Genomic DNA, 144,179 nt, shown 5'->3' with positions numbered 1-144,179 from the left:
AACACCATGGAAATTAATTTTCGATAGGTCGAGAACAAACGATGCATCTGGGGTTGGCGTAATCTTGATTGCCCCTAATAGAGATCACAGGAATTCACGTTCCAATTAGAGTTTAGTTGTACTAATAACCAGGTCGAGTACGAGGCCATGATAAGAATCATTGTTAGAGTTGGGGGCAAAGACCGTGACCATTGTAGGAAATTCATAATTGGTAATAAATCAAATGGCAAGGTTGTTTAAATGCACTAGTATGAATTTATTGCCATACTATGCCTTAGCAACCTAAATGCTCGACTTGTTTGAAGAAGTCGAGTTAATGCATGTCACCAAAGAACCCAATGCGTATGCTAATGAAATGGCACGGCTTGCTGCAGGGCTCGACGCCTTAAGAGGCTCGGCCGAGCGGAGGATCATTATCCAAAGAAGATCCTTACCCTCTATCTTTCAGAGAGGGAATGTAATGGAGGTGTACCAGATAGAAATAGAGGAAGAAGATTGAAGTGCTCCTCTCATGGGTTATTTACAGAGTCCCTAGGCTATTCCAAATCATCATCTAGGGTTTTGAAAGGGAGAGAAGGCCTAGGTGGAGTGCTGACAATGTTCTTCTACTTCGATTTCTTCATGGGTTCTAGTATATATTTTAATTTTTTTTAGTTAGCTATGATTAGTTAATCTCTTAACTAAGGCTTAGGGGTGAAGCTTGTAGTTATTCTTGATATTTAGTTTATTTTGATTCAAGTTATTTGATTTTAATGTTGAACAATTCATTGATACTTTCTTTTGATAAAGATTTATTTCTAGTTTATTTTGATCTATTGTCGACTATAGGCACATTAGATGCATGGGAAAACTAAAAATAGCTTATCTATTTTGCAAGGGATTGATCTGTAAAATCTATTGACCTATCATAGACTCTGAGCACGATAACTGTTTTGAATTCCCTGTGATCAATACTTTGGTACATGATGTGGTTCGATTGAAGTTCAAATCTATTTTGATACTTGAATGATGGTTTAACATAATTATCTACTAATTTGATAGAATAGGACTTTAATTCTAATTAAGTTATCCATTAAATCAGTAAATTGGATATTGTTATTGCTATGAGTGGATTCCTGGATCCTTAATCTTTTATTTATTTGTTTTAAAACTCTTTCCTAAATTATTGGATTAAAAATTCAAGCAACCATTACACTTAGATTAGTTCTAGACTATGTTCCCCATTCCCTGTAGATTCAACCTCAGTCTCACCGAGTTATTACTACTTCGCAACCCTACACTTGGCGTTCATGAACACATGTCAAATGGAATTTGGCGTGGCCATGGGCCTTCCACCGCTGTGACGGGTAGTGAGGTCTTTGCCCTCTTATTATCTCGGAGTACGAGCCTTGATTGTGTACCAGACCCCAGTGATTTTAGATGAGAACCATACTGAAATGTAGATTAGACATCAGGATTCGCAAGTTTATATCGCATATCTACATATGACATTCGGTTCAGTTGGCATTTGCATAACATATGTGCATAGCTTAGGCATGACTGGTTGCATGCATGGACACTAGCATGATTGGCCTCTTTTTATCACTTACTTTGATATTGATATGGATATTATTGTGATATTTCTGTCATATGCATTGACATTGCGCATGCACACATGCGTTCTATTGGGCTTCGTAGGAAGCTCATGCACAGTTATTAATGTTTTAGGTTATGATAGAGTGTAGCAGTTGATGATGCTGGAGCATACTCATATGTTTTTTTCTTTGGTATCATATATATATATATTCCTTTTAGCAATATTGTATCTAACGGTTTTTTAGTGGAGATGTGATGTTTCTTATGGAGTTCTTATTACTATACTTAATTACAAAAGAAAAAAGTTTCTCCTAAGATCCTCCTTGTGAAATGCCACCTTCGAGAATTGGTGTATAAGCGTTGAGTGCTAGAATTGGGGTTCTATGGAGGTTGTTGGTACCGGATTTGGGATGTGGCGTATGAGTGCCAAGAACCTGATTTGGGGCGTGCCACCCTAAGTGTATTTGAGTGCATTCGGAATCCAAAAGCTATTTGGCAACGTGGATTTGAAAGTATTTAGAATCGGAGGTATTTGAAATACACAGTTCTGTTGTGTTTTGAAATCTTTTTCTTCTGTGATTTAGAATCATAAGACTTTTTTGGCTTCTTTGTAAAGTGACACGATTCACATGTGTAACAAGAGAATCACTAGGCAAGTAATTCATTATACACATGCCATATTAATGATACCAAAAAGTAATTAAATTATCAGCCACATCACTAAAATTAGCCAAGTAAATTAATGGTTAAAAAACGTTGGCAAGTCACTTGTTTGTGATCCTTTGTGTGTGGCCCACCCAAAACTTATAATTTTGTCATTTTCTACTTAAGCATATATTTCAATGGGTTTATTACAATCATTTTATCAAATATCACACATATACAATAATAAGAAATATTGAAGGTGATTCGATAATTAAATTTAAATTCCTATAAATATATTACAAAATTTCAATACATGGTTTTTTTTACCTATACATTTCAATTACAAGTTATCAAACATAATTGAAAATCCTAATTACCATGATTTGTGATTTGAAATCTAATACGTTTCGAAAGCTTCTAAAAGGACAATTGATACACAGCCTCATCTTGGTTGTTGTAATAGATGTCTTAAATCGAGTCTTTTGCAGGGCATGTCGATGCAATCGACAAACTGTTTGATGTCATTGTCGTGGCATCGAACAGTGCTCGATCCCATCGAGATTTTTCAAATTTCTCCAATTGGTTGCTGGACTAACTAGGCATCTTTTCGATGCCATCGATAGTTGTTCGATGCCATCGAAGATTTGTTCAATGCCATCAAACATGGCTCGATGCAATCGGAGAAAATTAGAATTTCATGTTATTTACACAGAATTGCGTATTTGCGGGATTTGGTTTCCTATTTCGATTGTGCTTCCTCCAAAGGTTATATATTGGAGTGCAATCAGAATTGGGAGTTCAATGCAAGTATTCTGAGGGTTTCTAAATCGTCCTAGGGTTTTAAAGGGTATAGCAAGGGTGAGATTCGAGGTTGTTTAAATTGGGTAATCTCTTTCTCTTTGTAATTTCTTCTTTCATAATGATATTTGTCGCTTTATGCCGTGGTTTTTTCTCGAAAGGGTTTTTCCACGTTAAATTGTTATGTTCTCTTTGTGTTTTCTTGGTGTTATTGTATTGCTATCCTAGAATCATCTATGTATGGTTCCGCAGTCCCCCAACAAGTGGTATCAGATCTAATGTTGGGCCCCATGCTTGAATCTGAAGGATTAGTATCAATGGGAAACACTAAGTATGATATTGAGAAGTACTCAGGAAAAAATAATTTTGAGTTATGGAAAGTTAAGGATATTAGCCTATTAACTAAGCAAGGTGAAGATGGGGCTCTTAAGGAGCGTCGACGGTCTATGAGTGACGAAGACTGGAATACTCTTGATAAGAAGGCCTTATCCTCTATCTGATTGTGTCTCACGAATGAGGTTCTCTACAATGTTTTGAGGGAGAAAACCACAGCAAGTCTATGGGCAAAGTTAGAGGATGTTTATGCGAAAAAGTACCTTGAGAATCGCCTAGACTTAAAGCTGCAATTGTTCAACTTCAGGATGGCAGAGAGTGGAGATGTGGAAGCCCGCATCAGTAGTTTTAATAAGTTGATTTGCAAATTGTTAGACATGGATAAAGTGGTTAAAGATGAAGATCAGGCATGTATTTTGTTGAATCCTCTTCCAACGTCGTATGAGTCATTCAAAGATTCATTGTGCACTGGTAAATCGTCCCTGAGTGTGGACACCGTTATCTCATCCCTTCAGAGGAAGGATATGAGAAAGATAAACGATGGTGTAGGGACCTCTTCTGATACACTGCTTACAAGAGGCAGGAATACTGAGCGAGATACATGATTTTCAATGTATAAATCCAAATCCAATGGCAAGGGCAAGGGCAAGTTAAAGTGCTAGACTTGTGGGATGACTGGACACATGGTGAAGGATTGTACAAATCCTAAGTCAAAGAAAGAAAACTTAGATGCTTCTTCTAATGAGGTGAATATTGTCATATCTGATGAAGAGACAAGCACATGTGATGTTTGTCTGTGTTTATGATCGGACACTTGTACGATGATCATAAAGACGAGTGGATCCTTGACACAGGAGCTTAATATCATATGACTCCTCATCGGAGTTGGTTCGCTAGTTATAAAGAGTGTAATGGTGGACAGGTCTTTATGGGCAATGACAATGCCTGTAATGTTATGGTTGTTGGTACGGTGCGCATCAAAATGTTTGATAGGATGGAGCGTACCTTGACTGATATCAGTCACGTTCCTAATATAAAGAATAGTTTGATTACTCTCGGTGCACTCGAGGTAATAGGGTGCAAATTCATTGGTCTTAATGATGTCCTTAAAGTTTCAAAAGGGGCACTCGTGGTTATAAGAGCGCAGATGCATGGAAACCTTTACAAGTTGATCGGGAGCACTTTAGTAGGTGGAGTGATAGCGAATGTTACAGATTCCACGTCTACACATGTGACATGCTTGTTTGGGCCACATGAGTGAGCGGGGCATGAAGGTACTTTCTGATCGTTGTTTAATTTCAAGTTTTAGGAATTTTGATTTAGATATACACGAGCATTGTATATATGGTAAAAATTTAGATTATCTTTTAAATATGGAAAACATGTATGTAAGGGAGTGCTTGATTACGTGCACTCTAACGTATGGGGGCTATCATTAGAGATTTTCATTAGAGGGTCGTTATAGTTTGTCTCATTCATTAATGACTACTCCTGGAAAGTTTGGATTTACTTCATGAAATGTAAGTCTGAAATTTTCATCATATTCAGACAATGGAAGGCAATAGGGGAAAAATAGGCAGGACAAAAAATAAAGGTTTTAAGGATGGACAATGGCGGAGAATTTACTTCCACTGAGTTTAATGAATATTGCAAAGATGAAGGGATCATTAGGCACAATACAGTGCGTTACACGCCTGAACAAAACGTTATGGCTAAATAGATGAATTGGACTCTCTTGGAGAGGGCCCGATGCATGTTAAGTAATACTATGTTGGGCAAGGACTTATGGACTGAGGCCGTTAACACGACTTGCTATTTGGTGAACCGGTCCCCTTCTATGACAATTGATTGTAAGATCCCAGAGGAAGTATGGAGTGGTCATAAGATGGACTACTAATATTTGTGCATATTTGGTTGTAAGGCTTACTCTCATGTACCGTCAGTTGAAAGAGATAAACTAGACCATGGAGCAAAAAAGGATATCTTTGTTGGTTATGGTGTTGGTGTGAAAGGTTGTAAGTTATATGACAAGGTCACATGCAAAGTCATCACTAACCATGCTGTCAGATCTGATAAAAGCTTCATATTCCACTAGAATAATCAAGAGGAGCAAGATGAACCAGAAAGGTTGATCATATACGTCCAAATTGAAATAGATGATACTCAGGTAGAGACAGATGCACAAACAGAGGTACAAGAGCAGGTGGAGCAGTCACCTGTGAGATGAAACCCACTATGAGATCGCAAGTTACCGGCAAGATACAAGGATAACTCTAATATCATATATGCCCTCATTACAGATGAGGGGGACCCGTCTACTATTTAGGAGGCTCTTGATGAGTCTGATGTAGAAAACTAGAAGGTGGCTATGGACGATGAGATAGACTCTTTGTATAAAAATTACACATGGGAGTTAGTGGAGCTTCCAGTGGGCCAAAAAGTGATCAAATACAAGTAGTTATTCAAAAGGAAATAGAATAAATACAAAGCAAGATTGGTAGTAAAGGGTTTTGCTCAGAGAGAATGAATCGGCTTCACAGAGATATTCGCGCATGTGATTAAGTAGGTGTCCATCATATTCATGTTGGCATTGGTTGCTCAATACGATCTTGAGCCGAAACAAATGGATGTCAATACTGTATTCCTGCATAAGGAGTTGGAAGAGCATATCTATTGAAGCATCCAAAGGTCTACGAAGTTAAAAGGATAGAGAACAAAGTTTGCAGGTTAATGAGGTCATTGTACAGCCTGAAATAGTCGCCTAGGCAGTGATATAAAAAATTTAATTCTTTCATGTTGAATCAAAAATTTACCAGGAGTGAATATGATCATTGTGTCTATTATAAGATACTAAGTAATGAAAAATTCATCATCCTAGTATTGTATGTTGATAATATGTTGATTACCAGTCATGACATATCTGAAATCAATGTACTGAAGACTTAATTATCAGGGACATTCGAAATGAAAGATCTGGGGGCTGCAAAAAATATTTTCGGCATTGATATACATAGAGACTGGAAGAGGAGCAAGCTTTGGTTATCACAGGCAGAATATCTTGAAAATGTGTTGATCAAGTATGGGATGGACTAGGCAAAGCCAGTGAGCATTCCCCACGCAGTTCACTTCAAGCTTTCCTCAGAACAATGTCCTAAAACAGATGAGGAAAAGCAGGATGTGTTTCATGTGCCTTATTCGAATGCCGTTGACAGTTTAATGTATTTCATGGTCTGTATGAGACCAGATATTTCACAAGTAGTTGGTGTTGTGAGCAGATATATGTCAAACCCCGGCAAGCAACATTGGAAAGCTGTGAATTAGCTACTTCGATACATTCGAGGTAGCAAAGACTACATCTTAACTTTCGAGAAAATAGGAGCAAAGTTAGTTGGGTATGTAGATTCAGACTACATAGGTAGTGTGGATTCCAGAAAGTCGACTTCATGTTACTCGTTCGTACTAGCGGGTGAAGCAATCAGTTGGATTTCGAAGCTTCAGTCTGTGGTGGATCTTTCCACAATAGAAGCTGAGTATATGGCTGTGATGAAAGCATTTAAAGAAAGTGTTTGGTTAAGGGCATGATGAATCAGTTGAGGCTTCAGCAGGAGGTCGTGCCAGTTAATTATGACAGTGAAAGCACTATCAATTTGGCTAAAAAAATATATCTATTACTCTCATACTAAACACATTGATGTTCGTTACCACTTTATCTGATAGGTGCTTGAAAGAGGCATGACTCTGGAGAAGATTCACACAAGCGTAAATTCGGCGGACATGCTCACCAAGGTGGTTCCTGCAAAGAAGTTTATGTTCCGTGCAACTTCTCTAGGCTTGTCAATAGCATAAAAGGAAGTTGGTCGATGTGTGCATGAGAAGCATTGATGGATTTATGATGCAAAATAGAGATAAGAGAAGAGGACAAGAAGCTACACGTTTAAAGATTGAACACATAGTAGAGATTGTTGTAATAAATGTTTTAAATCGAGTCTTTTGTAGGACATGTCGATGCAATCATCAGACTGTTCGATGTCATCGTCGATGGCATCAAACAGTGCTCAATCCCATCGAGATTTTTCAAATTTCTCCAGTTGGTCGCTGGACTAACTAGGCATCTTTCTGATGCCATCGATACTTGTTCGATGCCATTGAACATGGCTCGATACAATCGGAGAAATTTGAAATTTCATGTTATGTTGCTGGACAATGTAGGTGTTGGTTCAATGCCATCGAATTGTTCTGCGCAGATTTACACAGAATTGCCTATTTGTGGGATTTTGTTTCCTATTTCAATTGTGTTTCTTCCAAAGGCTATATATTGGAGTGCAATCGGAATTGGGAGTGCAATGCAAGTATTCCAAGGGTTTCTAAATTGTCCTGAGGTTTCAAAGGGTGTAGCGAGGGTGACATTCGAGATTGTTCAAATCAGGTAATCTCTCTCTTTTTAATTTCTACTTTCATAGTGATATTTGTCGCTTTGTGCCATGGTTTTTTCTCAAAAGGGTTTTTCTACTTTAAATCATTGTGTTCTCTTTGTGTTTGCTTGGTGCTATTGGATTGTTATCCTAGATTCATCTCTATGTGCTTCCACGATCCCCCAACATTAGCCATTTGGGAACAGTTTATAGGTAGTTCATCGTGAAGAAAAAAAAAAGCACTTTTGATCCGATGGTATTGAACCGTGGGACGTTGACTCTGGCCAAAAGTTACGTTGCTTTTCAACCTCCCATGGCAAGTTCTCATTGGACATTGAAACATTGTTCAATAACAAAAACAAAAGGAAAAGAATAATAATAAATAATTTTAAAAAAAAATTGATTCATTGTCTGTCCGGAAGCATATTGGGTACTGAGTAACTCAGTACGGGGTAAATCATGTGGGGCCAATTTGACTTGTGTATTTTATCCATTCCCTCCATTTTATTAGATAATTGGGATATTGACTATACTGACCTCGAAGTTTGGGCAAATTACCTAGAAAGCTACGACGTTCTATATTTCCCAAGAGTGGCCTTCTGGCAAGCTTTCAAAAATTACTTGGACCAAAATGCCCTTGTCCTTGTTTCAGTAGTTGTACGGTTTTCTAAGGAATAAGAAGTTACGTCGTATTTAATGCCAATAAAGTGATATGTATGGAACCTTTATTTTGTGCATGGGCAAGGACCAAACTCGTGGGGCCCACATTGATGTACGTGTGTAATCCATGTCGCCCATCCTTTTTGTCGTGTCATATTAGGGCTAGGGCCCAAATATCAGCCTGATCCAGAACTCGTGTGGGTCACGTAATAGAAAATAATGGTGACAATGGAACCCACTGTTAAAACCTTCCAGGCTCACTGTGATGTTTGTTAGAAGTGGGCATTGCCCAAGTCAAGACTTTTTGGGCCCATGCCAAGCTGGCCGACAAGGTGGATGAAACGGATCTCCCCATTGTTGGCCTTAGGCTTTTTTACTAATGGATATCCTTTCATTTGGTAGTAAAGGAAGTGAACATGTAACAATCGCAACCCATATCACATGAGAACCATGACCCATATGGGCCCACATTGAAGTATGTGTATAATCCATGCCGCCCATCCTTTGGCCGTGTCATTTTAGGGCTACGACCCATATTACATGACAACCATGACCCATTTCACATGCTAACCACGACCCATGATAATAACTACGATCCATGACAGCCATGACCCATTGAACATGACAACCACGACCCATTTAACATGACAACCATGACCCATTGTTCATCATATCCATGACCATTCCCTTCGGATTTAGCACGACCCTTCAGAATTAGCGCTACATGTACGATTCATGAACCACGACCCATTTAGCATGACAACCACGATCCATATAACATAAAAACCACGACCCATGAAAACTACGACCCATATAACATAACAACCACGACTCTATTGGAAACCACGATCCAAATGTAGTAACAACCACGACCCATATAACATGAGAACCACGACCATAATTACAATACAATATGAATAGCGGTTCTCTTCAATAGGCACCCAGTGAGCTGAAAACTTCATTGAGAATGTCTTGTTTTAACCTGATCAAAAACTTTGTTGAGAAGGTTAGGCTTAAATAAGACATTCTCAATAGAGTTTTTCAGCTTGCTGGGTGCCCGTTGAAGAGAACTGTTATTCATATTGTACTGTAATTATAGTCGTGGTTCTCATGTTATATGGGTCGTGGTTGTTGCTGCATATGGGTCATGGTTTCCCATGGAGTCGTGGTTGTTATGTTATATAGGTCGTAGTTTTCATGGGTCATGGTTTTCATGTTATATGGATCGTGGTTGTCATGTTAAAATGGTCGTAGTTCATGGATCGTACATGTAGCGTTAATTCCGAAGGATCGCACTGAATTTGAAGGGAAGGGTCGTATATATGACGAACAATGGGTCATGGTTGTCATGTTCAATGGGTCGTGGTTGTCATGTTATTGTGATAGTACTGAAAAACCATCAAAATCTCCCATAAATCAGTCTTGTGCAGCTCTAAGCTTCTCTTCTGGCAGTGACTCCATGGAAATTATCAATAGAGTTTTTCAGCTCGCTGGATGCCCGTTGAAATTGTCAATTTACCGGAGTTCAGAAATTCTCAACAAAGTTTTCAGGAAGATCATCAACGTCCCTGAGGAAAGGGAAAGGATCACCCATAAAGGAAGAACGCGAGAAGGACTCGATGGCTTCTTCGAATATCTGCTCCATTATTTTGATTGAAAGAGCAAAGAAATTTATGAATACTTAAGGTGTTGCAATAAGGATTCTGGTTCGAATTGGCTTGTGAAAGTAATTTGAAACCCAAATACCACTTCTATAGGCTGGTCAACCAATAGTTAAGGTACTGATTCTGAAGGGTCGCACTGATTTCGAAGGGATTACGAAGAAGTAGCAAATTCAATTTCCTGAAAAAGAATGTGGCACTGATTATGAAGACTCGCGCTGATTCCAAAGAGAAGGGTCGTGGATATGACGAATAATGGTGTAAGACCCGTATCCTAGTCCGTACCATTCCATAAACTTCCGCAATCCTTCCCGTCGAATTCTGACAATTCGCGACCGATAATCGACATTTGCGCATGACCCTAAGTCATACCCAGTAGATTTGAATCGGCTCGACCCGAGACTTGTACCATTGCGACCGCACCGTCGTCGCGGTTCCAACTCCGCGTATTACACACCAAGGCAATACCCTGGCCAGGAGATGTGGACCCGCGTTCAGTTCGAGAAAAATACCGCGTATTTGCAATCCCAAGAGAATCTCTACAACATGTCTCATCAATCACATCAATCAATCAAGTACCATATCACATCATGTCAAGTACAACACCATCCCCAAAGTCAACTCTCTCTCTCTTACAACCCATCCCTTACATGTCAAGTACACATCACCCATCACTCACCATCCCTCTCTCTCCCATCACTTCTCTTACATCACACTCTCTCTCATCTCTCTTATCTCTCTCATCTCTCCCATTCTCCCCAAGCAACTCCAACGTCCAACATTTCCATGAGGGAGAGGAGAGCTAGTGTGGCCCACCTTCCTACCTCCCATCTCCACCATCCAAGCTTCATCTCGGCCGTTGAAATGCATTCCATGGAGCTCTAAGACACATCGGTGGGAGAAAAAGTTCAAGAAGATCGAACGGTGGGTGCTTCTTTCTCTCTCTCTCCCTCTCTCTTTCATCTTTTTTTGTGTGTGTGATGATGTGCCGTGTGGCCCACCCGGATGGACCCCACCATGAAGCATGTATTTTTCCCAAGCCATCTAGTAGGTGGGGCCCACCTTAAATGTGTGTTGTATGTAAACTGTCTGGGACGCTGGACGTGGCCATGCCGTGAAGTGTGGACTGGCAGTGTGGTGTACTGACCTGCAAACCACAAAAATATTAGCTTGGTTCAAAGCTTTGGGGTGGATTGCTCATGTAGGCCCCACCTTAATGCATGAATCTAATCCACACTGTCCATTCCATTTGCAACTCATTTTACGCATTGAGCCGAAATATGGAGCTAATCCGATTTTCTGGTGGGCTACAGCTTAGAAAATTGTGGTTTTACCATTAAAATCCACTCTGATGTTTCCACACACCAAAACATGTTGCATATTGGGCTCATTTGGACAGTCTTGAGCCGTAGAATTCAATGGGTGGAGTGGATCCACCTAATGCGGGCCCCACATATGAAAAATTGTGAGAAAATCAAAAACAAAAATATATATATAACATATATGTAGCAGGACGCTACTGCTACCTAAGGACGCGCAGGCAGCGTCCTGTGCTGCTGCGAACGGACAGGCAGGGCCGTGGGCCCCACTGCAGGCCCCACCATGATGTATGTTGAACATCCACGCCGTGTATTAGGTGAGTCCCCTTTGGGAAGTAGGATCCTCCAAAAATCAACTGATCACGGAACTTAGGTGGTCCACACCAAAAGGAGCAGGAGGTTGAATGTCTACCATTAAAATCTTTTGGGTCACGAAAGTTTTGGATCTATATGAAAATTGTTTTTTCCCTTAATTCAGATATTTGTGACCTTATGATCGGATTGGATGGAGAATAAACATCATGGTGGGCCCCACATGGGTCTCACTTCTATGAAGTGGATTGGCTGGAGTACCGTGTACAGCAGCTTTATAGCTGTTGTATTAACGCCAACAAATTCAGTGGGTCTGAACATGAGGCATGTGTTATATCCATTCTGTCCAGCCATGGACCCCAATTGCCGCTATGTGAAATCTAACCGTCCATCAGCAGCTGTAGCTACTGTAAGACGGCAGCTCTGTGGGCCCTAATCATAAGGTATATATTATACTCCACCGCCCATTCATTCCCGGTGGGTCCCACACGTGTGGACCCACTTGGCATATATATATATATATATTTCATCCAGATCGTCTGTTAAATGACATCCAAGGCTGGACGTTTGCATGAATGGTAATATAATATTAAATATATATAGATAAATAAATAAAATAATGTAATATATATGTGTATATATATACTATATATAAATATTATATCTGGTGGGCCACACCACGTGGCCCCACCTAATGTATATATATAATATATATAAATATTATATCTGGTGGGCCACACCACGTGGCCCCACCTAATGTATATGTTTCACCAATCCCATCCACCGTCTAGACCCCTGGACGGTGGGATTCCGTGATGTATGTGTTGTACATACATGTTGTCCAGCATGTGGAGCTCACATGTGATGTATCTGTTTTATCCTAGCTGACCATCATTTAGTTGATGGGACACCACCGTGAGGTATCTATTAAATCCATACTGTCCAGAATATTTGGACGGTGCTAGACCATGTTTGGGCAGTGCTATGGACCACACCATGTTGTATGTATTTCACCTATGTCGTCCACCTATTTAGACGATGTTGTGCTGCCACACCGGGATGTGTTTGTTTCACCCACACCATCCAAATAGTGATGGATGGTGCTGGACAATGTTTGGATGGTGCTAACCTACCTGGACATTGTTTGAACAGTGCTGATCATCATTAGTGGGCCATGTGCCCCATAGAATGATGTGTACAGTGATACACATGATGCACCTGCAACTATTGAGATAATTTTAAATGTAATCCAAGCTCTCACTTGTTGTATATGAGGCCCATTAGTGTGGCCCATTGATGTGGCCCACTCGTTGTATATAAGGCCCATGGTGATGTATATGAGGCCCATATGCACGGCCCAATGTGGTGTATATATGGCCCATGTTTGAGGCCCAATATGATGTATACCCGGCCCAAGTGTTAGGGCCCATTAGGATGTATCTGAGGCCCATCTATTGCGACCCATATGATGAATGTGAGGCCCATGGGTTGCGGCCCATTACGATGTATATTAGGCCCATGGTTATGGCCGTTATGATATGTTTGAGGCCCATGGTTGTGGCCCGTTATGATATGTTGGAGGCCCATGGTTGTGGCCCATTATGATGTGTTTGTGGCCCATTTGGTAAGGCCCACTGAGATGTATTTTCAGCCCATGGGTCGAGGCTCATTGTGACGTATTTTCGACCCGTATGTCGTGGCCCATTGTAATATGTTTCCGGCCCATTTATTGAGGCCCGTTGTGATATGTATTAGGCCCATGATGCATGGCCCATTTGATGTATTCGAGACCCCTGTGCAGGGCCCACATGTCATGTATTTGAGGCCCATGAGAAGGGCCCACCTGTTGTGCATATGTGGCCCTTGAGTAAGGTCCATTATATTGTATATAAGGCTCATGTGAGGAGGTCCACCTTGATGTGTACAAGGCCCATTGTTAAGGCCACCTTGATATAGATGAGGCCCATGTGATATGGCTTACTTGATATGTATGGGGCACATATGATGCGGCCCACTCGTTATATATGAGGCCCAAAGTCGAGGCCCATGGGCAAGGCCCATTGTGATGTATTCAAGGCCTATAGGCAAGACTCATTGTGATGTATTCAAGGCCTATGGGCAAGGCCCATTATGATGTATTCAAGGCCCGTGGACAAGGCCCATTGTGATGTATTTAAGGCCTATAGGCAAGGCCCATTTTGATGTATTCAAGGCCTATGGGCAAGGTCCATTGTGATGTATTCAAGGCCTGTGGACAAGGCTCATTAATGCAGCCCACTTGATGTATTTGAGGCCCACATGATGCAACCCATTATAATGTATTTGAGGCCTATTGCGATGCGTTTCCAACCCATAAGATGCGGCCCATTGTGATGTATATAGGCTTAGGTATGTGGCCCATTGTAATGTATTTGTGACCCATTTGGCGAGACCCGATGTGGTGTATATGTGGCCTTTAAGTGAGGCCCATTGCGATGTATATTAGGTCTTTGTATGAGGCCGTGGGCCGCTATATGTTTAGCTCCATATATGTCACTCCTTAGGAGCAATGTTGGTTGAATGTCCACATTGATGGGTGGTGATGGTTAAATGTCCACATTATGACCTTCCCTTAGTCTTGGATAGGCCCATTCTCATCGTTCTCTAGTGGGTTAACCCAAACACTTGGGCCCCATCAATATTGTTTGATCCATCATCGGTCATCCATCTATGGACCCCGCCTTGCGACGAGGTCGATTACCGATTCTGATTGTCGAGGCCGATTCCGATTGTCAATTCCGATCGTCGATTCCAATCATTGATTCTGATTGTTGATGCCGATTCTGATTATCAAGGCCAATTGTTGAGGCCCATGTGATACGGCCCACTTGATGTATATGAGGCATATGTGACGAGGCCCATTGTGGTACATTTAAGGGTCAGGCAATGGAGCCCATAGTATTATATATTAGGCCCATGTAAGAGACCCATCATGATGTGTATTAAGCTCTTAAGTAAGGCCCATGATGTTGTATATTAAGCCCTCGTACGAGGCCATGGGCCCACTATATGTTAAGCTCTATGTGGGCCATTCCTTGGAGGCAATGTTGATTAAATGTCTACATCATTGAAGCCGATTGTTGATTTCGATTATTGATACTGATTATGAGTATGTGACAGTATAGCATCATGATACATACACATCATCTGCATGTTTGTTATGAGATGTGGTTGGCCATTGCATATGTCATTAGGCAGGCTCTTATGAGACTTCCTGATAGGTGGAGGTTATCTCACATAAGCGCACGGTATGCGCAGGATTGATGCATGACTAGATTGTATGACTCATGCATCTTATATTATGTGTTGTGATTACTTTACGCCCTAGCGACATCAGAGTCGTAGCCTCCACAGGTATATCGTGGATGGCCAGATGGGACACTGAAAATATTTGGATCGAGCATTTGCCTGCCATAGATGGCCCTGGGTAAAAATCTCTAAACCCTCTTGGTACCAGAGGACGTCTCAACGTCGATACCGAGTGGATATATATGAGCGCATGAGGGTCAAATACCAGTAGGCCGCGTCTCTCACTGTGTCGTGATCGGTTGGGAGGGGTGTGACCTTACCCGCCTAAGTGAGGGGGCATTATCTAGATTGAGTTTGACCAGCTTGAGGAATGTGTCCGCTATCGATGAGTCGGACCCGATATTTGCAGGTAGATAGTGAGGTCTCTTCCACTTACCCAGTTATGCGCTCGGATAAGAGCGGCAAGCTAGCGTAGAGTGTAATAGACCCCGGTGATGATCCCAAAGATGAACTATACTAATATGTGGACTTATTGAGTAGGAGTTGCATACTTATTCATTCACTATCCACTCGGGTTGGTGGTGCGCAACTATTTGTTACGTGTACCTTCGCAATGGTCAGGATTTCGGTTGGAGCATGCGACTAACCTGAGATCAGGAGTTTACCATATTGAGTCTGACTATCCAAATTTAGGTATGGGACTGGTTTGGATAGAAGTCCCTTGTGATGGACCCCATAGCCTACGATACTAAGTACTATCATCCCGACTTCACACTTCAGCATGGTCATTCCATTCGCACCGCATATTATATTACATCTGCGGCATATAACATTTTGGGTTACTGTGTTTCTGTATTTATATGGTCTAGATACGGCTGACGGTATTCATGAACTCATCAGGAATTGTATATTGTCTTGCATCCTCGGCATCTGATATTTAGCTCTTTATGACTCCTCATTTGCATAGCTGATCTGTAATGTGTACTCTGATATTGTTTTACTCATGGACTTGTCAGTATTTCTGCTTTACTTTGATATCATATGATTCATGATCTTACCAGTATTTCCTATATTGTATGATTATGGCATTGTGTTGAATACTTGGCACTTACCTTGTGCACACGGTTTCACTACCCACTAAGCTTTCTATAAGCTTACGCACAATAAATGCGTACAGGTGGCGTTAGGTTGCAGCAGCATTGAGCATGGAGCGTGCAGCGGTCTTCTGGAGCTTTGATTTTCGACATATATATTTCCCTTTCAGCATTGTATTCAAATGTTTATATTAGTGGATATGTGATGATGATGTTGCCTTTGTACTTTGGGTATACTTGTAGTTATGCTTATTATGAGTTAAATGTACATTGAAAAATCCTCCTTATAGGATCCCAGGATCGGAATCTATCATATGGACGCTAGGAGCCGAGAATGGGGTACTATGGAGGTTGTCGGCACCGGATTCGGTGATCGGGATTCCTGAGAATCCGATTTCTAGATTTAGAGCGTGACAAATGGGTCGTGGTTGTCATCCACAATGGATCGTGGTTGGGAACCACGACCTAGTGTGTATGACAACCACAACCCTGTCGTGTGATCATGGTTCACATGCACATTGGATCGTGGTTTTTATCCATGTTGGATCGTGGTTGTCATCTAACGTTGGATCGTGATTGTCATCCAACATTGGATTATGGATCGAAGGAAAACAGATTGGCAACCACGACCCGTATCACACGAAAACCATAGCTCATTTAACATGAGAACCACGACCCATGTTACATGAGAACCATGACCCATATCACACAAAAACCACGACCCATAAAACATGACAACCACGACTCATGTTATATGGACCTTCTCAACAAAGTTTTTCAGCTCGCTGGGTACCCGTTGAAGAGAAATGTTCTTCATATTATATGGCTTAGATCTTATTCACATGAATCCATACTATACAAATCAGCAAAAGTAACGTGCTCACCCATACGACAGTAATGTAGAAAATTTTGGTATATCACACTACTCTTGATTCATGGCATAAACAGCAAATGCAGGCTTTTCAGGGGAGGGGTTACAACTAAAAGAAAACACTCTTCAAAGTAATAACCAGCGATGATGAGAGTGAGGAGGATGATAATATCCTTGCAAACTTAAGTGGAAGAAACTTGCAACGTTGTGTAATAGTACTGAAAAATCATCAAAATCTCCCATGAATCAGTCTTGTGCAACTCTAAGCTTCTCTTCTGGCGGTGACTGTGTTATATGAGTCGTGGTTGTCATGTTATATGGATTATAGTTATCATGAATCGTGATTGTCATGTTATAAGGGTCGTGTTTTTCATATTCTATGGGTCGTGGTTTGCATAGGTCGCAGGTGCCATGTTGCATGGGTCGTGGTTGTCATGTTAGATGGGTCGTGGTTGTCATGTTATATGGGTTGTAGTTGTCATGGATTGTAGTTATCATGTTATATGGGTCGTGGTTGTCATGTTATATGGGTTGTAATTGTCATAAATTGTAGTTATCATGTTATATGGGTCGTGGTTGTCATGTTATATGGGTCGTGGTTGTTGCATGTTCACCACGACCCATAAAACATAATAACTATGACCCATGACAACTACGACTCATATAGCATGATAACCATGATTCATACCTCATGACAACCACGACCCTTACCGCATTATCACCACCTGATGTGACCTATGCTACTATACAGATATCGTTTGCATGACTATGGCATGACTTGCACCTACTTGGTGAGTACATGGGATAAACGATATCTATGTATGTCATGTACTAACTTTGGTAAGGATCCTGCAACCACGACCCTTACCACATTACAACCATGACCCTCGTGGTTGTCATGTTATATGGGTCGTGGTTCTCATTTTCTGCTCCCAGATTGCATGACAACCACGACCCATACATGCACATAAGATCTTTATCGTCCATCAAAGTTAGAAAAGTAATGTGCCCATCCGTACCAAAGCTAGTCTGACATTTTTCGAATATGATATGACTATTGATAGACTGCAGGAGCAGAAAATGCAGGCTACATGGGTCGTGGTTGTCATGAGGTAAGGGCCGTGGTTGTTAAGTTATATGGGTCGTGGTTGTCATGTTATATGGGTCGTGGTTGTCATGTTATATGTGTCGTACTTGCCATATGGGTCGTGGTTTGCATGAGTCGTAGTTGCCATGTTATATGGGTTGTGGTTGTTATGTTTCCTGAATCGTGGTTGTGATTTTTAACGTGTTCACTTCCTTTTCTACCAAACCATTGGTACCATAACTTAAGGCCCATAATGGGGTGATTCGATCCATCCACCCTGTCGGCTAGCTCGTTGTGGGGCTAAAAAGTCCTGACTTGGACAGTATCTACTTCTATCTACCTTGTCAGCTAGATTATGGATGGTGTGGATGCCTTACTCCTAAAATGACACGGCATGGATGCCTTACCCCTAAAATGACAGGGCAAAAAGGATGGGTGACATGGATGAAACACATAAGCACTGAGCACTAGCCTTTGCCTGGTAGCGAGGGGAGTAGTCAATCCGTCACTTTCTCGGGAGAGTGGCTACTCCATCTATCCAGGATCGTACAACTTTCGAACCAAGGACAGGGGCATTTTTGTTCGAAACAATATTCTAAGCTTGTCAGAAGGCCACTTTTGGGATATATGGAATGTCGTAACTTTTTAGGTAATTTTTCCAAAGTTCGAGGTCAATAGGATCAAAATCCCTAGATAATTTTAAGGCGTGACCTCAAAAAATAAATAAAGTATACTCAAAGCTTAAGTGGACCACACTACATGAAACAGTGTAAATCGAATGTCTAGTGTTGAAAATTTCTTATGGGCCACTGAAATTTTGAATTAAGCTGACATTTGTGTTTTCCCTTCATCCATGTTTGTGTGATCTTATGACAGGTTGGATAACAAATAAACATCACTGTGGGCGCTAGGAAGGTTTCAACAGTGGAAATCATTATTCCCGTTGTTTCCTGTTGTGTGATCCACCTTGGATTTATATATGCTTTAATTTTGGGCTCAACTGCTGAAATGAGATGGAAAGACGGATGGAGGGCTTGGATAAACCACGTGCATTCACGGTGGGCCAAACAGAGTTTACTCAGGGTAGATCACCAGGCTAGAGGTCCAGATCAATCAAGGTGGGGTGGGACCCATTTGGATGTCCGTCTTAGACGGCCTCTTAAATGGGCCACCTAAGTTGTTGGAGTGCCGAAACTCTAGAAAGGCAATGAATTCCATGTCCTTCGGTGGTTGACTTTCATCCAATTAAAATAGAACTGTTCACATGCAGTGTTCTTTGATTGCTTTTACATACTTTTTTGTTTTTCTTTTTTTTTTCCAAATTTCTGCCAATCTTTTTCTTCGATAGAACATCCAATCCGTTAAAATGGTGGATCAGGCTATTAAGATCAGCTGGGCGAAAATTTAAAGCAATCTACTTGTTAGGTGAGTCGTACGTGTATATTGAGTCTGACCCTCAGCTGTTTTTTTATTTCTATGGTTTAGCTTGAATGGACCATCTTGATTTTCTCCCATCCGTTACGGATATCCAGGCCGTGGATCATGCGATTAACCATTGTATTGTGACCTGGCTCAAAAATAAACCATTCAACTCATTAGCTGACCACACAGCTTATGAAAACAATGAACGGTTTGAAAGAATTTCCTGCCGTCCACAGTTAGCGTACCAATTTGACCTGGTGGAGTAGTGGACGGCACTGATTTTCGGAACAAATCCTTGACGGCCCACCTGATGCATGGCTTGGATGTACTCCAGGGAAGCGGATTGCGTCCTGCCCGGATGGATGGAATCGGTGCAGGCAGGGATCTTTGGGACCCACCGTGTTGTGTGGGTTTTATCCATGCCGTTCATCCATTTTTTTTCATATCATTCCAGGGCATAGAGCCAAAACATATGACAGATGCAAGGCTTATCTATACAATGGGGATTGAATGCCCGCCATTAAAAACTTTTTGGGGTCACGAAAGTTTTGGATCAAGCTGGTATTTATGCTTTCCCTTCATCTAGGTTTTTGTGACCTTATGAACGGGTAGAAAATAAACATCATGATGGCCCTGGGAAGGTTTCAACAGTGAGCGTCTTCATCACCACTGCATCCTGTGGTGTGGTTCACTTGAACCTTCGATCTGCGTTTTTTTTTTTGATTGTATCATACAATAAAATGATATGAAAAATTGGATGAACGGCATGGATAAATCCCATATATAACGGTGGGTCCCACAAAGCCCCCTGGACCGGGCAGGACGCAATCAGCTTCCGTCCTGCAAATGGCTGCTGCAGGGGAGAGCGGATTAAGTGAGACCGCGGACTCACCGAAGACGGTACCGCACTTACCGGGGCCTACCTTGATGTATGCATTTTGCATCTATACTGTCCATCCCTTTTTCTAAGATCATTTTGGATCATGCTGATATTTATTTTTCCCTTCATTTAGGCTTATTGGATGGAAAATAAACACTACGGAAATATTAAGGTACGTCTTAAGAAGTTTTTAATGGTAGGGGTTCAATCACCACTGTTTGCTATGGTATGGTATGGTCTAACTGATAATTGGATATGCTTAATTTTTGGAATAATGCATGAAATAATCTGGAAAAACGGATGGACGGAACGGATAGAGAATACATACATCAAGGTGGGCCCCACCGTTTTGGGTGAGTCCGGTGTCTTACTGCTCCCGCTGCGGGGTGGGTTATCAAGACTAATACGTAATGCATAAGAATACGCACGCCGTTTGACTGAATAGTTGCCAATCAAAATGCGTGTCTCTTCATTCACACGTGCTTGTACAGGTTCAACGAAAATGGCAAAGATTCCGTGAGAAGATATTCAAAGGGAAGTTAGTTATTTGATACTCTGTCGATGCACGACACTTAATACGCAGGCATTTTAAAATGGTACATTAAACAGGCCAAACTGTCAATTACCATCTAAAATTTAGATGAGTTGAACAGTCTTAATCTCTGAATCACACTTGTTTGTTGAAATAAAGCCATTGGATATTTTCATGATGTCCATGAGTTTAACGGTACAAATATAGAGCCATGTATCCCCATTCATTTCAGTCTATCACCAGTGACAAGTTTCCGATTGAGACACAACCAATCAAATGACGTCAATCCTTGGCCCACATTGGATATTCCAGATGCGATTCCATCGCAATTGTGGATTTGTAGGAGTAGGAATAATACTATGAAGATATAGCATGTGACGATCCGGTGTAGTATAGACCATCAGGGACCTCTTATGTATGCAATCTGATCTCGACTTGGAAAAGTACGTAAGCTTTATAGTTTCAATCTGTCATCTACAATAGTTCATAAATGCCTACGCCATGATATACTTACTCTGCACATAACCAAACCACAAGGTGGTGAGAAAGCGCAGAGAGAGGCCAAGAACTCAGTCTTAACCTCTGAATCACACTTGTTTTCTAAAATAAAGCCATTGGATATTTTCATGATGTCCATGAGTTTAACCGTACAAATATCTATATTTAATAATTATAGTTATCCACTGACTAATCATTTAATTACACTTATATTCTAATAAATTTATAAAACTTTCTTTTATACACATAATCAAAAGAATTAATAAAAAAATCATTGAGACCTAATTACAATTATTCACCGACTAATCATTTGGACCACCAAACTGCTTTTATAAAACCTAATTATAATTATCCACCTACTAATCAATTAAAAACACTTACATACTAATAAATTTATAATACTTTCTTTTATACATATGATTAAAAGAACTCATGTAGACTACCCAAGCTACCGATTTTATAAAACCTAGCCCCTATGTTTTCTTCTCTAGACTTTTTTGACTTCTTTTTTTTTTTTTTAATTTCCTTCCTCTGTTGGTTTTATTTCTCTTTTATTGCATGTTGGGGGATTTTATTGCATGATATTGTAATTGTCAATCTACACATAGACCTATGGTTGACGTTTCATGGCCATTGTTCCCTAATGATGTAGACACGTAGATCTATGGTTGACGTTTCATGCCATTGTTTTTCTAGATAATATGAGGACCTGTAGGGAATTGCTTGTGCATCCATCACTTGGAAAATTTTATAGATGGAAGCTATGTGGGGCTGTTGAGATTCTCATGAGAAATCTACTCCGTCCATAGATATGAGTTTCAGGTGGACCATGACACACGAAAATTGAATGCCTACCAGTTGATCTCAATGGTAATAACCTTATGAATGGGTCTGATGTCATATAAACATCAATGGCAAGCCCTGGGAAGGTTTTGATGTGGGCATTTCCATTCTCGTTGTTTCTTGTCATGTGGCCACCTAGGTTTCTTATATGCCTCGAGTTTGGACTCTTATCCAGTCGTGAGCTTGCAAATCTAATGAATAGGGTGGATTTCTCACTGACATTTCGGTAGATCCCACATAGCTTTCACCCACAGGAACTTACTATTCATGGGCACAGGCAATTCCCATCCAGTGTTGTAGGTGCTGCTTAAAATTATTTCTGTCGAAGGGAGTGTAATCTAACAAAGAAAGGATTGCATTGGGTGCATTGTATCATTATAGGATTGCATTGGGTGCATTGTATCATTATGATGTGTGTTTTCACTTCGAAATGCATATTACATTATGATCTCAACCGTTCATATTCTAGACTCTAAGCTACATGGCCATCCTTACAAACATTTCTTTAATCGATGATTACGTATGAAGATAAATCAGGAACATTAAAAAATGAAGCTTTAGTGACTTATGTTAAAGTTGAAGAAGGGTTGGAATCATCCATGAAGCATGATTATAAGGACAAATTTTACAAAGAGTAGTGACAAGAACACAAAGGACTCATATCATCATCTAGGAAGCCATCCAAGTTGAAAACCCATCCCCATGCTACATTGTGGCAAGGGGTAACTTATCTTATCAATTGAAATTATCTAAGGTGTTAAGTATATGGAAACATTCCCATCCACGCGGTTTCATTTTTACATGCTTGCCTCCACATCTATATATATATATATATATATATATATATATATAGAGTCATGCTCCCTTGCGCACCTACGCACGTGCGCACCTTTGCACACGTGCCACGGGTGTCTAATCTGAACGGTCCATGTGATGCGGAATCCCATAAAACCTCATAGGATAAATTTTCACCCCAATTTAATATTCTGGTGGGCCATAGCAAAGAGAAATGCAAATCAAGGGAGGAAACTGTTTTCATCTTTCATGGCCCATTAAAGTTTTGGATCAAAGTAAAACTTGGGCCCTGGGGGTTTCAGGAGGTGCTGCTTCACATGAACAGTTCAGATTTCGGATCCACTTCACGTATGATGGGTTCTCAAAAAAGTTCGTACGTAGTACGTACGAACTGGTTCGCAGGTGAGCGTTTCCCTATATATATATATATATATATATATATATGAAGAATTCTATAAGATGGGCCTAATTGATCAATGGTCTGAATCTACCTAAGGGTTAGATATCTTGATCGGGCATACCGGTAGACCCCGCTAAAGTTGTGATTAGTTTAAATTCGTGTAGGAGTGGTGTGATGTAACTGTGTTACACTCACAGTGTAGTTCAACTGAGAATGCTAAAATTCATGCGAAACCTAAGGGAGATGACTTTCGATGGGTTTGAAACTCCTCACCCTCATTAACTATTTAAATAAGGCTGGGTCACCAAGCCTACACACATCTGAAGCTAATTTATCCCATCTTAGTGCTTCTCTAAAGGTGTAATGTATAGAAGACTATGACAATTGATTTACAGCGATGGCATCTCAACTACGAAGTGATTTCAATTTAGATTTTTTATCCCATCTCTGATGCACTGTTCGATCCTTTCAATTCCGCAAACTATAGTTTTACAGTTGGTATCAAAGCCGACAGTGCATTAGCTATGGTGGACTGATTTAGTTTTGAATTTATTCTAGAACCCTAAGGGCTAGATCTAAGTGATCTGTTTATAGATTATCGGACTCCGATCTGGGCCATGGGGCATGATTTCAAAATCGTTTCCAGCATCCAGTAGTGACAGTGGCATAGACCACCATTATTGTCAAACCTATGTTTCTAGCATTAAGGTATTACCGGAATCCAGCATATTGAACCATGGGAATCCATTATAAAGGTTTTCTTATATCTGGCAGTGCCAATATTTGATAGAGACAACATAAAGAACAATAAAAAATAAAAGGAGGGAGGAGGGGGGTGAGCAGGGATTGGATCTACATCTTACTAGCCAATTTCCGGCATATATCAAAACCTTTTAAAAACCCCCTTGCATGTCATGTGTCGCATGCCAAAAACCCTAAGAATCAGATGCTTGACCTCATCCTTGCCTTGATCGTCAAGCATAAGTTGATGTGAACTGCGATCTCATAGCCAGGTGTTAGAAGTCACCCTTAAATAAGATGAGCTTTTGGTCATATCCCAGATGCAAAAGCCCAAAAGTCTAACACGTTATTCACGTGATCTCCTTACTATATATATATTACTATATATATATATATATATATATATATATATATATATATATATATATATATATATATATATATAAGTTTAGGCCAAAGCCAACATGAAAGAGGGAATGGATTCTCACATACATCTCCCTCTTTCTCTCATCCTTATGAAGATGGTATCAAAGTGTAACACCCTGAAAATCGGGGGTCGAGCAAGAGCCCAACTCCTGAGTTCCAACACATCACTTATGCAACATAGATAATGATGATTAAATGTTGTCCGTAGTAGTGCATTAAACATGAGTGAGATTATACCAAAACAACATATCATACTCTAGAGACAGTTAGATTACGCAAGCGGAAGACTGTGATAAGTATATAGAACATATAAGTGATTGTAAGTCTTTTGAGTATGATCATGTTACCAGGTCAATTAATTACATGTAAAATTTCAAAATATACAAAATGTGTAATGTCATCTAGTCAGCATCCCAGTAATCCCTGACGATCAGAACATGGCCTACATAGACCCGCTTGATAACTGCATATAGGAGAACTCGTCATCATAAAAATCAGGCTCCGCCTCGTAAGCATCGTCATCATCTACAACTAAATTAGACTCTGGTTGGTGTTTTAAAATACCGTCCCAGAGTGGGAGTGAGTGATCAACTCAGTGGAGCTATAAGGCAAAGGTTAACATGTTATCAATTCAGTCAAGCAGTAATGATAAAGCAGTACGACAATCATGTCCTAAGTACTCTTGTTAATACAAGAATGGTATGCGAAAATGATGTATGCCCTCGCCTGCACTCCCTCAGCGACATCATCTCACGATCGCGCATGCTACACTCCCGGTAAACGTGAGCTTCCTCGCCAAAGTACCGTGCAATGCTAATGCATGATCGTGTTAACCAAGTTCTTATTTAGGCCCTTTCATACAGCAAGATTGGGAAGCTAAGGTACCTCCCTTATATCATTTTCCAAACAATGATCTATTTATGGTCGTCAATCCTAATTAGTCTCATACGATAGGCAATTCTAGGTCACTACAGAGAGGCTCGTCACCTTAGTGCAGGCCTGGTTTATACACAAGGTCACTACGGAAAGGCTCGTCACCTTAGTGCAGGCCTGGTTTATACTCGAGCTCATTACGGAAAGGCTCGTCACCTTAACGTAGTCCTAGTGTATACTCGAGGTCACTACGGGAAAGGCTCGTCACCTTAGCGTATGTCGATAGTTCGAATACAGTGTCCCATATTACCGTATTCAGCTCACGAGTTTAGGTTGCTCACTGGTCACTACGGGGAGGCTCGTCGCCCTAGCTAGGCCGACAGCTCGACCACGGTATCCCATACCACCATGTCCGGCTTATGAGTCTTAGCGGATCGAGGTACTAAGGTTAAACGGGCTTTTCACTAGTGAGTTTGGTACTATAGATTCAAGCAATAGAGTTCATACATGGTAAACATACATTGGACCAATTGGGTTACTTGACAAGCTCGACTGGTACGAGCGCACGTTGAATTGATCGACATGGAGTGCGTAAGCATTCCGCGTGGCGTAACCACTGTCGACAATCGGCGTACGACTCGGATTCATCGAACGTGTCTTATGTGGCGTAATGACCTTGGCTACTAATTCAGAAATTCATTACCGATTGCATGGACTACACCGTAGCCCCAATCACACTCCAAACAATAACATTCACATGTGATAATCCAAGACAGCATGTGACAACCAAATCTAAACATAAATCTCATTTGAGCATTTCAACAAACATATACTACACATGTCATCATACATAGGCATTTCATTTGTAAATCACATAGTAGTAAGATAGGTTACATAAAGGAAACTGTAACTATGTATAAGGGGATTGAGAATCCTATCTCAATACCCTCATTAAGTACATTACATCAAGCATTTTCTCATTTAGGCATTTTATCAAACACTTAAGCTACACATATTAACATACACGTAATATAGTAGTTATAACAGACATTATAACAAATCCTTTCACAAAGAAGTTGCCACACGTACAACAATCATGTGTTCCCAAACATCCATCATAACAAGCACAAATCATAATTCCATATTCATTTGGACATTTCAACAATCACATAGAATGCATTTAAAATCAACATAGTTTACATATATGTGAAATATACGGGAAACATCGAATCTAAGCATATGTGATAGCAATCAAGCCAGTCATAAATCAGTACTGACATTGAAAGTCTTGAAAACCATAACCTAAACGTTTATAGTCCGCACCTTTCATTGGTAGACTTGTAACGAACTCAGTTCGAACACTAACTCTTCGTATACGGCACAACGACAACCTATAGTATGAAATAGGTTAGCTATTTCATCATCAGCTCTATTTGAATCCCTAAAATAGGTTAGGTTTAGGATTTTTTACCCAAGAACAAAATCAGAATCGCCGGAATAGCGATACGGGAAGGATTATTCGGCACGTAGAGCGGTAGGTTCGAATCCCAGCAACTATCTCCCAATTTCTCTCTCACTTTCTCTCTCTTTCCTTCTCTCTTTTCCTCTCTTCTCTCTCCTAGGGTCTGAAATTCGTATGGAATGAGAGAGGGGTGGGTTTAGGTCCTTATATAGGCCCAAAACTGATGAAAATGGCCTTAGGGCCATGGTATACTTAGGTTATAGCCAAAAGGTGGTTGTTTCTGTCCAATGAAGCACATTTGGAGGCCCCTTTTTTTCCATACGATTTGGGGAAAGTTCCCTGACGATGGATCTACGCCAGGTTAAGTTTTCGATCCGATCGGATTTATAGATCGACCGCGGAGGATCAGTTTCAGTTCAACGGTCACCGTTACTCGATCAGGGCCACAAATATACTGACCCGTGTTGAAAATTTTCTCTGATCCAAGGGTGTAGTTAGGTCAGAATCTGATGGTTTGAAACCTTAGATTTGACCTGCAAGTGAACGACTCAACTCACTTAAGTTTCAGTTCATTTTTTAAAGGTATTCGCGTTTCTCACACACTTCGCTCTAGGCTCAAGTTGTGCATTCGGGATACTATCTAGACTTGATTTCCGAGGTGGTAGTCAAGCCCATTAAGGCGGTCATAACTGTATGATTTCACAGTAATCGGACTTTCGACGCGCGGTCCAGGTCCGATACGAAGTTTCACGATGCTCCCGAGAGTAACAGGGTTTAGAGATTGATCCTAGGTTTTTAGGTAATGAAGCGTTAATGGTTCTGCTAGTTTCGGGTCTTGCAGTTCGTATTTAAAGTGGTTAGAGCTAATTTCACAAATAATCTAGTTTAACACTTAGTTAATTCTCGTCTAATTTCTAAAGGATTTGGTCCTTAGTGATCTCCGCCTGAGGTGGTCCTCGGGTCTTTATACGGATTTTTCTGATACGTTACACAAAGCTACATTGATTCTAATCACCACTACATGTGTATTCTTGTTCTTCCATTTCTCTCTTCTTCCAATCCCTATTGCATCTAAAATAAACGTTTTGCACATGTAAAGCCCCTACCATTTTTTTCTTTTATTTATAGAACCAGTTGGATTCTACTCCTCGATCTTTATTAATTCTTAAAGATGGGCTACGTTTTCTTCTTATTCATGGGATTGATCGGATCTATCATTACTGAAAAATATGTGTACAAGACCAGTTGGATTTGTTGCTAGTGTATGCGATCATGATTGTCACGATGATTGGAATGTTATCTTGGTGTTAGGTACAAAGGCTTTTTCAATGATCAGTTGCTAAATTGATAAAAGGGCCCTCAAATATTCAACTATCATCCAGGATCTTTGTCACGCCCTGAACTCGGAAACCGGGTTCACAAAATTTTCGATCACCAAACCCAGCGCCGACAGCCTCTATATATCTCATTCTCGGCTCCCAGTGCCCATGCACCAAATTTCGATCCTGGGATCCTACAATGAGGATTTTTAGCATGAATTTGTCCATAAAAGCATAACCATAAGCATAACCCACCAACAATAACCACAACATCACCACATATCCACTATAACAAAAAAAAACTTTGAGTACAATGCATAAAGGAAATACAATATAGATAACAAATCTCCAGATATCGCCACAAGCTCAACCACACGCTACTACCTCTGCTCGGTCGCATCCTATCAACACCTGCACTCATTTATCGTGCATAAGCTTATAGAAAGCTTAGAGGGTGATATAAGTATGTGCGCAATATAAGCGTACTTAGGGTACAATATCAAAGTAATATAGAAGCATACTGGTAAGTTCATGAATACCATTTAATGTAGAATCGTAACAACCCAAATGTCATATACCGAGGGTGTAATGCAATATGCAATGCAAAGGAATAACGATGTTAGAGTGTGTAGCCGGGATGATAGTACGTGGTATCGCAAGTTGTGAGGTTCATCACAAGGGACTTCTATCCAAACCAGTTTCATACCTAAATTTGGATAGCTAGACTCAATGTAGTAAACTCCTGATCTTAGGTTGGTCGCATGCCCCAATTGAAATTCCGACCATTGCGAAGGTACGCATAATGATTTAGTTGCGCACCACCAGCCCGAGTGGATAGTGGATGAATGAATGAATGAGTCAAATGTTGAGTATGCAAACCCTTGCATAGTAGCATGCCAACACAGTAGCCCGCCAAGCCCTTAGGCCCTCCCACATCAGCGTCCGCCCACATGTGCCTGCCCACGTGTGCAACAATGACGGGGTGTCATAAAACCAATACCGAACATCTCTGGGATCATCACCGGGGTCAAATACACTCCACACAGACTGTCACTCTCTTAGCCGCACAGCCCAGCGAGCGGAAGAGACCTCACTACCCGCCTGTGGTCAGCCAACACCTACAAGGCTCATCGGTAGTGCACCCATTTCACGAGCTGGTCAAACTCAGCCTAGCTTATAGCCCTCTCACTCAGGTGGGTAAGGCCACACCCCCTTCCAACCGACCAAGACACAGTGGGAGACACAACCTCATGGTATAGGCACCAACACTCATATTTTCACTCGGTTTAAACGTTGAGCATCTCCTGGTACCAAGGAGGTTATGGGACTTTCATCCAAGGACATCCTACATGCCCACAATGCTAGAACTAAGCATTTTCAGTGTCCCGATCTAGCCATCCACGATGTGCTTATGGAGGCTACGACCCTAATGATGCCAAGGCAAATAATAACCGTGCCATGCAAATATGAGATGCATGAATCATACCAATCAACCATGCATTACTCCTGCGCATACAGTGCACTCATGTGGGACAACTTCGTCTCTCAGGGAGTCCCAAAGACAATCAGCCCAATGGCACATGCTATGCTTAATCACTCCTCATAACAAGCATGCGGTGATGCGTATGAGCATGTGTTATGAAGTATACTAAGCATGATTATAATCACATACGTCATAGTGGGCCTGTATAAGGCAGCCCATGGCCTGTAATAATGAATAGGTGGTGTGCATATAATCACACACATATGGTGGACCTCACATATCACAACTGGGCCTCACCCATATAATGGGTCTCACACAAGGGCCTCATACATCTCAAGGGACCTCACATAGTCACAATGGGCCTCATATATTCGCAATGGGTCTTATACAATCACAACGGGCCTCATATAACTACAACGGGCCTTGTACCATCACAATGGATCTCATGCAATCATAATGGGTCTCATACAATCTCCCAGTGGGCCTCATACATCTCAATGGGCATCATACAATCACAATGGGCCTCATACAATCACAATGGGCCTCACATGGTCACAATGAGCCTCATACAATCACGATGGGCCTCATACCATCACAATGAGCCTCATATAATCACAATGGACCTCATATAATCGAATGTGCCTCATATAATCACAATGGGCCTTAAACAATCATAATGGGCCTCATATGAGGGCCGCATATAATCATAACGCTACGCTAACTCATACACAGTATGTATACTAACTTAGTCGTAGTCAATAATCGGCCTATATACGGCAAGGTCCATAGAAGGACAATAGACCTAATTCGTAACATGAGGATCGGTCCTCAACAGTAGATATACCAAATCTGATATCACAGATCCTTGCATCTACAGCAAGCAGTGATGTTGTACTCTCCTCATAACCAGGATGGGTCTATATGGCCTAATCATATCAAGAATGGGCCTAGGTGGCCTACTCATATCAAGAATGGGTCTAAGGAGAAGGGGTGGGCTTCCTCGCCTGCTCCATCACATAGTAAACCGAGCTTCCTAAGGGCCCAATAAGCGCAAGGTGGGTTCTACAAGGCATGGTGGAAGCACAACCCATAATGGGGGCCCAATAGTTTGGGTTAACCCACTAAGAGGAGATGAGGATGGGCCTAATTAAAAGACCCTAGGGAGGATTACGATGTAGACATTTAACCACCATTGCTCTTACAATGGATTTAACCATCATTGCTCCCAAGGCATAGCCCATTTAGAGCCAAACATATAGTGGGCCCATGGCCTCATACAAGGGCCTATACATAACATAATGGGCCTCGCACAAGGGCCTAATGAAACAGCCCATAGCCCTCAAATGGTTGGAAAGAATATAGACTTCTCTCATGTTATCTCATACATCATTATGGCCTCACCACATGGGCCTCTCATATATCACAATGGGCCTCATCATATGGGCCTCTCAAACATTACAATGGGCCGCACATATGGGCCACACAAACTTCATATTGGACCGCATCCCATGGTCCTCACATACATCTCATTGGGTCACATCCCATGGGCTTCACATATATCACATTGGGCTCATCACATAGGCCTAATGGGTCAGCCCATGGCCCAAAAAAATAGATGGGTAGCATTTGCTTAATCACATACATCATGGTGATGGCCATGTGGTGGGCCATACAGCCTACATCAAGTTGATATTTGTGTTTTTCCATAGCCAGGCTGGCCCAAAAATCAGGCAGTGTGGCTGCTGGATGGTGGGCAGTAAGGTGGGCCCATCCCACTGGATGGACGGTCTGGATATTACATGCATCATCAGGTGGGCCACTCATGATAAAAGAGAGGAAAAGAGAGAGAGAGAGAGAGAGAGAGAGAAGCACCCACCTCTAGATCTTGAACTCTTCCTTCCTCCAATAAGTCTTAGAGCCCCAAGGAGGTTGATTTAACGGTCGAGATAGGTTCAGTGGGCTAGATTAGTAGGGAGAATGGGTGGGAGATGGCTGGATTTGGGTTGCTTGGACGTCCCAAGCTTGCAACAATGGAGTAAAAATGAAGAAGAAAGAGGGAGGGAGAGAGAGAGAGAGGTGATGGTTTCTAGGCAAATCATGAGTTTGACTCATGGAGAAGAGAGAAGGGGTGATTGCTTGTAAGGAATTATGGCTAGGGGTAGGGTAGGGTGATGTCACCCCTAGGGTGATATCATCGTAATTATAGTTTTCTAGGGAAATACAACAACAGGGATAGGTGGGTCCCGCGATCAAGCGATCAACGGCCGGGATAATGCGCGGGCCGGATCTCATAATCTGAGTGTCGCATTGACGCAAGAGACATGGCGTCAGAACTACGGCGACAGCGCGGTCGCAATGACATAGGTCCCGGGTTGAGTTGGCTCGAGTTTACGGGATGTGACTCAAGAGCGCGTGCAAATACTATCTAGGAGTCGCGGGTCGCCGGAATTCGACCAGGAGGACCGCGGGATCCTACGGACTGGAATGGTCACTAGGACACAGGCCTGACAATCTTCCTCCTTTTGTTGGGGTCTCATGTCAAATATACTCACTGGACATTCTATTTTTCTGGTGCTTATCAAAGTCTTGTATATTGTGAGTCACTGATCATTGTAAAATATTGGGAATATTTTTCCGCATCACCATTTTTTGTGGATGTAGATCATTGGTCATCATGTATCTATTATCTTTTCTTTATGGTGATCTCCCAAAAGTGTACCTTGCAATAGTATTTCCAGACAAGTTACTTAATGTTGTTCCTTGCATGCCGTCTAAGCCCCACAAATTGACATTGATCCAACTATTTATTATAACTCACTAATCTTATAAGGCCAATAATTTAACATTATATTTTTTTACATGCTACAGTCTGCGCATTTATTTTCTTGTTGATTATTCATTTCGAAAGACGAGTTATCTACATCATTACTTTGAGAACGCTATTTGTTGCGGTACATCTATTGAAGCCCATTTCCTTGAGGTTGTTATAAGCTACGATTGATTTCAAATCTCTTTTTCATTCTTGCTCCTAGTGTGTTTATGATGGAGACCCGTATAAACAATAACTCTGAAAATTTATAAATAGAGTCGATTAAGTAGCGAAGATTTGAGAATTACTTGCTTTGGGCTTGTTCTATCATGGTCTTTCTACAATCAAAATGGAAATATGACCATCTCTCAGGGTTTGGTCCAAATGAGAAATCCAATGCATACTCCCGGTGGAAAGAAGACGATTATCAAGTGAAGAGTTGACTCTTCAATTCCATACAAGTGAATGTGATGTATAAGGAAAGTGTCGAAGAAATATGGGATAACTTACAACTACTCTACTCCACGAAAAATAATATTCAACATCTCTAAGATATTTTTCATAAATTTCAAGCATTCAAACCAGGAGACAATTTACACAATTATTACGCACAATTTCGTGGCTTAGCTAATGAATGGTCTCTTCACTTCCAATTCACCCAAGATTTGTCTCAACAACAACGTCAAGGAGAAGAGATCTTGGTAACTCTGTTTCTTGGTAGTTGACACCTCTTCCTCCAGGCAAGTTGCTCGTTGGATGTAGGTGAGTCTACACCATCAAACATAGACAACTTAATTGAGCGCCTCAAAGTGCGCCTTGTTGTGAAATGGTATACCCAAACTACTGATATAGATTATGGTGAGACTTTCTCACCCGTTGCTAAACTTAATTCGATTCATGTTTTGATATCCATTGCAATGAACGGGTCATGGCCTTTACATCAACTTGATGTAAAGAATGCTTTCCTCATTGGTGAGATTTTTGAGGAAGTGTATATGGAGCAACCTTCAGGCTTCGTTGCTCAGGGAAAGACTAAGAAGGTCTGTAAGGTAAGAAAAGCTATTTATGGTCTAAAGCGATCACCTCGTATGTGGTTTGAAAAGTTTATCAGGTCTCTATTGGACTTTGGATTTTGTCGATGCCAAGTTGATCACTTAGTGTTTATTAAGCATGGTTCTAAGGGAGTGGTGATCTTAATCATTTATGTCAACAATATTGTTATCTCTGGTAATGACAATAGTGGAATTGTGAAAGTCAAGAGGTACATTCAGAAGTAATTCTAAACAAAAAACCTTGGGCCTCTTAAGTACTTCTTTTGAATTGAAGTAGCATGATCATCATCCAACATCACATTATCTCAATGGAAATATAATCTCGATTTGCTAAATGAGATTGGTCTGTTAGGATGTAGACCTTGTAATACTCTTATAGATCTAAACTTGATACTCATATATTCTTATAGATCCAACGCTGATATGAAAGCTTATATACCTTACGGTCAATCTCTTCCAGACGTCTCTTTTGCAGTTGTAATAGTTAGCCAATTTATGCACTAACCTCATACAACTCACTGAAATGTCGTATTAAGAGTATTACACTACTTAAAGGGTGCTCCTAGGCAAGGCCTCATTTATAAATATAATGGACATCATGCCGATGCAAATTAGGTTGGATCCATAACAACAGAAGATCTACCTCAGGGTATTGTATATTCATTGGAGGAAATCTCTTAACATGGAAAAGTAAAAAAGTAAAGTGTTGTTGCAAGGTCTAGTGTTGAACTTGAATACCGCGCTATGGGTCATGCAATATGTGAACTACTATAGATTAAATCACTCCTTTAAGAAATTTGATTGTTTGATAGGTTATTGATGATATTGTATTGTGATAACCAAGCCGCAACCCACATTGTTAATAATCCAATTTTTCATGAACAAATGAAGCACATTGAAATAGAATGCCACTTCATTTATGAGAAAGTAGCCTCTAAATAAATTGTAATAGAGCATGTGTCATCCAAGAACCAGTTGGTCGATATCTTCACCAACGGTCTTCCACATACATAGAATACGGGAATATGTAACAAGCTGGGCATGATTAATGCATATGCACCAGTGATGACTACTAAATATTTCATAATTATCCTCAATTTCACATCATTTTCCCTTACATATGAATGGTAAATTGGCCTTATTAGAAGATTTTCCAACGAGCAAAAGAATGATAAAAGTCCAAGAGAATCTGAGTCATTTGTAAAGTCCAAAGCCCAGAAAAGATATAAAGATCAAGAAATTGAAGTGCTGAAGAAGTGGAGCTTTAAAGACAAAAAAGAACAAGTATTTTAGATGGAAGAAATCAATAATCAAGTTCCTTGTAGTAAAGTGAAGAAATCAGAGATTTTCAATCAAACAATAGGATGTTCAATAGATCGATTGACCATTGATTGGTGTCGATTGGAGGTCGATCGATTAGAGAAAGTCTCAGATAATTGGACTAACTTTCTGGACAATTTTAACATTTTCGATCAATCGAAAACAAGGTTTGATTTATCAATAAAATATCTAATTTTTTTAATTAAGTTTTCAGATAGTTTTGAGCATGTTCGATTCGATCGATAAGAGTCTTCGATTGATCGATGAGACTTTGATTGGTTTAGATTGATCAAAGGTATCGATCGATGATGTGCGCGAAAGTGCGTACGTGCGTAATTTTTCAAAGTCAGTGAAATTTTATCCATTTAAAGAGACTCCTAAGTGTGATTACGACACAAAGCAAGGACGTGGAGAGAGAAAGAGAGAACAAATAGAGCTTTTTCTCCTAATTTTCTTATTCCCTTTCTAGTTTTAGTTTAGTTTTTCACGTTTTTCTTCTTTCTATTAACTATGGTTGTCTAATCTATTAGCTAAGGCTAAGGGGTGAAGATTTTAATGAATTCTTATTGTTAATTCATTTTTAATTCAATATTTATGGTTTGATTGATGAGTTGTGATTGTTTTGATAGAATTCTTAGTATTGGTGCATTATCTTGCCATATATGTTACAACAGTAGAGCAAAGGGTATGTATATATAGCTATGCATATGCAACTCTATATACAAGGTTAGGTGTTGGGTATCACAGCACATCTGTTTCGGGTACAAAGGCGACGAGAGGTGCTAACCTGGTTACCCAACCCAGTAGGGCAGGGGTGGGCCGGCTAAAGGGTTAGGCAAATATTATGGGCCCTGTGACTTCCAGTTATGTGTTGTTCAGCTCCCGCGAAGATAAAGGGAAGCTCGAAGCTTTCCAAACCCCATGACAACTTAATTATCTTATGGCTAAATGGTTTTTCATTTGTCAGGGAACTCCTACTATTTCCCTTCCCCATTCTCTACTCGGATGCTTGTCACTTGTGTGAATTATATTATTGTGGGTCCCGTGTGTGCTTGAATATAATCATTTAAGGATTTTGTTCCTTTTAGTTTCACTTATTGAGGTTCAGGATAGATAGACTGCCTCGAGAATAGACTAATTAAAGTGACAATTCGTTAGTATCGGGATTGACAAGCTTGCTTGATATTCAATTATTTAATCTAGCCTTGCGTTTTAGCATTGACTCTTGCAAGGAACAACATGCGAGGCTTCATTCTATTATAACCTTAGGAGTCATACCTACATCAACCACAACCTCTTCAGTCATTACTATTCCACCTAACCACTAGTGAGATTTTAACCACGGGTGATTATAGTAAGCATAGGGTGGATTTTTGTGTATATGTTAAATCTCTACAAATCTCTCACTTCTTTTATATATTTTTGTCATTCTCATCAATGTAATATGCATAACATTTTCACCATGTAGCCCCTACAATAACATGGTATCAAAGCATTGATCTAGGGCCTTTAAAAAAAAAAAAAAAACCTCACCAGTCATCCTTTATGTTTCCAATTTAAACCAACTCTCTCCCTGGAAAAATCAGCTTCAACCAAAGCCCTCTTCATCTCAAACATGCTATAACTCTATTTTCTCACATTGCTGGGCCTGATCTACACCAGAATTCGCCTAACCAACCCATGACCCCAATCCACAAGCTCTAGTATGTCAATGTTCTTACAAATAGTTGACTTTAATCTACCTTTGTTCCGATCTAATGTTCATTTCGACTCTGGCCTTCGTCTCTAAATACGGTGAACCCAGCCTAGATCTGATGCCAAATTCATCCCTTGCTTGAGTTTGTGGCTCAAACTCATCCTCATTTTGCATCGCCTCTAAGATAACATAGAGATATGGCTCCAATGCATCCTGATTCTTCCTACTCTATTGTATCGTTAACTTGCATTTATATATTTGCTTTGCTTAAGTATCGTTGAAACTTCACTATCTAAATGTGCGGTCTATTATCTGGTAATCTCTCTTCTAGGAGAATATATTAATTGAGGCATCCCAGGATTCGAACACTTGACTTTTCTTTCTAATACAATGTCAAACAACTAGTTCCTCTAAAAGCTCGAGCCATTAAATGATGGCGTATCAATATTGTATATTAAGGGACTTTAACAAATTAGTTAGGTGGAACTCTCGGCTATACTTGAAAAAAACTCATGATCTAAGCAATATTACAATAAAATGAATGATTGAGATGAAAAGGAGCAATAATATGCTAATAAAAAAATGGTTAACCAAGGAAGCAACTAGGAGGTTGTTGGGGCACGCACAGAAGCAACCCTGAGTTAGAATCAAACAATAAGAGATCAAACAAACCACGCACACAGAGAACACATAATTTTACATGGAAGAACACTCATAGAAAAAATCACAGAACAAGCGACAACGAATGCACTATGATAATCAATGTTACAAGAGATAGAAGAACTTACCGATCCGAGAATACACCCCAAAAACCACAAAAAATAAATAAATCTAGTTTTGAACTCTCTTTGCTTACTAAAGCCCTAAGCATGTTTCTAATATCGTAATTTCCAATTATAAACCCTTAAAATGGATTAAAAATGAATTAGGAAACAAAACCTGTAATTTCACAAAACTACACAAGTTAATTGATGAGAGCTTCTATCATATCGAGTGTCATCGACGACCCATCAATGAGATCGAAGCCACCTTTGACCAGATCGATTTGGACCCAAAAATTGTCCAACGAGCAAAGGCCAAAAAATGAAAATTTCTCGATAGGATCGACAACTGATCTATGAGATATAATGGCCTATTGATGCAATCGACAGACCCAGTTACAGACAAATTTAAGACATCTGATAATAATCTCCAACATGTCTTCAATTATCACAAACCATAGCTCTGAGCTCCATCTCTAATTGCTTCTATCATACCTCATCCATAGTCGTCGCTTCTCCTGCTCACTCTGTCTTCGTCAAGACATCGTCAAACCTAGATAAATCATACGAAATTTGAACTTCTCTATAGGAACCACTTTTGTAAGCATGTCTGTTGGATTCATACTTGTGTGGATTTTCTCAAGAGTCACTCCGCCTTCCTCAAGCACTTTTCGGATAAAAATGATGACGAACATCAATATATTTAGTATGAGATTGATACACCGAGTTCTTCACCAAATTGATTGTGCTTTCACCGTCATAAATTACTAGTATGACTTCCTACTAAAGCCCAAGTTGATTTATCATCTCTCTCAACCAAACACATTCTTTTAAATGCTTCTGTCACCGCCATATACTCTGCTTTGGTTGTGGAAAGAGCCACCACAAACTGAACCTTTAAAATAAAATTGATTGCTCTGCTCGCTAGTACAAACGAGTAGTCAGAGTTCATCTCTTGCTATCTATATTATCTGTGTAATCGACATCCACATAACCGACCAACTTGTCCTCAAACTTTTTAAATGTCAAAACGTAGTCTATTGTACCTCAAATACATTGAAGTAACCATTTCATTACCTCTTAGTATTGCTTACTAGGGTTAGTCATATATCTGCTTACAACACCTACTACATATGAAATATCAGGTCTTGTGGAGACCATGACATACATCAAACTATCAACAGTGTTTGAATAGGGCACAAGAGATATCACTTGATTTTCTTCATCTGTAGTGAGACATTGTTTAGAAGGAAGCCTAAAGTGAGTAGAATGGAGCATGCTAATCGGTTTCGCCTTATCCATACTGATCTTAACTAATAACTTCTTAAGGTATTCTTTCCGTGATAATCCTATCCCGCTCTTTTGTATGTCTCTGTAAATATTTATGCCGAGAATCTTTTTTGCAGTCCCCAAATCTTTCATTTTAAATGTCCCTAATAATCGAGTCTTCAACGTATCGATCTCAAACACGTTACGACTGAAAATAAGTTTGTTATCTACGTGTAATACCATTACGATGAACTTTCCATCATTTTGTGTCTTATAATAGACATAGTGATCAAATTCACTTATGGTAAATCACTGACTTATTATGAAAGTATTAAACCTTTTGTAACACTGCCTAGATGAGTATTTTGGGTCATACAACAACCTCATTAACCTACAAACTTTATTCTCTACCATTTTCACTTCGAACCCTTCTGGTTGCTTCATGTAAATCTGCTCTTCTAGCTCCTCATGAAGGAAAGTAGTATTCACATCCATATGTTCCAATTTCAGGTTGTATCAGGCAACCAACGGCAATACAAATCTGATAAACACTTGATTAACTGCAGGCATAAAAATCTCATTGAAGTCGACACCCTCTTTTTGTGTATACCCTTTCGCGACCAAAATTTTCCTATATCTATCATATTTCTTCCTGTAAATCCACTTATAGTTGATCACTTTATACCCCACTGGAAGCTCCACCAGCTCCCATGTCTCATTCTTATGCAGGGAATCCATCTCGTCATGCATAATCGTTATCCACTTCTTAGTATTAGAACCATTTAATGCTTCTTGGAAGGTATACGGATCCCCCTCATTTGTAATGAGGGTGAATGCAACTTTCAAATCATCCTTATATCTGACTAGTAATCTGCGATCTCTTGGCGAATTTCTCTTGAGAGGTTGTTGCTCAACCTGCTCTTATACCTCTGCCTGCAGCTCAGGCTCTGCCTATGTATCCTCTTTTTAAATGTTGACATCAATGACCACTGATTTCTCTGGTTTCTTGCGTTCGTCCTTACGAAATAAGGAATCTTCATCAAACCTGACATATTGATTAATTATAATATTTCATGTGACTCAATTGTATAGTCTATACCCTTTTACACCATCACCATAATAACAAAAAAAAAAAAAAACACTTCTAAGCCCTTTGGTCTATTTTATCTATTTCAACTGACAATACATGAGAGTAAGCATTACAACCAAATACGCGCAACTATTAATAGTCTACTTCATCACTTCCCACACTTCTTCAAAAATCTTGCAGTCTATCGGCGTAGACAGGGACCAATTCATTAGATAACAAGTCATGATAATGACTTTCATTCATAACTCATTGCCTAATCCAATATTACTCAATGTGCTTTGTGCTTTCTCTAAGAGAGCCCAATTCATTCGTTTGTCACTCCATTCTGCTCAGGAGTGTGCCTTATTGTATTGTGCTTCGCAATCCCCTCACTTTGCAAAACTAGTTGATTTTCTTTAAAATGGATTCACATCCATTACTAGTCCTTAATACATTTAGTTTCTATCCTATCTACCTTTTAACCATTGCCTTCCACACTTTAAATGTGGCGAAAACATCAAATTTATTTTTAAGAAAATAAAACCACTTTCTTAATGTGACCTAGGCGTGCATGCTACAATCATGTCGCCCAAAAAAAAAAAAAAAAAAAACAAAACAACAGGTGACGGTCCCCATACATCTAAATACACATATACAAGCACAACTTTACAAACATGCTTTTCAATTTTTAAAGTTAGTGTTGACTATATACCATATACACAATGCTCACATATACTAATTTCAATACTTTTAAAAACAAGAATCAAGCAACGTTCATAAAGTACTTTGATGTCATTGTCGCTTATGTGGCTTAGGCGTGCATGCTACAATCATATCGATGTGGATTCCACTACAAATGCACAACTCCATCCATTTTAGTGTTTTTGATCATCTTGTATAGATTACTGCTGCACTGCCCTTTCATCGTAATAAGTGCCCATTTCGAAACCTTAAGGATCCTTTCATAACCAGTGAACTTACAACCAAGTGCCTCAAGAGTTTTAGAGATATCAAATTCTTCTTAAGGTCCATAACATACCAAACATCTATCAGAATACGCTTAATCCTATCAAACATTCTAATACACACTAAACTGATTCTAACAACTTTACAGGCAATGTCATTGCCCATAAAAACATGTCCACCGTTATACTCGCTGTATGTGGTGAACCAATCCTTATGAGAAGTCATGTGGTATGAGGTCTCCGAATTCAAAATCTAGTCGTTATTAAAGTAACCCGATTTAGATGCGATCAAGACATCATCATCATTCACCTCCTTGCATGATTGTGTTGCATTGGCTTCTTTTGGCGCATTATCATATTTTCTCCCTTTTGAGCCATAAGGTTCCTGCAGTCCTTCTTCATTTGCCATATTATCCCACAATTCTAGCACTTCATCTCGTCCTTTTCCTTTCGATTTGTTTTGTGATCGAGAATTGCTTTATACCTTTTAGTATTCCTTCTCCTAGCAACCAATGTATCTGTAGAAGTACCTTTGTTACTGTCTTTCTTTTTCAACTGCTTCTCATGAAAGACTAAGACGTCAGTCTCCATATCGATGGTACCCTTACCATGGATCAACATGTCTATCAAATTCACAGAAGATGGTAGAAACGAATTCAAGAGAATTAAGGCTTGATCTTTCTCTTCTATCTTAATCTTTACATTCGTCAGTTTATATAACAATTCGTTGAAAGTGCTCATGTATTCATTAATGTCAGACCCTTCTGCCATCTTAAGATTATAGAATGCATTTTAAGATACAAACGACTACCTAGGAATTTCTTCATGTACAAATCATTTAGTTTCGTGATACCCCCTTGGCGGTCTTTTAATCCAGGATATTATATAGAACATTTTCTATAAGACACAATTGTATCAATATTGTAGCCTTCTCGTATAGTTCATCCCACTCTTCATCAGTCATAGATGCAGAAAGCTTTACCTTGCCAAGGAAAGAGTATTGCAATCCTTGCTGAATTAGGAGACCCCTTATATTAACATTTCATAGTTCAAAGTTATTTCTCCTAGTAAACTTCTCTATTTCATACTTAATATTAGATCTCTTATAAGACACGTTTTTAGATTTTAAAAAACTCAAAATCTCAATGTTATCTTTGATATCACTTGTTGGGGAATACGTGAAAACAACCCCGAGTTAGAATCAAACAATAAGAGATCAAATAAACCAAGTAGGTAGAGAGTACAGAGCTTTATGTGGAAAAACCCTTATAGAAAAAAACTATGACACAAAGCGACAATGGATCTACTATGATAATCAATGTTACAAGAGATAGAAGGGCTCATCGATTCGATAATACACCCAAAAAAATACACAAAAAAACCCTACCTTTGAACTCCCTTACTCACCAAAAGCACTAAGCACGTTTCCAATACTCTAACCTCCTATTACAAACCTTTAAAAAGGATTAAAAATAAATAAGAAAACAAAACCCACAATTCTATGTAAGTCAGTCGATGGGAGTGTCGATCATATCAAGTGTCATTGACGGCCCATCGATGGAATTGAAGCGACCTTCGATCAAATCGATTTGAACTAAAAAACTGTATATGAAGCAAATGCCAAAAAATAAAATTTTCTCTATGGGATTGAGTTGGCCGTTAATAGGATTGACAGCTACTCGAAAGGATTGAGTGGTTTGTCAATGCTATTGACAAACCCAATTATGCATAAATTTAAAACATTTGATAACTACTAATAAAGATTCAATTGAATGATTGAGCTATTGGATTCAGGAATTTGTTAATACAAACCTGCATCCAACCCAATTAAAAATGAGAAAGCCTGGCTAATGGCAAGCCTCTTAGCTGGGATCCTCTACACCAACGGTTTGAAAGTAGAACTTGCATGACCAACATGGTCCACATGGACCATCTGCAGCTATAACTTCCATATCAACAGCTTGGATGGCCAGAAAGGAGCTTGAAGGTAGATCAAGGCCAAAGGGGCGCATGGTCAGGCCTTATTTGCAAACATCCCAACTTAAACGGTGCGGATTCAGTCATGCTCGGATAACACCAAGTCCTTTTCTATTTTTGGGTTAGATTGTTAGTACACACGCATGTCAGTGCACACACTCCATGTCCTATTAAGCCATGATGTCGCGTTATTCCACTGGCATATTTATGTTTGTTAGATATGGGCCCACTAACATTCAAAACATTATTGGGTCGAGTATGTATTTGGCAGTGTTTGGCGGGCCATCACATCACCGTCCAATGGAGCGTAGTGTTAGCCTGACCGAATCCGCTACCAACTCAAAACGACATAAGTCAAAAACCAACAAGCCATTTTCTCAATAGGGATCATGCCATATGTAGCCGACATCTTTGACACGGTACCGTTGTTTCAAATTTTGGTAAGTGGGACCCATGAATCGATAATCCGGACCATTGGTATCTTGATTTCCACCATGGGTGGGGCATTTCCGGAACAGATCTCCATATGGAGCCATTTCTGGGATCCTCTTCGGTGGAACGTGGAGCTTTGTTACAATTCTCTTCTCAACCGTTTATTGGTGGGCCATAAATAGAAACTTTCAGACCATTATATAAATGAAATTTTTAATAATTTGTATATCGATAGTTAGAAACAACATATCAATGGTCTGGATTACTTGCTTGTTATATATAAATGTGATATAAAAGACTAGCCTATAAAGTTAGAATATACAGGACACTTATAAAATTTTATCTAATGAAAAGGATTGTCTTATGATACTCAGGCAACGTACGACGGTTGATACGCAGGAGCTTATAAATTGTACACCTGACATACATAAGCTCAGAATTAATTGGAATAAAGTTTGTAACTAAAGAGTCCCTAAATCACAATCTCAAAAACTGATTAGTAGAAAATCCTGACCACTGATTCATGGACACTCCTTTGTTGGAGAACTTTCATTTTGAATCGTTCAATAAATGCCCACCAATCCTATCATTGAATTATTAAAAATCTTAACTTTAAGTTCATGAGAAATCTAAACTGCAAACCAAATTAATCAACTTACCGAAATGCCACGTATGTAATTTTTAAGTTCCTGCGTATCATCCATGACACACTGCCGGAGTATCAAAGTTTTTTCAATAAAGAAAAGCCAAAAGCTAGTGTCATTTTGGAAATATTTCAAAGGAATCAAGGATGGGATAATTCCTCGTAAAATTGCAAAATGAAATGCCGTTTTCGCAATATTTCTGGAGAATCCAGGGCATTTCTCGAGGCTGTTTGTGTCCTGGCCCCGCATGTACAAAATCAGTCCAGGCAGGAACTCTGTAGGAGCCACCGTAATGTATGGATTTTATCCACACCGTTAATCCATTTTTATAGATAATTTTAAGGTATGAGCCGAAAAAGGAAACAGATCAAAGACTCAAGAGGACCACGTGGTGAGGATTGATATCACACCATTAAAAAAATTCTCAAATCACAGAAGTTTTGGATCAAACTGAAAATTATTTTTTCCCTTCATCCAGATTCATGTGACCTTGTGGATAGGTTGGATGGTAAATAAACATCACGGTAGGCCCTATGAAGTTTTCAATGGTGGCCGTCATTATCACCGCTTCTTCCTTTGATATGGTCCACTTGAGCCTTGTATTTGAATTATTTTTGATTTCATATCATAAAATGATAGATAAAAATGGATGAACGGTGTGGATAAAAACCATACATGACTGTGGGCCCCAAAGATCCCCTACTTGGACAGACTTCCGTCCATCAGGGGTAGGACGCAATTCACTTCCGGCATTTCCATCCAAACGTCTTGTCTGTCTATAAATACCTGCCACCTCTGCCCGTCTCCTCCAGTCACCTGAATGAAACTCATTTCTCTGGAACTCTCCTCTCGTCTGCCTGCAAATACCAAACGAAAATCCCAACACCATAGAAAACCCTAACAAAACCCTAGAGTTTCCCTCTCGCTGATGCAGAGACCATGGGGAATCTCCTCTCTTCCTGCTTCCCTCCGAAGGCTGATAAGAAGAAGAACAGGCCTTCCCTCTCCAAGCGCTTCTCAAACGCTCCTCCTCTCGGCACCAGCGGCATAGGCTCCAGCAATCGCTGGAGCAAGATCCGATCCTCCAGGAAAGACAAGCAAGAGGAAGCCCTGATCCAAGAGCAAGCACTCGCCGCTGCTGCTTACATCCTGCAGCATCAGCAGCAGAACGGCGGCAGTGGAGGAAATCTGCCGTTTGATAGGTCGGCATCACTACGGTATCCAGCTCCCGGTCCGAAGAAGCAGTCACTGCCAAGGAGTTCGAGTTCCAGGGCGAGGTCCCTTACGGATCCGCTGCTGCAGCCTCAGCAGCTCGTTCACCAGGTATAGAGCTGATTTGATGTGATGAAATTCGATGTTTGGTCGATCTTAACTTAAATCCTTTGGAGGCATGCTTGTTTCTTGTATTAGCAGGATTTTTCTTTTAAATGTTGTTTCAAGTGATGAAATTCATTAATTTCTTGACATTTTGGTGTATCTTCTGTAGAATTCTCTAACTACTTGAAAAGACTGAAAATTTTCAGAAAAGAAAGTTTGCTGACTAATTCATGAATTATGGAATACGTCATGATTTCCAACTAACGACTTGTTTGTGAATAATATGTAATTATTCATGAATTATCAAATAATTTTAATGAAAATCTGAAGAAACACGGGAGCATATTTAATTTCAATTTTCTTAGAGAAGCATTGGCCATTAACACAATTCTTCTTGCCCAAACCACGGTTAATTGCCTTGCTGGAACATTTGTTGGAGTACTTGTCTTTTCTTTTTATCCTTTCTCAGTAGAGATGAGTGAATTTCATGATTTTAATGTTCTGTATTCATTGGATCAATCAGTGGTTGATAAATTTTCTCGACATATTGTGCATGGCTCATAGTTTCTTAACTATCAATCGGGAGTTGTAAATTTTCAAACAGATTAAACATATTTTCTTATCAATGAATAAAGCTCTCATAGATTTTTAAGCAGTTTTATGTTGAAGGTCTTATTTAACTGGTCAACAGCTTGTAAATTTCTAAACAGATTATTGTAATTCCCGGAGTTATTTTTTCAAAGCTTGTAAATTCTGGAAAGTAGGGGGACTTTTCATAGTTTGTTTATGGGTTTTTAAAAATCTTGTGAAATTTCTGGATAGATTTTATGGTATCTTTTTTTACATTCCAAATCAATCAACTTCTTTCAAACTGATTGAAATCTCATGTTCATGGACAGATCTGGAATTGGTCAAAAGATCGTAGATTTCTTTATATGCTGTAAATCACTCAGGTGGAAATCTCATGTTTATGGATAGATCTAGAATTGGTCAAAAGATAATAGATTTCTTCATGTCCTTAAACCACTCGGTTTCTTCTGACTCATTGAAATCTCAGTATCTTTTCAACAGATTAGTGGTTATGTTTTGTAGTTAAAAAATAAATAAATAAATCTAGACCTTGTAAAATTTCGAATTGATCAATTAAAATATCGAGCTTCTGCAAACTCAATCGAAAGAACGTAAATTCCTTGATTGAGAAGGTCAGTAGTTTCTTATGAGTTGATCAAAATCTTAATCCATACTAGGTTATTGAAGAAAGAAAACTCATTGCAAGAGAGGAGATCAACCAACCAGATTGCTGCAAAAAACTTACCATATGAACCAGTGGCATTGACATGCAAGAATACAAAAGAACACATGCACAAAATTAAGGGCCTGTTTGGTGGTTGCTTTTAGCAACTGCAGAATTGATTATCAAGAAACAAGTTGCTGACGTGAAAAAGTGCATGTTTTGGTAAAAATGCATGAGAAAAACAATTTCCCCACGAAGGTTTCAATGGTGAGCATTGAATCCCCATTGTTTCTTGTGGCGTGGCCCACATAAGTCTTGGATTTACCTAATTTTTGGAGTCATACCCTAACATGATATGGCAAAACGGATAGACAAAGTGGATGTTGCACAGTCATCGTGGTGGGCCCCACAGCCTCCGGGCTGGCTTTTCCAGAGATGAGATTTGCAGCTCACGCATGAGTGCAATACAACTCATGTACATGCCACGCATTTTCCATCATGGCACATAGGTCTAAGATCTAATCCATCGATTAGGAAAGCACCATCATATTGATGCCCTATAATGCAGGGGCATTTTCACACCGGGCTTGAGCGGGGTGGCCTGTGGGATGTGGGGACACACTTGGGGTGGGTGGCCTGTGTGAGGCGGGTGGCTCGTGAGAGGCGGGCCCCACCCGTGTGATTCGGGTTGTTCGTGTGAGGTGCTACCCATGTGATTTGGGGTCCACGAGGGGGGGTTTGGCGGAGGTCCTAACCCATGAGATGTGCGGCCTGGGCTATGAGATAAAGGGATTGATTCGCCATGCTCTAACAGTTCGAGCTTTTAGAGCAAGTGGTTAATTGTCCTGCGTCAAATTGGTATCAGAGCGGGATGTCTTGGGTTCGAGACTCCTTACCGGGGATGATTAATGCAAATACATTTTCACACCGGGCTCGAGTGGGGTAGCCCGTGGGATGCGGGGACACACTTGGGTTGGTGCTCTAACAGTTCGAGCTTTTAGAGCAAGTGGTTAATTGTCCTGCATCACCCTAGCCTAGGAATTAGGTTGATCCACTGGTCAGGTGAGCCACGGTTTGTAAAAGAAATGTATGGTTCTATGACACTTGGCTGAAGTTTTCTTACCCATCCACCTATTTGCAATGTTGGAACCCACCTTTTGAGTGAAGATATTTAATTTTAGGAAAACATGGTCGGACCAACCGGTTTATGGATTTGATCTTGGACCTACATGCCATGATGGCACATGTGTGGAGGTGTACGGCTCTACATTCATGTGCAATTAACAAACCTTCCAACAAGAGAGAGATCCCTTCAATTTTAGGGAAAACATAGTCGGATCAACCGGTGGATGGATTTGATCTCAGACCTACGTGCCACGATGGCACATGTGTGGAGGTGTACGGCTCTGCACTCACGTGCAGTGCAACTATGCAATTAACAAAACTTCCAACAAGAGAGATATTACTTTGGGCCTTTGAGTTTGTTAGGGAATTCATTTCCTGGTTTTTATGTTTCCTAAGTAATGTTAGAGTTGGCCTAGTATTTATTGGGGAATGACTAAATTTTATCTATTTGATATGTTAAATTTTCTAGGGATATGTGGGAAAAGTCTAAAGTTTTGTTTTTGTTTCCTTGGCAATGTTTTAGATAGTGAATAGCGTGTAGTTTAGTGTTCACCCCTTTGAAGCTTGAGGCATAAGCTACATAGCATGTAGCATAAGCTATAGGCTACTTCTAGATTTTTAATCATGCTTGCGCTTGGTTGCATCAATTTCATGATATTTTGCACCAAATTAGATTGATTAATAATGAAATTTAACAAGATTTCATGATATTTGGTGCAACCAAACTCAACCTAAAGTAATAGGAAAGGGCAAATTTATTTTAAAGGGTAATAGGAAAACTCAATGATTAAGTATAAAGGTAAAGAAAGAACAACGAAACTTATTACTTTTACTTTTAGCAAAATATTCTTTCCTTTTTAATGAGAATGCCACAAGGTATAATTTGTGGAAGATGGTATATAGCCATGATAAAGGAGGATTGATGTAGAATTGATGTCAGGTGGGCAGCTGATTGTCTAACTGTTGCCTAGATATGATGAGGATTATTATTTTGAATTCTGGCAAAATATGATTTGTAAAGCCGATCCCAAATATAGCCTGGACAAGGTATGAATATGATGATGATGATCATTTCTATTAAATTTGTATGCCCTGTAGCTTTCTGCGAGGTATTTAGAACTTTGCGCATGCTAAGTTCAAGGTTTAAACTATAGAAAAAGGCCTTAAAATTCATAAGTTAAAAAGGGAAACCTGTTCAATGACTCTATATTTATGTTCATTTTCGTTGGATGACTTTCTATATGGGATAATAGGTCATTATTGATGTAGGACTAATGGATGAACCAAATAACATGTGGGATCAAGTAGCAGAATTAAGACAATTAACAAAAAAACACATTGCTATAATCATCACGAATACCATGAAAACCAAAAGAACATCATGCATAATCTTACCCTTAGTTACCAACATCGTCACACAAAATCATTAAATAAAAGGAAACTAGGATAGGGTAATGTGTTTTTTGGTTAATTGTCTTAATTCTGCTAGGGTAAAATTAGGGTTTTAGGAATTGGGAAAATTGAAAAATCTAGGAAAGTTAGGGATTTCTAGATTTAGGGTTACGGTTTTGGTAGAGAGAAAAGAGGATTTTGATTTAAGGGTGAAAGGAAGTCAAAAAGGACAAGGTGTGGCCGTACTGCCAACCCGGAAGGTTCACACGTGTGGTCGTACGGTTACACATGTGGCGTGGGATGGATGGGTTAGGTCTCTTAGGATTTGGGATTGTAGATATGATGCAGGGACATGTGATGACCTAATCCTAAATGCATGTATAATCAGGTTAAAGAATGTTCAAATAAATGCACCAATTAACTAACCGTTTTCAGTCAAAGGGATTAAGCAAATTTCAAAACAAAGATGAGGTCATTTCGTCAGGATCATGCCCCTTAGCATAAAATTGTGTAAACAGTAAAAAGGGATGACATGGGGATATGAGGATATCCCAGATCTAGCATTAGTCCACAATCAAGTTTGGATCTAATTCTACTGACTAACCATCCCTCTTTTCCGTTCAAACTAAAAAGAGGATATCTAGAGAGGAACGAAGGGGGTGAAGAATAAAGGGTTCTAGATGAAGAAAGTACAAGTCATTTTCTCGTCAAAGAAAAGGAGGATGATTCTTACTTTTTCCTACACCTTGAAGATTTAAAAAGAATGAAACCTGAAATCGAGGTGAAATCCTTAACACCCAAGGGCCAGTCCTGACACCCTAACATCTTGAATAAAGAGGAAGAAAAGAGACGAATTTCTATTCATTCAATAATAATCAAAATAGGGTTTTTCACAATGCATATATAAGTAATGGAAAAAGTAAAAGTGCATTAAAGCCCCTGAAAACAAGAAAAATAACAAAAAAAGATGAAAAATAAAGAAAGTGCAATAAAGCCCCTGAAATAAGAAAAAAGAACAAAAATGTGTAAAACTAAAACACTCGTGTGGTAGGGTGTGAAATCCGACCCATGGATCTATGGTCAGGGTGTGGTCATGCCGCTCCTGCACTCGTAGTGTGTCAGAAAATGGGTCCTATGGACCCAACGTCCGTCCACATCAACTCATTCGCTCTAGTACTCTATCGGCGACGCCTTCTCTGGTACACTCTAAAAGGTGCACCACTAATGTCCGCATCAATTCTCTCTAGGTAGGAAGAATTCGCCACTGGTGAAAGTAAACTTTTGTATCTCTTGAGCAAATCGTGGTCGATACACTGCAGCTTTGCCTCTGGGATCCAAGAGTTATCTGTAATGGGCCTGTTCCTCCATTTGCCTAGGAATTTTTGGAAACCCCCAGAGCAAGGTGTTCCATAACGGTAACGGTGGCCGTAACAGCCACCGCTGTTACAGTTATGATACGGGCCGTAACGGCCGTTACAGCCCCCGTATTGGCCGTTACGGCCATTTTTTTTTTGAAAAATGTTCTTCTTGGGCCGTTATGGCCGTTTCGACCTTGTAACGCATAAAGGTTATGACCGTTACCGTTACGTAATGGTCGTTACGACCGTTACGTAACCGATTTGGAATACCATGCGCCCATAGCGAGTGGAAACCGCCTCGGAGTCCAAAATTCCTCTATCTCGTCTTTTCTCGGTGCAGGTGGAAGAGAAGGTAAGATGGGTACAGGAAGATCAGGCTATGACCAAGGTCCATATGTAGGGGTGTCTGGGAAGAAATAGGGGAACCAGTGGATAGAGGTAATGGCTCGTGAAAGGGAACTAGATCTTCCACATTAAATGTGGAACTGATGCTCACGGTAGCAGGTATATCAACAACATAAGCATTAGACCCCAACCTTTTCATAATTTTATGTGGGCTTATGCTACGGGCATAGAGCTTTTTCACGGATCCAGTTGGAAACTGATCAGACCTAATACGAATCATGACGTCATCTCCAGGTTGAAATTCCCTAAATATCTTGTGAGTGTCAGCAAAAAGTTTATAATGTTCAATACTTGAATTAATATTCCTCCTGATCTCACTATGCAATGCATGTATGTGTTGGGCGAAGGACTCTCTCAACTCTAAAGGACGTTGTGGGGTAGCCATGAGGATCAAATCTATGTGGGCTTGGGGTCTAAGACATGAAATAATTTCAAATAGGCTCATTCCTGCGGACTTGTTCATTGAAGAATTATATGCGAACTCTGCTGTGGGAAGAACAGCGTCCCAGGTCCTGTGATGGTCTCCAACCAGATATTTTAACAAATTCCCTAGGCTACGGTTTATTACCTCTGTTTGACCATCTGACTGGGGATGATATGCTGAAGAAAACTGGAGCATCGTACCCAAAAGGTGCCGGAGAGTCTTCCAAAAATAACTAATGAACCAAGTATCTCTGTTAGACACGATGGATCTAGGTACTCCATGGAGTCGCACAACCTCTTGAATGAATAACTTAGCAATGTGGGAGGCATCTGAGGTTTTATAACAGGGTAGGAAATGGGTCATCGTAGAAAATCAATCAACAACCACGAGTATGGAGTCATGCTTACGAATATTCTTGGGAAGCCCAACCACGAAGTCCATACTGACATCTTGCCACGAGGCATGTGGAACTGGCAAAGGAGTATATAAACCTGTATTTTGCTTCCTCTGCTTTGCGAGTTGACATGCCCGACACTGCCTTACAATCTTAGCCACATCTCATTGGAGATTAGGCCAATAGAAACGATTGTTGTCAGAACAATGTCTTCAATCTGACATTGTTTTTTGGGGCTCTCGACCGGTCGAGGGAGCTGCTCGACTAGTCGAGGCACGCTCGACTCAAAGTCCAGCGAGCACATGTTTTGGGTGTCCGTGATGCTCGACCAGTTGAGGGTCAGGCTCGACCAGTCGAGGCTCTCATTCGGCTAGTCGAGGTTACGCAGATCCTGCGCGGACTGTGTAAATTTGAGGCGGTTTGCGGACTTTTCTGGACTAGGTGCGTAATTAGAGTTTCCTAAACTATAAATAGGGGTCCCTAGGGCTATTCTAACATATTCTAAAGCTTTCTAAAAGTTTTCCAAGGGTTCCTAAAGGGTTTTAGGGTTATCAAAGGGTGTAATAAGGGTGAGATTCGAGGTTGTTCGAATCGGGTAAGTCATCTCTCTTCTAATTTCTATTTAATAGTGGATTTCTGTCGTTTTGTGCCGTGGTTTTTTCCCGCAAGGGTTTTCCACGTTAAATCTGTGTTCTCTTGTGATTGCTCGACATTATTAGATTGCTATCCTAGATCTTGATCTGTGTGATTCCACAGTACTAATCCCCAACAAGTGGTATCAGAACAATTGTTGGGGCACAGATCTAAATCTGCAGGATTAGTAATAATGGGAAACGGCAAGTTTGATATTGAGAAATACTCGGGCAAAAATAATTTTGAGTTATGGAAGGTTAAGATGATTAACCTGTTAACCAAGCAAGGCGAGATTAAGGCTTTTGAGGAGCGAAAATCTATCATGAAAGATGATGAATGGGAAAACCTTGATAGTAATGCTTTAGCCTACATCCGTTTATGTCTCCTGGATGAGGTTCTCTATAATATTTTGAGGGAGGAAACTGCGGCTAGTTTGTGGGCGAAGTTAGAGAACATCTATGCAAAGAAGTCCTCTGAGAATCGCCTACACTTGAAGCTACAATGTTATACCTTCAAGATGACAGAGGGTGAAGATCTAGAAGCCCATATCAGCAACTTTAATAAATTAATGTGCAAATTGCTGAATATGGAGGAAGTGGTCAAAGATGAGGAATAGGCATGTATATTGTTGAATTCTCTTCCTGCATCATATGAGTTTTTCAGGGACACGATGTGCACCGCAAATAAAACCCTTAGTGTTGACACCGTTATCTCAGCCCTTCAAGGGAAGGTTATGAGAAAGCTAAACGACGACATGGGGGCATCTTCCGATGCACTGATTACGAGGGGCAGAGATTCTGAGCAAGGTATAGGATCCTCAAGGCTTAGATCCAAATCCAAGAGCAAGGGCAAAGGAAAATTAAAATGTTGGAATTGTGGGTTGTCTAGACACATGAAGAAGGATTGTAGAAATTTTAAAGCGAAGAAAGAAAATTCAGCGGTTTCTTCCAAGGAGGCCAATGTTGTCACATCTGATAAAGAGACAAGTGGTGGTGAAGTTCTGTCTATGTCCATGATCAGACATGTTCACGACAATCATGCAGATGAGTGGATCCTAGACACAGGAGCGTCATATCACATGACTCCTCATCGAAGCTGGTTTACCAGTTACAAGGAATGCGATGGTGGATAAGTTTTTATAGGCAATGACAATGCCTGTAATGTTTTGTCTATTAGTACGGTGAGCATCAAAATGTTTGATGGGATGGACCGTACCTTGACTGACATTAGGCATGTTCTTGATATGAAGAAAAGTTTGATTTCTTTTGGTGCACTCGAGGCTATAGGGTGCAAGTTCACCGGTATTGATGGTGTCCTTAAAGTTTCAAAAGGGGTACTCGTGCTTATGAGAGCACAGAGGCACGAAAGCCTTTACAGGTTGATTGGGAGCACTTCAACAGGTGGAGCGACAACAGCTATTGCAGACTCCATGTCTTTATGTATGTGGCATGCTCGTTTGGGCCACATGAGCAAGAGTGGCATGAAGGTACTTTCTGATTGATGTTTGATTCCAGCTTTTAAAATTTCTGATTTAGATATATGCGAGCATTATATATATGGTAAACAATTTAAATTATCTTTTAAATCTGAAAAACATGTTTGTAATGGAGTGCTTGATTATGTGCACTCTGACGTATAGGGGCCATCACCAGAAGTTTCCATTGGGGGGTCATCATGGTTTGTTTCCTTTATTGACGACTATCCAGAAAAGTTTGGGTTTACTTCATGAAACGTAAATCCAAAGTTTTTACCATATTCAAACAATGGAAGGCAATGGTGGAAAAACATCCAAGGTAAAAAATAAAGGTTTTAAGGACTGACAATGGTGGAGAATTTACTTCCACTGAGTTTAATGAGTATTGCAAGGATGAAGGGATTATCAGGCACAACATAGTGCGCCACATGCCCGAGCAAAACGGTGTGGCTGAGCGAATGAATCGGACTCTGTTGGAAAGGGCCAAATGCATGTTAAGTAATGCTGCGTTGGGCAAGGACCTATGGACTGAGGCCGTTAACACGGCCTGTTATTTGGTGAACCGGTCTCCTTCAACGACAATTGAATGTAAAATTCCAGAGGAAGTATGGAGTGGTCAGAAAATCGACTACTCAAATCTACGCATATTTGGTTGTGAGGCTTACTCTCATGTACCGTCAGTTGAGAGAGATAAGCTAGACCATAGAGCCAAAAAGTATATCTTTGTTGGCTATGACATTGGTGTGAAAGGTTACAGGTTATTCGACAAGGTCACACGCAAGGTCATCACTAGCCGTGACGTCAGATTCGATGAAAGCTCCCTATTTCGCAAGAATGATCAAAAGGAGCAAGAGGAACTAGAAAGGGTGATCGTAGACGTCCAGATTGACACAGATAATACTCAGGCAGAGACAGATGTGAAGACAGAGGTACAAGATCAGGTGGAGCAGCCACATGTGAGAAGGAATCCGCCGCGTGATCGCAGGTTACTGGTAAGATATAGGGACGACTCTAATATTGCATATGCCCTCATTACAGATGAGAGGGACTCGTCTACTATTCAGGAGGCTCTTAATGAGCCTGATGTAGAAAAGTGGAAGGCGACTATAGACGATGAGATGGACTCGTTATACAAAAATCACACATGGGAGCTGTTGAGCTCCCAATGGGCCGAAAAGCGATCGGATGCAAGTGGTTATTCAAAAGGAAACAGGATAGATACAAAGCAAAGTTGGTAGCGAAGGGTTATGCTCGGAGAGAAGGAATCGACTTCACAGAGATATTCACGCCGGTGGTTAAGCAAGTATCTATCAGATTCATGTTGGCGCTGGTTGCCCAATACGATCTCAAGTTGGAACAAATGGATGTGAAGACTGCATTCCTCCACGGGGAATTGGAAGAGCAGATCTATATGAAGCAACCAAGGGGCTACGAAGTTAAAGGGGCAGAGAAAAAGGTTTGCAGGTTAATGAGGTCATTGTACGGCCTGAAACAGTCGCCTAGGTAGTTGTATAAAAAAAATTGATTCTTTTATGCTGAGTCAGAAATTTACTCGGAGTGAATAAGATCACTGTGTCTATTACAAGACACTGAGTGATGGAAAATTCATCATCCTAGTTTGTATGTTGATGATATGTTGATTGCCTGTCATGATATGTCAGAAATCAACATACTGAATACTCGGTTATTAGGGACATTCGAGATAAAAGATCTGGGGGCTGCAAAAAGAGTTTTCGGCATAGATATTCATAAAGACAGGAAGAAGAGCAGACTTTAGTTATCACAGGCAGAATACCTTGAAAAGGTATTGATCAAGTATGGGATGGACCAAGCAAAGCCGGTGAACGTTCCCCACACGGCTCACTTCAAGCTTTCCTCAGAACAATGTCCTAAATCAAATGAGGAAAAGCAAGTTATGTCTCATGTGCCTTATTCGAATGCGGTTGGCAGTTTAATGTATGCCATAGTCTGTACAAGACCAGATATTTCACAGGCAGTCGGTGTTGTGAGCAGATACATGTCAAACCCCGGCAAGCAACATTGGGAAGCGATGAAATGGCTACTTCGATACATTTGAGGTACGAAAGACTACGTCTTAACTTTTGAGAAGACAGGAACAAAGTTGGTAGGGTATGTGGATTCCGATTATGCAGGCAGTATAGATTCCAGGAAGTCTACTTCAGGATACTCGTTTGTACTATCTGTTGGAGCAATTAGTTGGATGTCGAAGCTTCAGTCCGTTGTGGCTCTTTCCACGACCGAAGCAGAATATATGGCAGTGACGGAAGCGTTTAAAGGTGTTTGGCTCAGAGGCATGATAAATCAGTTGGGACTTCAGCAGGAGGCTGTGCCGGTTAACTGTGATAGCAAGAGCGCTATCAATTTGGCTAAAAATTTTATTTATCACTCACGTACTAAACACATTGATGTTCGTCACCACTTTATTCGACAGGTGCTTGAGGAAGGTGGCGTAACTCTGGAGAAGATTCACACTAGCATGAATCCAGCAGACATGCTCACCAAGGTCGTTCAGACAGAGAAGTTCAAGTTCTGTGCAACTTCTCTAGGCTTGGCGATGGCGTAAAAGAAGGACAGAGTGAGCATGAGAAGCGTTGATTGAAGCTATGATGCGATGCAGAGGTAAGAGAAGATGTCAAGCAGCTACACGGTTGAAGACATGGTGGAGATTGTTGTCAGAACAATGTCTTCAATCTGACATTGTTTTTTGGGTCTCTCGACCTGTTGGAGCCTGGCTCAACTGATCGAGGGAGTTGCTCGACTAGTCGAGGCACGCTCGACTCAAAGTCCAGCGAGCACATGTTTTGGGTGTCTGTGATGCTCGACCAGTTGAGGGTCAGGCTCGACCAGTCGAGGCTCTCATTCGACTAGTCGAGGTTACGCAGATCCTGCGCGGACTGCGTAAATTTGAGGCGGTTTCCGGACTTTTCTGGACTAGGTGTGTAAGTAGAGTTTCCTAAACTATAAATAGGGGTCCCTAGGGCTATTCTAACATATTCTAAAGCTTTCTAAAAGTTTTCCAAGGGTTCCTAAAGGGTTTTAGAGTTATCAAAGGGTGTAGTAAGGGTGAGATTCGAGGTTGTTCGAATCGGGTAAGTCCTCTCTTGTAATTTTTATTTCATAGTGGATTTCTGTCGCTTTGTGCCGTGGTTTTTTCCCACAAGGGTTTTTTTCCACGTTAAATCTGTGTTCTCTTGTGATTGTTGACATTATTAAATTGCTATCCTAGATCTTGATCTGTGTGATTCCGCAATACAAATACCCAACAACGATCAGACACAAGGGCAACTGTTTTATCTCAACCAAAGTGACCTGCCATCCCTCCAGCATGCAGCTCCCAATCTAGAAAATCGCGGAGGGATGTTCGTGGGATACAGATTTGTCCCCTCTAAAAAGATATTCATCTGTAAGGACAAACACCGCACTCCTCGAGGGCGGGTCATTAGACAATGACGCACAAATGATCCCAAAATCAGGATAGTTTGAGTACTCACCCTTGAGTTGCTCAAAACCTGTAACTTCAATACTCATGGACTGCAGTGTCATGGAATGATGACTTAAGAACAAACGTGTACTCTTGAAGAAATTGTGCCCACTTGGCATACCTAGGGCTCAACTTCTTTTGAGAGCTCAAATATTTCAAGGCCTCATGATCAGAGAACATGATGAATTCTTGCGATAATAAATAATGCCGCCAATGGCGCAATGATTGCACAGCCGCATAGAACTCCTTGTCATAAGTGGAGTAGAGCTGTTTAGCCTCGTTCAAATTTTCACTGAAAAAAGCCACATGATGTCCCTCTTAGCTTAACACTCCGCCTATGGCAATTCCTGACGTGTCACACGCTACTTCAAAGGCTTTGGTAAAGTCAGGTAGACGCATTACTGATGCTTCCGTCATCTTCTTTTTAATTTCCGAGAAAGCTCGTCCCGTGACTTTAGTCCATTGAAACTCCCATTTTCGTATGCAATCTATGATGAGAGCCATAATTGAGCTAAATCCATGGATAAACCGCTGATAGAACATAGGTAGGCTGTGAAAGCTTCGCACGTCGTGTATGGTATGCGGCTCAGGCCAATTGACAATGGCCTTGACTTTCTCAGGGTCTGCAGACATACCCTCTGATAATATAATGAACACCAGGAAGATAACAATGAGGTTAAGAAGGAACACTTCTTGAGGTTCGCATAGAGCTTTTCTACGCGTAAGGCGTTGCAGACCTGCCTCAAGTGCTCGATGTGTTGGCTATGGGACGTACTATAGATGAAGATATCATCAAAGTACACGACTAAGAACTTGCCCATAAAGGGTCGCAACACCTGGGTCATCACCCTCATAAATGTACTTGGGGCATTGGTTAACCCGAAGGGCATAACCAGCGACTCATACAGCCCGTCTTTCGTCTTTAAGGCAGTTTTCCATTCATTCCCCGGGCGAACACAAATTTGGTGATAACCACTCTTGAGGTCAATTTTCGAAAAGATAGTAGAGGTGGCCATCATGTCAAGCATGTCTTCAAGCCTTGGGATGGGAAGCCGATACTTGACAATGATCTTGTTTATGGCTCTATTATCAACACACATGCGCCACGTGCCATCTTTCTTGGGCAAAAGAAGGGCGGGTACGGCGTACGGGCTCAGACTCTCACGAATGAATCCTTTTTGAAGCAATTCATCCACCCGCCTCTTCAACTCGACATGCTCGGTGGGGTTCATTCTATAGTGAGGGAGCTTTGGTAGGGTCTGCCCTGGGACGAGATCTATCGCATGTTGAATGTCTCGGATCGGTGGAAGCTCGTCTGGAAGGTCCTCAGGGAAGACATCTCGAAACTCCTCTAGGATCGGATGAGCCTCCTGGGGTATCACCATAGCAACCTTAGGCCTACTCTCCTTAGCCAGTAGGCCATATACCATAGTCCTTGCCTTAGTCTCTCTCTTAAACTCCTTAACATCTATGATGTGGAGAGACTTCGATTGAGGCGCCCTTTGACTCTTAGGACCGCTTGGGGACGCAACATCTTTCGCTCCTGTTGACGATTTGGGAGGGAGCGGGCTCAAGACAAGCTTCTTTCCTTTATGCTTAAATACAGAATTATTTGTATGTCTGAATATTGTGACATCTTTGTCACAGAGCCATGACCTTCCCAAGATGATATGACCAACGTCCATCGTGACCACATCACACCACAACTTATCTTTGTATGGTCTAAACTCAATCGGAACAAGGCATTGCTGGGTCACAGGGAGGGATGTCACATCCATCCAATAAACTCTGTATGGGTTGGGGTGAGGGACTGACTTCAACCCCAAGCGACTTAAAAGTAACTGCGGAAACTACATTCTCACAGCTCCCGCTGTCTATGATCACTTTGTAGCTCTTTTCTCCACGCTTGGCGTAAGTGTGGAAAATGGTGGTTCTGCACCAATCTTCGCTTTCCTTCATTTGGATCAAGGCACACCTCACAAGCATCACTAGCCGGGTCAAGGGAGCGGATAATGATCTCCTCATCACCCTGGTCACCATCAACTTTATTTGCCACTTCTTTTGTGGGTGTTCAGAAACAAAGGCAATGCGCCCATCCTTATTTGAACACTCGGCAGTGATGTGACCCATGCCACCACAACAGTATCACTGCCCTGGCATCGCTAGCCTAGTACTTGGTCCAGCCATATTATTACTTCGATTTCTGTTGACTGGCTGGGTACCAGGTTGAGTTTTGGGTTGAATTTCGACCTGGGGTCTCGATCCCTGCGGAGCTACTCTAGGCATAGTAGGTCAAAAATCAATCCCCCTCACATTGGACTGGCGCACACAGTGCTCCAGTTCCTGCACCACCTGGTAAGCATGTTTCAGACTGGTGTCCATGTGAAGTGCGAACTCCCGCTGAAGCTCGAGTCTGAGGCCCATACGAAAACGGGAGAGAACCACAGCAGAGTCCTTATCCACATCGCACCTCATCATATATTCATCGAACTTGGCGATGTATTTTGTCGCCGTCATAGATCCTTTGTGCAAACTGTGTCATTGATCCAACAACCTCTGCTTGTAAGAAAGGGGAGCATACTTCTCTCGCAACAACTCTTTCATCTCAATCCAAAAGAGAATTGACCCCTCTCCAGGTCGCTCACGGTGACACTACACATTTCTCCAATATAGTTTTACTTGGCCCACCAATTTCATCTTGGCGAACCCGACTCATCGTGGGTCTGGCAGACCTTGCCACTCAAAGAAGCGATCCATGTCTGCTAACCAATCGGAAAAAACTTTGGGGTCCAATCTCCCATCAAAACTGGGGGCATCAATCTTGATGCCCTTCATGACCCTAGAAACAGGGTCCTCATGCTCATGATATCTTTGGGGGTGCTGATGACGCACCCCATCATGGCCCTCCCATTGGGCGAGAATAACAGGATCATGATTATGTGTGGGTGGTAATGGATATACCCCATCGTGTCTATTGCGAGGCCGACGGGCCTGGCCTACGCCCAAACCATCGCTAGGCGGGCCAGGGCCTAAAACTTGGGACTGATCAACAACCCCGGTGTCGGGGGTCGCCTGGGCTCCACCTACAGTGGCGGTTGGAATACCAGCCTCTAGATGCACAACTCTCTTCTAGACGCGTGAACCTACCATTTTGATGCGCAAACTGCTACGCGATATGATCCCTCATGGTTTGAAATTGTTGATCTATTCTCTTAGTTAGGCCCTCCATAGCCTTGGCAAATTGATCGGAGTCTATGGTGTAATGAAGACCAAATCCACGACTGGTGCGCGTGGGCATACACTAGGAATGTCAAGTGAATGGTCCTAGATCTATGTGCGAGAAATGGTAAAAACAATGATACCAATGCAACGCAACTACCTTATATGGCCTAGATCTATATGGGAACTTAACAAAACCTAGAAAAAGGGTTGACTAAACTCAACAAAATATGTCCCCTTCGCAGAACCGGTCACGCGGGTCGAGCTGGAAGAGACTGAACATGCATAAATTGCTGCTTAAAATCTTGTTGTTCATTTTTTTTTTAAAATTTTATTTTATATAGTATTAATGACTGAATATCTTGAGATTAAAGAGATTAAAATCACCAATTGAGGCTTGATACTCACTTATTGAAATCTTCACGATCGTTTATAGGATTCATTGATATCAAGTATAGACATCTAGCTTGTGTACCACTTGAAACCTAAATGATTTTTTAAAATTTAGGTAAAGGGTTTCTATAGAAAATTTTCACCACAAAGACGGATTGACAATAAACTGACTTACACTAAAACTGAGCTCTGACACCAAATTTGATGTAGGGACATGTGATGACCTAATCCTAGATGCATGTATAATCATGTTAAAGAATGTTCAAATAAATATATCAATTAAGTAACTGTTTCCAGTCAGAGGGATTAGGTAAATTTTAAAACAAAGATGAGGTCATTTCGTCAAGATCACGCCCCTAAACATAAAATCGCGTAAACAGTAAAAATGGAGGACTTAGGGATATGAGGATATCCAAGATCTAGCATAAGTCAGTCCACAGTCAAGTTTAGATCTGATTCTACTGACTAACACCATCTCTCTTTTCCGTTCAAACTAGAAAGGGGATATCCAGAGAAGAACGAAAGGGGTAAAGAATGAAAGGTTCGAGATGAAGAAAGTACAGGTCCTTTTGTCGTCAAAGAAAAAGAGGATGATTCTTACTTTTTCTTGCACCTTGAAGATCTAGAAAGAAGGAAACTTGAAATCGGGGTGGAATCCTCAACACCCAAGGGCCAATCCTGAAACCCTAATATCTTGAATAAAGAGGAAGAAAAGAGACGAATTTCTATTCATTCAATAATAATCAAAACAGGGTTTCTCACAACGCATACATAAGCAATGGAAAAAGTAAAAGTGCACTAAAGCCCTTGAAAATAAGAAAAATAACCAAAAAAAAGCGAAAAATAACGAAAGTGTAATAGAGCCCCTGAAATAGGAAAAAGAACAAAAACGCCTAAAACTAAAACACTCGTGTGGTAGGGTGTGAAATCCGACTTATGGATTTATGGTCAGGGTGTGGTCATGTCGCTCCTACACTCGTAGCGCGTTAAAAAATGGGTCCGATGGACCCAATGTCCATCCACATCAACTCATCCGCTCCGGTACGCTGTCGGTGATGCCTCCACCTCTGGTACACTCTAAAGGGTGCACCAATGATGTCCGCATCAAGATAGGTAAGGGAAAGATGGGTTTAAGAGAAGATGACGGCTTAGGATGGGAGAATTGAAGAACCTGAAGAAAATGGCTTGGAGGGGAAAAGAGATGGTGATCTGGGGATAGATTGGAGACCTCGTACCTCCGTTGATGAAGATTAGCTTCACATCAATCTCCATTCCAAATTACATGGAAATATCTTCAAATTTCATAAAGATAGGAAGAAGAAAGCAAAAGCTTTTTCTCTCTTTCTTTTTTATTTTAAACCAAAAAAGTCACAAGATCCAATGAGGGAGAGGGTCACACGCCCACCCTCTTTTATAGCTCCGAGAAAGTTAAAAAAATTACAATAAACACCCTGTTTTGTGAATTTTGACAAAAATAGCCTTCGTTGAACTAAAATCAACTAAAAATACTCATAATGGTTTCCATACATAATATAAACAAAACTAAATCTTATAAGCTGATAAAATCTAAGAAAAACTAGTGTGGACGATCCACGATCAATGGCCCGATCAGATGATCCAACGGCCCGATCGTCACGTCCCTCCAATCCAACAGTCTGGATCACTCCACAAAGCAGCCCATGTGCATATTCCTAGTGTGGGGTCTTACAGATGCTCGCACATGCACATGGGGTCTTTAGCACGATCACGGGTACTTGCCTAGCCACATGGAAATAGGTGTGGCCTGCCGCCTCCTATGATACGTATGCAAATGTGTATGTGAAGGGATGCCATTATCAATTACCATAAGGGCTCGTTTGGGAGCTTATATTTGGAATGCATTGGAATCCAAATCACAAATCAATGTGATTTTGAATCCTCAGTTGTGTTGGACAGCTTGTATTTGGAATGCATTAGTGTCCAAAAATAGGAATGCATTGAAATTCTGTATTATATTTGTAGGAATTTGAATTTGATTACAAAATCAACTTTAATACCCTGAATTAGTGTACATATTTGATATTTGACTGAATGATTGTAATAAGCCCATTGAAATATATACTTTGGCCAAAAAATGATGAAATTTTGAGCCTTGGGTGGCCCATTAACATAGGATCACAAACGAGCGACTTACCAATGTTTTTTAACCATCGATTTACATGGCCAATGTTTGGACCGTTCGGATAATTCTGTTCATGTAATTCTAGTGATACCTCTAATTTGATTGTTTTTGGGTATCATCAGCATGCCACGTGTACAATGGATTAGTAGCCTAGCGACACCTTGTTGCATGTGAGACTCTCTTGCCTTTAAAAAGGAGCCAAAAAGGGCATTTGATTCTGAATCAGTGCAAAAAAAAAAAGAGTAGTTTGAAAATACACAAAAACTGTGTATTTCAAATACCTTTGAATCCATGTTATGAGATGACTTTTGGATGCCGAAAGCACTCAAATACACTCAAATCTATGCTGCCAAATGATCCCTAAAAGTTGCAATTCTTTTGAAAATACACCAAAAAGGTTTTTATTTATTTATTTATTTATTTATTTATTTTAAAAGGTGAAATGACAAAATCACTTACATCGTGGGATTTGAACTTACGGGTGCTTTGAGAGTCTTGATGATGAAACCAAGTGGATGGAGATAGAGCTAGGCATCGGACCGAGTCGGATCGGATTCGGTACAACTCGATTCGGTCCGAAATGTAGCTGCCCTGATCCGAACCCGATCCGATTCGGGACCGAGTCCGGGACACAGGATTCGAACCGATCCGATCCGGGACCGAGTCCGGGACACAGGATTCGAACCGATCCAACACAAGGTTGGCCTGACCCGAACCGAGTCCGACTCGGTCAGGGAAGCCAAGTCGGATCGGGTTGGGTACGATTCGGATCGGCTTTTTTGAACGGTGAAAATCATTATCCTCGCTGCTATTTTCAGTGTGGTCCATTTGAGCTTTAGATATGATTCGTTTGTTGTTCCAAATGCTCTAAAATGATCACGAAAATGGACGGTATGGATATAATAAATACTTTATTGTGGGGCCCATGTGATGTTAATCTCAAATGCAGAAACTGGATTGGCAACTCCCCTTGCCACAGGGCTGGTGGTTGGTGCTCTGTGGGACCCACCATGATGTGTGTTTTTAATCTATTCCATTCATCCATTTTTAAAGATCATTTTAGCACTTGACCCAAAATATGAGAGGGATATAAATCTCAGGTGGACCACACCACAGGAAAACAATAGTGATTGGATATCCACAATTAAAATCCTCCTAATGCCCAATGTACTATTTATTTGAAATCCAATCTGTTGATTACATCATAAAGGTCTAGATGGATGGAAAAAATAAAAAATAGATTGATCCAAAACTTTTATGGCACCCAAAAGTTTTTTACTGGTCAACGCTCATTCAACATTGTTTCCTGTAATGTGTTCCACTTGAGATATGGATAAACCTCATTTTTTGTCTCACACCGTAAAATGACTTGGAAAAATAGGTGGACGACATGGATGAAACACATACATCATTTTGGGGCCCACAGACCACCAACCACTCCCATTTGAGCTGTTCGTACAACTCGGAACTCGAGGCGCTACTGGCTACAACTGCATTTACGTGTACAGCACGACGTGCAGCATGCCGTGCACGAAAGTGCCTACATGGCTGGTTTATGTCAGCAAGTTCTGTGGGTCTGATCATGGAACATGTGTTATATCCAAATCGTCCATCCATTTGACGAGCTAGTTTTAAGGCTTGAGACGAAAAATAAGATAGATCTAACCATTAGGTGGACCACACTGAAAAAAGCAGTGGGGATTGAACGTCTACCATTGAAAGCCTTTTTGGGGTCACAAGCCTCACAGAAGTTTTGGATCAATTTGAAATTTATTTTGCCTCTTAATTAAGGTCTTTGTGACCTTATGAATAGATTGGATGGAAAATAAACATTATGGTGGGCCCTACAAATTGTTTAGCGGTGAAAATCATTATCTCCGCTGCTGTTTGTGGTGTAGTCCACATGATCTTTGGATATTTTTTTTTTTTTTGGATAATGTTCTAAAATGATCTCTAAAAATAGATGAACGGTGTAGATTTAATAAATACATCACTATGGGGCCCATTTAACTTTGATCTCCTTTGAACCGTTCGTACAACTCGGCGCTCGAGGGAGCATCAGTGCTCGTCTTCGCCCGACATGCACCTCCAGCTATACCTCTAGCCTAGATTACCCATCCTATCCTACAGTAGCTATATAACTGTGTATATGGTACACTAGCGAACCTCTTCTTATTATAGTAACTAAACTTTGTTGGGGCCCACCGTGAATGCATGTGGTTTATCCACGCCGTCCATTCGGTTTTCCAGATCATTTCAGTGGTTGAACCCAATATTGATGCATATCCAAAGCTCTAATTAGACCATACCATAATAAAAATTAGAATTATTGATAAGAACCACCCCGGATCGGGACGGTCCGGATCCATCCGGATCGGGTTTTCGGATCGGATCGGTCCGGATTGACCACAACCCGATCTCGATCCGAAAAAATATCGGATCTAAATGGCCCTACCCGATCCGCACCGATCCAGGCCGTCGGTTCGGTTCGGAACGGGTCGGATGGGGTCTGATCAGGTCGGATCCACCGGATTGGGTAAGATATGTCCAGCTCTAGATGGAGACCTACCCATTCACACATTCTCCACAGGCACTTGCTTTCCACTTGGTAATGGGAGGTATCTAGAACACGAGTTGTCTTGTGAACTAGGGGAGGTTCAAAAGTCATGGGGAGGAGAAATAATAAGAAAAAAGCTCATGGATCAAGCATTGTTGGGCACGTGGCTTTGGCAATTTGGGGAAAGAGGATGATGTTTATGGAAGCAAGTTATTTCTTGTAAATATGGCTTGTAGGAGGGAGGGTGCTTTAGTTTGGTGTCTGCTTAATGCAGGGATTTGTGGATATGAGAAGTGGTGTTAAGAGGGAATCTCCCTTCTCCAAAAGGGATAAATCCGCAAAGTTAGGATTTCCCGCATTCTTTGACTGGGAGAAAGGAGCTTCCAGTGGTACAATGTTTCTTGATGGTGGGAGGCAAGGTAATTTGGACGCCTTGTTTTTGTAGGAATCCTTGAGACGAAGACATTAGAGTTCATCGGCCCGTAGGAGTGTCTTCGAAGTTTGATTCTCTTGATGAATATTGGTAAAAGCATGACGATAGTGTCTAGATACTTCTGGGAACTTTGGTGGTGAAAACTTTCTTTGACTTCCTGCCAATGGATGAAGGCAACTATGTGAGGGCCTCTTAACATTCTAAATATTATTTGAAACAAGTCACTAGAACCGCTATCTAAAATCTTTGTCTCACTGCCCTAATTTGGTCATACTCATTTCAAGACCTATCGAGAAATCCTTGCGTTCGGATGGTTAATAGTGAAAGACAAGGATTTGACAATGGACAAGTTGAGGACGAAAGAGGTGATGACCATGGATGGATACATTATGTGTCCAAAGAAGGAAGAATTAATAAATCATTGTCTTTTCACTGTGATATTCCGTTTGAGATTTGGAGGAGCTTTTTTGAGCTATTCAGTTAAATGTTGGTAGTAGGTAGTGTTTTAAATATTGACGATATCGTCCGATATATCCCACGATATATCTTGTATCCCACTAGTGCAATACGAAACACACAAGTAGTGCGATATATCCCACGTGTTCGATCTGATGAGTATTTTCGAATTTTGATTCTTTTATTTTTTATAAATCATGTTAAATTAGTGTCAAATTGTTACAAATCATGAAAAATCATGGATTGGGAGATTCAATTTTGAGATTTGGAGGAGATGCGCCAAGTTGCGGAAAATTTGAAAAAAATAAAAAATTTCCAATTTCTTGCAAATCATTTGCAATCTGTGTCCAAATATCAAATCAAACATGTATGTAACCTAATCTAGTGATTCTTCTTTTGCTTTTGAATCTATTGCTTGTGTTTCCACACGTCTTCTTATATTTATAAATTATATGAATAGACATTGAATATACTTGCATCAATTTAGTTAGACAACGCATATAGATTAGGCCCCCATACAAAGAAAATCTATTGTGTGTACTTGTTTTTTTTATAATGTTTTGATTTATAAGTGTGTATTGATGTCTTTTTTAATAGTCACCGAAGTTTCATTGAAAAATTCAAGCAATTTCCCAATGTTTCCAACAACAACGATAAATTATACGATACAACCGATATATCCCATGTGATAACCGATATGTATCCGTATCTCAAGAATGCGATATGTAAGGCGATATCGATATTTCAAACACTGGTAGTAGGGATGCCAGGGATGACTCCAAAGCTGCTTGAATCATGGAATTAGGGCATGGTAAAACAGGTTGCACTTTGTGGAGACTTGTTGGTGGGTTTAGACTATTTGGTGGGATTTTAACAATGGGACCTTTGTGAACAAATTGGAAGAGCAATTAGGATCTCTACAAGAAGTCTTTAGAAAAGAACAAAAAAGGTCTAAGGGCCTGTTTGGTTACCCAAAATGTTTGATTCGAAGAGCCCTACTCGGATAGTGGCACATGTCGCTGGTTTGTCAATCACAATTGGCACCAATTCCAATAAAAACAAATACAAGTTTGTCCAAAATAGTAGCCGTGACCTCGTATAAATTTGGATAAAAAGTTGGTTTTAGCCTATTTTTGCCTATATTTCATAAGGTGCTCATATGAGTAACTATCTTTTGTAAACATGCATGGCACATGTGCACGTGCCAATGTGCCATAAGTTGGAGAGCGTCCGTCATCAAACACCCCCTATGTGCCACATCCCTCCATCTAGCACCCAATGGGTGCCACATGTGCCAATACCCAGGTGTACATGTTGTAAATAATATATGTTGATGTTCATCTTCAAGCATCCCACACCTGCCACTGTGCGTCTTTGAGCATCCCACATGTGCTACACATGACCATCAATCTTCAAGTGCCCCGCATTGTCCACTTGTGCCAATGTGCCAAGTGTTTGAAAAAACCACGTATTATTGTCCATCTGTCCTTATCCCTGGTGTCTGACAAAAATCAATCGATATGACAGAATAATCTATCAATACAAGCCATCCCGATAGGCCATAGCTGTACAAGCTATGTCTAAAATAGTCTAATCTTAACTGAACTGTAATGGTAACCAAATGGGCCATTGTGTTGTTTAACCTATGTGGTACATGTGCCACTCATATGTACAAAAAAAAGCTACTCAATTGATTATCTTATGGAAGGTGACTAACATCAACTTTTTATCCAGATTGCCTCATATAAAGTAATGACTACATTTTAGACAACAGTGTCTTTGCTTCCATTGGAATTTGTGCCAATGCTGATTGATAGACCATGGACATGTGCCCTATCTGGACAAGATTGTTCGAATAGAACTTTTTCGGAAACCAAACTGACCTAATAGTTTTTATGGGATATGGGAGAAGATTTTGGGTGTCAACGGGTCATGGACTTTAGTCCTTTTGGACTGGGATGATCTCTTGTCATCCTTGCTTTCCTTTTTTGTGTTCCAACCCTCTTTGCCATTCAATAAAAGAAAAGGATTTGGGAATTTTTGTTTCCTTTCAGAAAAGAAAAATAAATTTCATTGCCAAAGAAGAATTTAAAAAATAATCAATGGATGCAGATCAATGTGGAATTTTCATTCTTTCATGGTAGAATAGATTTGAAAAATTATTTCCTTCACTTCCTCTATGGACAATAAATGCTTGGATCGTACAAAAGCATGGGGTATCTAAGTTGGATACTAGGATACTCAGATAAGGTTAAAGGATTCCCCTTCCTAGAGACTTGGAATCTGAAACTACCATTATTTTGAATTCTAGATCTCTTAGTTGTTTAACATCTATAGAATTGTACCAATTGGGCGGCAAATTAAACTTTTGCTTGGAAGGCATTCTGATTTTTGGGAGCTATTAAATCTTTTTTTTTTTGAAGTGCTTCAGCATGTTTAAATTTATGAGCAACAATGATTCTTTGTCGTACCTTTATACTGAGAACTTAGATTTGGAGGGTTTGCTGAACCTGATATTTGCTGTGGTCAATGCATACACCTGTAGTCTGGTAATAAGTCTCCAATGCTAGCTTCATATTGTATGGCTCTGTTGCAAGGACCGAGGAGTCTACTTATCCCAGTTTGTGATGAAAAGGGTGCTGGATGTTTGCTGAGAGAGTATCCTATGGTACCAAACCCTAGTATGCTCAGCTGATATCAATTTGGACTTATTCGGTTTTCCTATTCTGTATCTGACCATATGAAACTTGATATCCGATTGCATTAATGCTGTGAATTGCCACTGATTTTTGCCCAGCAGCTTGAGTCTTACTTTTGCCCAACGGAATGGTTGCAGCAGGGGCCTTTGCTGTGGGTATGAATATGTATTTAGGCTTGACCCAGTCTATATAGGGCTGAGGTGTGGGAACGTACTTCTACGATAATCATCTCAGTTCTTAATCTGTCAGTTGGGTTATATATGCGTACATATTAAATTTCTTTTCTTGTGTGATAGAACATTTGCAGTATGTTATTGCAGTTCATATAAAATTTTGTTGAACAATCCCTAGTGCCCATCTTTGATATGCCACTGCCCATCTTTGATATGCCATTTGTGTACTGCATTCTCTCTGTTTTTTCCTTCATTCATTTCTAGTTATTTTTTTGCAGGTTAAACAGTGAGCTAACTCATTGCTCATTTTCCTTTTTTGCTTCACCTTGCTTTTGGCTGCATTATAGGAAGAAAGCTTTAGAACATGATTCAATCGTGTTATGGCTAGATGCTATTGCTTATAAGCATTAAAAAATGCTTCAAGAGGGAAGCCTGGGAGTGAATGTATATGCATTTTTTTTAGGAGTTTGCTACCGGCTTTTTTATTAGCTCACCTCCCATCGCTGAAATTTTCATTAATTTTCCATTTACTTCCTGTAACAGGATCTAAAGATTGATGATCTGGAGACCAACCATTTTATTCTTGTCCATGGAGGTGGTTTTGGTGCTTGGTGTTGGTATAAAACCATAGCGCTTCTAGAGGAGGGTGGTTTCAAAGTTGATGCCATAGACCTAACTGGTTCTGGGATTCATTCATTTGATACAAACAGTATTACGAGTCTTTCCCAATATGTAAAGCCACTTACTGATTTCCTCGAAAAGCTCGGAGATGGGCAGAAGGTTCATTCTTTTAATCTTTTCCAAACAAGTCCTTACAACTCCCTTATGCTTTATGAACTACAGATTGCATCTTTAAAAGGCAAATTGGCATGGTTACACACCATGTAAGAATCTACCAATGCACGTTAATAGTCCACTACTAAATTTCATAGGCAAGAGATGGGTATAATGCAGGCCTGATAAATAACTAATTGACAGTTCAACTTCCCAAAATTGAACCCCTTGCTTCCTTTCAAGGAAAGACAAAAGGAACTCCTTGCTTGGTCAAGCATTTGTATTCTGTTCCACATGCCCATTTGGTAAGCTTCATCATTCATTTAAAAAGCTTCTAGAGATTTCTATTTGTTTCAAGTTATAAGATACACGCTAGCTTGAAAATGTTCCAGGTGATATTTCTCCTAGAAATTCTTGTCGATTTGCACAATTGTGCGTGGAACTTCACGTTTGCTATTTCATATGTGTAACGTGAATAAGTTGATCTCTTTCTTGCTCTTTGGACAGTAAACATGTAAAGTCCACAATTCATGTATCTCAATTAGAAAACTCTTTACAGTGTCCATTTTACTACATTCATCTTCCTGCTAACGCATGCCTCCAGTATTCCAAATTAGCAGAGAGAAAATGATCCTTTTTGTATGATAGAGGTAGACATTATTGCTTTCTCCTCTTGTTCTTTTTGTTTGCTTTGGATGTTAAATTGGCCAGGAGCATGTGTGGTTCCTTACTGGTTTTTGTAAATATGCCTTACCATCATCGGCCCAGACTGTTATTGTTGGATGCATATCTTTTGTCCAACTAATTCAAGTTGCATCGGTGAGGATGGAGACTACCAGAACACTTCTTGCAAGTTGCAACCATATGCATGTTTCATCATCATCTAAGCCTTATCCCAACTAATTGGGGTCGGCTACTGGGATCCTGTTCAGCTATTCTACTCTATCAAGGACCATATCCTCTGTTAACCATATGTCCTCAAATCACTTCTTACTATCTCCACCCATGTCATTTTGGGCCCTTGCCCTTTTAGAGCCATCAACTGAACCAACTTACTCCTAACTGATTGCACATGGTCAAACCATCTAACACTACTTTCCCCTTATCTTGTTACCTATTGGTGCTGCTCCTGTGTTCCCTTGTATGTTTTCATTTCTAATTATATCTTTCTTCCTCTTGCCACATATCTATCTCAATGTCTTCATTTCAGCTACGCTTATCCTATGAAAATGTTGTGCCTTGACTGCGCGACATTCTGTCCTATTAAAGCATGGCTGGTCATTTGGCCATTCTATAAAATTTCCTCTTCAGTTTGGTTAGTATGTGGCAACCATATAGAACTCTATAAAGGCACATCTTTTTCATCCACCCAGCTCTCTCTCTGAGAAACATGTCTCTAACTCTCTCTGCTCCCATCAATTTTCAGCCCAAGACATTGTTAAGGGTCACTTTGGGAGGCTTATGAGATTCATATCTGGACATATGTAGTTGTTAGAAAGTAGAGAAGAAAGTGTACAATGCACATGCAAAACTGCAAAAATCAGGACCAGGAAAGGCTTATGAGATTCAAAGCTGAATATATTTTGTCAAACAAAATAATGTATAAAGCACATGAAAAACTGCAAAAAGCAGGACATATCGAGCACATAATTTGTTGATAAAAGCAGACAAGATAATGCACAAGGCACATGAAAAACTGCAAAAAGCAGGACCAAGCAAGCATAAGCAAGGCTACAAAAAGCAGGACCATGACTCTTAATGGTTTGTTCCATAATTGGTCTGTATCAGCTTATGAGATTTGAATCTGAACATAATATGTTGATAAAAAGCAGGCAGAATAATGTACAGAGCACATGCAAAACTGCAAGAAGGTACAAATGTTTCAGGAGCCTCGATGGATTCCAAACATCATTGTAACTGATGCGAAGATGAATTTTGATGTATCATGAAATGTGTTCTTTGGGAATATATCCACTGGTGACACTTTCTGCTGTCTTATTAAATTCTATTAAAACAACAATTTAGTTTAATGTGGAGGACTTCAGAGATCATAGATATCGTCTTTAATTTGAATAAAGAGCTGTGTTGTTGTTGCACTTATTCATAATGTAATTAACTGAAGATCCTTGGAGATTAATCTTGTTAGCTATTTATGCAGGTGATTTTGGTGGGACATGATTTTGGTGGTGCATGCATCTCATATGCTATGGAGGAATTTCCATTTAAGGTTGCAAAAGCTATTTTTATATCTGCAGCGATGCTGACAAGTGGACAGAGTACTCTTGATATGTTTTCTCAGCAGGTTCGCTTCAAACTTCAATATCTGCCAAGATGCTGAAAACGAATGAGGAATTTTATGCTCTAGCTGAACTCTGTGGTTATGATAACCATGGTTACTGATTGTCATAACCTTATATGTGTAGTGTAACTGTAACTATCCATGTTTATCTAGGCTTTGGTTGGTGCATCCATCTTATGTCAGTTTTTTTCCCCGGCTAAATACGCAAGTGATGTGCTCTGGTATTCATTCTCTTTGCATTCTATGCTGTTTGTGGTATGTCCCTTGTTTGCTATTACCTTCTATGCACGTGAATTTCTAACAGTACCTGGACTTGAAATGAGCTATTTGTTTTCCCCAAATTTCAGGCAATCATTTGGAGATCAAATGAATGAACTGTGCTGTTTGCAGAATGCAAGTTGGTCAACCATGGAAGCAAGTTACTTCCAACTACATGGACCATACTAGGATCAAGGCACCAAATTACTTTTAACTAACTGGACAATAGTAGGGCTGTAGAGAGTAAACTAGGTGGAGGAGTTTCTTGACTTGAAAATCAATAACCTGATCTTCTTTAAATATGAGCCTGGAGAAGCTAACAGGGAGGCTGACCTTTTGGCAAAATCTGGTGCTGTTTGTGCTAGTTTCCTGCTGGATGACTCTGCAATCCTTAACTGTAGTTTGTCTGTGGTTCGTGTGCTTTTGTTGTTTCAGGCCTTGTTTTGAGTTGGCTGGGTGTGGTTAATGGTTATGGGTGTTTGTGTGGCCAGCCGTGGTTTGGGAGGTTTTGCTTTCTGTTGGCCCTTGTTTGCTGGTTGTAGTTTTCTTTCTCTTTGAATATAACGCTTTTTAATAATTAAGAAACAGAGCAAGCTAGCTGAAGTAGCTCTCTTTCAAGGTGAGGAGTGAAGTAAAGAGATGCTACAGGTGGGGAGTTTTGGAAAATCAAGGCAGGTTGGGTAATGGTGCTCAAATGAAAGGAGAAAGGGTATGGAGTCGAGGTGGCGGAAAGGCAAGTGATGACCGGAATACAGGAAGAAATCTCCCAAGGTGGAGGTAGATTGGAGTTAGGGTGGCAGTGGGCTGGGCTAGGGTTAGGCTGAGGTTGGCCCAGGCCTGCCCTATAGCTGTAATCCCTGGCCCAGGTCCTAATGGGGTAAAGATGCTAGGGCTGGTCTATATCGCCAGGCCAAAGTGGATCTAAGTTTAGGATAAGTTACATTAATGATACATATTCAATTGATGTACAATTGGTGAGTGTGTGTTTGTGGGCCATCATGCTCTTCTAGAGTGTCATAGTTTTTCTGTGGCATACCTGTATAAAGTAAGGTCATTCATTAACTAAGTCTGTCCCACCTGATCATCCATCCAATGCATGGACTTTAAATGAGTGTATCGATCTGTTGTTTTCGATTTAAAGTGGGGTCCAAAATTTGGACAACTAAGTGCCTGGTATCATCCATCACTCTACTGGAGTACCAAGTATTACTTTACACACTAGTATACAGACTCTTTAGCCTACGTTGTTAAGACCGGTGTACTATATGGAATACACCAAGGCAACATGTCAGATTGGGTTGGGCTACTATTCATCATTCACCCTGGCCCAGCCTGGCCTGAACACCGGGCCTAGATTTCAAGCCTGAGACCATCCCTCAGGCCAAGTTTAGAGAGACAATGAAGAAAATCTCCTGAGGAGGAAAGGCATGTGACGTCTGGAATAGAGGAGGAAGAGCTCTCCCAATAATGGACGCTATTTGTAATCGTCACCTCATGCAAATCTTTTAGAGGGAAGAATCCATCAGAGACTTATCTGTGTGTTTTACCTGCAAAACCCTTGATTGTTCAGAAGCTGGTGGATCAAGCTACTAGGGCAGGGCAAGACGGAAGAGTTGGGCAGTGGATATGGAACAGGAGGAACTGCTTCAAGGGAAGGATGAAGATTAATGATTATTTGCACCAATGACAGGGAAAGTGTAAGCCATTCATGGTTCAGTGGCTTAATAGATCGCATAAGGAAGATGTTTGGCGTATTCTTTGGCTATGGCAAGGAGGAGATCCGCGTGCCATTTAAGTTCCACAAAGGCAAGGAGAAGTCAAACTCTCCAAGGGAGAAATGTTGTATTCCAAAATAAGTATAAGAGGTAAGAGAAAACTTTGAAATCTTATATTCTTTGATTAAAATTACGATAGCATGGAAATTCAGGTAAGGCATAGTGCAAGAAGAATCATGGGAGAGGAGATCGTAAGAATACTCAACGCTAGGGAGCCCTTAGAAAAAAATGCAAGTGAAGCCTCACATTCCTTGCCCTTTTTTCAAAAAAAAAAGAAAAGAAAAAGGTCTCACATTCCCTATGTAGAATGTGGGAGGGTTAGTTTGCTCTTAGAAAGAAAAGAATGCAAGTGAAGTTTGAAAATGACAAAGGGCTCAATTGGTTGTCTCATGAAGCGGAAGTCCAAGTTATTGGACTAGCCCTCTCACTTTCCCTACCTAGAATGTGGGACGGCTAGTTTGCTCTTAGAAAGAAAACAATGCAAGTGAAGTTTGAAAATGACAAAGGGCTCAATTGGTTGTCTCATGAAGCGGAAGTAAGTTATTGGCAGGGGGCTGAGTAAACACATGTAATTTCACTGTTATTGTGATTGGGTGGCTTTGGAAGTAGTAGAGACCTTGGGTGGTATTGTGGTGATACGGAACATGGAAGCCTTGTCTAAAGATGTCTATAACAGTCTCTATACAATTTATGTATGTTCTATTGAATGCTTCAGTTTATTTGTTGTTCTATGAAGAGGTTGCACAGATGGGATTTTAAATTGATGTATGGTATGAAGAGTCCGTATTTGAGACCTCATCTTTGGGAAGAGTTGGATAGAGCTAGAAGCTGTTGGAATGAGCATGGGCAAGGTGTGCCGTAATCGTAACAGTGGCAACCATTACATGCAATGTTGTCAAATCGCATATAATTGCATGAGTAATTGGTCAGGTTGATGGCTTTTTTTTTTTTTTTGGAAATTTTTTTTAAAAATGAAAATAAAAATCATTAAAAATTCTAACAAAATTAAGGAAAACTATGTCTAATTACTACAAGTGATTGGATTGGATATTTTTACCTATTTCATTGTTGCTTGACTATTAGACCATTTATAAGTTTAGTTATATTATACAAAACAAATTTAAAAAATCAACAATTGCACTAAGAGAGAATTAATTATTAAAAACTACAAAGAAGTTTTATTGATAACTTGAATCTTGATGAGTTGTTATATACAATAGAAGTTACAACTTATTACAATGTATAAGACATACGACCGTTGGCCATTATGCCAATGCATACTAGAGTATTATGCCTTTGCATACTTTAGTATGCCATGGCATATGTGACCATCACACGTGATCTAAGCCAATGTATGTGATTGTGTGATCACACATGACAACATTGGTTACACGTTACAGGGTCATAACTGCTGTTGTGAAAAAAAAAAAAAGTGACCTATAATGGTTATTATGGTCTCCACAACTGTCTGTTACAGGTTTTTTCGAAAAAGAAAAAGACTTTGCTTCTCCTTCAAGAAGAAAGAAGCAGTGAAATTACAAGAAGCATGATCAACTTCTTGAATTGCGTCCACAAGCATCAGCCAATTAATCTCCCTACAGGAAGAGCTCAGTTCATGTGGTTGAATAACCAAGTGTTTCTAGTGACAGCCAGGATCGATATATTCTTGATTTATGTAATTTTATTAGCATTAACTTTAAAGTGGAGCAATTTGGCTGGTGTGAAAGTTAGACATAAATAATGGAATATGATAGTGGAGTGACTACCAGAATTTAGTTCCAATTGCGCTAAAATTTTGAGGAAGTGAAATTAAGATTTACTCTTGGAGTTTAGACCATGAGAGGCACGAGCTTGATAAGTTGAGGAAACATAGGCATTCTGAAGTAATTTCTTACAAGGCAGGAAGGACTCTGCCAATGGAACCAATGCACATGAGATAGTAGTTGCACTTTGCGGAAACAGGCTGATGTGGCATAGTGTGAGAATCTGGCCATTCTTCAGTATGTAACCCCACCCTTGGAAGCTTAAAAAGTTATTCCACTTAACAGGGCCAGTCTGCTCATCCAGAAGGGCACATGTATGAGAAAAACGGATGGTTAGGAACAATTTGTATTAGGGTGGACCCCATATGAGTTAACATGATTTCATTAGTTGAGATACCCACAAGCCAAAGCTTGCTTTGGACAGGGTGGGTTGGGGTATAAAATGCTAGCAAGGATGATTTCAGAATTAGGGTAAAAGGAGTACTTTCCCTGGTAAATTGGAACACATGCTTTTACCTCAGATTCTGTACATTGGAGTGGCACAATTGCAATGCGCATGATTTGTACAAACTGAGTGATCAGCACATGTCGAGATGTGAGTACTATGATTTCAAATATTGGTTAAGATATGCCCATATCAACCATATCGTAACCATATTGGTCACCCTTGTTACGTGACACTGGTGAACCAATCCGTTAAGGAAAAAAATGGACTGTATCAACCGATACAGACCAATAAGCCCCATAGCAGACAAGGCCATTGCAGCCGATACAGCCATAAGGTCCCATTTTAAAAGTTTTATTTTGCAAAATCTCTCCTTTTTCCTCTTCTTTCTTCATTTCAAGCATGAAGGTAGGTTTGAAACTAATTTCAGACTAGATCTAGGCTTATCTTGATGATCAAAACACAAGATTTGGATGGGTTTCGATAAATTGAAGGCAGAAAAGATCATTTTGGGATATATTTGAAGAAGGGTAAATGATCGCTCTTTTTTTCTTGTATTCATATGTAATGGGCCCTAATCCACCCGACCATGCTTGATTTGTCTTTGACTAGGACCCACCTATTTGGTTAACTTTCAGCTGGCCAAGCTGATAGTCAACATTCTTATCAAAGAATTGTTTGATACACCACGGAATGCATGCTAATTTTATTTTTTATTTTTTTTTAAGAAAAGAAAAAGATGGATTATGATGTTGTCAAAAGAAAAAAGAAAAAAGAAAAAAAAAGGCCACTATGGGCCTGCATTATCAGATATGGGTTTGATATGCCCTGATACACCCACCGATATTTTTATTCAAAACTTTGGTGAGCACTGCTTCTGAGGGGTGAGTCTTGGAACATCTGTGTCATCTGCTCTTCATTGGTAATGATAATAGTCATTGTCACTCACTGCCTAGAACTCTTGTGCGCACCTCTTGGTTTATGCATTTGCACCTTTATTAGGCTATTCCCTCTCCATGCGATAATATTCAGTGCATTTTGATATACTCATAGATGGAACAAATATATCATTTATTTCAGATATTCAATGTTTGATTTGTATTACTTTTGGTTCCTGCTATTTCAGCCTGGTCTAAATGATCTGATGCGGGCAGCTCAGAAATTGTTGTATGCGAATGGGAACGACTGCCCTCCAACTGCTATTGATCTTGACAAGGCATTGTTGGGGGACTTGTTATTTAATCAAAGCCCTGCTAAGGTATATTTCCTACGGATGTGATTACTCTGCTGCACAACTTATTTCCCTTGGCTACGAGTAATTTATGATGTATCTCTAGTTATCTAGTAACTAATCTATGGAGGATTTTTTTAATTTTTTTTTTAATTTTTTTAATTCGTGGAAACAGCGCATCATGAGATTATCCCTATAATTCTCGATGCACTTTACATTGAAAAGTAGAGGGCTTACGATACATGGTCCACTTCTTTGACAGTATAGACATGTTTTCGCCAAGCATGGATTATGCCTCTTTATACAATAATCTTGACCTTTTAGTTGTGGCCTGTCAGGTATACTGTTAAGAAGAGATGCAACTATTGGTAGCTGGGATCTTCCAATCTAGGAGATTTTATAGGAATATTATCCATAAAAAGCAGGCCACAGTAGACCAATTGTTTGGATTACTGAGCCATCAGCCACACTAGTCAAAATTGAAAAGCTGTGTATACTTTGAGAGTAACCTACCAAAAATTTTAATGCTAAACTTCTTCTTCAACATCCAAACTAAAGCCTGAACTTCAAGTCCTAGACATATACTGATGCAGGACATGAAATTCAAGTATGATGTACAAGATTTTTAGGCTTTAGATCACACTAGTTTAGAAACAATTACACAAAATTCCACATCCCACACAAAAGTTCAAACACTCAATCAAGGGAAATCTTATGCGGATCCAGGCCTACACATGCTAGGGCCGGATCAATCAAAACTATAGACCAAACAAGAATCAAAGGAGGGTAAATTCATCCACACATGCACAGAAATAATTCCCTCAATCCAAGCAATTCAGAAATTTCAATTCGGGGAACCCTAAGGTTGAAGAAAGGGCATAAAATTGAGGATTTGAATAATTTAGGATTAGGTTTAGGGATTTTAGGCGAAAGAGAAGTGAAAGAGAGGAGAGACGAACCAGAGAGGTACCGCACGTGTGGACAGCAACAATGGCCCAGACGCACGTGCGTGTGATCCCGGCTGCACGTGTGTATGGCCCCTTATTCAAAAAAAGGCCAGCTTGGCCCTGGTTGGCCAGGGGTGGACTCCAAAACTCCCAAATTTCAGCTCGATCTGATGCACAGTTTGTACGTGGTGCTCCGCCGAAATTTCAGCCCACCTGTACGCCCAAATTCTGGAAATTTGCTGTAGAGAGAAAAACGACTGCAATAAAGGATGGATTTAAAGCGTAGATGATTGTAGGAGGAGAGAAATATGGATGGAAGAAGGTGGGGGCGAATCATGATAGATGTGGCTTCGCACCATGATAGTCAGCCCTTCAAGGAAGGGAGAGTTTCATACCCAATTGGATTTCCACAACTTAAGCCTAAAAAAAAAAAAAACAAAAAACAAAAAAAAAAAACATACATTTTTTTCCTTTCTTTTCTTCTTCTTCTTCTTCTTCTCTTTCTTCTTCTTCTTCTTCTTCTTCTTCTTCTCGAGCAGCTGCGGCTGCGCCCTGCTGAGTGCTGCGGCTTCTTCCTCTTCCTCTTCTTCTTCTTCCTCTCTCTCTCTCTCTCTCTCTCTCTCTCTCTCAATCTCTTCTTTCCCCCTTTCCCTCTTTTTTTCTTTTCTCTTCTTTCCCTCTTTTTTCTTTTCGTTTCCCTCTCTCTCCATTTTTTTTTTTTAATATTGCTGTAGGTACGTGTCACGCAAAGACGAGCGCTGACACTTGAGCTCCGAGTTGTACGAACAGTTCAAAGGAGATCAAAGTTGTATGGGCTCCACAGTGATGTATTTATTACATCTACACCGTTCATCTATTTTCAGAGATCATTTTAGAGCACCACCCAAAAAATGAATTATATCCAGAGATCATCTGGACCACACCAAAAATAGCAACAGAGATAATGATTTTCACGGTTAAATAATTTGTAGGGCGCACGGTAATGTTTATTTTCCATATCTGATCAGATCCGAGTGGGCCCCACTATGATGTATATTTTTTATCTATATCGTCCATCCATTTTGCCACGTCATTTTAGGTCAGGATTCAAAAAATTAATAATATCCAAATCTCAGGTGGACCACACCATAGAAAATAGTGGTTATAGAATGCTCACCATTAAAATTTTCTTAAAGTCCACTGTAATGTTTATTATCAATCTAACCTATTAATTGGGTCACATTGACGTGGATGAAGGGAAAACACACATGTCAACTTGATCTAAAACTTTTCTAGCCCCAATAAATTTTAACGGTGAACATTTAATTATTGTTGTTTTTTATGGTGCAATCCACCTGAGCTTTGGATGTGCCTCATTTTTGGGCTCATGCCCTAAAATTATTTGGCAAAATGGATGGACGGTGTGGATATAATACATTCATCATGGGTAGGGCCCAAAAAACTTTGACACGTGTGCTACACTTCACAGTCCAAGTCCCGCCTAATTCGAGCCTTAAAAAATTGTACACGAGACATATATTAACTTAAAATTTGACAATTAAATTGTGGACTGCAATTGCTAACTCACAATGCTAAAATTAAATTATTTGAATAGTTTTAATTGTTAATTTGTGAGCTTTTATTTTTTAAAATAGGGCCTTTTGATTTTTTTTTTTTTTTTTTTATGATTCATTATCCAATAAATGTCCACCAATTTATAAGTGGGATAATGACAATAAATGACATGAATTTGAGGCTGATTTGGAGAATAGATTGGTCCTCCAAGTCAGCCCCAAATTGGCAACGCCATCTACCTGAATTTAATTTCATTTTTTTAAAAAGAACTATGGGGAGAAATGATATCAAGTTGTTAAGTATATAAATTACATATTTAAAAAAAATTAAATATATGAATTTTGTAGTCAAATTCAAGTTACCTAGTTAAAAAATTAATCAGACAGTCCGATACAACTTCTCACCAAAGAGTGGACCGTTACACCATCATAAACATGTTCCAATTTATAAATGAATGCATATTTGGAATACTTAGAATATTCCAGATTTAATCCATATTTTTTCATATTTTTTTGGCAAAAAAAAAATTTGCGCTGTTACGGGCCATTACGCCCCCGTATCCGTAGATGATTGTAGGAAGAGAGAAATATGGATGGAAGAAGGTGGGGGCGAATCAGGATAGATGTGGCTTCGCACCACGATAGTGAGCCCTTCAAGGAAGGGAGAGTTTCAAACCCAATTGGATTTCCACAACTTAAGAAGTAGAAAAATGCAGGAATTTTTATTAATCTTTAATGAGAAAAAAAAAGACTACAAGGGGTATCTATTTATAATAAAACCCTATACCATAAAACTCGCGCCATGTGCGCAACCTATTACTTGGAGACGAAGTAATAAAAAATAACCAACTAATCAAAGCAATCTATACCGTCCATGATATTCCTAATAACAATAAGCAAATCCCAAAGTACTAGATTAATTAGAATAGTGGGTCATGATCATGAGAACCCATGGTGGGATTCACATGATTATCGGGTCCACTCTAACAAACCAAAACGCAGTCCTATAACTAGGATGCCCTTCCTGGACGTCGTCATTAATCTAAATCAATGGTGGGGCCCTCCTCCTTGCGTACGTGTGTAGGGGGCGTGCGTGTGAGCGTGATTCTGTACACGTAACGCCCGTTACGGGCGTAACGGCCGTTACTGACCCGTAACGGCTGTTACGGGCCTTGGAAAAAAAAAAGGAAAATAAATAAAAAACCCTTACCTTTTTCGTGTCTTTTCTTCTGCTTCTTCTCTCTTCGTCTGCTTCTTGTTCTTCTTCTTCCTCTTCTCGGCCTGCTACGGCCCTGCTGCGGCCTCCTCCTCCTCCTTCTTCTTCTCTCTCTCTCTCTCCCTCTTTTCGTTTCCCTCTCTCCCCATTTTTTTTTTAATACTGCTGTAGGTACATGTCACGCTGAGACGAGCGCTGACACTCCTCGAGCTCTGAGTTGTACGAACGGTTCAAAGGAGATCAAAGTTTTATAGGCTCCACAGTGATGTATTTCTTATATCCACACCGTTCATCTATTTTTAAATATTATTTTATAGCATTACCTAAAAAATGAATCGTATCCAAAGATCGTCCAGACCACACCAAAAATAGCAGCGGAGGTGATGATTTTCACCGTTAAACAATTCGTAGGCCCATCGTAACATTTATTTTCCATCCAATCTGTTCATAAGGTCAAAAAGACCCGAATGAAGAGGAAAAACAAATTTTATATTGATCTAAAGGTCATGTGATCCCAAAAAAGTTTTCAATGGTAGACGTTCAATCCCCCATTGCTTTTTGCAGTGTGGTCCACTTGATAATTAGATCTGTATTATTTTTCGTGTCAAGTCTTAAGACAATCTCGTCAAATGAATGGACGGTTTAGATATAACACATTCATCATGCGTGGGGCCCAAAAAATTTTGACATGTGTGCTACACTTCACAATCCAAGTCTCACCTAATTTGAGGCCATAAAAAATTGTACCAAAGACATATTAACTTAAAATTTACTAATTAAATTATAAACTGCAATTGCTAACTCACAATGCCAAAATCAAATTATTCGAATAGTTTTTAATTGTTATTCGGTGTACTCTTATTTTTTAAAATTGGGCCTTTTGGTTTTTTTCATGATTCACTATCCAATAAATGTCCACTAATACATAAGTGGGATAATGACAATAAATTGCATGAATTTGAGGCTAATTTGGGGCATAGATTGGTCCTCCAAGTCAGCCCGAAATTGGCAACGCCATCTACCTAAATTTAATTTCATTTTTTTAAAGAACTACTAGGAGAAAGATATTAAATTGTTAAGTATATAAATTAGATATTTAGAAAATTAAATATATACATTTTGTAGTCAATTTAAGGTTAATTTGTTAGACAGTTCGATACAACTTCTCACCAAAGAGTGGACCGTTACACCACCATAAACATGTTCCAATTTGTAAATGAATGCATATTTGGAATGCTTAGAATATTCGATTTAATACATATTTTTAATTTTGGCAAATTTAGTATGTATGAGAAATTTTGTTATTACCACCGCAGTCCTATAACTAGGATGCCCTTCCTGGACGTCGTCATTGATCTAGATCAATGGTGGGGCCCTCCTTGCGTACGTGTAGGGGGCGTGCGTGTGAGCATGATGTCCCTATCAACTCTCCCCAGCTGCGAAGATTTCGCCACTGGCGAAACAAAACTCCTAAACCGCTCCAAGATGTTAGGATCAAGTCTTTGAAGCTCTTTCTCAGTGAAACATACTGTCTGAAGCTGGGCGTGACTGCCACTTAACCAGGTACTTCTGAAACCCGCCGTTCGACGTGGATTTTATCTGATGGTCCAGAATATCATATATCTCTTCTCTGGGTGTGGGAAGGGTAGGTATAGGAGGTAGAGGCTGAGAAAATGAGTCGGGAAGGGTATGGGACGATGGGTCGGAAAGGGTAGGTATGGAAGGTAGAGGCTGGGAAGATGGGTAGGGAAAGGGCCATGGATCAAGGGAAAAGTCTGGAAAATCAGGATGGTTAGATGAAAGGCTGGACAATGCATCAGTGGCCCTTTGAAATGCAACTAGATCCTCTACATTGAATGTGGAACTAATTTCCATGGAGGGTGGAAGATCTACCACATATGCATTAAGACCGTTTCGTTTTATAATTTTGAATGGTCCAGCGCTATGCGCTTGTAATTTACGAACGGCTCCCTGAGGGTACCGCTCTGGCCTGATACGGACCATCACAGTCCCTTACATTGAATTCCTTGAAACATTTATGTTGGTCAGCAGAAAGTGTGTAATGTTCATTACTAGTCATGGTCTTCTGCCTGATTTTTTGATGCCATGAATGAATGTGATGCACAAGGGACTCTGCAGACTCTGATGGCCTATGGGATAGTGACGTAGGGACAAGATCGATAGGCTTCCTAAGAACAGCATTACACCAAAATGTGGCTTTATGACACAAATTGAATAGGAACAAGACAACGGCGCCAACTATCGCTATTATTTGCTTGTGTAAAGGCGCGACGCACAACTGAAAGGGTCATAGACTCTTCCGCTCCCTCTTCCTCATCACTAGGGGTTTCTACTAGTTCATATTCTTCCTTCTGACCATCACTTTCTGGGTGTACTACTTCTACTTGCCCATTAATAAGGAACACCTTGGTGCCCTCTCTCATGCCACACTGGTGGGCAAAGTGACCAAACCCTTGACACCTAAAACACCTAGTTGTTCCATTCTTATGCGAGCTAGGTCCGATAACCTCTTTACCCTTATCATCCTTGGGCCTGGACTGAAAACTGCTGGAAGGTTTGTCTTGATATCCAGTGCTAAGCTTAGCCCCAGAAGGGTTGGCCTTAGTACTAGAATCGTGAAAATCAAACCGCCTTCCCACAGGTGTTTTGAGGTATTGCTTGTCCTTTAACACTACTTAATACAACTGTTCAATAGTGTCTATGTCTTTGGTGAGCAAGTTTCTCCTAATGTCATTACGGAGACTCGTTTTAAATCGAGCAAGGGTGAGTATGGGATCCTCATCAACTTCACACCTGGTCAAGTACTCTTCGAACTTCTCAATGTATTTTGTCACACTCATGAAACCTTGTCGAAGAGACTGTCATTCCTTAATCAACCGTAGGCGATAAGAGAAAGGGAGGTACTTCTCCTTAAGTGTTTCTTTTATTTCTCCCCAATGGACTATTGTGAGCTCCCTCGCTCTTTCTTTCTTTCGCTCTACAGTAGCCCAAAACCTGTTTTTGCTTGGCCCATAAGCTTCATCTTGGCGAATCGGACTCGACGAGCATCCGATATGTCATACCACTCAAAATAGTGGTTCATATCCGCCAGCCAGTCTAAAAAGGCTTTAGGGTCCAAGTGGTCATTAAACGTAGGGGCATCTACTCTTAACTCCCTTGAGGAATTGCACATCTGGGTCATATTGTTCATGATGTCCCTCACGGGGTGGGTGCATGGGTGCGCGTCCATGACCAATTCTTTGACCACCTCCATTCCTTTGTCTAACCTCTTGATCACCTATCTGAGATTGAGTATCTTCCCTAATAGTAGGGTTTGCCCTGGCGGAGGTTTTTAGTTGGGTAATGCGCACATCAAGCTGTTCAAAGCGTTGGTCCCTACATTGTTCCAAGCGCTAACCCAAAGACTCAAAGTGCTGGGTCAGCTTGTTCATTGACTCTTGCAATTGCTCCATGTTTAGTGTAAGGTGCAAGCCAAAACCACAACCTGTACGTGTAGGCATACACCCACTAACTCAACTAAAAGATTCTCATACGACTATATGCGTCTAAATGGGGCTAAATGATTTTATGAGACTCTATATGAGGGAAACTACACAATGCTACCAAAATTCAGCAATATAGCTGTCAAAATAAAGGGATAACAGAAAATTTCAGCAATGTGAATTGCTAACTTTCTCATAACAAAAATTTTAGTAGCTTATATCAAGAATTATGGACCTCTAAACTGCTTTATATGATGAGACTTGATGCATAATGGACATAAACAAACTAAGCCCTAAACAAGCAATGCATTCCCCTACAAGAACCCTAGGCTTTGATACCAAATTTGATGCAGGACATAAAATTCAAGTATGATGTGCAAGATTTTTAGGCTTTAGATCACACTAGTCCAGAAACAATTACACAAAATTCCACATCCCGCACAAAAGTTCAAACACTCAATCAAGGGGAATCTTATGCGGATCCAGGCCTACACATGCTAGGGCCGGATCAATCAAAATTATAGACCAAACAAGAATCAAAGGAGGGTAAATTCATCCACACATGCATAGAAATAATTCCCCCAATCCAAGTGATTCAGAAATTTCAATTTGGAGAACCCTAAGGTTGAAGAAAGGGCATAAAATTGGGGATTTGAATGATTTAGGGATTTTGGGTGAAAGAGGAGTGAAAAAGAGGAGAGACGAACCAGAAAAGTACCACACATGTGGACAATCGCAATGGCCCAGATGCACGTGCGTGTGATCCCAGCCGCACGTGTGGGGCCCACTATTCAGAAAACGGCCAGTTTGGCCTTGGTCGGCCAGGGGTGGACTCCAAAACTTCAAAATTTCAGCTCGATCCGATGCATAGTTTGTGTGGTGCTCCGCCGAAGTTTCGACCCTCCTATAGGGCCAGATTCTGGAAATTTGCTGTAGAGAGAAAACGACTGCAATAGAGGATGGATTTGAAGCGTAGATGATTGTAAGAGGAGAAATATGGATGGAAGAAGGTGGGGGCAAATCGGGATAGGTGTGGCTTCACACCATGGTAGTAAGCCTTTCAAGGAAGGGAGGGCTTCACACCCAATTGGATTTCCACAACTTAGGAACTCAGAGGAGTAGAAAAACGCAAGAATTTTTATTAATCTTCAAAGAGGAAAAAAAAAAAAGGGACTACAAGGGGTGCCTATTTATAATAGGACCCTATAACCCAAAACTCGTGCCATGTGCGCAACCTATTACTTGGAGAAGAAGTAATAAAAAATAATAACTAATTAAAGCAATTTAAACCGTTCATGATATTCCTAATAACAATAATAAGCAAAACCCAAAGTACTAGATTAATTAGAATAGTGGGCCACGATCATGAGAACCCATGGTGGGATTCACATGACTATCGGGTTCACTCCAACAAAACAAAACGCAGTCCTCTAATTAAGAGGCCCTCCTTGGACATTGTCATCGATCCAGATTGATGGTGGGGCCCTCCTTGCGTACGTGTGTAGGGGGGCATGCGTGTGCACGTGATGTCCCCATCATATACAAAGAACCTGTAACTAAGAAATCTATACCACATTGAAAACCTACTAGATATAACATTAAATCCCAACTAGATTGAAAACTTGACGACTTCCAACGGTACCTATATCCGTGGATTCCAGCATCTGATCTGAGTTAATACTGAGTTCAGATTTTAACATGATTAATAATTGGGTGGGATTTGGGTTTGGCGATACTTATCTGACTAGAAACTGGGTTAGGTTGGTACATGACTTGGATATTGGTGTATATGATTTTTTTTTTTTTTTTAATTCTTTATTTATTTAGACTTATTTAAAACCCTTGAAAAGGCATGTTCTGATATGTATTTGAATTTGAAGCCAAATTTGAACTTGGATCAAGACCTAATTCTAGACCCGATGCTGATTCCAAATGTCAGCTTAAATCATAATTCATGCTCAAAACAGAACCCACTAGGACCAAATGTAATACCCTAATCTGATTAAATGTGGATCAAGTCTCATTATGGTACTCATATTCCTGATTCCAAGACGGGTTTGATATGGGTATTCCAATATCCTGACTGAACTTGTCCTGTTGACAGCCCCACTTGCTACCCTTCCTAAGTAGTAGATGATTTGACGATTGTAGTGTGGAGAAAAGAGGAAAAGAGTGAGAGAGAAGAAGAAAGAGGAGAGTTCGGGGAAATGTTGTGTGTTAGCCAACATGCCTTAACATGATGTTTTATTAGAATAGAGCATATCAAGGTGTCCCATATCGGTATCGATTGGCGTAACGGTGCCCTCCAAAACCGATACGGATACGGACCACACACTATACACTAATGCTCTCTAGACTCCCCCTCAAATTGGAGCATAGATGTTGATCATGCCCAACTTATCATGAACATGATGAAGAGCATCTCGACTCAAGGACTTTGTAAGAACATCAACAAGTTGATCCCCGGATCGAACAAAATGGGTGATATTTCCTCAGAGACAACTTTCTCTCGAATAAAGTGACAGTCGACATCAATATGCTTGGTTCGCTCCTGGAGCGAACCCGGGTTATGAGTAATATGAATAGCCGCTTGGTTGTCACAATGAAGAGGAATGGAAGCTGAAGGAGGATAGCTAAGTTCTTTAAGAAGATTGCGAAGCCACACGAGTTCACACGTTGCATGAGCCATAGCACGATATTCTGCTTCAGCCGAGGACCGAACAACAGCCGGTTGCTTCTTGTTTAGAGTTCATAGGACTTTTATTGTGTCGTCCATGACCTCAACCGTGTAGGACCTTGGAGGTGTATGGACAGTTGGGTGGTAACATGTCGATTCAAATGGCCCAATTATAGAGGTTAATGTTTGGAATCCTATCTGGTTTGGACTATTGTGATGGGCTGAAGTTGGATAATTGGATTAACGTTTGGATGTATAAGACGGTTGGACGATGCCTTTGATGGGCTGGATATGCAGGTCAAGGAATGGATGAGTGGATGGATGTTGACAGATGGTGGTCAATTGACACAGTAATGGACTTTATGTGGTATAAAACTCACATCTTGAAGTAAAGTCTTCTTTCCTTTCTCTCTCTAATTTCAAAAGACAGTGAGCTTACTCATAATAGAGATGGAGATTTGAGGTGGTTTGGAGATAGTGGCTATAGGGTCAGCTAGTGGTGGCGGCCAATGTTGGTGATTAGATTATAAGGGGTTTGGCCAAAAATGGGCATTGGCGAATTGAAGAAGATGGGGTGAATGTGTCATTTTCTGGTAGTGGTGAATAGGTGTGATGGGATTACAAGGTGCATTTAGGTTTTTCTAGCAACGGAGGACATTTGATAATAGGTTTTTCCAACAAGTGTGATTGCTATGGTGAAGGAGATGATGATGAAGGGGATGTGTAGTGATGGCAATAAAATATGGTTACAAATGTGGTCGTATGTTTGGGGTTTCCTGCAATTTTGTAGGCGGTAATGGTAGTGAATTGTAGAGGCTAGAGATGGAGGGTGATGGTGGTTGTAGTCCGATACCATTTGACGCGGCTCGTTTGGGTCGCTAAGAAAACATGTACAGGCCATCATGAAAGTGACAAAATACACTGATGAAATGGGTGAATTGTTTACAAACATTCTTTCCTTTCTCTCTCTAATTTCAAAAGAAAGTGAACTTACTCATAATAGAGGTGGAGATTTGAGGTGGTTTGGAGATAGTGGCTATAGTGTCAGCTAGTGGTGGCGGCCAATGTTGGTGATCAGATTATAAGGGGCTTGGCCAAAAATGGGCATTGGCGAATTGAAGAAGATGGGGTGAATATGTCATTTTTTGGTGGTGGTGAATAGGTGTGATGGGAATTACATGGTGCATTTAGGTTTTTCTAGCAATGGAGGACATTTGATAATAGGTTTTTCCAACAAGTGTGATTGCTATGGTGAAGGAGATGATGATGAAGGGGATGTGCAGTGATGGCAATAAAATATGGTTACAAATGTGGTCGTATGTGTGGGGTTTCCTGCAATTTTGTAGGTGGTAATGGTAGTGAATTGTAGAGGCTAGAGATGGAGGGTGATGGTGGCTGTAGTCCGATACCATTTGACGCAGCTCGTTTGGGTCGCTGAGAAAACATATACGGGCCATCATGAAAGAGACAAAATACACTGATGAAATGGGTGAATGGTTTACGAACATTTTGCGAGTAGCTTAAGCAATGGGAATTTGAAAGGCCACGAACTGATCTGCGAGTGACTTGGGCAAGACCTAATTGAACTCCATTAGCATATAAGTTTGGAAAAACCGAGGAACTCAAGGCTAGAATGATGGGGACATCACGCGCACACGCACACCCCCCACCCTATGCACATACGCAAGGAGGAGGAATGCCCCACTATCGATCTGGATCGACGACGACCTCTATGAAGGACCTTTTATTTAGGGGGCTGTGCTATGGAGCATTGGAGTGGACCCAATCATCACAGAGATTCCACCATTGGATCTCATGATCGTGGCCTACTACCTTAGATCTAAGATTTTGAGTTTTGGTTATTATCATTATTAGGAACATCATGAACGGTTTTAATTGCGTTGATAAGTTGTTATTTTTGTTACTTTGTCTCTAAGTAATAGTATGCGCACATGGTGCGGCTTTTGGGGTTTAGGTTTTTCTTATAAATAGGCAACCCCATGTAGGTTTTTTCATTGAAGTTTATGAATAAAATTCTACATTTTTTCTTCTTCTCTATCTCTCTAAGTTGAAGGATCTAATTGGGTGCGAAACTCTCCCTTCCTCGAAGGGCTAACTACCGTGGTGCGAAGCCACAACAATCTCAAATCATCTCCACCCCCTACACCCCACATCCCTCATCTCCCACAACCATCCCATCTGCTGATTTATCCTTTTTTGGCACTCAAGTTCTCTTATATAGCAGGTTTCCAGATTCTGGCCCACCAGGGGGCTGAAACTTTGGCGGAGCACTACACACTCACCGTACATCGGATTGGCGTGATATTTGGCGTAAGGGAGGACCACCCCTGGCCGACCAACCCCAAGCTGCCCCTTTTTGGATTCATGGGCCCCACACACGTGCGGGAAGGATCCCACGCACGTGTGTCTGGACCCGACTGCTGTCCACACGTGTCGACTATCTCTGGTTTGTCTCTCTCCTCTATTTCACTCCTCTCTCGCCTTATATCCCCAACCCTAACCCTAGATAATTCTAATTCTAAGTTTTTTCCCACTTTTGCAAACTCTAGATTTTTCTCAATTTGAAACATAGTGAATCTCTTGAATTGGGGAACGATCCTTTGCAAGAGTGGATCAATCTTACACTCCTTTGGGCATTGTTTGGTTTATAATTTTAATTGATCCAGCCCTAAGTGTGTGTAGGCTTGGATCCTCGTAGATTCCCCTGGTTGAATGTTTGTTCGTATGTGGGACGCTAAATTTTGTGATTGTTTAAAACTGGTATGATCTAAAGCTTGAAATCTTGCATGTCATATTTAATGTCATGTCCTGCATCAAATTTGGTATCAGAGCTTAGAGTTTTCATAGGGGAATGCATTGCATGTTTAGGGTTTAGTCTATTCACGTCTATTTTGCATCAAGTCTCATCATATAGGGCTGTTTAGGACCCATCATTCACAACATGGACTGCTGAATTTTCTGTTGTCAGAAAATCCTCAATTTTCATGGCTGAATTTCCTGTTAACAAACTATTTGGGCAGTTATGTTGCTGGAATTTTAGTAGCGTTGTGTAGTTTCCTTCATAAAGAGTCCTATAGGATCATTTAGTCCCATTTAGGCGCATATAGTTATATTAGAGGGTCTTTGAGTCGAGTGAGTAGCTGTATGCCCATACGTACTGGTTGTGGTTTTTGCTTGCTCCATATACTAAACATGGAACAATTGCAAGAGTCAATGAACAATATAACCCGGCAGTTTGAGTCTTTAGGTGGGCGCTTGGAACAACGTATTGACCAATGCTTTAAACAACTTAATGTGCGCGTTACCCAACTAGAGATCTCCGCCCAGGCAAACCCCACCATTGGGGAAGATGCCCAATCTCAGGCAGGTGGTCAGGAGGATAGACAAAGGAATGGAGGTGACCAAGGAATTGGTCATGGGCGCGCACCCGTGCACCCACCCCGCGAGGAGCATCATGATCACTATGACCCAGATGCGCGACTCCTTCAGGGAGTTAAGAGTAGAAGCCCCTATGCTTGATGGCCACTTGGACCTTAAAACTTTTCTAGATTGGTTGGTAGATATGGACTACTATTTTGAGTGGTACCACATGTCGGATGCGCGTCGAGTCTGATTTGCCAAAATGAAACTTGTGGGTCAAGCAAAAAGGTTTTGGGCTACTATGGAGCGAAAGAAAGAAAGGTCATGAGAGCCCCCAATAGTCCAATGGGGAGAAATGAAAGAAACTCTTAAACAAAAGTACATCCCTTTCTCTTATCACTTGAGGTTGGTTGAAGAATGGTAGTCTCTTCGACAAGGTTCCATGAGTGTGGCTAAATACATTGAGAAGTTCGAAGAGTACTTGACCCGATGTGAAGTTGATGAGGATCTCGTACTCTTGCTCGATTTAAGACGGGCCTCCATTCTGACATTAGGAAGAGTTGTTCGCTAAGGACACACTCTTGAACAGATGTATCAAGTTGTGTTGGAAGTTGAGCAATACCTCAAAGCATCTGTGGGAAGGCAGTTTGAGTTTCATGATTTTAGTGCTAAGGTCAACCTTTCTGGGGCTAAGCCTAGCACTGGATGTCAATACAAGCTTTCCAATAGTTCTCAGTCTAGGCCCAAGTATGATAAGGGTAAAAAGGGGTTGTCGAGTCTAGCTCGCGCAAAAGTGAGGTGACTAGGTGTTTTAGATGTCAGGGATTTGGTCACTTTGCTCACCATTGTGGCACGAAAGAGGGCACCAAGGTGTTCCTTATTGATGGGCAAGTAGAAGTAGTGCCCCCAGAGAGTGACGATGAAGAGGAAGAATATGAGCCAACGGAAACCCCTAGTAATGAGGAAGAGGGAGCGCAAGAGTCTGCGACCCTCACAGTTGTGCGCTGCGCCTTTGCAGAAGCCAAGAATACTAACGATTGACGCCGCAACACGATCTTCTATACTTACACAAAGTGTGGTGAAAAGAGTTGTATGATGATTGTGGATAGTGGTAGTTGTGCAAACGTGGCATCAACTTGCACTATGAGCCGTTTGGGCTTGAAGCTTGAAGCCCATCTTCAACCCTATAGAGTGTCTTGGGTTAATGAAACTTCCATTCTAGTCTCGCACCGTTGTCTTGTTCCTATTCAATTTGGATCATATAAAGACACTTTGGTATGATGTTGTTCCCATAGATGTTGGCCACATCATTTTGGGTAGGCCCTGGCTTTATGACAGGGATGTCATCATATTTGGTTGTTCGAATGTGTGTACATTCTGGTTTGAGGGTAAGAAAGTCAAGCTAAACCCACTTCCACCCAAGAACACGACTGGAAAGGAGTCTATACAGAGTAGTGTGAGTGGCTCAAAAGAATTGAAGGAATCGAAATCCAAGTCTAAGCCTCTCCATATTCTAAATGCCAAGGACTTCGAGCGAGAGAATGAGTCGGACTCGATAGTGTACGCCCTTGTGGCTAGGGAAAGTGCACCAGAGACTAGTGTAGAGTTACCCATTGAGGCTATTCCGGTAGTGGATGAGTTTCGTGATGTCTTTCCTGCGAATCTACCGAATGAGCTTCCCCTTATGAGGGATATACAACACGCTATTGATTTCGTCCCTGGGGCGATTCTACCAAACCTTCCTCATTACAGAATGAACCCAAATGAGCATGCAAAGTTGAAGAGACAGATTGATGAGCTCCTAGAAAAGGGTTTCATTCAAGAGAGCATGAGCCCGTTTGCCATGCCCGCCCTTCTTACACCTAAGAAGGATGGCACATGGAGGATGTGTTGATAGTAGGGCCATCAACAAAATCACAGTAAAGTACCGGTTTCCCATACCGCGTCTTGATGACATGTCAGATATGATGACTAACGCTACTATCTTCTCGAAAATTGACCTCAAAAGTGGTTATCACCAAATCTGTGTACGCCCTGGTGATGAGTGGAAGACGGTCCTCAAGATGAAGGATGGGCTATACGAGTGTCTAGTCATGCCTTTTGAGCTGACTAATGCCCCAAGTACCTTCATGCGTGTGATGACCCAAGTGTTAAGGCCCGTCATGTGGAAGTTCTTGGTCGTCTACTTTGATGACATCCTGATTTATAGCATGACCAAGGAGCAACACCTCAACCATTTAAGGCAAGTTTGTGGGATCCTTAGAGCCGAGAAATTGTACGTCAACTTAAAGAAGTGTGCGTTTGTGTCTAGTAGTGTTATCTTCTTAGGTTTTGTTGTGTCATTTGAGGGCGTGTCGGCGGATCCCGAGAAGGTCAAAGCCATTGTCAATTGGCCTGAACCCCGCAATATTCACGAGGTGCGCGGCTTTCACGGCGTGGCCACCTTCTATAAGTGGTTCATTCGAGGCTTCAGTTCCATTATGGCTCCCATCACGGATTTCATTAAAAAGGGAGAATTTCAATGGTTAATTGTCCTACATCAAATTGGTATCAGAGTGGGAGGTCTCGTGTTCGAGACTCCTCACCGGGAGGTATCGAAAGTTTTTAAAGTCGCATGCGACGCGTCAGAAGTCGGCATAGGAGTACTTGGTCAGGAAGGACACCCTGTCACCTTTTTTAGTGAGAAACTGAATGAGGCGAAGCAAAAATACTCCACCTATGACAAAGAATTCTATGCGGTAGTGCAATCACTGCGCCACTGGTGTCATTATCTTTTGCCGCAAGAATTCGTCTTGTTATTAGATCACGAGGCCTTGAGATATCTGAACTCTCAGAAGAAATTAAATCCTAGTCACACCAAGTGGGTTCAATTCCTTGGAGAGTACACTTTTGTGCTTAAGCACAAGGTCGATGTAGAGAATAAGCCTGCCGACGCGTTGAGTTGTCGAGTCACGTTACTCAATTCCATGAGTGTCGAAGTCACTGGCCTCGAGCATGTCAAAGAGGATTATTCTGAGTGCCCAGATTTTGAAGTTGTGTACGAATCGTTGTTAGGGAGTCCGTCAGGAGCTAGCAGTGACTACTTGATTTTGGACAGATATTTGTTTAAGAGTGACCGCTTGTACATACCTCGCGCCTTCCTCCACGATTTTCTTGTTTGGGAGTTACATTTAGGAGGGATCGCGGGTCATTTTGGTCGAGACATGACCATTGCCCTAGTGGAGGATGGGTTCTATTGGCCAAGCCTCAAGCGAGACGTGGCCAAGATTATAGGACGGTGTCGTAGAGAAAGCAGAACACAAGGCTATACACACCTTTGCTAGTTCCATTCGCCCCTTGGCAGGACATCAGTATAGACTTCGTGCTTGGGCTCCCCAAGATTATTCAAAAACACGATTCCATATTTGTTATCGTGGACAATTTTTCTAAAATGGCCCACTTTATTCCTTGTTCCAAGACCTCCGACGCATCTCATGTTGCCAAGTTGTTCTTTAGTGAGGTCATCAAACTGCATGGGTTACCTAAAACTATAGTATCTGACTGTGACGTGCGATTCATGAGTTATTTTTGGAAAATACTATGGCATATGATGAATACTAAGCTCCAATTTTCTTTTGCCTACCACCCTCAGACTGATGGTCAGACTGAGGTGGTCAATAGGAGCCTAGGAAATTTGCTCAAGTGTTTAGTAAGGGAGCACACCAGGACATGGGACATTGTACTACCTATCGCCGAGTTTGCATTTGATAATTCTGTCAATAGATCCACTGGTTTGAGTCCTTTTGAAGACGTTACTAGTTATAAACCTAGGAGGCCTATTGATCTTGTCCCCATGTCCTTGTCTCATAGGCCATTAGAATCTGCAAAGTCCTTTGCACATCACATTCATTCATTGCATTAAGAAATCCGGCGACAAATCAATATTAGTAATGAACACTACAAAATTTCTGCAGACCAACATAATCGATTCAAGGAATTCAATATAAGAGACTCTGTGATGGTCTGCATCAGGCCAGAGCGGTACCCTTTGGGAGTCATTCGTAAATTACACGCACGTAGTGCTGGACCAATCAAAATTATAAAACGAAACGGTCTCAATGCGTATGTGGTAGATCTTCTACCCTTCATGAGAATTAGTTCCACATTTAATGTGGAGGATCTAGTTGCATTTCAAGGGACCATGGATACCTTGTCTAGCTTTTCGTTGAATTATCCTAATTCCCTGGACCTTTCCCTTGATCCATGGCCCATTCACGACCCGTCTTCCCAGCCTCTACCACTCTTACCTACCCTTCCCACACCTAAAGAGGAGATAGAGGATATCCTGGACCATCAGATAGTATCAACGTCGAACGGCGGATTTCAAAAGTTCTTGGTCAAGTGGAAGTCACGCCCAGCTTTAGATAGTACATGGCTTACTAAGGGGGAGCTTTAGAGACTTGATCCTAACATCTTTGAGTGGTTCAGGAGTTTTGTTTCACTAGTGGCGAAACCTTTGCAACCGGGGAGAGTCGATGGGGACATCACGCGCATGTGGACGCTCCCCAACCTACGCACATACACAAGGAGGAAGGCCCCACTATCGATTTGGATCGACGACAACCTCTATGGAGGGCCTCTTAGTTAAGGGGTTGTGCTATAGAGCATTGGAGTGGACCCGATTATCACAGAGATTCCACCATTGGATCTCATAAGCGTGACCCACTACCTTAGATGATCTAGGATTTTAATTTTTGGTTATTATCATTATTAGGAATATCATGAACGGTTTTGATTGTGTTGATTAATTGTTATTTTTGTTACTTCGTCTTTAACTAATAGTGTGCGCACATGGCGCGATTTTTGGGGTTTAGGTTTTTCTTATAAATAGACAACCCCATGTAGGTTTTTTCATTGAAGTTTATGAATAAAATTCTTCGTTTTTTCTTCTCTCTGAGTTGAAGGATCTAATTGGGTGTGAAATCCTCCCTTTCTCTAAGGGCTAACTACCGTGGTTCGAAGCCACACAATTCCAAATCATCTCCACCCCCTACACCCCACATCCCTCATCTCCCACAACCATCCCATCTTCAGATTTATCCTTTTTTGGCACTTAAGTTCTCTTATATAGCAGATTTCCAGATTCTAGCCCACCAAGGGGCTAAAACTTTGGCGGAGCACCACGCACTCACCGTACATTGGATTGGCGTAAGGGAGGACCACCCTTGGCTGACCAACCTCAAGCTGCCCCTTTTTGAATTCGTGGGCCCCACACACGTGCGGGCAGGATCCCCCACACGTGTGTCTGGACCCGACCACTGTCTACACGCGTGGACTATCTCTGGTTTGTCTCTCTCTTCTATTTTACTCCTCTCTCGCCTTATATCCCCAACCCCAACCCTAGATAATCCCAATTCCAAGTTTTTTTTTTCTACTTTTGCAAACCCTAGATTTTTCCCAATTTGAAACTTAGTAAATCTCTTGAATTGGGGAACGATCCTTTGCAAGAGTGGATCAATCTTACACTCATTTGGGCATTGTTTAGTTTATAATTTTAATTGATCTAGCCCTAAGCATGTGTAGGCTTGGACCCTCGTAGATTCCCCTAGTTGAATGTTTGATCGTATGTGGGACGTGGAATTTTGTAATTGTTTAAAACTGGTATGATCTAAAGCTTGAAATCTTGCATGTCATATTTAATTTCATGTCTTGCATCATAGAAAAACACAATCAATATATATATATATATAATGTAAAGACATTATATAATTGAACACCTAATCCTAATCAAAGTCATTCATTTTCTATTATAACTTCTAATCTTATCCATACAAAATTAACAAAAGATACTAAAATATCTTCAAACTCAAGCAAACGACTAAAGCAATGCTACCTAATTGAAACACAGGCTACATTGTGTGGTGGAAATTGAATCCTCGGCATCCCATTTAGGCTCATTGTTGTCCATTGGGATCAAATTTTATGGCCATTAAATGGAGCCTTGAAAATCTTCCTTTTTGTGGGCCATGATAGGGTCTTTATCAAAGATATCTAGTGTGGTTGTTGGCAGTGTTCGAAATATTGATACTATTGGCCGATATATCGGCCGATATTATCGTTATCGCACCCCTGCGAGATGATACACTCGCGATAACCCCCAGAAGATACCAAAAAATCCCAAATCCAAATATCGTATCGTCGATATTGCACGATATTTTGACAATATCGTGCGATTTCCTCTCCATTATTGTTGGACATCGACGTCATCATCCGAAAAAATCGGGAAAAAAATTAGAGGGTGGATTTCGGTACCTGTAGAAGAGATCGCCATGATCGGAAGCTTCCATTTGGTGGGCCATTCGAATTGAAGTGTCATTCCGATTTTGGAGAGAAATCCGGAGACATCCTCGCCGATACGATGAGATTTGGGAGAAATTTCCGGAACCCTCTCTGCTTAAATAAAGGTCGTTCGAGCCTTTTATTTGGACGCAGATTAGCCACTGACAGGTTGAGTAATGAGATCGCTACTGAAGTGACGTCACCAAGTTACGTGGGTCCCACCATGATGAATGTGTTATATCCACACGGTCCATCCATTTGGAGATATCATTTTAGGACATGAGTCAAATAACGAGGCAGATAAAAATCTGTAATGGACCCCACTACAAAAAACAGTGGAGAAAGTGACATCTACCGTTGAAACCTTCCTTAGGTCCACCGTGATGTTTATTTGAGATCCAACCCGTTAATAAGTTAAAAAAGACATTATAAAAGGGAAAAAAATATATATCAGCTTAATCGAAAACTTTTGTGGCCCTCAGAAGTTTTTAATGGTGGGCGTCACTCTCTCTACTGCTTTCTGTGGTGGGGTCCATTAGAGCTTTGAATCTTAGTCATTCTTAGGCTCATGGCATAAAATGTTCTCTCCAAATGGATGGACGGTGTGGCTACAAAAAATACATCATGGTGGGGCCCACGGAACTTGGTGACGTCAATTCAGTAGCGAGTCTCGCTACTCAACCTGTCATTAGCCAATCCGCACCCCTTTTTTAGTACGGGGGTGTTGATGTCACCAAGTTCTGTGGGTCTCATCATGAGGTATGTGTTATATCCAGACCGTTCGTCCATTTGGCGAGCTCTTCATAAGGCTTGAGCCGAAAAATAAGACAGATCCAAAGATCAACTGGACCACACTGCAAACAGCAGTGGTAGATTGAACGTCTACCGTTGAAACCCTTTTGGGGGTCACGGAAGTTTTGGATCAATATGATATTTATTTTTCCTCTTCATCCAGGTCTGTGTGACCTAATTAACAGATTGGATGGAAAATAAACATTATGGTGGGCCCTACGAATGTATTAATGGTGAGAATCAGTCCCCCACTGCTATTTGTGGTGTGGTCCACTTGAGCTTTGGATATGACTCATTTTTGGGTTCATGATCTAAAATGATCTCTCCAAATGCATGAACGGTGTAGATATAATAAATACATTATTGTGGGGCCATGTAACTTTGAAATGTTTGTACAACTTGCTCTCGAGGAGCGTGCGCCGTACTAGGATTTCCTGCCAAAGCCTTCTGCAGGAAGTTCCTGCGCTTGAAACCTTAGTGGGGCCTACCATGATGTTTTGTGAGATCATTTTAGGACATTGAATAAAAAATGAGTAGGATCTAATACTCAAGTGTGCAAAAAATGTGAGGATTGAACATCCACACTTGAAATATTCGTGGGGCCACATAAGTTTTGAATCAGACTAATATTTGTATTTTCAATTCATCCGTGTAGGAATAACGTTATGAACGGTATGGATGGCATGTTAACATCACTGTCGACCCAAGGAGGTTTCAACGGTAGGAATTTTCCTACCCACCTTTTCCTTTAGTGTGGCCCACTTTAGTCTTGGATCCTGCTCATTTTGGCTCTCAAGTGCTAAAATGATCTCAAAAAACGACTCGACGAGGTGGATTTCTTACAAACATCACAATGGGCCCCACCTAGGTTTTGAGCGAAGGAACTTGGTAGGAAATTTGCGTACGATTAGCGCCCCACCCCGGGAAGTGGATCCCCTAGTGAGCAGTGTACTTTGTAAACTTTGTGGGCCCACTATAATTCATGTATTTTATCCACTCCGTCCATCCATTTTACCAGATAAATTTATGGTTTGAATGAAGAGAAAAAACTATTCTTAGCTTGATCCAAAGCTTTTGTGGCCCACTAATGGTCAATCACCATTGTTTCCTGTGGTATGGCCTACCTAATTATTGGATCTATTTTATTTTTTGGATAATGTCTTGAAATGATATGGAAAAACGGATGGACGGGGTTGATACTGAATATAGTTGTCGTAGTTCAATCGGACAGCGCATAGCTTAGGACCCTATGCAAAGGAAATCTATTATGTACACTTCTTTTTTGAAACTTTATGATTTAAATGTGTGTATTAAGGGTCTTTTTAACAATCCCCAAAGTTTCATTAAAAACTTCAACCATTTTCCCAATGTTTCCCCATGTTTCCCAAAAAGTGCGATAAACTATGCGATACAAACAATATATCCCGTGCGATAACCGATACGTATCTGTATCCCAAGGGTGCGATGCATTGTGCGATACCGATATTTCGAACACTGGTTGGGCTCAAATGCCCCTACATCAATTTTCATTTTCCTCTCAATTGCTAGAAAAAGCTCCTTTTTTGTTTCCTTGCTCATGCTTAAGAAATTCAATTTCTAAGAAGTTTTGGAAACGGAGAGGAAACACCTCTATGAAGTGCCCCACATGTTAGTGATATGTGCCATTGAGTATCTTCTAGTGCCCTCCCTATATGTGTTATCGTCTATCTTCAAGTGCCCTACATGTGCCATTGTGCAAGTGTGCAACATGTGTCATTTGGCCATATTCAAGCAACTACAGGTGCCATGTGTCACATTTGCCACCAACCTTCAAGTGCCCCACATGCTCCAATGTGCCACGTGTCCCACCATTCATCTTCAAGTGCATCACATGTGCCACATGAGGAACATGTTCCACAATTCATCTTCAAGCGGCCCACGTGCCAACGTCCGTATGTTCCTGTTGTGCCACATGTGCCAGAAGCCATCTTCAATGTGACACATGTAATCTTCCATCTTTTAAAAAAAAAAAACTATGGAAAATCCGTTTCTCCAAGCAAGAGATTTGGAATTGGTGGAAAATTTTTCTGAGAGAATCTTATTGAAAAAAAGGGGGACTAGGAAACTTCTGGAAAAAAGTATCTGGTGGATTTGAAATCTCATATACTATTTGCTAAGAAGCTTGTAGAAAGATGCCTTTAGAAGTTTTCAGTTTTTAAAGATTGAATATTAAAAGGAAAACAAAACAAAAGGCATAGACAACCCAAAACTGGGGAAGAACAAAGAATAGAAAAGAAACAAAACAAAACAAAACAAAACAAAAAACATAAAAGAAACCTAGAAAAAGCTATACAACTCGAAACAGAGGCAGTGAACGAGGCTGCCAAACTTCCACGAGTTGAATTAGCCCATGACTGAGGCAATGAAAGATCTCTCTTCGAGAGGAAGACTGATGGACCATTCCCGCAAGTCCCTGGCTATTTGAAAAGCTATAGAAGGGACAGAGTTGGAGACACTCTGAAAGCAACGCAGATTCCTTCCGTGCCAGGTTGCCCATAGAGAGGCCAGCTCAGACAATCTCCACAGTAAGGTTGTCTTTGTCAAGACCAGAATAGTGCCAAGCATGCAGACAGCTTGTAATGCACCCTGGCATCACCCAATTAATAAAGAATTTCTCTTCGGACCGAATGACTGAAGTATAGGGGTAGTGGAATAAAAGGTGAGAGATTGTCTTGGCATCTGTCTGGCAGAGGGGGCAAACATTAGGAAGGATCATCCCACGCCTTTGCAAATTGTCTATGGTAGCAAGCAGCCAACTGAAAGCTAAAACCTTCGGATGCGCTTTATAACTCTAGAAGAAAAAAGGGCAAGATTGAACATGATTCGGAAGAGGCATTAAGATGGCTATAAAAGTTCTTGGTGGAGAATGTCCCGGAGGGGGAAAGAGACCAAGAGAGGCTGTCATCTGTATGTGGAGTGGGCTGAATCCCTTGCAAGAGGTGGAAGAGAACAAGCCAGGCAGTCAGAGAGATCTCTTCTACATGGGGGACACCAGACTCATGTTCCAATAGGAGAGAAACAATCAACCACAGAAAGGGAGATAAATGTTTGAGGAGATGTTGGCCAGATTGGGAAAGGCATCAGCAAGGGGTCCATCCAAGATCCAATTGTCCCAACGAGAACTTGATCTTACCGCCATTTCCCAAACTGAAAGAAACTCCCTCAAGGAAGGACTCCTTAATACCCGAAATGGCTTTCCAGATGCTGGAAGCCCCATAGAGGGATGAGAGTTTAGTGAACCAACCACCTTCCTCAACACCACATTTAGCATCAATAGCTTCCCTCCACCTACTTCCCTCCTCGGATCCAAAACGCCATAGCCATTTCCCTAGCTGGGTGGAATTGACGTCTGGAAGGACTCTAATTCCAGCCCCTCCCTTGGTATAAGGCTTACACACCTCGGACCTGCTTAGTAGGTGAAATTTGTGGGAAGGGGAACTACCATTCCATCCCCTCCCTTGTTTTTATCTACTTTCCCATACAAATTCTGTATAATAACTCATTGACATCTTTCTAATAAAAACAAGCGGTGGAAAAATGAACTAACTCATTGACATCTTTTCTAATAAAAACAATCGGAAACTGAACTAAGCGCTCAAATCTGACCAAGCAACTAGAAATAAAGAATCCAATCCATGTAGAACTCATATATGTGAACCGGGCAGACTGTTTGGTCTTGTATGGTTCATACAAACCAAATGTGGCCTCCACAGTCAAACCAGTCTGGTTGGATTTGTGGACCTCACAGGCCAATTGGATGTCCTGCATGGCTGGAATATCACATGTCAAGTGGGGTCCGCTTTGGAGTTTGGACCACCTTTAGTACAAATGTGTTCTCTTCTCAAAGTGCCTTTTACCGACTGGATTGCAAAATAGTAATGTAACCTGCATCTAAAATTTAGAGATTTATATTTATTTTTGCACTAGCATGCTTAAAATAGGTTACCATGCACTGAAGGTCTATAATAAAAGCATTCATCAGTGCATGTAAAAGACTAGATTGCATGTTCTTACTGTATAATCTGTAGCATTCCACACGATCCTTACCCCTAGTTTACGATTTACCGCATGAAGTTGCCAATGTGTGCCTGTTCTTGCACCACGTATTGGAGCGATCCACAATCCAGGTAGTGCTGGGCAGGACCCTACCACTAGCTCATCAGTGGGAATTGAGCTTGGATCTCTCCTCAAGAAGGGTGAATGCACTGCTGCTCAACTAACGAGCTGGAGGTAAAGAAAGGCTCGAGTGATTAGATTACACAAACGACCCTATGTATTATGCCATTGATTCCCAAAGCACCATCTTAAGTATAAATTTGCTCCCCTTTTTGTATCTAAGCATATACGATACGCCTCTAGCCTGCTTGATGCAAATCTTGAGACCTATTCATACATGTTATTGTCATGTACTTTTTTTTTTTCTTTTTTCATGGTGATTTTTAAATTCCTCGGGAATTTTGATTTTACCAGACAATGGCTTGACTTTTTGTATTGCCCATGAGGTGCTTTTCGGGAGGTGCAATGAATAAATTGTCCTCATTTATTTCTTCTCTAAAAAGTGGTGAGGTAAATAATTGTGGGGCTCACTTGGGGTGTATGACATCCAATCTGTCCAACTGATGCACCCTTACATGATGATTGGATGAACCAGAATCAGGCTGATTAGATCATCAGCTGGGTCATACATGAATTTGGATTTTTTTTTTTTTTTTTGGTTGGTGTACATATCTTTTATGTTTTGGCCCACCTAATGATTAGATCAGCCTGATTTTGGGTTCATCCGATCATCACGGTGAGGTGCATCTGTTGGATGTCATACCCACCCCACGTGGGCTCCACAATTCTCAACTCCATTTTTTAGAGAAAAAAACAAACCAGGGTATTTTGGTCATTTCACACTTTGAAAAGCATCTCCTGATTATTTCTGTTGATGCTGTTTTTGGGCTCGCCTCTTCTATGACCCTGGAATCTGCACACGTAAGAAGGAAAAGGTGACCCTGGTCTTGCCAGGGGACCCTCCGATGCTAAAGTCAGAATCTGGGTCTCTTTTGAAAGGTTTTTAAGGCGAGAGTTTTTGCATACCTTTTACCATGAGGATCTCTGTATTTATAATGGGGTCGTACCCCGTAGGGCTTTCATATTCCTTAGAGTAAAATCCCGTAAGGGTAGATTTCCATCTTTGAGGATCCGTAATCCCTGTTTCCTCTAGATTCTCGGAGATTATTATCTTATCTCTTCCGAAAATCTCTGGCAGAATCCAGAGTTTTACTAGGTAACTTCTGGATATGGAGCAATATAGCCTGACCGATGCTTATCTTTCTGACATTGTCGTGATGAGACAAACTCTACGGCTGATTCTCCGCCTACTCTGTTGACCGACTCAATCCTTGAGTCGGACTAAAGTTTGGGCGGCTCCAGGACCGACTGATCTTACTCTGTCGGTTTAGGCTTTCTGCTGTGAGGCTTTGATTGGGCCTCGAGGTGCACTTCCTCCCTTAAAGGTTTTCGCTTTATGGCTTTGGATGCTCATGTTACGGCCGGGTCAAGGACCTCACGGTTCGAGCTACGTCTCTCCATCCAACGTTCTTATGGACTTTGGGCTTTATTCAGACTCGACATCCAACGAGTCCGAGCCATTGCTTCACTATTCTTCCGGTCCTCTAGTCAACTCAAGGACTTGTTATATTTTTTCCCCCAACAGTAAGCCCCCTTACTCCGTGCAGCACCCTAAGGCGGTTGCGGAGTATTTCGGAATTGAGTCGGTCTGTATTAGAGCCTAGTAATGATGAAGCATTTAATGGGTATAAGGCGGCTTACACGACTTCCAAGATACGTCGCTTTGTTCGACCACGCGTCGACTCGTTTATCGAGACCGCACGAGCGGAGTGGCCGTCATTGCAGCACCGGGGCGTATGAAGGTCGGACACGTGGCCACATATTTGGCGACAACGCATGGAGAGCCGCCATGTGTAAAGTCGACGCACTCGAGGAGGCGTTGCTTCGGCTCCTTATTTAATGTTGGAGCCACATGGCAGCTCTATAAAAGAGGGTCGCCCTAAGCGAATTTTCGTCAGTTCGCGCCTTCTTTCAATTCTCTCTTGTGCTTTCGCCTCCTCGCTCCTTTCGCGGATTCCGGCCTTGTAATCCTTTGCGCTTCCTCCTGCTTTCGACATTTTTGGATTTCTCCTAGTGAGCTCCTTCTTCCTCACTTTCTTTTCTTTTTAACAATGTCAGGCCCCACAAGCCCTAGGGAGGGAGAATAATACGATGAGGGTGAAGCGAGCGACTTTTGGTCGGCTTCGGAATCACCCTCACTGTTGGCGGAGGTTGCCGGAGAGGCCGATCTCTTATTTCGCCATTTGCCGAGGGTTGTAGACCCTCCGGCAGAGAGGCCGGTGGCGTCAATGGAGGCATTGGATTCGTTTCCTGACCGTATGGCCATTGGGGGCTCCTCCGGCCGCCATGATTTTGAGGGAGGCAGAGAGGAGGAAATTGAGACCGAAGAACGGGTTAAAGAACCCGTACCTTCAGTGATGACAACAGAGGAGCTGTCAAAGATCTAGTCCGGATATCACATTCCGGATTCAGTCATTTTGACTCTTCCCTGGCCTGGAGAGCTACCCGACCAACCTTCACCTGGGGCAATTGCGATTTTTGTTGTTGTGCTGCAATGCGGTCTCCAGTTGCTGCTTCAAAAGATTGCTCGGGAACTGCTAGGCAGTCTGGGGATAGCCCCGGGACAAGTTGTATCGAATGGGTGGAGGGACTTGTTCGGCTGGGCGGTGCTTTGGGCCGAGACACGATAGCTCGAGCTAAGTGTGAATGAATTTCTCCACTTATACCAAGTGTGGGCTCACACCCAGCATCCCGGTTGGTTCTTCTGCTCTTGGCAGAACACCGGCGAGCCCTTAATAACTGACTCCCCTTCATTGAACAAGCACTGGAGAGAGATGGTTTTGGGCCCTCGGTAGGTGGGAGTCAGCCGAAGCTAGACCTATCCAGCCCTTTGTTCCTCTAACCTTTTGTGCGGCGGCAAGTAGAGTTGATGTGGTTTACTGCCTCATCCCCCTTTTTTAAACTCGTTTTTAACCGAATCGAGGGAGTAACTTCTCTACTTTTCATCAATACCGAAGCAACCTCCGAACCTTGACTGGGATTCTCTGACCCGGATTCAGTTTCCAAGCCCTTGACCCGGAGAGGAGATCTTGTAAGAGGCTTCTCCAGCTGGAGCTTCCTTTTTAGTGGGGCTTTGACTCCGCAGTGACTGGTGAGAGAGTTTTCCTTCTCTTTTTATTTTATTTATTTTATTTTATTTATTAATATTATTATTATTTTTTATATTTGCCTGTCCGACTGTACTACCGCTCAGCCTTCTCTGAATGCAGACATGTCTGAAGCTCGGCCTTCTCTCTGTCCGCCATCTCAAATCCGACCCCCGCCTCGCTCGGGCCCCTGGGCCTTAAAGAGACGTAAGGCGGTCTCAAAAGGCCCGGTAAGGACCGTCCCCCCTGCTCCCTTGACTGTTATTGAGGTTGACGAAGGCACGGAGGTGGCGGAAGCGACGGAAGCATCCGCCCCAGGGGCAGGGGCAATTGAAGCGGTGACGGTGCCTTCTGAGGTACCTCAGGAAGCTCCTGAGTCTGACCCCGCTGAAGCCTCCACTGCTCTGAGAGTTGAGGAAAGGGAGCCGTGGAGGACGAGAGCAACTGAGGAAGAGAGGATAGCCTTCCGCCAAAAGGTTGAAGAGATCCTTCCTTGGGCGAGTCGGCAGATATTCGCAGGGGAGTTCTTCGGCCTTTTGGAGGCGACTTTCGTGGACAACACGCTCGACAGGATTGGGACGTTGTTGCTCGAGGTATTGTCACTATCCCCCGTGGTTATTTCATTTTAGGATTCTCTTATTCTAAAGAGTTATTTTTTTGTGCAATTCGCCCCTTGCCTGCTGAAGGCCCATGCCGAAGTATCCACCTTGGTCAGGCGTGCTGTGGAGGCAGAGGCTAGGCTGTCAAATGCTGAGACTTGGCGGTCGGAAGAGAAGTCTCCACTGTCATTTTTTGAGTCTCGGGCTCTCTTTGCGGAGGGCAGCTTGAGGAGGCAAAGGCTGCTCTTGTGTCGGCCTCAATGGAAAGAGCTCGCGTGGCTTAGCGATTGGAAGAGGCCAGGCTGGCCTTCGAACAGGCTGCCACAGAGCGGGTCGTGGCTCAGAGGAAGCTTCAGGAGCTCGCGAAGGGGACCAAGGCCGCCCTTGCGACTGCAAGAGAGGAGGCGGTGGAAAAGTTCCTTTCATCTTCGGCTTTTGAGGAGCGGACCCTCGTTTACTGAGAGGGTTACGCTAAATGTATCGAAGTGATGAAGGGTGCTTTTCCTCACCTAAATCTGTCCGGCTTTAACGAGGGCGAGTCGAGGTTCGGTGGCGAGGCGACAGCTGACCCCGAGGCTACACTTATGACACCTTTGCTACTGCTCCTGATGCAGCTCCATCAGCATCTCCTAGGTTAGCTCTTGGTGCGGCGGGCGAGGCCGAGCCCTAAAGTTGGCGTGGCGAAGAACAATTCCTTTTTGTTCCCCACATCTGCTTCAAGCACACCAAGCCTCGGGGCCGAGCATGTCAACAGCGTCGAGCGTTATCTTTTATCGAGATCCGAGTGTAGAACACTTATCGTTGTATTATTCCGGCTTAACTGTAATTAATGAACTGATTAATGTAACACTTTACTGATCAATGAATATATGCTTTTTGCTTATTCGGCATTCTACACATTTCTCTTCCTTTGATTTTGCAAGTGTTTAGACAATTAAACTGAGTATGGATCACTTTTTAACCAAACTATGGATAGTATATCTTAAGATGCTCGGCATTCCACGGGTGAGGCAGGAGCTGCCCTGTTAGGTCTTCCAGTCGATAAGTACCTGGTCGGATAGCGTTGGCAATTTTGTAGGGGCCTTCCCAATTGGGGCCCAACGTTCCTGCTCTGCTTTCTTTAGTGTTCTAAAAAGTTCTTCGGAGGACCAAATCTCCTGCTCGAAACCGCCTAACTTTGACTCGGGCGTTGTAAGACTGAGACACTAATCATTGGTAAGCGGTTGTCCAAAGTCAAGCCAATTCCCTGATTTCGTCGAGGAGGTCAAGGTTGAGAGTCAGCAGCTCCTCATTGTTTTGCTCGTTATATGAACTTACTCGGGCGGTAGGTAGGCCGATCTCCACAGAGACGACTGCCTCCGAGCCATAGGCTAGCGAGAAGGGGGTTTCTCCTATAACAGTTGGGGCTGTAATTCGGTGTGCCCAAAGGACTTTGGGAAGTTCTTCGGCCCATACTCCTTTGGCTCGGTCTAGCTTAGTCCGAAGTTGTTGTTTAATTACCTTGTTGACGGCTTCGACATGTCCATTTGCCTGTAGATGACGCGAGGACGAGTAAACGTTCCTGATCCCTAGATTTCGGCACATGTCGTGATACTGCCTGTTCTCGAACTGTTTCCCGTTGTCGGAGACAATAGTCCGAGGTATCCCGAATCGGCAGATGATGTTTTTTTAAACAAATCCGTGATCTTCTGCTCGGTTATCTTGCCTAGGGATTCGGCCTTGGCCCATTTGGTGAAATAGTCGATGGCGACGAGCAAATCGCAACCCTGGATGAGTTTCTTAGCGTCTCACTAAATGGTCGGCTAATAATATCCTTGCCGAATGACTTTGTGAGCTAGGGATCGACTGCCCGAGTGATTACCACAAATGCCTTTATGAATTTTGCGCAGGACATAATCGGCTTCACCCGGTTTCAGGCATCGCAGGAGGGGCGTGTAGTATCCTTTCTTATATAGAACGTCGCCAAGCACAGTGTAGCGGGCCGCATGAACCTTCAGTCATCGGGCCTCGGTTCGATCTTGAGGGAGTTTGCCAGTTTCCAAGTATTTGACGATTGGGTCGACTCAAGATGATTCGGAATCGATGGGGAGCAATGTGGAAGACTCGGTTCCTCCAACCCTTGGCTCGGCCATAAATTCGATAGGAATGGATCTAGGGATATCATCTTCGTCAGCTGAGGCAAGCTTTGCTGGTAGATCGGCTTTAGCGTTCTCGGCCCTTGGAATTCAGGTAACAGAACAGTGAAGGAACCCGGCGATCATCTTTATACCTTGAATAAGCGTCCATGAAACTGAGTAATTCATGCTCATAAATCCATGCAGTAACTGGGGTTTGGTATGTAATATTTGACCCTCAACATTTATTTAAGTCAATATAGTTTATACAGACTCATCACTTCCCATTAGCCTTTTTGACCAACACAACGATGGCTACCCATTCAATGAAGTTGGCCCTGAGGAGTTTTACAACCTCTTCCTCGATTATGGCGTATCTCTCAGGGCCGAGAGCGCGTCATTTTTGACGGATTGGCTTGTAATTCTAGTCGATATTAAGTCGGTGAGTCATGACTGAAGGGTCAATACCCGGCATGTCTTCATGAGTCCATGCGAAGACATCGGCATATCGGCGTAGCAGGGCTATCAGCTTCTCTTTCAATGGCATAATTAGGGACGATCCAATTCGAATAGTCTTCGAAAGGTCCGACTCATCCAAAGGCACTTAGACGAGCTCTTCCACGGGCTGGCCCCGTCCGGAAGATTCGTCGCGCGGATCCAAGGTTTCAATCGTTGTGACCTCTGTAGGTGCTTGCAAGGCAGTAGCATAACATCTTCGAGCGTCGTGCTAGTCTCCTCTTACCACCCTAATGCCATTCTCAGTCGGGAACTTCATGGACAAATGATAAGTTGAGATGATGGCTTAGAGGAGATGGAGGGTCAACTGAGGATAAAGTTATAAAATGAAGACTGATCAACTACTAAAAAGTCAATCATAACAGTGGCTTGACTCGGCGCCTCCCCAGCAGTGAGCGGGAGGCTAATTGCTCCCTCGGGAAGAATCTGTCCACCAGAGAATCCGACCAACGGAGTCCTTACGGGTCTCAGAGCCGATCGTTCACTGCCCATCTTGTCGAATGCTTACGTAAACAGTACGTCCGCAGATGAACCTGTGTCGATAAGAACTCTGAAGACTCGGCAATTTGTGATAGTAACAGTGACGACTAAAGCGTCGTCATGCAGGTGATGAATACCCTTCGCGTCTTCCTCAATGAATGCTACAGTGTACTTTTCAAACTTTCTTTTCTTTGGAGGCTGAGCTAGAACCATGATTTCGGACTCAGGCCGATCAATACTTCTCGCATGTTTTTTCCGAGTATTACTTGAATCGCCTCCACCCAAATGGCCACCGATAATAGTTCGGATATCTTCGGTGGGCCGATTATCGTTTGGGTGTTCTTCTACGGTTCTGGCTCTAGGATCGACATGCTTGCCGAGATGGCCCTCTCGGATGAGCCTTTCGATCTCCTGCTTCAGATTATAACAGTCACTAGTGTTATGTCCATGATCACGATGGAAATGGCAGTATTTGCCTTTATTCCATCGGTTTGGGTTACTCCGAAGTCTGTCTGGCCAGTTGACAAATCCTTCGCCTTTGATCTCCATTAGTACTTGCTCTTGTGGCTTGTTGAGCAGAGTCTATGTCGAAAATTTATGATCGGGCCGTTTTCCCAACCTAAGTTCATCGCGAGACCGATCATCTTTTCGCTTTTTACCACTAGCTGAGTCAACTTCTTTTTTGGCTGGCTCTTTAGCTAGGGTTTTCGCGTTTTGGGCAGCCTCGCGCAGGATTCGGGTTTCCTCGGCATCTGCATACTTATCTGACCGAGCCATGAATTCGGCCAGAGTAGCGGGCGAGTTCTTGTCGAGAGATGCAAGAAACGGCTTGTCTCAGACACCTTGCATAATTGAATTGAGAGTTGTCTCGTCCGAGTGCTTCCGAACTTGGAGCGACTCAAAATTAAAGCGCTTGACATAATCCTTGACTAACTCTCCCTCTTTCTAGATTATATTGTTCAGGGGCGTAGATGATTTCAATTTTTTCTTCCCACTAATGAAATTGGTGAGGAAAGCGTCGCTGAGTTCGGTGAATGAGCTAATCGACTTTGGTTTCAACTGTTTGAACCAAAGCCGAGTTACGTTGGCCAGGGTGAGAGAAAAGGCTCAACACATCAAGGCGTCTGAGGCGTCATGCAGTTCCATGTACGTCCAAACGGACTCAACGTGCTTGGTTGGATTGGTTTTGCTGGTAAAATGCGGGATTTGCGGAAGACGGAATTGCTCCGATAACCGAGCTTTCATAATTTCCTCTATGAACGGGGGTGCCTTTGCCTCGGGTCCTGTTGGATTGATGTAGCGGTTTTGGTTCATATCGACGATCTCTTCCTGCACTTCCCTCCGAAAATCCTGAAGGTCAACTTTCCATGGTTTGTCGCTATTCGCCGTACCCTCAACCGGAGGCCTACTACGCCTTCTCCGATCTATTTCGTGTCAAAGATCAGTGGCAGACAGCAGGGCAGTCACGGAATGAGCGGGTGCAGGCTCGACCGGACCTTGGTGCTGACTTTGCTGGGGGACAGATCGCGGGGCAACAGGCTAAGGATCGACGAATTGTTGTGGGACATTCGTCTGACCGCCTTCATGTTGAGGCGGAACTTGCTGACGATGAATCTGTTCCAGCATTTGTTTCACGCAGTTCATATCAGTACTAAGTTCTTGGACTTTCTTATCTAACCGCCCGTTTCCCCTGTTTCGTTGAGTATGCCTGGTCGAAACGGAGGTTGCCGGCCGGGCCGCGAAACCTTGTCGATTGTCGGGACGGTTGAGCCCCTTGGGTTCCATTCGTGCCTGGTGGGCCTACTGTTGCCGGTGGTCCAGTAACCGCGACCTCATTAGGCTCGTTTTGAATAGTTCTCATAGTTCTTGCCATTGGAGATTTATCTGAGCCTTTTTGATAGAGCTTGGAAAACGACCTTTCGTATCGTTTCCCATAAACGGCGCCAAACTGTTGATGTTGTTTTCGGGCTCGCCTCTTCTATGACCCTGGAATCTGCACACGTAAGAAGGAAAAGGTGACCCTGGTCTTGCCAGGGGACTCTCCGATGCTAAAGTCAGAATTTGGGTCTTTTTTGAAAGGTTTTTAGGGAAAGAGTTTTTGCATACCTTTTATTATGAGGATCTCTGTATTTATAATAGCGTCGTACTCCATACGGCTTTCGTTTTCCTTAGAATAAATCCTATAAGGGTATATTTTCATCTTTGAGGATTCGTAATCCCTGTTTCCTCTATATTTTTGAAGATTATTATCTTATCACTTTCAAAAATCTCGGGTAGAATCCAGAGTTTTACTAGGTAACTTCCGGATATGAAGTAATATAGCTCGACCGATGCTTATGTTTCCAACATTATCGTGCTAAGAAAAATTCTATGGCTAATTCTCCGCCTACTCTGTTAACTGACTCAATCCTTGAGTCGGATTAAAGTTTGGATGGCTCCAGGACCGACTGATCTTACTCTGTTGGTTTAAGCTTTCCTCTGTGAGGCTTTGATTGGGCCTCGAGGTGCACTTCCTCCCTAAGAGGTTTTCGCTTTATGGCTCTGGACGCTCAGGCTACGGCTGGGTCAAGGACCTCACGGTCCGAGCTACATCTCTCCATCCAGTGTTCTTATGGACTTTGGGCTTTATTCAAACTTGGCATCCAACAAGTCCGAGCCATTGCTTCACTATTCTTCCGGTCCTCTAGTCGACTCAAGGACTTGTTATATTTTTTCCCTCAACAATTTCCATTAGTCAAGGCATTGTTCGGTAAGATAATATTTCCTAAGGAAATTTTGCAGCAAAAACCATAGTGAAATAAATACACAATAGGAGGCAGAGATTGCCCGCGAGAAAGAGAACTTGACTAGCCTTCTTTGTAAGACCCCCCAAGCCTCATGGGTAAGAAGAGACAACACCTCTAAATTCCCTTGCTAGTTTCAAATCCTCTCAATCATGTCAGTACCAACGTTGATGAACCCAAACTTTTCAGAGACTTGTGCAATAGCATTCAAAGGTCCAGATTCCACTGAAGGTTTTCCTGAATACAAAGGTCTAAAATCCTGGAGAGTTGGACCTTCAAGGAGAGCTCTTACTTTCTCCTCTGAGTCTACCCAATCAGATTGCAAAAAAAAAAAAAAAAGGGCATCTTTATATCTTGAGGAATGTGGATTGGACCTGCATCAGCGAGAGATCCCAGCCATGAAGCGTTGGCTGCTCCGCGCACTGTGTTGGCCACAAGTTTGCCTTTTTTCTGATTTTCCATTTCTCACATATAGTTGTGGCCCACCGTATGAGTGAGCCAGGGCGTCATTTCAGTGGTCCCTACTTAAATGCAGGGTTTTAAATAGAGAATGGTGTCTAGTGTAAGCCACGTAGCGTGCAGTGTAAGCTACCCTACTACTTGTTTTTAATCAAGGATGCATTTGGTTGCGCTAAATATCATGAAATTTCTATTTTGGTGGATAATATTATTAAATTTCATGATATTTCGTGCAACCAAACACAGCTGCAAATAATAGGAAAAAATAGTGCACAGATTAAGCAAAAAGATGAAGAAATTAGCAACGGAACTGATTCAATATTGTTACTTAATATCATTTTCACTAAAATCATTGAAAACTTCAACTAATTTTTAGAGAAAGTAGAACAATGTAACAAATCGTTGAAAAACATTAATAAGACTTTAATGTTTGAGTAAGAAATAACTTGCAGTGTAAGCTTCATGGTTTCACGTAGGCTAACTGACGTGTAGTTTAGGCTACATGTGGCTTCAGCTATTTTCATGAGCTACATAATGTGAAAACAAAGCTAGGCTACATAACGTAAGGTACATGTCACATAGCATTAAGCCATTTAGAAGAACACTGCTTGAATGTAGACTCTGGATACCACACGTGTGGGTATGGAACCTTAAGATCTCACTTGTTCGCATCTGGTTAACAGGGTTCTTTAATCTTTCTCCCCTTTCATCACACAGCACCTTACCAACCCCCCCATCTGAACAGTGGACGCAGACTCCTTAAGGAACTTCCTTTGGATGTAACTTGAGAAACTGAGACGTTTACCATTTCTTCTGCCACTAGCAATTGAATGATCCTTGATCTGAGTTCTATTCTATCCCCAGGTCCTAGTATGTACAGGTTTAGCTCCCTATGGTTCAGTTATCCAGACCATTTGAACTGTGGACCCCAAAGTTAGATGGCCAATGCTCTGAAAATCTCTCCAATAGGTTGATCCTGACAAAGCCTGCAAAACGGTCCACATTCAACAGAAGTAGAAGGGCCAAGTAAAGATCAGACTGCAATGCCTTTCAATCTGGGAGATGCTGTCTCATTGATGGATAGGCTCATCAGATCAACACTCTGGATCACTGAGCTATGGGCCCCACTTGTACAAACTGAGAATCTGAGGATACTTGGTGCTATCCATATCCTCATGTCGTGTATCGTGTGTGTGTGTGTGTGTGTGTGTGTGTGAATTGGGTTCTGTCCTGACTGCCAATTTGAACATGCATATTGGATAGTGATGACACTGCATGAAGTAGTAAACCGCTCATCCTTTTGATTTACACCTTATCTTGACTACCTAATGAACTTGGCTTGTTATATTCTTGTCAAGGATGTCGCTTTGGCTTCAGTTTCAATGAGGTCGATTCCCTTTGCACCAATTCTAGAGAAGCTCTCTCTCTCCAACAAGTACAGTTCAGTCCGGCGTTTTTACATTGAGACTCCCGAGGATAATGCCATACCCCTTCCTCTGCAACAGAGCATGATAAATGCGAATCCTCCAGAACGGGTGTTCCGGCTGAAAGGGAGTGATCATGCGCCTTTCTTCTCTAAGCCTCAGGCTCTGCACAAGCTCTTGGTAGAGATCGCCAAGGTACCGTTGGAGCCAGTTCGGTAATGGAAGGAATGTCTTCTCACTCTCATGATTGAATAACCTGCACATGCATGCATATGCATGAATGGGCGTGCACTTCATTGGCGCTCGTGCTCCTCAATGCGGTCATTTTATTAAAATCCAATGGAGAGATCTTCCGCATGCAATTATGTACATGTTCCAAGCTGGCAAGCCACCTCAGGTTATGCATGTATTGGTGGATGCGTGCATGCATGTGCACACATGCATTCTTGGAGTTGTGTAATTCCTCCACACCAGTTTTTTTCTTTTCTTTTCTTTTCTTTTTGCCTAATTTATGTTCTCAATGCGTGCATTTTGTTAAAACTAATCCATGATGGCAGATTCAGTAATTGGATGCAGATGTGTTGTATGTTCCAATATGACTAGGCACATAAGTGTTCTTGCCTGCATGTTCGGCTTCCTTCAATGATTACATGTATGTTTACTTGAGAGCCGTTTGGGTGCCTGTAATTTTTTTAGCTGTAAACAAGCTACACCTTAAAATGAGTTTCAGGTGTAAACTGTTTACATGCTGTCCTGTTTAGCTTTTAGTTATAAATAAAGATTTTTATCCAAAAATTGTTCAGAATATATGGTATTTAAAGATTTCAACGGTTGAGGTTTGAGGTTTGGCCACCATTTTCAGACATGTGGCACAGTTGGGTTCTCCCTACAATCAGATCTGTGGGATCCTCTCAACAGGTTGGATGATAAGTGACATCGAGGTGGGTCCAAGGAGGGTTCAACGATGGGCAGCATTACTCTCACTGATCCATGCCGCATGGCACACCCCAATCTTAGTTCGGCCTCAGGTTTAGCGGTATGGACTACCCCCCCCCCCCCCCCCCCTTTATTTGGTGACGCAAGTGGTCTGCTGTATGCCCTCAGAAGTCACGGTGGCCTTGGGATGAATTCAACGATAGGGATCCAATCCACCTGGATTACACTGGTTGGCCCACTAAGGCCTTGGATCTGTCTCATTTCTTGGGCCTAGCCCTAAAATGATATCAGGAAATAGATGGATGGCCTATATAAAGCATGTATACGACGGTGGGCCATAAGAAGTTTTCAAGGGCAGCTATTCAATTTTCACTATTCCGTATGATGTGGCCTGCCAAAATTTAGATCAGCCTGATTTTTCGACCCGTGCCAGAGAATGAACTGTTGAAATGGGCGGATGGCATATGAACATCATAGTGGGGCCCATTACAAGTGGGTCCCTCAATCATCATCTAATGAACTAAAGAAAATACATCAAAAGACAAGTGAGGGGGGTGTACTCATCTTGATGATCAAGATAGATTGTTGAGATGGATTGATGGAGTTGATAGCCTACCAAGATCACTCCACCCCCTTCCTCTCCTCTTATTGTAGAAATGGTGAAAATGTTAAATGATGGAAGGGTATTTGTAGAGAAATGGTTGAAAATGTGGTTAGGTTAAATTAATGTGATTATGATTAGCTTAGGCAATGATTATGGAAATTAGTACATGAATAGGACTTAATGGTATATTAAAGGGACATGGGATGTTATGGTGTGATGAGGTCATGCATAAGATATAGCATAGAGAAGAGTTGACTTTGGGGTACACATGAGAGGAGTGGTATGGGAGGGTGACATTACACGCATGGGTAGAGATTCTCTCACCCATGTGTAGTATGGTGCATGTGTGGGAACATGTGTTACACTCATGTGAGATGGAATGTACAACACCATGATACACCAACGATTCTTCACGGCGTATCACACTAGTGGAGTGTCGCACGGATACACGGGTGACACCTCCATGACTGCGGTGACAGGGTGGTCGATATGGTGAGCGTTTCAAGGTCTTAAGGTTCCGGTCAATCAGGTGTGCACTATACACAACTAGTCTAGGTCTGACTAAGGGTATCGATCATCATTCACATGGGCATAGAAAATGTACGGAATGGACGGGGTCTTACACCTAATGTAGGATGTCTAATGGTCAAAGTGGATTCACGTACACATAATGGTAGGCCCTCGCAAAAAGTGGCAGGGTGTCAATTTGATTTTTTGGCTATGGGCCAAACGTGGGATTGCACATCTAATGGTCAGAGTTATTTCACATACAGGTCAAGGTGGGTTTGTGTGGCATCCCATTATTTGTTTTTCAACAAAGGATTTTTGGTGGGGCTCCCTATGATGTGTATGTGAAATTCACTCCGACCATTAGATGTGCAATCCCATGTTAGGCCAACTTAAAAATCAACCTGACCTGTGATTCATATGGGCAACACCAAAGGAAACAGTTGGAAGAGAAACATCTTCTGTTGATATTTTACAAGCACTGTCGTGATGATGATGATTACGTGAAATCTACTCGAACTTTTAGTTGCCATACAAAAATTTAGTCTTGGGGCCCAAAAATCAGGACAATCGGTGATTCAAGCAGGCCACACTGAGGGAAATGGTTTAGAGGGTGGGTGTTGCCGTTACATTGTTTTCAACAGTGTGGTCCACTTGAATCATGGATGGGAATAGGGGTGTACACCAAATTAAGCTAGCCTCAGCTCGACTCGGCTTGGCCACTAGCTGACCCCAGCTCGAACTCGGCTTGGCTCAGTCCTTGAGCCTGACTGGCCAGCTCTGCTCGATTCTGTCAGTAGTTCGAGTTGAGTTCGAGCCAAAATCAAGCCTCTGCGACATTTTTACAAACACATGCTGTGCACTTTCAATTTCTCATTGTATGCAAAACAATAGCAACTATTTACAAGTATTATAAGTATTTCATCAAACACCTTGTAGGTAGAGCTGGGCAGAATCCGACCTGATTTAGTGGATCTGACTTGATCCGAACCGAACCGAAGGCCTAAATCGGTGCGGATTGAGTAGGACCACTCAGATCCGATCGTACATCGGATTGAGTTCGGATTGTGGTTAATACGGACCGATCCGATCCGAAATCCGAACAAACCCTAACTCCTTTTTCTCTACCCGAAGGAGGCGCCGTACCCACCCATCTCTCCTTTCTCTCCCTCTTTCTCTCCCGATTTCCCTCCTCTCCTTCCTTCTCTCCTCTTTTCTCTCTTTCTTTCTTTCTTTGCCTGTTTCCCACATCTCCTTCTTTCTCTTCTCCTCTCTCTCCCTCTCTCTCTCCCTACACTCAACTCAATCCGACTAGATTCGGTTTCCCAGACCGAGTTGGACCCAGTTCAGGTCAGGCCAGCAAGGATTTGGATAGGATCGAGTCAGCCCTGCTAGACTCGGTTCCGGATCGGATCGAGTTCGGGTCAAGTCCTTGAAAAATCGGATTGAGTCGAGTTGGACCCAATTCAATCTGACTCGACTCGATGCCCACCTCTACTTGTAGGCAACATTAAAATCAAGAAAAATGGGTATTTGTTTCATATACATACCTTCCTTGCCACCTTCTTTGCCGCTAGCCGACACTTCGTTGAGTCATTTCATCAAACACTTGGTGAGCAACATCAATATCAAAATAACCAAGTCACCGAACTAGTTCGATCCAAGTTCGATTTGAGTTGAAGTTCGATCCGAGTCGAGTCGAGCTCGGGCAAGCTCGAACTTGGTTCAAAATTTTTTCAAGCTCTAAAAATCAGCATGACTCGGCTCGAACTTAGCTTTGAACCGAGTCGAATCAAGCTTTTTTTGAGTCGAGTCGAGCAAGCTAACTCGGTTCGTGTACACCCCTGGATGGGAAAGGTTTTTTAATGTGGATTGCTGGCTGGGATTTTTTTTTTTCCTAACCATCTATTTCTGTCAGGTATTAATGTGATTATTGGGGTTCAGTCCAACTCCAGCAGGGTCCACTAGTTTAAATGGTTGATGATGACTCAAGAATTTGATTGAGCTAGAAGTGATATTGAAATGCTGGTTTTTCGCGGCTTTGATAAATTTACCTAATTGGAAGAAATTGAGTCACTTGGCTTGAGCGGCTTCAGGCCGAGCTGAATGGATAGCGTGTTCAATGGCTCGGGTTTGAAAACTTGGACCATTTTAAGTAAATGGGTTGGGGTTGGGTTGAACCCTGCCAACGACGCCTGCCCATATAAATTGTCAATGGGCTAGGCCAGATGACTTTATCTTTCCAAAATAGAAATAGAACGGATTGTCAGACATAAGTTCAAATAGTGGTAGATGCAGACAGAGGTCATGAGTTCAAGTTCCCATGTGGGGTGTGTGTATGTTGGTGGGTCTGTACGTAAAAATAATAATAATAATAATAATAATAATAATAATAATAATTTTAAATGAGCTCTATTTATAAAATTGAGTCGGGTTAGAGTTAAATGGTTTGGGTCGGACTTGAGTTGATGGATTTAACTGCGTTGGGTTGGTTGCGGGGAAATGGGTTGTGGGTTAGGTTTGGAAATGTTTCACATGCTTGTGAGCATATGACAAATATCACTACATATTCACAGAAAATTGATATCCTTGCGAGAGTATTGTGAGAATTTCAAAATCTTGGATTTTTTATGCTTCACAATTTATCATGATTTTAATAAAATAATGATTAAAACTTTAAATTAATTCACTTTTACCCGTATTTTAAAATTAAAAATAATTTACTAATTTATAGAAAACATTTTTTAATGTTTTATTTTCAGCAATTTTCTAGACAATATTGTGAGAAAAACGTCAAAAGTCTGAAAATCTCCATAGAAATACCCAAGTTGAGAAAATGCCGACAATGAGGTTTGTCACTATGCTTCTGAGATCCAACCACTCATCAAGTGTTCCTCATTGTGTGGATACCCTTGTCAAAAAAAAAAAAAAAGGAAAGAAAAGGAGACATTGATAGTCCTAAGAAAAATAGCCATGCAAAAAGAATCCCTCTATAATATCCTACTTATAGACATTAACAATGTAGTTTCTTTATCAACTATATAAAACAAACGGGTCCATCAATGGAGGTTAGGATCGTCCAATCAATCTTATTTCATGATTTTGATCTATCCACACTGGGTCCCACCAATTGAAATGTTAGAGTGATAAGCATTTGTGTGCATGCATATGGATCATGACATTCTACCGGAGCATTAGATTTCTGATATGGACAATTTCTACGTGCACTCATACATGAATTATCATGCTCTTCCACAATATTGGTTTTTGATAGGGTCCACCTGCATCGTAACTATCATACATCCAATTTCTAACCTGTTGATCCACGAGATTTTGACCTGCCTCAATATGAACGACTGTAAGAGTTGCAGTGTATGACGTGTTGATCCTCGGCCACTCAAAACGTGGACAAGTGACAGATATTAACTCATATTGAACCGGCTAAATAATGGAAAGCACTGGTTCTTAGTCACATTCCCAAAATTAGATTGGTCGAGCAATACTAATCACTGATTAGTGGACACTGTACATGTAAAATGACCATGGAATTTTTTGTTTTTCTTAACATTCCAATTGACCATTGTTTTTCTTAATATTCTAATTGAAAATAAGATCTGCTTTTATATATTCAATCGATTTCAAATTGTTAGATCTCCAATATATATAACCCAAGCCTTTTATCCATTTATTAGAAGGACAATATTTTGATACTAAAAAAAATGTTTTTTTTTCTAAAATTAATCTCTCTGCTTATTGAAACCTCTTAACAACTTTTATGGCTATATATATCTTTTATATTACCTATAATGTCTCAATTGGTTTTTAATACATATTTTCTACTAATCAGCTCAATCTTTTTGAGCAATTCAATAATATTTCAGATTTTGCCACTTTTCATGGGGTTTTAATTCATTCTTTATGGCATTAATCCATTAAGGAGAGTTAACACTTCTACTATTTTTAGTATCATTAATAAACTTAAAGTTACATATCAAGTTTTAATTTGAAACCTTTTTTTCTTTTAATCTCTAACAATTAATCATTATAGGATTGAGTTTTCCTTCTTATGAATTAAAAGCTAGGCTTTTGCAGAACAACCTTATGCATGAAAGTGTTATAAACTAAGAGTTTTAATGCAGCCTTGCTTGAGACTTGATTAAGGATATGCATGGTAAGTTATATGATGATGTCACAATCTTGTATGTAGTTTATAAAATTTAAATGTGCCTAGAATAATTTATTCATCATATATAAGGTATGCATACTCATAACGAGAGTAGCCATCCAAAAGTGATAAGACATGTCTACCCATTCCATAATATAGTAGGGAAGAAATATACAAATGTTCGTACATATCACATCTAAAAGTCTTACATTTTTTATTATACCCTTGTTGTCAGGGATCACGCGGAAGCAAACATAAATTCAATCAAACAAGAGCAAATCAAATGTAGCACAAGCACACAGATATCACACAATCTTTATGTGGAAAAATCCTTGCAGGAAAAAAACTACAGTATAAAGCGACAACGAATCCACTATGAAAATGAAATTACAAAAGATGGATGGGCTTACCAATCCGAACAATCCCAAAATTTCTTCACAAAACCCTAGCTTTCCTCTCCCTCTTGCTCTAGAAGTGTAATACCCCGGTTCCCGGAACTCGAGTACACTACTCGTTTTCCAAGAACCCAAGTGTTAACCTTTAACTGTGGCTCAAATATCACGTAGATTTATTTATTTATTTTATCAGAGTTGATAAACTAACAGAATAGAAACAAATCAAGTATAAGAGGAAATCCAAATATACAAAATTAAACATTGGAGTGGTTGCCCGTAAACTTATACAAACTAATGTCCCGAAACTAAAAATTGAACAAACAAATAATAAAAGTAGACTGTAAACTAAAGTTACATAGCCATCGATCCCTTCGTGTGACACACCAGAGACAACCCGTACATCATCCACGTATCCTGTACACTGAATACGGTTTGATAACGTCAATGGCTATCCCAATGAGGTATAACCCCCAAAATTTATCATATCATCAAGATAATTAAGCATAGTTATCAAAAACAGTGTATAACAAATATTCCACAATGATTATCATAGAAATTAAATAAGGTTCATCAGATACGCATTTGTTAGATAAATTCCACAAAGATAATATTGTTTAAATGCATGAATGTATGCACATGCTCACAGACCTGGGGATGCACATCTAGCTGGCAAAAAGTCGGCCAAGGAGAACTAGTCAACTGGAAAAGTACTCAAATGTACGCCTAAGGAGAACTAGTCGCTCGAAAAAGATTATACAACGAGGACACCCAAGGTGGACTAGTCTTCTGAAAAAGTACTCAAAGGTACGCCCTAAGGAGTACTAGGCACCTGGAAAAGTCCATGCAACAAGGACACCCATAGCGGTACGAATGTACGAAATAATACTTTAGTATTACCTGGTAAAATACTCTATGGTACAGCTTATAGTAATTAAAGAAAACCCCCGTATCTTACATCAACCGCCCGGTAAAGTTCACATGCCATAAAAATGCATGATTAACCCAACCATTATTATTCCAATTTTAAACAATCATTTATAAGAAAGCACAAAGGTCACTATGGGGGGTTTATCACCCAGCATAGGTTGACAGCTCAAGCATAGTGTCTCATTCCAGCATCCCTATCTCATGAGACTATTAAACATAATGTTTTAAGGGTATAACTCTCCAACTAGTAGCCAAACATTGTCCAACAAGTGAAGCTTACCACCGTAAAGTTATATAAAATAATCAATTAAAGCCACGTGGGACAATTATTCCATAAAAGCCGCAAGGGCCAAATATTTCACCTAATAGTGTAATAAAAAGGGATTATTTCCCAAAAGCCATATAGGCACAAATGATTCATAAGATGGTAAATCTATGACATAAATTTATTTAATTTATTACACAGGGACCACTAATTCGAGGATTTCTCAAAACATCATCAAGTAACCTCATATGGCAAAATAAGCTACGAACAACATCGATAGCAATTTCACATTTAAGGTACATATCTTAAACTATAATATAAATGTTTGTAATCCATAGCATGTTTATATATATAAATTCAAATCTAATTCATCAATCAATTATAAGGAATCAAAATCAATAAGAGCAATGAATCATATTAAGCAATCAATAAGATAAATGAACGAAGGTGAATGAACAAGATAATTATCGTGATGTAGAAATACTTGAAGGTAATCCTCACCTTAGAGTCGAATTATCTCTCAATGTTGTTAGAGTTGTATGTTCGCACTTTAAGATTGACATCTAACATGATTAACACGATTAGTGTGGTTAGATCATAACATTACTTAATTTATTCGGTTATGGTTAAAACTAGGTATTTTGATCGATGCATTTAGGATTTTGGTGTACCATTTAGAATTTGAGGATTTGAGGTCAAAATACATATCAATAGTAATAATGATTCAAGAATTTAAAAATTAAAATACCAATAATATTTAATATTATTATAATAATATAACTAAAAATATTAAAATCAATGTTAATAATAAAAGTAATTAATAATAATAATTCAGTAAGAATTCATATTAAGGACAATTATAATGGTGATAACACTAACCAAAATTATAATAATAATAATGTTGATGAGGACAAATATTATTCTAAATAAAATAATAAAGCAATACCTCTCCTTCTTCTCTTTTTTTTCCCCTTCTTTCCTCCTTCATATCAAAATACTTCGGCCTAAACAATCTAGCAATAGCGCTGGAAATTTGGTGTCAACATAGATAGCTGAGTCGACTCGGTACTTGAATCGGTGGCAATCCAACCTAATCCCATTCTACATTTGATATTCCTCCTCTTTTTACACTTTTCTTCTTCCTCCTTTTCTTTCCAACCCATCTAGCTAGGTCTGCACAGACTAGACCTTAACTCAGCCTTGAGTCGAGCGGGTGAGTCAACCCGACTTGGTAGTTACCACTCTGCTCCATTTCTTTTTCCTTCCTTCCTTTTATTCTCTTATTCTGCTCCATTTCTTTTTCCTCCCTTCCTTCCTTCTACTTGTTTGGGGAGTCGGCAAGAATTCCTGAACAACCTAGACTCGACCCAAACTCGGACATACATGGCCTGGCTACCCCCAACTTAGCTCGACTCGAGACCGTGACTCGCCCGCAGCCTCGATAAAAACACTCCTCGATAAGAAATGCAAGAACTTATCTCTCAGAGTGATAGCTTGATCATGCTGGGAATGAATGAAAAACTCTGAGATTCGTTCTCTATTTATAGGTGAAAATATTGTTCACTCGACTGGCCTAAGGGTCGATTCAACTGGTCGAAGGACCAACAACATTTCAAAATTTCTGACACGATATGATAAGATCATTACTCGACTAGTCGAGTGGCTTGCTCGACTAGTCTAGTGACCTGCTCGACTGGTCAAGCAATGCACTCGACTAGTCGAGTGAAACCAAAAAACCTTGCTGGACTTTAAGTCGAGCACTACACGACTGGTCGAGCACTGTTCACTCGACTAGTCGAGCAATCTCTATGACTAGTCGAGGGTCCAACAGAAAATTTTGAAAATTTATAACAAATCTTTGACTGGTCGAGAAACTTCTTGGACTGGTCGAGCCAGTGCTTGGACTAGTCGAATAAAGCCTATAACTGGTCGAGGAAATGACCTATAAACATATGTAATGACCCAAATAAAATATGGAATGAATATGACCTAACATATGGTCAATCTAGGGTCATCCATACCTTGTTTGTGACTTTGAATCATCGAAATATCGATCGCTTCGGTAACTCATTCACTTGAAATACATGAAGCTTGTATTCCAAATCTTGAACTTGAGCTTGAGCTAGGGCTTGAGTTCTTAATTCTTTAAAGTAGTGACAATGAGCTATCAACTTGAACTTGAGCCTTGAACTTTTGTTCTTGCATTTGAACTTGTAATCCCTGAACTTTGATAACATTCTTCAACTTGAATACGTAGAAAAGTTTGGCAATGACGAAGATGACTCACAATGCATGAAGTTGATCTATCCATTTCATCAAAACAAGATACAGATTCTAAGTAGCTTGGCACAACAAAATTTGACAACTCCGGGTGCTAGATTTACAAGATAGCATTTATACTAGTGAGCCACCCAGTGTCACGCCCCAAACTCGGAAACCAGGCTCACAAAATTTTTGATCGTCGAATCCGGTGCCAACAGCCTCTGTAGTACCGCATTCTCGGTTCCCAGTGCACATACGCCAGATTCCGATCATGTGATCCTATAAGGAGGATTTTTCAATGTACATTTATCTCGTAAGAAGCATAACCACAAGTTTACCCAAATCACAAAAGCAACATCATCATCACATATCCACTAATATAAATATTAAATACAGTGCTGAAAGGGAAATACATATATCGAAAATTAAGCTCCAGAAGACCGCTACACGCTCTAAGCTCAACGCTGCTGCAACCTAATGCCACATGCACGCATCTATCATGCATAAGCTTATAAAAAGCTTAGAGGGTGGTGTAAGTTGTGCAATGCACGTGCCAAGCATATAGATATCAGAGTAAGTGAAAATACTAGCAGTCCATAAATATCATCAGCCTTATCCAGGCTATGCGACGCAAAAACATAAACCAATATCACATACTAAGGAAGCAATGTAGATCAGTTATGCAATGCGGAGACATAATAAAACAAATATCAGATACCGAGGATGCAATGCAATACGCAAATTCTGGTGAGTCCACGAATGCCATCAACCTCATCTAGTTTATATAAATACAGAAACGTAGCAACCTAGAATATCATATGCAGCGGATGTAATGCAATATGCTGTGCGAATGAAATGAGCAAGCAAGAGTGTGAAGTTGGAATAATAGTACGTAGTATCGCAGGCTACGGGGTCCATCATAAGAGACTTTTATCCAAACTAGTCCCATACCTAAATTTGGATAGTCAAACTCAATGTGGTAAACTCCTGATCTTAGGTTAATCGCGCCCCCTAACCGAAATCCTGACCATTGTGAAGGTACATGTAACAAATAGTTGAGCACCACCGGTCCGAGTGGACAGTGAATAAATGAATGAATGAGTAAAATGCTGAGTGTGTAACTCTTGCTCCACAAATCAGTACTGTATATCTTTGGGATCATCACCGTGGTCTAGTACACTCCAAACCAGATTGCCGCCCCATCATGCGCAACCAGGTGAGTGGAAGCGACCTCACTATCTGCCTGGCCAATAGTTAGCCAATACCTACCCGGTATGTCGATAGCGGACCCATTTATGAGCTGGTCAAACTCAGCCTACTTTTACCCACTACGAATCGGGTGGATAAGGCCACACCCCCTCCCAACCGACCACGACACAGTGAAAGACGTGGCTTACTGGTATTCGGCACTCGAGCTCTCATGTATCCACTCGGTCTAGACATTGGGGTGTCTACTGACCACGGAGGTTTAGAGACTTTCACCCACGGACATCCAAAGTGCCTAGATGATCGAACCAAACATTTTCGGTGTCCCGTCTAGCCATCCACGACATGCCTGTGGAGGCTACGGCCCTGATGTCGCTATGGCATACAGTAATCACAACGCACAATGCATGAGTCATACAATTCAGTCATGCATCAATCTTGCACATACTGTGCGCTCATGTGAGACAATCTCCGCCTATCAGGGAGTCTCATAACAACCTGCCTAATGACATATGCAATGGTCAACCACATCTCATAATAAACATGCAGATGATGCGTATGGGCATGTACATGATGCTATGCTGTCACATACTCATAATCGCTATCGACAATCGGCACCGATAATCGGCATCGATAATTGGCCTATACAATCAGCCTGATAATCGACCTCGACAATCGGTCTCGGTAATCGTAATCGGCCTCGACAATTAGAATCGACCTCGATAATCAGAATCGACCTCGATAATCGGAATCAGCCTCGACAATCGAAATCGGCCTCGACAATCGGAATCGACCCCGATAATTGGCCTCCGCAATCAGAATCGGCCTCTACAATTGGAATCGGCCTCGATAATCGGCCTAACAAAAGGCTTAAGGGAAGGTTACAATGTGGACGTTTAACCATCATTGCCCATCAATGTGGACATTTAACGAACATTGCTCCCAAGGAGTGGCCCACATAGAGCCAAATATATAGCGGGCCCATGGCCTCACACAAAGGTCTAATATACATCGTAATGGGCCTCACTCAAGGGTCACATATACACACATCGGGTCTCACCAAATGGGCCACAAATACATTACAATGGGCCACATACCTGGCCTGTATACATCACAATGGGTCACATCTTATGGGCCGAAAATGCATCACAATGGGCCTTATCGCACGAGCTTTAAATACATAACAGGTGAGCCCTGCACATGGGCCATTAATACATCTCAATGGGCCTTACCAAATGGGCCGAAAATACATCACAATAGACCTCAAATACATCACAATGGGCCTCATTACACGGGCTGCACATGCATCATATGGGTCGCATCAATGGGCTGCACCAATGGGCCTCATCTTATGGGCTACAAAAACATCACATTGGGCCTGATATACAACTCAATGGGCCACGCCAAAAAGGGTCCATAAATATACAATAGGTGGGCAACATGGGCCTCAAATATATCACATAGGCTACGCCATATGGGCCGAAAATACATCTCAATGGGCCTCATTACATGGGCCGCACATATATCATATGGGTCGCATCAATGGGCCTCACCAATGGGCCTTATTACATGGACAGCTCGGATCAAACACGTACATCACATGAGGGCCACATGAATGGACAGTGTGAATATACAACATATATATCACGGTGGGTCCCACTATGATGTGGGTGAGAGCTTGGATTACATCTAAAATCATTTCAATAGTGGCAGGTGCAACATGTGTATCACTATACACTATCATTCTATTAGGCACATGGCGCACCAGTGATGATCAGCACCGCCCAAACATTGCCCATGTAAATCAACACCTCCCAATCATTGTCCAGCACCGTCCAAACACTTTGGACGGTGTGGATATGAAACATACATGGAGGTGGGATCCATAGTATCGCCCAAATACTGTCCAGCACCATCCAAGCATTTTGGACGGTGTGGATGAAATATATACAACATGGTGCGGTCCAAAACACTTGGTAACGTCCTTGCAATGGACGGTTGGATTAACAAAATGCCAGGGGTGGGTCCCACAGTCCCAACATGGACGGTGTGGATATGAAACATACATCACACGTGGGACCCACAGGACTTGATGACGTCAAGCCACAGCAAGGTGGGGTCCCCAGATATACATCTGGATATGTATTTATATATATTAATTATTATTTTATATAAACTATGGTGGTCCCACATAGGTGGACAGCATGGATAAAACACTTACATCTCGCTGGGTCCAACAGTTTGGACAGTCTGGATACAACGCATACATCAGGTGCATCCCACCATCTGGATGGTTTGAATATAACAGATACATCACGAGGGTCCAGCCGTCCCAGTTACTGGACGGTTGGAGGTAACAAATACATCACGGTTGGGCACCACCGTCTAGAAGATGGACGATGTGATGAAACACATACCTCAAGGTGAAGCCACGAGGGTGGCCCACCAGCTGGGAGACCCAGCTACTGCTGCAACTGGTATATCATGTGGGCCCCAGAACTACCTGACGTCACATACAACAGCACATAGCTGGTATGTTGTACACCGACCAATCCAATCCCCTTCACAGGTGGGTCCCACGTGGGGCCCACCATAACGTTTATTTACCATCCTATCTGTTGATAAAGTCACATAGACCTAAATGAAGAGGAAAATAAATTTCATATTTATCCAAAACTTCTGGGACCCAAAGAAGTCTCAATGGTAGACGTTCTATCCCCAGCTACTTCTTGTAGTGTGGACCACCCGAGTTCCTTGAATGACTGATTTTTGGGGTGACCCATTCTTTAAAAAGGACCCATTAAATGCACGGTGTAGATGTTCCAAATACATCAAGGTGGGAACTTTGCTGGGGGCCACCATCCCTGCCTGTTGGGGTGCTGGGACATTGCTTGCTGCAGCGTCCAAAGACGCTGGCAGCAACAACGTCACCCCCCTTGCTTATTTTTTTTCTTGTGGTATTTCATAGGTGGGGCGCATATCATGATAATCCACACCATCTATTGGTCTCTCCAGATCGTAACAAGTCTAACAAGTCCAATATACAATATTTTTCGGCATAGGGAAACATCACAACAGGCCCTAACAGTTTATATCACTAATACCACCATTTTCTACAAAATGGCCCGCTAGAGGTTTGGATTAGCTTCTTTTTTTGGCTCAACACCTAAAATGAGCTGGGAAATAAGATGGACGGTGTGGATCAGATACATACATCAAGGTGGGGTCCACATGAGTGGCCCACCAAAATTTTGGATCAAGCTGATATTTCCCTTTTTCCCCCCAGCAGCACATGCTACTAGGCGGTGAATATACAACACATATATTAAGTGGGCTCCACCGTCCCTTACTGGACGGTGGACAACATGGATGAAACACACATATCAGGTGGGGTCCACGTAAGTGTGGCCCACCCATTTTCGATTAAGGCTGATATTAATGTTTTCCCTTTATCCATGCCTGTCCCAAAATGGACAGCAAGGTGGGCTCCACCAGCTAGATAGATAGCTTAGATAAAATGCATCATGGTTGGCCTGTTGGCACTGAACAATCTGGATGTACTGTGCACATCAGGTGGGCCACACATCATAAAGAGAGAGAGAGAGAGAAAGAGAGAAAACGGTTGTTTGAGGGGCCCCGCCACTATGGGCCCTTCATGCATTACATCACATGTATGCCATCAAGGTGGGCCATTGGCCATACCTAGGGACCAAGATGGGATCATCACCATTGATTAGTGGGTCCCACTTACCCCATGCAAGAAAATAAAAGGATCTACCTAAAGAACACCCACTTTGATTTCCTCTTCCTTCTTCCACCAACGCATCCTAGAGCTCCACGGGATGCGATTCAACGGTCGAGATGATCTTTGGAGGGTGAGATTGGGTGGTAGGAAGGTGGGCCACACAAGCTCTATCCATGGAGCTTGGACGTGGGTTGCTTACTTGAAAAATGGAGAGAGAGAATGAGGGAGAGAGAGGTGATGGGAGAGAAGTGGTGGGAGAGAGGGATGGTGAGTGATGGATAGGTGTACTTGGTTGTAAGAGAGAGAGAGTTGACTTTAGGGGAGGGATGATTGTACTTACGGATGGGATAGAGTACTTGAGATTAGATGTGATTGATGGGACATTCTCTTAGAATTTGCAACGCGCGACGTTTTCCTCGAACTGAACGTTGGCCCACATCTCCTAGTCTGGGTATCGCATTGGCATGCGAGACGCGGCGTCGGAACCGAGGCCACAGCGCGGTCGCAAGGGTACAAGTCTCGGGTCAAGCCGACTCTGGAATACGGGATACGACTAAGGGTCGTGCGTAACTACCAATAAAAGATCGCAGGTCACCGAAATTCGAACGGGAGGACCGCAGAAGCCTATGGAACGGTACGAGCTACGATACGAGTCTTACACCCAGGGCCACTATTGATTTTAAATTGATATTATTTTAACTAGATGGGTCACCCAACATTTATTTTTGGGTTCAAACTATGATTTCCATCCAACCGACGATTTAATCAATTCCAAACCTAACCATTAGTGATCCTTGGAGTTTGGTATTGACAGTAGACAGTCTAATCTATCTATCGAGGTGATTTATAGGGATGGATTGCCCAAACACAGATCGTTAGAGGTCCATTAAGGTGTCTACCCGAAATCTACCCCGACTGTCAGCTCCAACAGCTTAATGTAGGCCACCAATCTGACTATGAGGTAGACCCATAGCCCGGGTGGGCCTTATCTAGTGGATACCTGTTTTAACTATCGATCTCTACTGATCTGACGAGCAAATCGATTTCAATTGCACATTAAGGATTCTGGGAGTCCAATAGCTATCCGTGTGGGCATTAATAATAGGGTTTATAGCCTTTTCAACCATTCAATCCTAAATTAAATCCTGAGTGGTTCCTAGGGCCTGATTAATGATTCGATTTGTCTAATGAGATGATCGAAACAGGTTTAGGGATAATGTGATGACCTGTTTTTGGAAATTGATGGGTGTACGATGTCGTGCGATGACGAATACTGACACTCCTCGAGCTCCAAGTTGTACAAACGGTTCAAAGGAGATCAAAGTTACATGGCCCCCACAATGATGTATTTATTATATCTACACCGTTTATCTATTTTTAGAGATCATTTTAGAGCACTATCCAAAAATCATATGGACCATAGCAGCGGAGATAATGATTTTCACCGTTAAAAAATTTGTAGGGCCCACGATAACATTTATTTTCCATTCAATCTGTTTATTAGGTCAAAAAGACTTGAATGAAGAGGAAAAACCAATTTCATATTTATCCAAAACTTCCGTGACCCCAAAAAGGGTTTCAATGGTAAACGTTCAATCTCCCACTTCTTTTTGTAGTGTGGTCCACTTGATAGTTAGATTTGTCTTATTTTTTGTCTCAAGCATTGAGACGAGCTCTCAAAATGGATTAACGGTTTGGATATAACACATACCTGATGATCAGACCCACAAAACTTGCTGAAGTCAATAGAGCATCTATATAGCTGGTGTGAGGTACACCATCCAAACCGCTTCCCTTCGGCGTAATTCACGCCCCCACGGAAGTAAAGCAGCTAAGAAAGGGACGCCCGGAGCCCTACATGCCTAAAGCTACATGGGGCCCTGTGATGTTGAAATCTTCCCAGTGCCCACCGAATATTTATAAGCCATCATACTCATTTATTAAGTGGTACTCACGGTTAAAAACAAATATCTGTGGCCCTATGAAAGTCTGAACGGTGGCCGTACCAATCTCCGCCGATTCTTGTTATGCGGCCCGCTTGAGATTTGAAGTTGCCTGATGTTTTCAGATAACATAGGACGCGGATAGGCTACTGAGGCTGAATGTAGCCACTTGTCGGTGCTCCGTGGGCTCCCAACATGATGTATGTGTTTTTATCCACGCGGTTCGTTCATTTTCCATATCATTATATGGTATGAGAGTAAAAATGAGCTAGATCTAACTCTCAAGTGGACTGCATCACATGATTTGGTGTTGAATGAACACCCACCATTAAAAATTTATTGGGCCACGGAGATTTTGGATCAAGCCGATTTATCTTTCCTCTCCATGTCTGTATGGCCTAATCAACAGATCGGATTTCAAGGGCCCTAGGAAGTTTTTAATGATGGACATTCAATCACTATTGTTTTCCTGTGGCGTGGTCCAACTGAGATTTAGATCTTTCTCATTTTTGGGATCAATCCTAGAATAATCTGAAAAAAATGAATGGACGGTGTGGATAAAATATATATATCATGGTGGGGCTCACAGAGCACCACCACCCGGCTACTCCAGCGTCACTGGCCAAACCACGTCCAACAACATCTACCACGCGCTGGCCAACGCAGTGGATACGACACAAACATCACGATCGGCCCCATATAACTCAGGGTTACAGAGCTTCCCATACCTGGGATTGCACCAAATTCGCTACATAGGTACTTATGATTCCCGGATAACAGCTTAGTGGCCGAGTCCGGGGTCCAACTTGACGCATGTTTTGTATATCCAATCCATCTATCAGTTTTTTTCAGTTTATTTTAGTTCATCATCCCAAAAAATGAAGCAGTTCCAATCTTGAGTGGACCACATCAGAAGAAACAGTGGTTATTGGCTATTAAAAATTTCTTATGGCCTACAAAAGTTGTAGATCAAGCTGATATTTGTATTTTCCCTTCATATATGTCTGTGCGACCATATAAAAAGTTATGGAAAATACAAAAAGACAATACGTTGGGCCCTATGCATTTTTTAATGGTGGGCGTTCAAGCCACTTGACATTTGGATCAGCTTCAGTTTTTGGACCATACCCTAAGATGACCTAGAAAAACTGATAGATGGAGTAGATACACAACATAGACATTAAAATGGGCCCCACAGTCAGGGACTCACCCACTAAACTGTTACCCAGACCTACCCAATCCGCGCCTGGCACTAACCTAACCAAGATTGATCATATGTAGGGTCATAAATTTAGGCGGCCTAGTGGGCCCCGCATAGTTGGGACTTCTTTATGGAGATAGAGTTCAGGTCCACTGACAGCGCTACATGGGAAATCCATTTTGCACGGTCCCCAACTCCAAATGGGTCCCACTATCTCCAATCTGAGAAGCAAAGTAGCCAAGAAAGAGTCGCCAAACTCATCCCCATTCAATGGACCGTGAAAGAAGCCGTCCATAGAGCTCATACCAGAGCCGCATCATTTATATATGAAATCCAAGCCATATTAAACGTTGGGCCCATCTTCAACATCACTGTATGAAAAGATCAGGCAAACCCACTGATTAGGTTGGCTTCATCATAGAAATAAATAGATGGACAGCATATTGTCATTATATACGGATTTGGCCTATCGTTTAAATGGATTAGTCTTATTTTTCCATAGTGATCATCGTTGTAGGACCAATCGTTTCAACGGATCGGATGATATGTATAGATGACATGTTGGCTATATGCAGCCAATGGAGGGTAGCTTTACCTTCCATTGAGAACGATCTGAGCATTCCTCAGATCCAGTTGCTGATCTACCTCAAAAGGCAAAACCGAAACTACCCACACCTTTACATCTCTCCCACGTGCATTAGCGCCTTGCACGGACCATCACATGGAAGGGCAAAAGAGCCGTTATGTCCAACCGACATTTCACACCAACGGCCGTAAAATGGCCACACCGCTGCATGTTAGCGTCTCGCAGACATGTGACTGATCCTTCATTTAATACTCTGAGCGAGCACCGCACATCATACTCATGCCATAATACAAATGCCCCTAATATGGACAGTTCAATTTATGATCCTAATTCAGGAAATTAAATTGCATCAAGAATCATAATAAAGGAAAGATCTTGACCGTCTGATCATGAATACTTTGAGGTCCAAATTGGACCATATACTCTCATCATCCGTCTGATCATGGATACTTGGAGGTCGAAATTGGAGCGTATACTCTCATCATCCATCTGATGGTGACTCAGATGGTCAGGATCATCCAAATAGTGTTTTTTTTTATAGGATTCTTCTTTTACAATATGACCATGTTGTGGATGGTATGGATGGCTCTCATGTATGGACATGTAAACTACTTGTATGCATGAGGATAGTCCATCATACTCCGCTAGGGTAAAATGCCCTGGCTCTCTCTATCTTGACTCAGTCAATGGCTATTAAATCTCCTGAAATACTTTGATGCTCTGGCAGAGGTTATTGATGATACGCAGGCGGTTAGAAACTACCCAGAACTTGTTACGTGCGGCACAATTAATGAAATTTTAAACATTTAAATTTATGGGAATCTGTTTAGATGTATTTTGAACCAAAAATTACTCTTATCTGCTTTCCCCAATATCTGGACATTTTTTGGACCGTTAAAAATAAAATCAATGATCTTATTTCAAGGAAACATGTCAATGAATAAGACATTAGAGTTGATCTAGCAGCCAAATTTTATAATTTAACACAATTTAGAGGGTTTAGTTTGGATTAATATATGACACCTGCACCATTTCTTAGTGCCTGTGTATCAAGCATCTTGAGCAGCCGGAGTATCAAATACCTCCCGTTAAATTTGGAGATTCTTCCCACCGAAAATCCCACCTTTTACCCACCGGCTTTTATCCACCATAAATCTACTTTGCTTAACTAAACAGGCACCATTTTCTCTTATTCTATATAAATACACTGTCACTAAAAACTTATTTCTTAAAACTTTCTCTCCCCTTCGCATAAGAATACTCAATTATCAAAAACCCATTTTCTATAATCATCTCCTCTCTTTTAAATCGTGTCCTCTCTTCCTTGTCATATCTAGCCCTATGAGAATATCCTTTTACTAAAAACTTATTTTCTGAAATCTTTTCTTCTCTTCCAAATTTTCTCATCTCTTCCTTATTAGATCTTTTTTCGGATGAGAATACCGTTATTACCACAAACTATTATTTTTTTTTTCTTTACTTTCTTTTTTCAAGGAATAACGAAATTGATGCCGCCATCAAAGAAGCCACGCATGAAAATAAGAAAATTTCGTGAAATATTGTATTTTATCGTGAATGATATCTTGTATAAAATTTATGGTGAATTAAGATTTGTTTGTGAATTGTGAATTAATTTAATTGTGGATGGTGATTTCTTTGTAATTAGTGATTTGTTTGTGAAATGTTATGACTTTCCCGAGTTCTCGACCAATTTCAAGAAGTAGTTGGTCAATTTCAAGAAGTACTCGGTCAATTTCATTAAGTGCTCAGTCAATTTCATGAAGTACTCGGTGAATTTCATGAAGTGTTCGGTCAATTTCATGTAATGATCGGTCAATTTCAAGAAGTGCTCGGTCAATTTCGTGTAATGCTCGATTAATTTCAAGAAGTGCTTAATCAATTTCATGTAGTGCTCGGTCAATTTCATATAATGCTCGGTCAAATTTAAGAAGTGCTTGGCCAATTTCATTAAGTATTCGGTCAATTTCATGTAGTGCTTGATCAATTTCATATAATGCTCGATTAATTTTAAGAAGTGCTCGGTCGATTTCATTAAGTACTCGGTCATTTTCATGTAGTGCTCGGTCATTTTCAAAAAGTGCTCGACCAATTTCATCAAATACTCGGTCAATTTCATGTAGTGCTCGGTCAATTTCAAGAAGTGCTCGGTCAATTTCATTAAGTATTCGGTCAATTTCATGTAGTGATCGGTCAATTTCAAAAAGTGTTCGGTCAATTTCATGTAATACTCGGTTAATTTCATGTAATGCTCGATTAATTTTGTAACACCTTGAACTTTTCGATACTCGAGCATCGAAAGTTCTCGAGCGTTACCAAGAAATTTAATGTAATACGTACATGTGTACGATATCAAACTAACTATCTTAACCTTACATTTATTCCCTGACACATATCTAACCCTTGAGAACAATCCTCACCCACAAATCAAGTTATCCAACTGTTAATCACGTAGTTTAATACATGTTCGTTCTGTTAACTAAATCAACGAATAACCTTTCATCCATGATGATTTAAACATAAGTTCTTTTATAAGAATTACTTAAAAACATGCCTACAACCATATAGACTTATTAGATTTCATGAAACTCTTAGATCAACAATAATTACAAAAATGCCATTAACATAAACCCTGAATTCTAGATCACGTAGTTCCCACTATCCGATTAACACGAAAATTTATACCATGTCTAGGAATCCTAAATTAACCTTACAAGTTGAATTTAAGCCCTTAGATCGTTGTAGAAGAGATCCAATGAACAAATCAGCCCCTTAACAGCTGATTTTGGCATCCATCAAAGGTCACGAGTGGTCATAGTAAGATATTTCCCTTCATCTAAGTCTGTATGATCTTATGGACAGGGTGGATGATAAATAAACATCACTGAAGGGCCCATAAAAATTTCAACGGTGAAAACCATAATATACATTGTTTCATGTAGTGTGACCCACTTGATCCTTGGGTACGCTTCAATTTTGGGCTCAACCTCCTTAAATTAGATGGAAAAGCGAATGGGCGGTGTAGATTTCTTAGAAGAGCACCACAAGTGGACCCCCATTAACAGTGCGTGTGCACGGACTCGCATGTCCGCACCGCACCGTAACTGGGAAACTGTCAAAGAGTTTTTGACCCGACGAAATCCGAAAAAGGATGCGGATCCGTCCTCACCATGGATGATCGTCCGCTGGGATTGAACGTGGGCCACCCTCGTCTTCCGTATGGATGATCTGAGCCATCCAAAGCAACCGGAGGGAAAAACCGTCCGGACCCAGGATTCTAAACGCCTTCCAGGCTTCCACGTGCAAACACGATCAGACGCAAATCGCCAAGCCACGACCAGCGATCTATTGATCAAAGGGCCCCACTGCATCAAGAACTAGGTAATCTGAACTGTTTAATAAGCCTATTTTTCGACCCCTGCCAATAATATAGAATTCTTGAAGGCCCATGCAAACAGATGCGTACACAATCTGTTCCTGTTGAGACATACGAGTCGGAAGGAAAACGAGCGCACCATGATTAACCGCTCGACCCATCATACAATCAGGGCCGTCTAAGGCCATCCATAGGGGATTCTGATCACAGCCAATAAGACCATTTTGCAATCTCCATGCAAAGATCGGTTACCACCCGACGCAAATCGCCGCCAACCTCTTTACGCAAAGATAGGGACTGTGTAAGGCTTATGCGGTTCTGCTGTGGAAGGAAGGTTGCGGACACCTTACGCACGAGAATTTCGGAGGTCTTCACGCCTATAAAAAGGGCTTCCACCCCACCGTCTTAAGAGCATAACAAGAGAGAAGAAAAGAAACGTGAGAGAGAGAGAGAGAGAGAGCGCAGCGTTCAACAGGGTGCTGGATGTAATAACAAGGAAAGGAGAAAGGAAGGAAGGAAAAAAAAAAAAAAGGAAAGGAAAAGAGAGAAAAAAAAAAAAAAAAGAAAGAAAGAAAGAAAGAAAGAAAAGAAGGGAAAAGGAAAAAGAAAGAGAAAGAGGAAGTCACGCCAACAAACTTCCCTCCCCTTTATAAGATTCATTCAAATCCGTAGTGTGAGGGTTTAATTCTTTAAGCTTACTTTAATTTAATTGATATATCTTGCATTTTCATGCATTTAATGTTATGAAGTATCTTGCCTTTTCATGTTTATGTTTTCTGAGAATTATCCTTTCAATTGATTTAGTTGATACCATCGTTTACTCATCCTTTAAGAATTTTGATATTATACGTTATCTTTATGAATTCCCTCCCTGCATTGTTTAATCTGCCATCAATAATTATTTACCCTTTGAGATTATGGTATGATGTCAATTACGAGTGATATTTATTATTTTATGTGGGGCAACGGATACAAGCCTTACCCTTGCCTTTACTAATTTTGTTAAGTTAGCCCTTGCTACTCTCATCTTTTGTTGAGTTATCCATTGCTACTCTTTTCTTTTGCTGAGTTAGCTTATTGCTACTCTTCTCCTGTATTATGTTAGCCTTATGCTACCCCCTTTAAGGCTTGGGCATGTGTCTTGAAATTTCAAAGCTCCCATGATTCAATTCACTTCCTCTTTGGTGCAAGTACTATGTTGGAAATCTCACTTCTAGCAATTAAATAAATATCGTGGACGTAATGCGGTTCGGGTAGCGGCCCCTATGTCGACATGTAATTCCATGAATTTTGGGTAGTGGTGCACAAATCGATGTAAGTAATTCGTAATGCATGTTATATCACTTTCGAGATTGGATGTCACAAATATTCACTCCATGAACAAATCGTGTCACGTAATTCATCCAAGTCATGTGTTGTGTGGTTTTGGGATAACCGCGTAAATCCACGTTAATGTGGAAAACGCTAGCAAATCTCCGTAGAATGGGATGTGGGGTGAGCCATAATTCTAAATTATTTTTTACATTATGGAGATTGCTAAGTGTGATGAGCTACATATACTTTGCTAGACATGCATCTCATGTAGATTGCGCAAGCTGATACCTCTCGTAGTGGTGGAGTCCGAGACGTATCAGAACACTTACAGTACTTGTATGAATCTCTTGAATTATTGCTAATCTTCAAAGATAACCATCATTATGAGTAGGGCATTGACCCTCTCTATCCGTATAGATGATGTAAGTGATGCACAAATTAAATACCTAGAGGACCATCTCCCTATGGAAGATTATTTTGAAAGAATAAGAAGATAGTTTTATAATTTAGTTTTATACTTCCGCTGCAAACTCAATAAATGTAATAAGTTTCCATTGAGAGGGCATTTGATTATTTACTGAATTCTTTTACTTCGATGAAATAATTAATACAGTTAATTTTATTTTCGTGAATGTTACCTTCATGAGTAAATCTGGATGTGATCTAAGTGAAAAAAAAAGGTGTGATTTTTAAAGCATCCAATTTATACATTATTAACACCTGATTTTCTCGAACATGAGTATAAACTCTGGCTGTGAAAATTTGAGATGTTACACAATGGGTGAGTCAAACTCTGACTAGAATCCTTTACCCAAACCTAAACCCACCTATCTGAGCTACAAAAACACCAAAAGGAGACCATCACTCGAACCAGCACATCAAACAAAGCCCACACGCTCGGGCCAGTCCCGAGTGCAGCCCAGGCGGTAGTTTGACTACCGCCGGCGGTACTCCAATTACCACTGCCCGCGGCCCGCGTGTGAACATCTGGAGACAGCTGTCCCAGCGTCCGAGAGTCAACTCTCTCAAGAAATTACCCCCTTATCCGAGCTTATTTATCATGTTACTAATCCCAATAGCTAATGAGAGCATGCCACATGACATTCCTCTCTCCTCAACCAACCAGAACTTGTCACCTCATCTTTTACCCCTCCTAAACCCTACAATTACCATAAGACCATTATAGAAGGCTATAAATAGCCCTCTCCTCTTCACATTTCCATAATCCACTTCTCATTTCAAAAGCTAAGTGAGAGAGAGAGAGGAAGAGAGTGAGAGTGAGGAGGAGCTCCCAAGCTTCCAAATCCAGACTTTTCAGCTATCCCCTTAGTCTACTTCCTACCTTCCTAAACATCCCTAATCTCTAAGTCTAACTCGGATTGATCATAGCTCAGTCCATGTCTTAGCCTACTCAAGATTAAGCCAAAGATCTATTCATATACATGCATTCATTATGACATGTATTCTCATCTCAACCCTCCTGCTTCTCTAGATATCTAGTGAACGTATGCTCTGTGACTTGCCGTACACCGGATCCTATCACATCAGAAATTCCTAGTGATCTAGTCTGTTTTTCTCACCTCTTTGCATAAGCATCATCATATCTACCCTCTAGACACGCCGTTGAACATATGCTCTATGGCTTACCGAAATCTCAGATCTTGTCGCATCAGAAATTTACGTGTGTGCCTAGTCCTATCTCGACCACATCATCCAGCCCTTGAGATTGTTTTACTACACAAAATAGAGACCATACGTTTGTATGGGCAGAGAGGGTGCCTAACACCTTCCCTCTTTATAACTAAAGTCCCTTACCCGGAATCCTGAATCGCAGACCAGGAGTCAATCTAAGGTAGGAGAGTCTTCGGGTTTCTCTAACCTCACGTATTCCGTGGGTCCTATCCGACCACAAGATTCTGAGATTAATTAGCTAGTGGTGACTCCAACATTCACAAATCAGCCTAATCACCCCAACCACCAAAAACATAACATACAAATCAACGTGGGCGTCGATTTTCAGTGTGTACAGAATGGTGACTCCACTGGGCAGTTGCTAGCTCGCACTAGCCAAGACCCGACTCTTAATCTCAAGAGACATCATCACTGCATTCATACCAAAAACAAAAAAAAAAAACATCTTTGGCTTATACTTGTTTAGACATCAGTTCAAACCATGACCACCTGATCTCGGGCAGCGATGACTTCTCAAGCTACCCATGAAGAAGAGCCGGAGGCTCCGCCAAGTTTTGAACCATCAGCATCAGAACCACTCCCTGTACCAGCACCAATACCAACAAGCCAAACAGATTTCCATTCGCAGTGGCCTTGAATGAAATGTCTCAGAACTTTAGGGCTTTACAAGAGTTACTACTTCGCCTGGTACCAAGTGTAGTACGAAACACACAGGCAGCGTAGCCTAGCATACAGAACAGCTCAATCTCGCAAACCCCTTTTGCCTTTTCCCTCATTCCTCCAGCAAACCCTATTCTCCCTCTCCAGGAATAGTTAGCATAGGATCAACAACAACCAACAAACAGGAGCAACCCTCCCACACATCTCTACTCAGCACATTAAATTAATCAGGTTACAACACAGGTTCCCCCTAATGGGAACCACAGATAAGAACTGGCGGATGCCCACGAAGGGGGTCAGTTTCGTGTCCAACCCACTCCCCCTAACGGGAGCAACATTCTAGAATTGGTAGATACCCCAGGCGAGAGCCATTTTCGAACTTCACATCCTCCTCCAAAAGGGAGTGATGTCCAATTCCAACTACCTCCTGCCACTGAGAGTCCATCTTCTTTCCAACAACCCCCCATTATTGATCCGTATGAAGAGGAAGCAGCGTAAGCTCAACAGTAAGGGGCAAGATATCGACAGCAAAGTAAAACAGAAATCGAGGAACTGCGAGAACAGCTGCAAATTGTGCAAAATCAGCTACAATGGCAACAAGGAGTGGATCACCCATCCACCAAATTCAGAGATCTATGTCCTTTCCCTGATGCCCGGGTCCCTCCAAACTTCGAGGTACCCAAATTTAAAAGGTATGATGGTAATGGGTGCCCTACAGCACATTTAAAAGCTTTTTGTGGGGAATTCAATGTGATAGCAGAGAACAATGGAGCCTTGATACGGCTCTACCAGAAGTCCCTTAAAGGTGACGCTTTGGATTGATACACCTCCTTAGATAGCCATCAAATCAAAACTTGGGAAAGACTCTCCCAAGCATTCATCGACAGATCTCTTACAATCTGAACATGGCTCCGAGAAGGGCAAATCTGGCCGCCTTGAGACAAAAAAGCGACGAATCATTGTCAGCATATGTGGCATGATGGCGGGCCATGACGACCCGAATGAGAAACCCCATCGACGATGAAGAACAGATATTCATGATTGTTCATTCAACAAACCCGAACATTTCAGGATACTTGATCTCATACCCATATGTGACTTTCTCCCAGCTCATTCGAGCTGGAGAACAAGTGGAAGTCGGAATCAGAGCCAGGACCCTTTCCCCATGGCCGCACCAAGCCCCCTCAATCAAAAGAAACAAAGTCGAGGGAAACCTTTCAGATATGGAAATGGAAACAGTATTGCTCCCATGCAACACACTACAGAAGTCAACAATATCATCACCAATGCTTAAGGAAATCAGTACGCTCAACAAACCTGAGCCACATCAAGATAGGCAGTATCTGTCACAACCAAATAGGTAGTACCAACCACAGCAAGCCCAATAGGGATATCAGGCACAACTGACTCAACAACAACAGCAACAGCCTAGGGGGAATGTGCAAGGCCCTTACAAACAAGTAATGTTAGGTAGGAAGTTCAGCCCTTTAGCACAAACATACTGTTAGGTTTTGACAATGTTAATGCAAAAGCAACTTCTAACACCACTCCAGCCTCGACTTCCACCTAATCCCTTGCCACCTGGTTATAATGAAAATTAATATTGCACATATCAATAGGCTCCTGGCCATCTAACGGACCGCTGCTTCGCTTTAAAACATGCGGTCCAAGATTTAATCGAAAGCCAGAAGATTGTAATCACCCTGCAGACCAACAATATAGCTCAAGCCAACATTCTTTAAAATCCCCTACCATCGCATCAAGCGGGACCCAACATATCCAGCACCTCTACCATCAATCACATTGAGGAAGGGCGACCCACGTACTCCTCTCCACATCATTCTATATAAGCAATCATGCCCAATACAAAAATCAGACATGGGGATACACACCTGGGCCACAGGTATTCCTTGACGCAACACCAACAACACGACCTCTTATATTCCTCGAAGCAGCACCGACAACGCAGCCTCTCTAATATAATCATTTGAGTACAATGCTGAAAGGAAACTACATAAATCGAAAGTCAAGCTCCAGAAGACCGCTACACGCTCCAAGCTCAACACTGCTACAATCTAACATCACCCGCACGCATCTCTCGTGCATAAGCTTATAGAAAGCTTAGAGAGTGGTGTAAGTGTGTGCACAAGGTAAGTACCAAGTATTCAATACACTGCCATTGTTATACAATACCGAAAATACTGGTAATCCATAAATCGTATAATGTCAAAATAAGCAGGAATACTGACAAGATCATGAATTATCAGAGTAAATAGAAATGCTGACAATGCCACGAATCATAAGATAACAGAATAAGCGGAACTATCGACAAGTCCATAAGTCATACAATATTAGAATACGTAATACGAATCAACTATGCAAATGAGAAGTTATGAAGAGTTAAATATCAGATGCCGCCTTTAAACTATATAAATGCACAAACACAGTTAACACAAAATGTCATATGCTGCGGATGTAATGCAATATGTGGTGTGAATGAAATGACCAAGCTGGAGTGTGAAGTCGGGATGATAGTACGTAGTATCGCAGGCTATGGGGTCCATCACAAGGGACTTCTATCCAAACCAGTCCCATACCTAAATTTGGATAGTCAGACTCAATGTGGTAAACTCCCGATCTCAGGTTAGTCGCGCGCCCCAACTGAAATCTTGACCATTGCGAAGGCACACGTAACAAATAGTTGCGCACCACCAACCCGAGTGGATAGTGAATGAATGAATGCATGAATGAGTATGCAACTCCTGCTCACTAAATCCACATATCAGTATAGTTCATCTCTGGGATCATCACCGGGGTTTAGTACACTCCAAATGGCACTGCCGCTCTCCCAGCCGCACAGTCCAAGTGAGTGTAAGAAACCTCACTATCCGCCTGGCCAATAGTCTGTCAATACCTATCCGGCATGTCGATAGCGGACCTATTCACAAGCTGGTCAAACTCAGCCTAGTATTGCCCCCTACCCTCGGGCGGGTAAGGCCACACCCCCTCCCAACCGACCACGACACAGTGGGAGACGCGGCCTCCTGGTATTCGGCACTCGGGCGCTCATGCATCCACTCGGTCTCGACGTTGGAGCGTCTCCTGGCCACGGAGGTTTAGGAATTTTCACCCAGGGACATCTATGGCGCCCGTATGCTAGAACCAAACATTTCTGGTATCCCATTTGGCCATCCACGATATGCCTGTGGAGGCTACGACCCTGATGTCGCTAGGGCATACAGTAATCATAATGCGAGATGCACGAGTCATACAATCCAGTCATGCATCAATCCTTCGCATACCACGTGCTCATGTGAGATAACCTCCGCCTATCAGGGAGTCTCATAACAACATGTTCAATGATATATGCAATGATCAACCACATCTCACAACAAACATGCAGATGATGTGTATGGGCATGTATCATGATGCTATGCTATCACATACTCATAATCGGTATCAATAACCGGCATCGACAATCAATCTCGACAATGTGGACATTTAACCAGCGTTGCCCTCAAGGAATAACCCACATAAAGCCTAATATATAGTAGACTCATGGCCTCATATAAGGACCTAATATATAACACCACGGGCCTTACTCAAGGGTCACATATACACAACAGGTGGACCCTGCTTATGGGCTTCAAATACATGACATGTGGGCCTTACACATGGGTCACGAATACATCAAATGTGTCATACATCATGGGCCTAATACAGGTCACAATGGCCTTACCCATAGGCCACGAATACACCACAATGGGCCTTGCCCATGGGCCATGAATACATCACAGTAGGCCTCGACTATGGTTCGCATATACATCATATAGGTCTCGACAATCGGAATCGACACTCAGAATCGGCCTCAACAATCGGAAGCGGTCTATACAATCGACCTCGACAATCAGAATCGGCTTTGATACTCGACCTCGACAATCGGGATCGATCGATAATCAAAATCGGTAAATCGGTCATGATACTTAGCCTCGATCGCTAATCAGAATCGGTAAATCGGTCACAACAATCGAATCGATCGATAATCAGAATCGGCAAATCGGTCACGACAATCGGATCGATCGATAATCAGCATCGGCAAATCGGTCACATCAATCGGATCGATTGATAATCAGAGTCGGCAAGTCGGTCACGACAATCGAATCAATCAATAATCAGAATCAGTAAATTGATCACGATAATCGAATCAATCAATAATCAGAATCGGTATAAAATTGGTCACGATAATAGGAATCGGTTGATAATCAGAATCAGTAATCGACCTCGTCACAAGGCGAAGTCCATATATGGACGACCGATGATGGATTAAACAATATCAATAGGGCCTAAGCGTTTGGGTTAACCCACTAGAGAACAATGAGAATGGGCGTATCCAGGCGTAAGGGAGGTCACAATGTGGATATTTAACCATTACCGCCCATCAATGTAGACATTCAACCAACATTGCCTCCAAGGAGTGGCCCACATAGGGCCGAACATACAGTGGGTCCACGGCCTCATGCAAGGGTTTGATATACATCATAATGGGTCGAATACACGGGCCTAATATATATCGCCATGGGCCACGATCCATGGTCCTCCGATACATCATAATGGGCTACGACCCGTAGACCTCAATATACACTAAGTGGACCGCATTAATGGGTCTCATATACATGATAGGTGGGCCCTGCACATGG

General features: G+C 41.3%; 1 protein-coding gene across 5 annotated transcripts; it reads left to right on the top strand.

Annotated features, from left to right (window-relative positions):
• Positions 1 to 44,500: 44,500 nt before the first annotated feature.
• LOC131229680 (putative methylesterase 11, chloroplastic) lies at positions 44,501 to 114,346 on the top strand. Of its 5 annotated transcripts, none has more exons than XM_058225665.1 (6): positions 44,501 to 45,046; positions 69,001 to 69,054; positions 69,616 to 69,852; positions 72,005 to 72,148; positions 72,299 to 72,366; positions 72,493 to 77,107. In XM_058225665.1, the coding sequence occupies exons 1-6, from the start codon at positions 44,663 to 44,665 to the stop codon at positions 72,590 to 72,592; spliced, it is 987 nt and encodes a 328-aa protein (XP_058081648.1). In that variant the 5' UTR covers positions 44,501 to 44,662; the 3' UTR covers positions 72,593 to 77,107. The 5 variants fall into 5 exon arrangements, with proteins under 5 accessions (XP_058081648.1, XP_058081649.1, XP_058081647.1 ...); XM_058225666.1 differs by having other exon boundaries at positions 44,504 to 45,046; positions 72,299 to 72,400; XM_058225662.1 differs by lacking the exons at positions 72,299 to 72,366; positions 72,493 to 77,107 and adding exons at positions 77,513 to 77,644; positions 113,615 to 114,346 and having other exon boundaries at positions 44,521 to 45,046.
• Positions 114,347 to 144,179: the final 29,833 nt, after the last annotated feature.

Source organism: Magnolia sinica, chromosome 16 (assembly GCF_029962835.1).
Source record: "Magnolia sinica isolate HGM2019 chromosome 16, MsV1, whole genome shotgun sequence".
NCBI classification, from domain to species: Eukaryota; Viridiplantae; Streptophyta; class Magnoliopsida; order Magnoliales; family Magnoliaceae; genus Magnolia; species Magnolia sinica.
The sequence above is the reverse complement of the archived record's forward strand: the minus strand, read 5'-3'. Positions and strand labels throughout refer to the sequence as shown.

Coding starts and splice junctions, on each gene's coding strand:
- LOC131229680 (XM_058225662.1), top strand. CDS start 44,663: ATGGGGAATCTCCTCTCTTCCTGCTTCCCTCCGAAGGCTGATAAGAAG. Junction 69,055..69,615: donor AGCAGGGGCCTTTGCTGTGG/GTATGAATATGT, acceptor TTCCTGTAACAG/GATCTAAAGATTGATGATCT. Junction 77,645..113,614: donor TTAATCAAAGCCCTGCTAAG/GTATATTTCCTA, acceptor ATTCTTGTCAAG/GATGTCGCTTTGGCTTCAGT.